The 130,830-nt window shown below is 36.8% G+C and overlaps 2 protein-coding genes and 1 long non-coding RNA gene across 4 annotated transcripts; 1 reads left to right on the top strand and 2 right to left on the bottom strand.

Annotated features, from left to right (window-relative positions):
* Positions 1 to 7,764: 7,764 nt before the first annotated feature.
* Positions 7,765 to 101,736, bottom strand: OTOGL (otogelin like). Its single transcript, XM_053978312.1, has 58 exons — positions 101,658 to 101,736; positions 100,661 to 100,700; positions 99,536 to 99,584; positions 97,331 to 97,388; positions 95,556 to 95,654; positions 94,760 to 94,914; positions 91,912 to 92,033; positions 90,514 to 90,719; positions 87,643 to 87,773; positions 86,922 to 87,028; positions 84,753 to 84,859; positions 83,925 to 84,050; positions 83,113 to 83,221; positions 82,829 to 82,875; positions 81,351 to 81,496; positions 79,696 to 79,819; positions 77,893 to 78,070; positions 77,022 to 77,146; positions 74,985 to 75,194; positions 73,976 to 74,141; positions 72,790 to 72,864; positions 72,202 to 72,254; positions 71,358 to 71,520; positions 68,056 to 68,163; positions 66,874 to 67,012; positions 53,205 to 53,339; positions 52,604 to 52,750; positions 50,866 to 50,985; positions 48,725 to 48,841; positions 45,832 to 45,988; positions 45,282 to 45,308; positions 42,985 to 43,152; positions 41,132 to 41,410; positions 40,399 to 40,516; positions 39,083 to 39,162; positions 37,570 to 38,193; positions 35,395 to 36,257; positions 34,534 to 34,711; positions 33,513 to 33,655; positions 32,434 to 32,457; positions 32,201 to 32,293; positions 31,388 to 31,577; positions 27,559 to 27,773; positions 26,383 to 26,524; positions 25,853 to 26,038; positions 25,117 to 25,329; positions 24,174 to 24,278; positions 23,755 to 23,862; positions 23,270 to 23,371; positions 21,909 to 22,013; positions 21,780 to 21,820; positions 20,730 to 20,793; positions 19,601 to 19,779; positions 19,149 to 19,253; positions 18,216 to 18,335; positions 16,748 to 16,793; positions 12,482 to 12,561; positions 7,765 to 10,016 (listed from the first exon to the last, which is right to left on the bottom strand). The coding sequence occupies exons 1-58, from the start codon at positions 101,734 to 101,736 to the stop codon at positions 9,816 to 9,818; spliced, it is 8,397 nt and encodes a 2,798-aa protein (XP_053834287.1). The 3' UTR covers positions 7,765 to 9,815.
* A 5,225-nt stretch (positions 101,737 to 106,961) lies between these two features.
* Positions 106,962 to 110,752, bottom strand: RPS16 (ribosomal protein S16). The gene is made up of 6 exons (XM_053978089.1): positions 110,668 to 110,752; positions 110,534 to 110,589; positions 109,722 to 109,823; positions 108,932 to 109,028; positions 107,294 to 107,341; positions 106,962 to 107,160 (listed from the first exon to the last, which is right to left on the bottom strand). The coding sequence occupies exons 2-6, from the start codon at positions 110,579 to 110,581 to the stop codon at positions 107,015 to 107,017; spliced, it is 441 nt and encodes a 146-aa protein (XP_053834064.1). The 5' UTR covers positions 110,582 to 110,589; positions 110,668 to 110,752; the 3' UTR covers positions 106,962 to 107,014.
* A 94-nt stretch (positions 110,753 to 110,846) lies between these two features.
* On the top strand, positions 110,847 to 121,687 carry LOC128807595 (uncharacterized). 2 transcript variants are annotated; one of them, XR_008437207.1, is made up of 3 exons: positions 110,847 to 110,974; positions 112,444 to 112,570; positions 121,640 to 121,687. It is a non-coding gene; the product is annotated as an uncharacterized LOC128807595 (long non-coding RNA). The 2 variants fall into 2 exon arrangements; XR_008437206.1 differs by lacking the exon at positions 121,640 to 121,687 and adding an exon at positions 114,655 to 114,792.
* The last annotated feature ends 9,143 nt before the right edge of the window (positions 121,688 to 130,830 follow it).

Raw genomic sequence — 130,830 nt, forward strand, 5'->3', positions numbered from 1 at the left:
GTTATTATGAAATTGCCAGGTTTTAGGCAACTTTTTCCATGATCCTCTTTTATAAATTTCTTCTAGAATTACTGTAGTATAGCAAAACCTGTAATATTTAAAAACTCACGAACTTTTACATCAGTCTCATATTTTAGAATTGTTACATGAACCAAACATATTATATAAAATTATTCCTTCAACACTTCATGGTTGAAAACATATATCAATGCAAAGTTTCTAAATACATGAGTAATCTCGGGATCTGAACTCCTAATTTTCAATCTTCTGTGTTAGACTAACTATAAAGATACCAAAATATTTTTGTGCTACTCAACTTACGTATTTTAAATGATTTTACACTTAAGACTTGTCCATTTTTCAGAGATTCTATAGTAATATCATACTTCCTACTTTCCTCAAGCAGAACTGTAGTACTGACAGGTTTCTGTTCAACTTTAGAAATGTTTATTACATTCTGCAAGTTAAAAGAATTTCTGAATATAGTGAGAGTAATAAAAACACAGTTTATAAGTGATCTGTCAGGCTTTTAGAAGGAGAGCTTATATTGCTGCACATCAAACTTTCAAACTTGAGGCTGCAATTACACTGCAAAATATCCAATGCATTTGAAACAAAGCCTTTTAGAAATCACATTAATAACAAACACCTTCATATTAAAATCCTCATATTTTCTTTAAATTTCAGGACATCCTGCACTCAAAATAAGAATAATGCCTTCCCACTGACATCTAGGGGCAGCGTCTGTGCGTCTCCTGGAGAAGTTAAACTCCTCCTTCAAACCACAATACCTTGAAGAACTTGCATATTCTTAGCTTTGAGCATATAACTATCCATCCTTATTCAACAGGATACTCAAGGGTCTTTGAGTCCCACTGGCTCCAGTAGGACTCTGTAAGAGTACACATAAATGACATTAATTTAAAAATTCAATACATTTTTTCCAAACTTTCTCTTTATTTGCTATTTTGCTTTTTTTTTTTAGAAAGAAACAACAAACCAAACAAACACACGGTGCTATTAATTACTGCTACCTACAACTTAAATAACATAGAACAACTTATTGCTTAGATTGATAAAATATACTTTTTGACTGAAAGCATCTGCTTGCTGGTATGTCAGAATATAATAGTCTGGATCCTCTCCTTTGGGCAGTTCAGTCCACTCCATCAAAACTATTCTAGGAGGCTTTTTCACTTGGTCACAGTCTACACACTGTGCACCCTGTAACACAAACATACATGAATGCAACTTAGTAGAAAATGCATCAAACATACCTGTAACTAAATAATTAATCTCTGTAATTTTTAATTAATTTTACCTAGAACTTGTCAGCTAGCAATGGTTTTATATGGACCAGAAACAACAGGTCTACTGTGTGACACACGGAGACCTCCTAATATTTTACAAGTTATGCAGGTACAGGGTCTAGTTTTCTTTCTCTCTCCAGAGGTGGAAAAATCATGTCAGCTGACCCAAATATGACAGAAACCTGTCATCATTTTATATTAGAAACAACGTCAGAGATTTCACTTTTAATGTTCATACTGCAATCACAGTTATAGACAATCAGGGGCTAGAGGTCTCAGTCCTAGTCTTACATTAACACATTAAAAACCTTAGTGATATCACTTTCAAAATAATAAACAACCACTTTCAAGAGGAAAAGAAAGAATTTATTAAACACCTCCCTGGCAATATAATTTAGCCATGGCAATGCAAATTTCATTCAGCTTCTTGCAGAAGGGAATTCATTCTAGACACAAGTCTTCTACCTTTTTGACTGTACCTTTCTGACAATTTTACCTGCCTTTGAAGGACTTTGGCTTAACACTTCAGAGAAGCAGCTTCCTTCTCTGAATTTCATTTTGAATTTCATTTCTGGGCTGCTTTGATCTAATTTAAGATAAAGCTGGATCACATGTAACATTCAAAGAAATCGATGCATGTGATGCCCACCCCTATTAGAAATGCTGCAGTTCTGTCTTGTGTGGTCCATTTTTGCTTTCTTAATGAATTGAGATGACAAATAAATGCCATCTTGGCAATGAACTTAAAATCTAGTTTAAAAAAGTAAACCAAAATAAAAATCACATATGAACCCTTAGGGCACTAAAATAAAAGTTAGGAGTTTTATTATTATATTAGTTTGTGTTGTCCTGTAAAGCAACCTACCATGCACAAAAAAACCAAAAAACAAAACAAAACAAAAACTCAAACCAAATCCAAACCATAAAAAGCAAAAAGACTCGGTTATTTCTATTTTTTAAGTATAACTTATTCTGGAATTCAGTTTGCCTTAACATTACTTCCTTTAACTAATGAATAACTAACATAACTCTAAATCTATCAATATCTCAATGTTCAGAGTTTAGATTATCCATTGCGAAGTATAAACTTTGTAAAGCTTATAAAGCCTTTAAAGTCTATATATCCTTTACAAGAGGGTATATACCAGCTCTGTAATGAACTGACACAATGGACTTATAATATTGGTGGCATACACAAAAGTGTTTAAGGAATATCTTTCCAGGAAAAATTAAGATTTTTAATTCAGTGTATTGGGTGTATAGCTAGCTTGCATTCCCTGAAAACACAATTCAAAGGGTAGGAAAATCTGATTTTAAAGATAAAAAATATATACTTGGCAATAATTGAATTAATTATTTTTGATAATTTTCCATGAGCAGCAATTGTCTGCCACTTTACTATACATAAATATATCCTACTTAGATCTAAAAAACAAGAAATGCATTTTCTAGTGTACACAAAAATTGTTCCATACTTATACCTAATGAGAGGGATTTAGAATGTTCCTTTTTGTTGCCAGCACCTTGCCATCAAATTTTAGGCCCTTATCTAAAGACTGAAACAATTTTAAAAATAAAACCAAAATTATTAAATTGGCCAAAAAGACCTAAGGTTCAAATCTATCTTCAGGCTAGCTACACAGGACCCAGAAGACCTAAACAACACACAACTTACTGACTTCTGCTATCAGCTGTGTTCAACATAGACTCAAGAAGGTTTTTCAGTCTGAAAAAGAGACACTTAAGGGGAAATACAGCAGAGATTGATAAAATCTTAAGTAGCCAAAAGTGTGCAGAGATTTTCATTTTCTCTTCGAGTACAAGCGCTGTGATGGATGAAACACAGCTGGTATGCTCCAGATTTAAAGAAGAAGGGAAAAAAGACAGTTATTCACAAAATAAGTAGTTTGTCTGACAAGAGTACTAAAATGAGTACTAAAAGTTTCAAGAGGTGTCAGAGGAGGCCCATTCATGTTTGCAGAAGTTCAAGTTCATACATGAGAACTACAAAGGAGCTCACAAATGGCACTACAAATACACCCATCTCAAGAAGTCCTTAAGCTGCAAATGGTGGAAAATTGACACAGCATAGGTAATTTTCTTATGCTATTCTTACAGTCATACCAAGGGTCTGCTTTTTGCCACTGTCAGAGCTATGATAATGAACTCACTAAAGATTTTAATTCATACCATACCTGTCTAAGAGGTGACTTAAAGATACTAGAATCTCTTTCTTCTTCTAAGGACAACATTAAACCCAAAGCAGCAGGCAATAAAGCAGATTAAAGATCCCAAAAGAGCTTCCAACTTCTTAAGTAGAAAGAAGACTGGGAATGTTCAGTTGCACTAAATGAGAGCTCCTTGTGAACAGAGAGCTAGAACACTGGGGAAAAAATCCAGTCCAAATCACAAACCATCAACTTTGACTAGTTATCTAGCCCCCAAACCAGAGTATTTTCCTTACCTTAAATAAATATTTCAATAAAAGCAGAAGAATAATTGGTTGATTCATAGAGAAAGAAATATTATAGTCCCAGTATCTCTTAAGTGCTTGTATCACCACAACTACAAAGCAAAATCATGTCAGAATACCCTAAGAAGAGAAAAACTAATTCAGACGTTTATACTTCACATGGACACAGAAGCAGCCAATGGTGCGCCCGAGATGTGTGTCTTTGCTCTGATCCTGCCTCTTCCCAAGCTTCATATCAAGTTTCCTGAGATTCTTTAACTTCAGTGAAATATGCATGTGCCTGTTGTTCACAGTCATTTAAAAATCCCTCAGTGTAAAAAATTATTTTTAGTTTCTATGTGATTATCAGCTCAAAATTCATTGCAATGAGTGCTACCCTTTACTTATTCTTCTTCAGACTCTGGTTGTTTTCTACAGTACACCTTTCTATCCAGATGTTCTGTGGTCAGTGTACAAAATAAGCTGAAAGCACTTTTCTGCAGAAGTAGTAAGCACAGCTGCAGAACCATTGGTATGTCTTACAACCTTACAAAGGTAAGTTGAACTTACCTCAGTATAATTCCCAGTGCCCTAGCCTTTCCACAAATAAAATTTTTAATAAAAAATTTGTTTTCCACTATGTTCTTTGAAATTAAATCAATTTAATAAACTGATAAAATTGTTTACAGATTATAAAATAAAAAATCATTGCCATGGTATACATGTATCATAAAAAAGAGCAACAATCATATTATATACTTTGTATTTTCTTAGGTGCTATCATCACATCATACTTCTGTCTTGAGATACTATCTTGTTTTTCAGTGGGCTGTTCCTAATTTTTCTAAAACCTGTATCCCACTGAACTGTGAATCATGAAATAAGGAGTAAAATTCTCAACTAAAACTTTATTTAGAACTTGCAGTAAACAAGACGGGCTTACTCTCACTAGAAAAATACCATTTTGGAGCTTTTATGTTATCCAGACTCGAAGACACACATAGTAAAACAAAAGCTGCTGCAATGAAACTCCTGATATCAAAACACTGAGTAAATCCCCCTGTCAAAGCAGCAGAGCACATGGGTCTAATCAACTGAATGCTATTTTAGCTATCAATAACAAAAGTAAGCTACTGCCTATTCAACTGTTTTGTGAAGCAGACATGCTCGATTTTTTTTTCCAGAGCAATTTGTAATCATCAGGCACATAGGGAGACTTTATTAACAAAGTCATTTTCAAGACACCAGGAGGAGTCCTCTCTGGGTTAACCCCAATAAATTAAGTGTGCATGGCACATTCCACCTTAATCAAAAGAACACTCCCCAAAACATAAACACATTCCTTTTATTCAGCATTTCTTGTAATTAAGTCGTGGCACCATTCAGTACTGGTTTTCTCCAGCGTGACATCAGTACAGAAGCAGCTCTTCAAGCTCCCCCATACAAAAACTACTCGTAAAACTAGAAACTACACACATAAGACATTTTTTTCAGACTATCTCCTTGAAGCAAGACTCAAATCTTTCATCTTAGGGAATCATTTACCACTGATACCAGTAGATATAGGACCACCTAATTGGTCTATATGTAGAATTACTTTTCCAAATAGGCAAAAATGACAGTTCTTAAATGATCAGTATATGGCTGCCAAGTCAATGTATCTTACTTGTTACAGGCCACTGTCCTTCAGCTTGGAATATACCTTTCCTCCCTAAACTCTGGTGACTTGTTAATGGAGAGATAATTTTTAAAGTTTTTTTATTCTATAAGCAGGTTTCACATTCCACTTGGCATTTAAAGAAAGTTTAGACAAAATTTAGACACTGTTATGCACAAACCATCTCCACCATAACCTTTTCTCAATAAAACCCTTTTTTTTCTCTTGCATTAATGTGCTGAAGTCTACCCCTTAAAAGATTTTTTAATTAAATGTTGTGGATTTTTTAAAAAAATATATTCCAGAGAATAGTTGGGAGGTGTAACTGTACAAATTTTCTGCTAATGTTCTGGCCTTCATGCTTTGTCCTCCATGGTGGTTATATTGCTATGGTCATGTGTGACAACTCATTTATGTTTTGTCCCCTAAAACACACTCCTATGGGATTTTTCATTGGACATATACCCATACATGATTACAGCAGCAGCAGCATCTCAAGGTAACATCTGAAAAAGGTTTTGATGAGACAGAACTTGAAAAAATTAGTTCAAGTCAATGTTTTCCATTGCCATGGAATTCCTGAGTGGTATCTACATGTTTATTTGGCAGTAAGTTTTTACACAAAGGTGAATCTCTGTAGTTTATGGAAATGGGATTTGTCCTTTAAATTCTTGTAAAAGGAAAGATGGAAGTAAAAGAGATGGGAAGAATTATACAGAACTAATGAATAATAATAAAATAATTATTAAAAATAATTACAGTTGCTGTAAGCTGAGTTTATCAGCAAGCAGAAGTTCAAGAGGGAAAAAAATAGTGTCAGGAAAAATGGATTATGAAAGAAGGGAGAAAGGAGCCACATCTGAAACAGAACTTTGTCACTTCTGAAGCACTGTGAACAACACAGTGACCATTTGTAATCCCAGAGTGAATTGCTGAAAATGCCTCTGCCTCTCAGTACATTATGTGGCTTGTAACTGTGTTCAAACACCAAACCTCAGGCCTGATCCTGCCCTAAAATTTCACCAATATACAGGTGCATGTACTTGGGAAGAGCGGTGTCTGCAATGTGGAAATTGGCTAGCTAAAAATGGGAATATTAGCTGCCTGTATAGTTGGTCTTAACAAATTACCTGGTAAAAAGGCAATAGAATTACAAAAGTCTAAAATAAATAACATGGCAGAGACTTACCATTTTATAGAAGCACATTCCGTCACAATCTGATTCTAAGTTTAGAGATACTTTTATGTTAATCCCTAAAATATTTGCACAGTTTTATGGCTAAGCCTTTATACTGTATGAATTCTTTTCAAGCACAGGTAGGAGAACAGAACAGTGGAAATGTAGGAACAAAGGGCCCCTGGAAGCAGTTACAAATGGGAGAAATGACAGGGCATGGTGGGACTGCAGCACAAAGTCTCCACTGCATCGTGCACAGTTCCTTGCATTTTTTAAATGACAGTGTGGGAGTTTCTGGAGCATGCCTGCCCAGCCTTCCTTTTAGAAGAGTAGAAATTATGCTAGCCTTAGGGTCTGAGCAAGTAGAAGGGAGGGAACTCTGTGGATGTTAAAGCTCTTTTGGTCAATCATCAACAGACTAATTAATTTTGGTATTTAACTAAATAAGATTTGAGTTGGATCTGCTTTCCAAAGCTCACAAGACACAAGCTCTGTGCAGACAGAGTTGCACAAAATTTGAGGATGGGGCTTGAGGCAGGAATGCAGAGTTGAAGAGACATGAGAAAGACGAGACAGAACCATAAACTGCATATGTGGTTACATGTAGGTTGCAGACAGAGTAAACATTTGGAGCAGAACAGTCCCGCCACATTGCAGGCTCATTCAAACCTTCTCTCTGGTGCAAGGCCTGCAAGGGCTCATTCACGTTACATAAAACACATCACATCCTGCCAGTGTCACCTTCCTGGAGGTAAAAGGGCTGGGTGGCCCTCCAGGAGATGGTTCCTGGGTTTTAATAGATGTTTGCTTTCTGACAAAGCCAAAGCAGCCCAAGTTTGATGTTTAACTGCAAAATGAAAGACAATCTTAGCAGATGTAAGATTTTGCTGTAGGTTTCAGGGAGAATCCTGACACAGTCCCTACTGATTGTTGCATTTAAAAAACAAATTATCTAAGCGGCAAAAAAAAAAATTTAATAGCATTTATCTTATTGCAGTATTTCATAGAGTTAATTTTAGTAATAATTTCTTTTCTAATTTCCAGGCTTTCCTAAGGTTTTGCATTAGCATTCATCTTAGTGGCAAAGCTTAACGAATTGCATCAACACTGATTTATTATCACTCTGCAAAATAATGTTTATTAAATTCTTTTCAATTACAAACACAGTTCTAAATCATAGAAAAGCAAATGGCTTACATGGCTTATAAAAGGCCACAGCTGTTCAATGAAAATGTTCAATTATTATATTGAAAAATTCTATATTTTGAGAGCTTCCTTTTTATCAAATGCTAAATTCATTAAGTAGATTTGGGCCAAAATCTCTTAATGCAAATATGGGATACCTACTTCTATCTCAAAAAAATCAAAAGTTTGGGTTTTTTTTAAAAGTTGTCTTTTAATTTGCCGTACAAGTACACCAGCATTACCGCTATGACTATGATTTAACTTCTATTTCTTGCCTGCATGAAAAGTTTCTATGCACAAGTTCTGACAGAAGAATCAGAGAATATTTTGGTTCTAGGCCCTGGAATATCTGCCTTATAAAAACATGCAGCTGAAGGATAGGCTTTCTCAAAGTGTCACTTTATTTTGATCATTAGTTGATAATTTTTTATAATTGTTAAATATTTTGCTAATACTTTACAATGGTTTGCTACTTAATTTTTAAACCAAATCACTATTTTTAATGAAAGGGATGAGTAGATGAGTCTTGTAATAATGACAGATTTCTCCGTATAAGTTATTTTTCCTTATAAGCCATCAATCTGAATGTAGCAAACAATTAAAGATTTGTCACACAAAGTAGAAAAATAGCCTTGGAATTTAAGGCAGTTTTAATTGCATATATTTCACTGTAATAACCCATGTGATAATCCAACCTTTTCATAATTAAATGATGAAATCAAAACTGTCAGAAGATTTTCAAACTTTTAGACAAGAATTTCAATTCTGACACAGTTAAAAGGAAAATTGATAAGGAAAATACTGTCATAATTAATATAATTTTTATTCAGTGAGTTTATAAAGCAAAGTAATCTCCTAACAACAAGACTAAACTTGTATCCTTTATTTTTAAAAGCAGGTTATGTAGTATGTCGAGAAAAAGGGAGATGATATTCACCTTAAGGTGCTGAATCATGGGTATTTACAGCTTGATTGAGCATGAATAACTCACCTAAGTCCTTCAAAACATTTATTTTACCTGACTTTTTTTTCCAGGACTCAAAAATTTTGAATCCTAAATTCAGGCAATAGTCTAAATATCTGTATTGAAAAAAAAAAGTTTAAAAATATATTGAAGATGAATCTTTAGACTAGAAAACAAAGACAAAACCCATTATGAATACTTTAAATGTGCAGTATTGTGGGGCTTTTAATAAATATATATACATATAATCTTATTCTATACTAGCAAAGAGCCAATTTCTTTTCTGTGAAAATTTAAAAAATGGATATAAAGTGGAAACCTTCATAGCAGAAATGGCTTTCATATACTTTTAATGCACAAAAGCTATCACTCTTCAGCTTTTGTCTAGTCATGCTTCATATTTATAATATACATTAAAATTAAATATGTCTAAGGTTTCAAGATATTATGATTCTGCTATATACTCTGGAGATTTCCTACAAGTACTTACAGATCACAGTCATGTTGTTTCTCAGTGACTTACAGTGTAAGCATAATCCAATCGTTGGCAACAGCTTAATGCACAAAAGATAGATTTTTGAGCAAGGTAAAAAATGTTCCAGTTGAACCTACTATTTTTAAAATAAACTAATTCAGTCATTTGCAAAATCCTAATATGCTTCTTTCCCATTTAAACATAGGACTGGTGATGTTTTTAACTGGAGGCCTCTAAGTAAATGAACCACTGAGAAATGGTTTGAGAAATTCTCAAGTCTTATAGGTAGCCATGATCCAAAATTTTAAAACACTGGAAATACTAACCAGCTTTTTACACCACCTCATCAGAAAGCCACTGAGTAGAAATAAATGATGGATAAACTACATCTTGTTCAAAAGGATTTATGTTTTTCTCTCTATTCTTGCCAATATTTTCAAGGACAATTTGAAGAACAAACAACATCTCTGCTAAATTTGAGAAAAATGACATTATAGCATAACTGATGCCTTTTCTACTTCCCTGCATAATACTATACTCATCCATGACCAAAAAACTGTGTCTGGTGAAAGCTAAATCATGTCCACAGCAACGTTCAGTTCCATTGGCATGAGCAGTCTATAGGCTCTTGAATGACGTACATAATTTCAGTGCCATTTCCTGAGCAGCGCAAGGGCACAGTCAGGACTCGTGTTCCAATTTCTCGACAACACTTACAGAATCTTAGATGGCTGTCAATATTGACATTGAAAATTGTTGCAGATGGGCATTTTCCATCACAAGAAGCCACATTTACCTATGAGTAAAATAAAAGAAAATAAGAATTAAAACTAGAAATCTCAAATTTTATTCTAAAAATATTGCACTTCAAACTTCTTTGTGATTAAACCCATTTTTATACTTGAAAAGGACTCTGGTCTTAAAAATTATTTTATCTTCTAAAATTCATTCATTCTAAGTTTAGCCACATTTAAATTATTTTTTAAATTAAACTTTTCTTTATTGCATAATCATGTGTTTTGTTTCAACTTTGTGCTTTAGATACCAAGATTGAATCCCCATTTACAAATTAATAACTTTGGAACAGCACAGCTGAATCCACATCTATTTCATGTTCACTGATAAAAAGTTAAATTCTTCTAAGTAAAATGAAGGGAATTTATCTTTCTTCTTGAAAGAGAAAAGGCATATCAGTGCAAAAGCTTTTCCCTTTGTTATTTATACTGTTTGTGACTGAGGGCTGTGTTATCACTCAAAGAAATATATCCAAAAAGTAGATGCAATAACAAACCAGCTAAGGCACATACAAGCTAGAAAATTACTTGTGCTCTAGATTTCACCAGAGCAATGCTGTCTCTCACTGTTACATAATGTGAATAATTTTCCTAGCTGATATGTTGACAGAAAGAAAAAATATATTTTAATTAAACTTAAGCAGAATTCAAATGCTGGGAAATCAAGGATGGCTATGCAAGGTCTAGTTCTCTTTGTGACAGACTTAAATCTGATTTCTTCTGCAGGTGGGGCATATGAAAGATGCTTTGAGCTACTCCCAAGCCTTTGATGAAACATCTCATTCCCATACAAATTAGACTAAAAGATTACTCTTACAACTTTGAAATTTCCTGAGATTTGACAGGAGTAAAAAAAGACTGTCCTAAGCACTAGCAATCCCAGTTATTAATTACAAAATGCAATCATGCTCAGCCCTATCCAAAGTTTGACAGTAGTAGTCTGGCCAAGAACATATATGTAGTTCCCAGCCAGTCACAGCAGATACCACCATTTGATGGGCCAAAATCACATGATGGAAAAAGAATGACAGTGGGGAAGCTGGAGAGGAAAGGAAGAGGAGTTTAGGGTATGAGGACATGAAAATCTGGAGGTACTTATGTGTGAAGGGTAAGGGAATCTGGACTGTGTGAAGGATGTGCAGCCACCAAGGAAATTGGGAACAAGGAGATACTGGGAAAGGTGGCTCTAATACAGATAAAGGTGGGATGGTGGTAGGTCTTTTTGGAAGGTGGGTAGAGAGGGAAGAAAAGATAGAGTTTATAATAGAAAGATGAAAAGGAAGGCTTCATTTGTTGTGCCATTCAAGACATGACCTGGCCAACATTCTTGTTGCTCCTCTCTGAATGCTTTAGTTCTGCAGCAACCACAGCTGAACAGAGCCCTCTCTCATACTGCAGCACTGATTAGTAAAAGACACTAGAATGAGCTTGTTTCCACTGCCTATCCATTTGCCCTGAATGCCATAGCTTTTAGCCTTTTTGTCTGCAGGAGAGAAGAGATAGTCACAGAACTGGATGAAAGGGCAAGGATCTTTACACCTGGCTTAAAAAAATCTATAAGGTTTGATTAAATCTTTCATTTTAATACTCTTTATTTGGTCTATACGATGTCTTTATGTTGTTGTATTGCTGTCTCTTACCCTAGGTTGTTGAAGTTACACTGAAGCTCTCCAGACTCATCTCTTAACTATGGCAAATTACTCTAATTTTATCTCTATATTTATGGTCCCTCATTATCAATCATTCTAAAACTAAATAAATACGCCATGCACTCCTACAATTAAAATCTGAACATGTCACCACTGACCTTCTATCAGGATGGCCTTTAACATATGATGACATTTTACCTCTTCCCTAATGACTGCTTAGGTTCTCAACAGAATCTTGCCAGAGGCAAGAGGCCTTTTGGAAATCTTGAGATACTTTGTCAATTGCTTCCCTTCCAAGTGCTACATGAGTAGCACATTTGCTGCTCAGAAATGTCCTGGGGTCTGTAGATTGGGCCACACCAAAGCTGAGAAATAAGATGCTTTAAGCAGACCCATAAATAAATGGCACTATGAATTTATGACACGGAAACCTATGCTATGTGAGGGAGAAGACAGAACATAAAAGTCTTCAAAGAGGAATGCAGCAGTGTTTCATCACATTTTAAGTTGAAATATTTCTGCTCCTTTTTTAGAGCAGGATATTATTTCATGCTAAAGAGTTCGGTGCCTTCATTAGTTTAAGTAATTATAGTCAGTATTTTTCATTTGAAGCCAGATGTTTCTCCAGGTAGGGCTCAGTCTTTCAGTAACAGAAATAGCTAGTTTTACTCCATTTATGGTAGGATAACATTTCTGGAGTCAAGGGTCTGCCTTTGAGAAGAAAGCAGCATTTTTTTGTTGCTTGTTGTTAGCTATAACCAACTTTCTAATGCTTGGTTTGTCATGCCATAGGCCCAGCATTGAAATTTTATGCTTACCGGGCTTTGACTTATACAGTCATTTTTTCTTATGGTTGTCCTGATTGTCATTTTCTGGCATATCCTTTCTTCCTTTTTGCCTGATAAAATACAAAAAATGCATACTAAATCAATACGTCTTCTGTAATGTATTAGCTTCTAAAAAAATTAAAGATATTAAGATAATTTAAATAGTTATATTTTGTTTTCATCAATGTACACCCATAAATTATTGCTTCTACAATTTTCTTTTTAAATATAATATATTAATACATAGGTGCTGTGCAGTATTACCTATTTTTAGGCGGCACATATGAGCATCAAATGCCCCAAATAAGCTATACAAATTTTTTAAACATTAAACTATGAATACGCTTCATAGTTTATAAAACTATAAACTATATACTACTCAACTATGAATACGTTTTTAAATTGCATGTATGGCAAGAGAAATATAAGCAATTAGAAAAAAAATTATTGTATCCCCAATTTTTAATAGTATTAGAATTAATTCTGTTTTATTGGGAATGTTGAATGCAAATAGGATTTTGATCCTGCCTTTTAAAAACTTATCAAAACTTAACATCTAAGAAGGTGAAGGTGTGAATGTGATTATAAACTTCATGCTATTTTTCATGACTAAAAAATAAATAGAATTATATTATTTCAATATATTTTTTAGAAATATGTCCTTTTAGGAAGCTTTGAAGACATACATTTATTTGTTAAATATGGTGCACTTTTTATCACCAGATCTGAAGCATGTAGCAAATGAGGTCAGCATATATCAGATCTAGGATGAGGGAAGTACTGAATTTTTGTATTCAGTCTTGGAGATATTGATAGGAGGCTTTTGAGTTTTTTTTAATTTGAAAAATAAAGCTGGAGAGTGAAAAGCCATTTTTCAAACATAGTCAAAGTCATAATACTATACTGAAACAATTAAACATACAATTTTTCATGCTTCACTCTGTATCAGACCATTATTACTATCTGCGTAACAGCAGTTATTTAGATCTCCTCATCCACTACCCATCAAAATGAACTGTTAGTTTTGCTGTGCAACCGTTCTGGACATACAGCATATAAAATAATAAGCACTATTCAATAGTTTCTTGACCTTCCTTCAAGTTTGGGCATACAGAAAAACAACTCTTCTGTTCCCCAGAAGCTTGAGAACACTTTTATAAGATAAATGATCTCTGAGTAGCCAAGATATTCTGCAACCACAGCTCCATTAAGTACTGAATAATTAAGTTGGCTGCAGACTACAGCTAGATTTTAAGAGGTACATTGAAGAATCAAACAAAATTCTGTTACTGAACTAGCAGATCACTGTATGAGAGAAGTTGTTAGACTATAACATCTTGCTTTTCCTTCCTCAGAAACACTTAAAAATTTTCTGTGATGTTTCAATCTGAAAGTGTTTGCCAGCTTATATGTAGACAGTGCAATCTTTGTACTGCTACAAGTCATATAGAGATGTATATCTAACATTTCAGCATATAAAATGCGGGTATCTTATGAAAGCTCTGCTGCTAGAGTTTCCTCTCTTTAACCTTGAACTGTAAAGATTTGCATTTCAGTATCAGATGTACTTTGATTACTCACTCCCCATTTGAGGAAGGAATTTTTGTGACTCATCTATCCTAAAAAGCAAAGAATTATGAGTGTACTGGAACAGTCCTGTAACATTCTGTAATATCTGGCATAAAAAGTGTGTGTTGCCATGGGGTTGTGATTGTATGTGTTATGTCCCCCTCCCCACCCCTGCCCTCAATACTTTCGTAACTCTGCAAAACATATTATTTGACAAAGAAGAAATACAACATAAATCCATATCTGCAAAGGTGAGACCAGACAGTAATATACACTATTGATCTATTTGAAGGGAAAAAGATTTCCATCATTAAATTTAGAGACTTGGGATCTGATTTATAATCTCTTGGTAACACTATTCAGAATTATGATTTTTTTTTAAGTAACATTTCTTATTAAAACTACCCTATACAGTAAGTTCATGTGATAAAACCAGTTTCAACAATGAGCAGCAGGAATAACCATCAACAGCATATACCAGAAATGGATGAACCTAATTCTGATAGGTGCTGAGCATTGAATCTTAACCAGGCTTTAGAAAACCACTTATTTGGGAGGCCAGCAGAGGATCAGCATCTGTCAGTATCAGGCCCAAAACCATTAACTGCATGGTAATATCCAATAATGAAGACAGCTATGACACACATATCAAGCAGTATTTATATTATTTAAAAAAAAAAAAAAAAAAAAAAAAAAAAAAAAAAAAAAAAAAGAAAGAAAGAAAATACATTATTAAAAATAATACCTGGTTCACAATTAATACTATCAGTAGGCACTACTGGACTAATGGCAAAGGGTAATAGACCCAATCCAGAACCTGGCAGAATCATTAGGAATAGAAGTTTCTCATGAAATAAAAACATTTCTGTATAAACGATACTTCATTAATTCTTACACTGCCAACTGCAATTTTTCTTTTAGCAAAAGATGATGAGCTTTCCTCTTTGTCTTCTACAATTTAGAAACTCTGCAGCTGCTTCGAGTCTCAGTAAAGATGGCCTATACTTTATTACTCTCCTGATTAACACAAAACTGGAATGCTTCCTTTTATACCAAACTTTTGGAATTAGTCTGTTTATGGCAAGGTAAGAATTAAATATATGCACTCACTTTGCATGCATTAAATCAAGCTCTTTCAGAAAATTTATTTGCTCCCAATAAAATCCCAATGTGTTGCAAGCTCTATTCATAAGTACTCTTATCTTAACTGCTTCACCACACAGCACATGCTTTTAGTTAAAAATAAAACAAAATAAGAAAAAATAGCATTTAATTTTATGAATGATATCTGGCAGTTTTAGCAGCCACCTCAGCAAGTATTTCTGAAGTATAACAATGCCTTTCCTGAGGCCACAGAATATGGCCAAAATTATAAATCTTCCTGGTCAACAGAGAACTAGCAGTCAATAATTTTGATAATTTTAAGACTAATTTTCTAAATAATGACAACCTAATTTTTTTGGGGGTGTGGGGGGCAGATTTTTTTTTCACACAGTTTATATCATGAGAGAAAGATTATTGATTAATAAGATTTTAGTACAGTACTGGTATGCTACTTCTCTATGGTGATTCTCAATAATAAAACATATTCTGTTGCATTAAAATACCATTAATTTTCTATGTTTTGGTTATAATGGAACAACAATATTTGCAGTTTCCTTTCTAAGACTCACATAGCTTGGAAACTTGGTATTGTTCTGTATTTTATAAATATCACTACTTCCTCTTATTTCTCCAAATTATAATCAATATATTGCACTTCAGTTTTATATAATAACTGTGTAATACATAGTTATAAGTCTGCAACTTGTTATTCAATAATATTAAGTAAAGGTTTGTATACAAACATTCCAAAGACTAATTTGCTTTTTCTCTAATGTTGAACACAAAAAAGGCCAAAACAGAGGGTTAAGATTTTCTATAACATTGAACATGTCCTTGCTCTACAGAATTAGTTTTACAAAACAGTGTATTATATATATATGCATAATTATATAAATAGATAATAATTTTTTTTCAAAACTGCAGAGAAAACCAGTTTGTTCTCAATCTTTTTAAAACTGCATAAATTGTGAAACCTTTATGTCATCTTGAGTCACATTTAATCATATTTTAAAGTTACACACAGAACATGTGAATGTATTACAAGATATTAAAAGGTTGATTTTATACAAGCATTGCTATCATCAGTATTACTCTAATTTTTCCTCATTCAGGATTTAATAAAAAACATCCCAGTATTTTGGACTTAAAAAATACATATTAGGGATACAGAATAAATTGCTAAGTTTGAAGATGTATTGCAAAATGTCATTGAATCAGGAATCACTTTTAAGAGGAAAAATTCTTGTCTTTTAAGGTGAAGATCATATAGGCACTATTTGAGAGCCAACTTAATGATAAAGAGAATGTTTTAATTGTTTTAATTGAGACAGTTTTAATCTTCCATGGGTTATATATGGAGAGATTTGATTATACTCCAGAACAATAATGTTAAAAATCACCAAGTCAGCAGCCAAATTAAGCAAGATCTTTTAATAAGAGTAGTTAGGAACTACAACAATTTTATTTGATTTGTAGGGGGAACTGCATGCTTTTTCCCTCTTTAGGTCCCAGCAACTGAGGTTAAAATATAAGCCCTCCAAAACCAAAGCCAAACTAGCACATACTGCAGCCTTCATCACTTACAGGTCTTGCAGCAGCCATCATTATACGTCTGCACAATTCCTCCATTCTAGGAAAATAAAAGAAGAATATAGCAAAAAAAGTCTGGGCCCAATGCAAAGGGAAATTGTATCTCAATACATTCCACATTTTAAAGATATCAAACTAATACAAGGTAGCACCACTTAAATCAACAGAATTACAGAGATATGTACCAGCTGAAGGTTTGTTTCACAAATTCTTTACAGCTTTTGAAACTGAAAATTAATTCATCACTGATGAGAAGTTCAATTTTGTTCAGTTGACATCTGATCTAGTTTCCTTTGAAGAAGTCACTTAGTTTCTATAAGCACATTTTTTATATCATCTACTACCATCTATTTCCCCACCATGGGGATTTATTAGGATAGTTTCAAAAATTCGTGTGAGTAGCCCAGATCTGCATATCAAGCAGACTACAGAAGATAAATAAATGCCATCTATTGCTAATAATATCTTAGGATAACAACAGACAAAAGACAGACATTTTTCAGCTTCTATCCTTTTATGCCAGCATATATTTTTTACCTCATTACATTGAATAAGTTGTTCAAGAACTTCTTAAAAGAACACTTAAACTCAAATATTCCTGAATTATCCTGAACTGCCTGTGACAAAAGTTTTCTTCTCAGCGATTGGCTCAAGCCTATTTCAGCGTCTCTCAAAAACAGGTCAGACTGATTCAGAAAGTTAATTTTAGGGCTCCACTCTTAAAAATCTTAACCTAATAGATGGTGTCAGAATTGTTCCAAGGAAGAAACTCAAGTATTAACTCAAAGTAGTATAGGCATTATTTTTTAAATAGAATACCTTCTTCAAAGCTGGAAGAAATAGGAACTTTTTTAAACAAATGGAAGGGATAAGTAGGACTAGTACTAAATGTATAATCTGTAGTCAAGGCAGCAATGGTACTTACCCTTTCTACATATATATTTATTATTATTTGTAGCTCATATTAAATATAGAATGTACTGCAACTGAAAAATTTTACAAGTATTATAAATTTAGATAATTATTAAATTAGAAATTAAACTGTAAATAAATATGCAATCTTTGTGAAGAACACATGTTCTTCAAAGCAATAAATCAGATCAATTTTTGGATTTATTGATCTGATTTATTTATTGTGTGTGTTCTATGAACTTGGCAAAGTATTATTCCAAAATAAGGTGAGACATAGTGATTAGCACTTTTTATAGAGGTATGTCATGCATGATTCCAATTCCACAAACAGTCATCAACAATACCCAAGCCAAACTTTTACACTCCTCACAGATACTTTGTCAGTTGGAAAGAAAACAGGAGTATGGCAAATGACTGCAAATTGCTCATTTACATGCTTTTACTTACCACTTTTTAAATTTAAAGAAAGTGCATGAAGTTTGCCTGCATTGTGGAGTGTAAGCTAAACTCCAGAGCAATTATTGTCACTTACCTTACCCAAAGTACAAACCTTTGTACAATCAGTGTCATTAAATGGGGGACAGACAACACTTGACCCCAGTACAATAGCCCCTGCAGTAGTCTTTACACATTTGTAGTTGGTGCAGTTGGAGGTCCAGGTGCTTCCTTCCTGAATATATAAAACAAAGCCTTTGTTAGGAAAGCCAAAACACTTCAGCTTTATCCCCAACCTGAAATGTCTATAAAAGTAGTGCCCTCATGCTGTAGCATCTACTGGAGTGGAAAGTCTGCTGCAGACCACCTGTGGGTGGCAAAAAGGAAAGACCATCCTCTAACTACCAGAGGCTACTCCTCCCTGGAGCCATGGCTCTCCTCTCCAGCATGGTTGCTGAACATGGGTGTCCTACCACAGAATGAAAGGACTTTGTGCCAGTTCAATAATTTCTTTTGCTCCAAAATCAATTGGAAGTATGAACCAAGTCACGGCCACATGTAAATTTCTGTGTATGTGGATGCTGGAACATACCATCAAAATCCTGAACCCCAGAGCCTCAATTTGCACTTTTCCTTTCTGTAGTAACTAGCAGGAAGAGAAGAGTGGCCCTCAGAAGAGGGGGGCATAGAAGTCCTGATGTAGGCTTAGAAGCTCTCAACACATCTAAATCACAGTACCTAATATAGAGTTACAATTTGAACCCTGCTCTGCAGTTAGAGCATATCCAGCCTTAAGTAAATGATGACATTTGCAGATCTTCACAGGAAATATTACAAGCAATAAGATATTTATATGTGTGAAATGGCAGGTCTTTAGACAAAGACATTCATTTCCAATCATACATCATTAATAATCTCTTAAGCGTTTAACCAGCAGTAAGGAAGTATGAAGCAAGAATGACAGCATGAGTTAACTAAGAAATGCCTGTCAGACTCCTTTCTGTTGTATCATTGCAGTTACTTCTTATCTCTCTTCAGAGGCACTTACTTCATACACAATAAGCGTTCCATTCTCTGTATGAAAAGAGCAGGACACGTTTTGACACGTACCACAACAAGTATGGTGACTGAAGGAAGGAATATATACTTGATGCTGGGAAGAAAGGAAAGGAAAAAGACAAACTAGTACTTTTAAAACATACATTATATGGAAATTCTTTGATTTCTGAAATTAAAAACACCAAGGAAAACAGTGGATGGATGGATGGATGGATGGATGGATGGATGGATGGATGGACAGTTAGACAGATTTGTTTACATAGGCTGCTAGAAACTGCCTCTCAAAATAATTGTGTAGACACAAGATACACATAATCACTGCTAAATTCTCAAGTTCTTGCTAAGTAAACAGGACTAGCAAAATTCTTCACTAAAACTTTCATCCTAGTTGTGCAGTTGTGTTCACAAATTGCATCATTCCTGTATTTTAAGAATACTCACAGCTTCACATTGCTGGGAACAGTTCATCATTGTGAAATGCATAGCATTGTAACCTGTGTTCTGATCTTTTTCTTGTAAACATTGCACAGTGTAACAAAGGTCTCCATCCAGGTACTGAATCACTGACTGTCCGGGATTCAGTACTGTGACCTCTTGGAAGATGCACACATCATCCTTCTCTAAAACCAAAAGAAATAGATGTTACCAGAGGGGAAAAAAGTATCATGACACAAATGAACAGAACCACTAGTATGACAGAAGTGGGGCAAATTCCTATTCATTGCAAAAGTATTCTATATTTTAGACTTGATTGGTTTGTGGTTTTAAATACCAAACAAGAGTGGGAGGAACGATCATTCAGTTTTAGAAAATGCTGCAAAATGCAAAACTGCCTAAAACTGATAGTGTTCCTGCTATGGAAGTAAAAGAAGTCTGTTGTTCTTATTTTAAAAGTGTTCTAATATTTAACATTCAGCTATTCTGCACATCACAAAATGTAGCCTTTCTGCCAATTAAACTACTCTGTCTGCAAATACCTGTGGGCCAGTAATCTGCCCAAGCTGTACCATAAATATGTGCTTGGCTCTTGGAGGCAGTTCAGCCTGGGCTGCTGCCAGGACTGCAGCTAGCTGCAGCACCCCCATACACAGTGCAGCTGAAATCTAGTCTAGATGGGTAGCTGAGTGAGGGAAGGGAGCAGAGACTGGCAGATCTGGAGACTGGCTACGTCCTCTTGTGCTGGCTGAGCAGGTCTGTTGCTCTGTGCAAGATGTTGTCCCATTTGTGTCGAAAGTGGACTAGGAGCAGCTGCCCTGCTCACACTCAGCTACCGTTCACAGCCTGTTTCCTACTTGTCTCTCACCAGAGAGACTGTATCTGATTCTGAAAGCATGGGCAGCTCTACAACACTCCCACACTCTGCCAGAATAGACACAAAATGGATGGGTTATCAGGCAAAGTACCATATTCAGAAAAGAGAGTATCATTGCATAACTAGATAGACACACATCAAATTAAGATAAAAGAGCATTTACATTTGAGAAGGTGGTAATGACCTTAGTTCTGCTTTCTTTGCACACCCTTTTAGCTAAAAACTAAAACACAACAATGAGGAATATGAAAAAGTTACCACAAATGTAGTGAGTGCATCCACAAGCACTGGAAACACTGCTATCTATTTTTTTAACTTCTCCCTGAGTACAGAAAGATAAAAGTTTGCAAAGTCATGCACAATTAAATGTAGTGCTACACAGACAATTTTTCTCTAAAAATGTAAAATATTACTTCCATCACTTCCACCTCTAGTTTCATAAAAGAGTAAAATTGCAATGTACTCAAGAAACAGTAGCACATTCAGAGTTATTCAGTGTATTTATCTCTTAAAACAGAAAACAGCACTTCATTTTCTGTAGGGGTGCATAGAGTAGCAGAGTCAATAAACAGCATTTTTTCCTGAGATACAAAGTTATTTCTATAATAAATATATTAGCAAAAGATTGCCTTCTAAGTATTTTCTTCCGAAAGATAGGTGAAAGCTATTTAAATCTAAAATTCCTCAATAGACTTTACATTAAACCTATTTGCCTGGGTTCTGTTTAATGCTGTCTTCACATGAGGAAAAAACGTCAGGCATTGGATAAGGAAAATATGGTCACTATGGTATTAATGGGAGCTTGAACATTCACTCATAATTATTTTCCAGATCACAGTCCCTATTATGAAAAACTACATGAGGACCAAAATATTTATGATTTCTCATAACAGCAAAATTCAATAATGTTAAATCATTTTAATCAAAAGTATAAATTATTAACAAAATGACACATTTCTTCAGATGATACATATAATCATATAGCTTATACTTCATTAATTATTTTTTAAATGTGAATTATTTATGTGGAAAGCCTTACTAGCATATTGTTTCATGTCAACACTGAACAGGATAAAATTACAATTGCTTTTTTCTTTTTCCACCTTACAACACACAAAGTGAAATTTCTCTGAGGAATGGTTGACAACACTATGCAGACACTTGGAATTGCATGTTTGAACTGGGACTGGAGGGCAATCCCACCCTGTCTCTATTCGCTCTTTACAACTAACTGAAACAAGGAGTGTAAAAGTGAGGAGTAAGACAGTTCAACATCATTACTAACAGTATTTAAAAGACACCACTTACCAAATTACAGGTCAGCATGGTAGCATTTTCACAACTACATTCTGAGGAGATAAAGAAATTTGTGTTAATCAATTAGCTAACTGTTAGTTTTGGTTAACAGTTGTGACTAAGGAATAAAGCAATAATTACCACAGTGCCATTCTGGACAACATTGCCCAAGTATTTTTTCCTTCACAAGTGTCATGTCATCTGTGCAAATCATAGGAGGCTCAGAACAAAGATTTTCATCACAAACTAAACGAGGGGAAAAAACATATGAGAATTTATTCAACTTTCCTTCATGTTTTCCAGCTTACATTAATTTTGATAAACTATTTAAAAAATAAGGCTATTTTATATAAATGTTATTGTGTCTCTTAAGCATCTGAACTATACTTGGAATGAAAAACTAAACAAAAATTTTCAAAAGTGATTTTAGTTGTCTTAGAACATGTTTAAATTTTCAGAGAACATCAAACAGGAATCATTTAATATTCTTCCAACTTCAGAGTTACTCAAGATAATAACCAGTACCAAAGACAACTCAAACCATATTCTTTGGGAAACATAGACTTGATATGTACTGTAAAGTGCACTTCTGTAACATAAGAGGGAGCAACTGCCCTCCAGGTATGATGCTAATAAGAAAATACTGTCTCCCTTATCAGAAGCAGCTTTCTGCAACTGTGAAAGATCATGCACTAAGATCTAAATTTCTCCGTGCCATAACTGGGGGAAAAATGCCAAAGGCCTTTGCAGAAAATTTCACCTGGGTAAAACTGCTAGGAAAGGGAAAGGACTAAAATACAGAAACAACTGAAGTAAACATTGCTAAATTCCAAACTTAGTGGAAGGTAATTTAATTACTTGAAATTACCCTGAAAGACTGTAATAGGATGAAAATTAATCTAAATTAAGCAGTTATACTTATAGATGTTACTTTAAAATGTATAGCACAATTTATGTATTTTATGAGACTATGAAAAGGACTAAGTTACACTGCAAATATTTTTCTTCTGCCTGCTCACTGTTTGAAAAGTAGTCAACCCAGCAGTATTTGAAACCCTTGGTCTACTCCTTCCCTTAGGAACTAAAAGTGCTAAGATACTGCCTAAATTAATGAACTGTACAACAGAGGAAAACCAACATAGAAGCAGTTTTATTAAACGTGTTTTAATATATGAACAATTGTATATTTGTACTCCAAGGATGGGATTCAGTCCCACATTAATATACTGGTATTTAAATCACTGTGAAGATAACCGTATTTCTGTCTGGTGAACTGAATAACCTCTCCAGATTCCACTGACTAGGTTTGTTAGACTGCCATTGGGCATACCAAGAACTTTGAATCTCTGTCAAATTTGGTACCTCTACATCCTCATTTCAATCTCTCAGTTTATACCTGAAGCCCACTCTAATTGCCAAACCTAAACAAATCCCTGCACAGGCATGCACTGTCATTTTTACTGAATTTGGTGACATATCAAACTCACAACAGCTACACTCACCGCAGTAGTAATGAGGACAACAGTAGTGTATGGTATTAATGTCTACAGTGAGAATTTCCCCTTCACTACACAAGGGAACAGGTTCAATACAGGATTCACAAACTAAATTAAAAAAAAAAAAGCAAAAGAGACATGTAAAAAGTTTTAAATACTAAAAAGTTAGTGCATGTGAATTCCATCTAATAGACTATATAAAAGGCAATACTGCATTTGTTACTCAGATAACAGAACTTCTAAGGATTTTATGGATATAAAAGCTAAACAAAGCTAAAACAAAGCTAAACAAAGTTTTTGATGTTCAACATTATGTTGGAAAAAAAAAAATCCCCCTATTCAAGAATAATGATGCTCCAGTACACCAGATCTGTGTGAAATCTCACTCCAAGAATTCCTGCCTTGAGTTATTTATTTTAGAATTACAGTCTGTTTTTGTAAATACTCAACTATTCCTTAGCTCTCCATAAAAGATATTAGAGGCTTCTTACCACAGAGATGAGAGAAACAACAGGGATCTTCCTGTTTTGCTTCAACAATAAACTGATCTTCTCTGCAGTCAGGCTGGGAGGCATTAAAACAAACTGAAGGATCACATTCTGTAGGATGTGAAACAAAAACGGTTTTAAAAGAAGTCATTGAAACAATATGAAAAATATAAAGAAAATATATTCTTCATGTGCTAAGTAAAACAAAATACCCCAAACTGACTGTAAATCAGAAGTAACACAGAGACAAAGACAAAAAAAAAATACTGGAGAATGTTTAAGAAAACATACATCATTGCCTGGTGCTATTTACAGTGTCCCATTCTGTTAACAATCTGTTAACTTGTAATGCAAATTTTCTTCCAACATATAATACAAGTATGGAAAACTTTCCACTAACTGTGGTTTTGTATTTCCCTTACCACATCGGTACTGTGGACAGCAGGACAGAGGGTGGTAGCCTACCACTAATTTTTCATTGGGTTTGCATGTTGGAATAACAGCATCACACAATGACATGTTACATTCTGTGGGATAAAAAACAATATTGATGTCTTTAAACAGATACAAGTTCAAGTCCTATAGTTCAGGCTATTTATACCATCTAATACAAAGATCCACAAAACGAGCAGCCCAAGTCAGCTTAAAGTTCACTCCATACCATCATTTTGAGCTCAACCCAAGCAAGCAGTTATATCCCTCATAAAACTGGTATTTACTTGCTCTGCTCCCTATGCATGAAGCCAACTATAATGTCCCACTGATATTCCTTGACCAAATGGACAATACAGCATTGGTTACAGGCATCTTGTATGTAAAAGCACTACATCATCTGGACTGTATGTTATTTTCCTTAAAGACATTATGAAGAAATTAATATATTTTGCTTAATGTTTTTGGAGCAACAAGCTTATTCTTTTTCTTAACAACCATGGATATGCAGAATATTAGTATTGAGTGATCAGCTCCCAAAAAACAGCTTCTGGGAAACAGCAGTAGATCAGAGGACACTGCTCATCACATCAAAGCACTAGAAAGAAAAGCAAGCAATCTCTGACAATGACCTCAAATACCAAGGTACTTCTATCATTGAATATATATCAATTTATTATTAAATTCCATGCAAGAGCTTAAAAAATAATTTTTAACAGAATTTTTGTTTAACTGGTGGACTTCTAAGAAAAAAATTATTTCAGTGAATAATTCTTATAAAGAATAGAAGCCTCAATTCCTGGCCCAACCAGCCACAAGTACTTGAAAATTAATTATAAAAAATGTTACCTTGAATCTAAAGTTTGTCAGCTGCCTGTGAATGTGAAGCACTTATTTTATACTTCTGTTACAGAAAACAAGTGTGGTACGTACCACAAACTTTCTTGGGACAGCAAGCTCTCTCTTCAATGACATGGAATAGAACTTCCCCTTCTCTTTCACAGACTGGTGGTGGATCCTCACTGCACTCAGGTTCTACAGCAATAATGCTTCCATTTTCTAAACAGCCATACATGCAGCACCCCCTCATGGACCCATTCCAGATCTCCCCAGCAGAGTGGGGTTGTCCTTTATTATCTGTACATGCTGGAAGAAAAAAAAAAAACATTCTATCCCTTCAACAAGCAGACAGCTCCCATTTCCTTCAAGCAGCTATGACTTGCATAGTCATAGCAAAATCATTGCATAAAATAATATGGCTGTGGAGCATTACAATGAAAGAATCCAAGAAAGGATGATGACTTTAAAAGCCCCAAAGGAACAAATGCTTTTCTATGGGTGAAAGTGGGTGAGGGCAAGGGACAGAACCTGCCCATGTTATTCTTTCCAAAGTTTTCAAGACAGGAAAGCCTGGGAGGTATAGAAGAATGACCATCACTTTTCACCCAACAGAGGTATATCAGCACTGGCCCTTAAAGCCAAGTTAACTGAAAGCACAAACTGCTGTAGCTTGAGAAGAAGGTAGGCTCTCTGTTGAAGGGCCCTTTACCAGATTCATATTTACTGAGGACCAACACAGAACTTAAGCTTATCTCTTACCATGAGCTGCTAATATAACTGCTGTTAATACTACCATAAGTGCAAAACTACTCTGTCTTACTGTACTTACTACATTTTTCTTCTGGTATACAGAGGTCAGAGTCTGTTCTATGCAGAATGGTGCCATTTTTACATACACAGTCTTCCCTTAAATAGGAACAGGCAGAATCTTCATAGAACCATTTATTCAAGCATGTCTTGGCTTCACAGGGTTGCACACAAGGCTGGTATTCCTTGCCCTCAGGACAGCTCAATGCTGCAATGAATAAAAAAGGACATTGAGTGCTTCTGTATTCCTTTAGCATTTCATTGGTTAAATAGGTAGTAATAACAAGTGAGTTAGCACAGAAAGCACACATTTATACTTTAAACAGTACTTTAGGTAGGCAACTGATTCAATTGAGATTAAAATTCATTCATGACTAAATAATGTATTCCCATCTTAAGAACTTGTACTCTGATTTACCAATGCTGTGATGAGATGTTACTTACAAGAATAATAGAAAGAAATAGAATTTTAACTTATCACTAAACACTTAATCACTAAAAAATGTCATCAGTAAAGCCACATAAGGGTACAGAATATGGCAATCTACTTACAACAGTAATCAGGTGTCCTCCATTTAATACAGATGTTGTGCTTGTTGCATAATGCTACATATGCAGAAAGTGCATCACACTCATAGTTCCAAAAATTAATACTGTTGATCCACATCTTCTCACAAAATTCCTGTGGTGACACCTAGGAACATATTGAAATTGGGAATTAACAAGTATAAGGACTTTCTGTAACTAAAATAAATCAGCAACTAAGAGAATACAGCCACAAGGGAAAAAAATCACTAGCAGTGTCTAAATTTAAAAATAACTTTTTTGTCAGAACACTCATTCTGCAAAACTTAAACTGCCAGAATTTTTTATGCTGACCAGTAGACAGAGAATGCAGTCCTAATGAGTCACACTACTTTAAAGAACTTTTCAGCATAGCCCTGTCAACTAAAAGTGAACAATCTCAACTAAACATTGCTGCTGTACCAATCCTGCTGTGAATGAATTACTTATTACTCTGTTTCTGTGCCTATAGAACCTGATAGCCTATTTTACACATCTATCTCTCAGAAAGAAAGGGCCACTTGAGTAATTAACCCTTTTTATTTTTAATTAAGTCGGGAAAGTCAGACCTCAGAGATCTGGGGCTTCCTCATTTTCTGTTCTGGAAAGTAGCTGTGCTGCACTACCCACCTCTAGCAATCTATAGAGGTCTACCCACCTCTATAGCTGCATGCTACAGCTATATCCCCATGAGAAAGTACAGTTTGTAGAAGAAAATTATAATGATTTCTGTAAGAAATGCTACAAAATTGTTAGCGTAATATTGACTATGTCAAAATATTTTAACTGGAAATTTCTTTAGTCCAATAAGTCTTCAGCTGCATGAATCGCTGTTATGTGCAGCAGAAGCATGAGGCTTTCTGTTCTATTGATCCACATGAAGCATTTAATAAAAATAACATCTCTGGAATGTGTTTATCTTGACATGATGATCCAGTGTGTCTCCTTTGAGAAATGCCCATTAAGTAATTTTTAAAAACAGCATTATAGTACAGGGATCAATATAGATGTGTGTTTACAATGGACAACATGACAGGGGTATTAAAGCCACCCATTCCATTGTCAAATCATAAAAATAAGCAAAATATGAAAAATGTGCATGTATCAGTCACTCTTTTCTTAATTATACAACTATTATATTATTTTTCTGATCCTCATACTCACTTTTTTGTGACAAGGGATGAAAATGCTTCTTTTTAACAGTTCCATACAGTATGTGCAGTTATCTTCAGTACAGTTTCTTACTGGCCTCCTGGTTGTTACATCAAGCGATTTCTCAATTTCCCAACTCTTGATGAACATTTCAATTTCCTCCATATTTGTAATTATGGTCATGTTTTGCATTTTCAGGTCATCACTAGGATCTCCATTACAAACCCCTAGGGACAGAGCATCATATTCAAAGGACACACAGACATGCCTTCATTTGGGAGAGAAAAGCGACCTGATAAGTTATGATCAACACTGCTTCAGGCTGACCTGTGAAAATCAGTCACCTGAGTATATAAATTAAAGCAGCTGTATGTCCACTGTAGTTCCATCTTCCTGCTTGTGATTTGAGTTCTCAGCTCAATGGCTTAGTAAAACAAGTAGACCATACAATACAATTCATTGTACCTTTCACAAAAATTAACTTCTGAGAAAAACTGCTACCAAAATGTGCTGTTGAGTGTAACAAATTCACTGACATGGCGCTAGATTCTGATCTCATTCTACTGAATGGCAGTCAGTTCCTTGGGAATAATAGTAGATGGTTTTGAGATGAATTGCTCATCACTGATGATTTCACACTGTATTGAGATTTAATTGAACATTCTAAGTGCAAGAAGTTATTAAAAGAATCTTTTGATGAACAAATTGCTTTATCTAGAGAAAATATTGTTCTTACTCAAGTTATTAATACAAAACCACTGTAAAAAAATACCTTCCCAGACCCCTGGCATTCATTGTCATTCATTATTCTATTGACACATAAATTAAAATATATGATCTCTTTAAGCACATAACAAGTGAGTAATGCCAAAACTTTAATCTTCATACTGATTTCCATCTCAGGAACTGACCAGGCAAAGTTCCTTTCTTGTTTTCCCTTTCCTTCTGCGCTGTCAAACACACCCTAAGCCCTTGCCCTCGTGTTTTCAGCCCTGCAGCCTGATGCTCTCCAGGGTCCTTTGTTAGAACTGGACTAGCTTGGTGTGGCAGGCTATTCTTCCAGACAGCATGGAGAAATACAGAAGATGGCATTTAAATATGAATTGTTTTTCAGTAGCACCACTTTCCAGTATTCTTAGCTCTTCTGCTTCTTGCCACAGATCACAAACTGCTGGCATTAGAATTTGTAAGGCCACGCTACAGAACTGCAGAATCAATATAGCTTTAAAAATAAAGCAAATTTACCACATAGTCCCACAACTTTTTCTAGTATGAGAGGAAAGGGATTGCAAAATCCCAGACAGGAACAGACAGCAGAGGACAGGAAAGAAGCACTAAAGAAAACTTCTGACTTTACTGCAAAATATCAGGTAGTGCAACATTTTAAGCTAAGTTTGGATTTGTCTGCATAGTCTTCCTCTTTATGTTCTGATGACACAAAGAAGAACTATTCTATAGTTCTCTCTACGTTTGACCTCATCTTGTCCCACTCATTCAGCATACATAGAGAAGACGGCATGATACTGGGAAAAGATGCAGGGCCAGCCTTCACCTTCTCTCAGTAGATTTAGGAGAACTTTTGTTTTGTTCAAGCAGAAGACAGCAACTGATTTTAAAGACTTGATTTGTTTATATTTACACTTAAAGCATATCTGAATTGCTCTGCTTGCTTTTAAAACTAATAGCAGTTTAAAAAACTATAAGAAGTTCATTTTCTTTTTCAATATGAAGTTGTCGTGGTTTGACATGGAAGTGAATTTTTTCCAGGAAGTTGGGTCAAACCAATCAGTGGTCAGGTTTGGATATTGGCACCTGGAGTGACCACTGAAAGTATGGATACGCCTCTGAGAACACAGGAGGTTAAAAGCAAGAACTCCCAGAAGAACTCTCTCTTTTGGTTCCGGTCGTCAGAGAGTGCAGACCTCCCCTGCCCGGCCTCAGGCTGGGTGGGGGAGGGGAAGCCACGCGGCCTTGTCCGGGTAAGCCGAGGGGCTGAAGGTCTGGAGCCAAGCCAGCTCCTGTGGACGGAAGGGTGGAGAGAAGTAGAGATGCCTTTGCCCCCCCCCAAGAGAGAAAGAGACAGAGAGCCTGGCGGCACCTGGAAATCTGCCGGCAGAGGAGAAAGAGAGGGGGGGAGACGGCCAGCGTGGGAGGCGAAACACCGGACTGAGATATCAGCCGTCCAGGGAGTCTGAACTTTTAACCCTTTCCAGGAAATGAGGGCTTTTTAAAAGTATTACTCCTCCTTAATTTGTAGTAAAAGAGAGATAGTCCGGGAACTGAGATGTTAGAAGAAGAAATGTTTAGGTGGGAAGAGATGATGAAGTAGCTTTGGCTAGACTTTTCTTGTTAGCCATAGACTGAACCAAACTCTCCTGCAATAGAGACTGCATTTTAGGGAAATGCAGTGGTGACCCAAAGAGACCTGTTTCAGCTTCGAGCAGCACAAGAATGGCGAGAAACGAAGAAAACTGAAGAAAGAATAGTGATACCCTCTGTCTTCAGGAAGAAGATGAGTCCTGTTTTTGGACCCCTCAGCCCCAGGGGAAAATGGGGGGGACTGTAGTCCCAGGATGAGAAACTGAACTGTTGTATCTTTGGGTCTGTAGCAAAGCATCCTTAAAGGAGCCCTATGAGCAGTCTGTCCATGCACAGTGGTGAGAGCACTGTGACATAGAATGGAGAGTGTCACACTGGCAGATTTTTTTTCCGGGCGGTTGCCATGTGTGACAGGGAAACACAGGGGGGCAGCTGTGTTTCCTGGGGGTCTGTAGTACAAGAGAGACTTCTCTCTCCCTTAATAGTTTGAGTATAGATTACCTGAAGAGTAGTAGTTTGATCAAGAATCCCGGGTAATGTTTCATGGCTAGGTGTTTTTAGAATTGGGAGGAGGAGGGGTAGTTTAAAAAGTCTTCATCCTAGATTTAGTTTATGTGTTTTCTGTATTAGTAGTAGTTTAATAAAGTTTTTTTCCTTTATTATTAAGCTTAGGCCTGCTCTGCTCTGTTCCTGATAACATCTCACAGCATTTATTTAGAAAAGGTGCATTTTCATGGGGACGCTGGCATTGCGCCAGTGTCCAACCATGACAGAAGTACATTATGTAAAATTACAAACCACGAGAAAATGAATATTTATGATAAAATTAAAGTAATTTTTAATCATCTGCCTACACTTTTCCATATCATTCATACTGGCAAAGTTATAAAAAGGCTTCAGGTAAACTTGAAACATGCTACATTTACTATCATTGTAATTCAAGACTGAGATACCTCAGTATAGTTTTAGACCTTAGACCCAGCCTCAAGAGGTCTAAAATCAGATTCTTAATTCACTGTCCTCACAAGACTTGGACCCTTCCCAAGATACAATTTGTGTCAGTATTTCCAAAGCAATAAGCTACCACTGCTAACATCAGACAGTTATTCTTGCCTCCATAATCACTGAAATACACTATCACTACCTGAACTTCTTTAGCAGCCACTTCTTCACTAAAAATTTTCTTTTTCTTTACTTGGCTTCAGCAAAACTCTTAAAACAGGCAGAAATAAATAAAAGAAATAAGTAAATTTTTTAGAAGTTATTTAGATACAATGTGCTGATCACTACTTGGTCTGGAAAGTACTCTATTAGCACACAGTGCTGTCAAACAGAATGCTTAATTTATTATTAATTAATTAATAGTATTTCAGAGGCTCTCACATAGGATTGCCAGCAGAGTTAATGAGGGTCACAATGAGAACTATAGGGACAGCTGGTCACAGTCACAGACACAAACGGGAGTTGCAAATTTCAATTGGTAAGTTATTGAATACGAAAAGAATTGCCACCATAGCCTCACCACAAAGGCCTTCTGTCTTCCTCGTTGAGTTAGAGTGCAATCCATACTGTATATCTATGATGCCTGTAACATGAGCCCACTTGATGCTAATACCAGCTGGGGTATTAACCACATACATTGCACCGGTGTCCTGAATACTCAGTCCTTCTTTTGAAAACGGTAATGATTGAATTACAGAATCCACAACTACCTAAAATAAACCAAACACATTTTAGAGATAAAGCCAGACTGCAATGATGTATTTTATATGTATTTCTATTTTAAAACAAAATACTATTTTCACAGCCTCTGCCACACATAACAGTCACAGTGCTTAGAGAGTTTCCCACCCATGCCACTTCCAAAAACTGCAAATGAAGTAGGCATGAGGAAAAAAAATCTTTTGTAATTAGGGAAAGAATAAATCTTATTTATCACATATCATATGATGAAACAAAACCTCATTCCAATTATTGAAAGTCATCTGTTGTGACTTGTTACTGACTAGCAAGAAAAGTAGCTTAAGTATTTTTCACTTCTAGGGTTCAAGGGTTTCTGGAAGTATAGTCTTAGGCATAAATGCTTTTGAAGCTTCATTAAAATCTCAAAAGAACTTTAAAGTGACATGGAAAAATGACATTTAAGTGAAACATGGTACCAGAAATGTAAATTGTTTGTTTTGCCTCTAGTACACCATGAATTATTTGGAACCTAATCTGCAAAAGTAATCCTAATCCTGTAGTGTTTTATTTTAAATCTGATTTATCACATTCTACAACAGAACAGCTCTCCAGCTATTTTTTAAGAATACACACGCTGTTGATATATACTTACTTTTCTTGCTAAACGATTGATAAGTATTTGACAAGTGTGTGTTGTGACATTTAATTTCTTAAAACAGAGCCCTGAAGTGTTTGCAGGTGGCACCTTGAAAGAAAAGTGACAAGGAAATTTAGTTACTATTATTTTTCTAATTCTGTGCCAGTTTTATTGGAATTTTCTGTATTAATTAAATGTTTTTTTAATATTAGTGCATTTTAAAATCAGCAAAATAAGCAAGTACTTACTAGTTTTCTTATTGAATTTGCACTCTGGAATAAACATGAAAAATAAATTAGAAGTACAATAATAATGAGCAGCATTTTTATTTAGCAAAAATAAGTTACTATTTTCTTTGTCTTTAATATTCTTCTACAATCAGCTAAATAATTAAACTAATTTAACATATTCTGCATAAATAATACAAAATACACACTTTCCAGCTAATTTAGTGCATATGCTGAAAGGTCATTTCAAATTATATTTCTTAAAGAACTACAGACTTCTAAAGCTCATCTGCATGTGTTCTGCATTCCCACCTCTAGACCGCAACCAGGAAAGGAGAGAGCAATTTAATAGAAAACATCTAAAACAATGCAAGACTGTTACCTTTAACAGTCTTAAAGGTCAAGTGTACAGTTGCCCTGTGAGAATAAATAAGAGATGGGAAAGAAAGAATCCTGTTGAAGCCCCTCATCACTGACTGGTTTATCCACAAACTGAAGATGGACTCAATACAGCTGCTCAAGGCCTGCACAAATTAGGGCTATGGTCAATGCAAAGGAAATGTATGTACAGATTCTAAGGATGAGACTGACCTGACCTAAACTGGCAGTCTAAAAATAAAGTAGTTGGATCCCCTCTGTGGACAATGCAGAGAGTCAGACAACCACAAACAACAACTCATCACAAACTCATTAATACTTTTCTAAAATAACTACAAAACATATTTTGTGACTATTAAAAACATTTTACTATTTTGACCATATTGTAAAGTATAAATTCAAGGTTACAAGAACACTTCTGTGTGGAGAGCCTGAAAGGAGAGATGCATATTGAGAAGTTATATCACCTCTAATAATTTAAAAGGCATCTACATTTGAATTTCCTTATAACACAACAATTATTATTTAACTCAAGATTAAATTCTTTTATCTAGACAACATTATTAAGCATTCTTCTTGAAAATTAAATAACTTGGTATTTTTCATTGAGTGTGGCTTTTATATATAAGTCTTAATTGAAATATTTTTGCATAATTTCAAACCTATAACACAAAAAAATTCAAGGAACAAGTATAATTATTTCATAAATGCAAGAACCTTACCTGATTAGCAGGACATTTTTCAATATGAGCAACAATCATTTCTCCTGGTAACTTGACTAAAATATAGGAAGCCATATTACAGAGGGCTATGTTGTTTCCATCAAATGTAATAACACTCAGTTCAGACAGTACAGAACACTGACCTAAAAAAAACTGTCATTTAATGAGGTTACCACAAAACTAAATACCGGGCATTTCTAAAAACTTTCAGTTCTAGCATTATTTGCTTTTGCACATACATTCATAGATAGATAGATAGATAGATTACTTTGTTCTGCAGACAACATACTGAGCCATAAGCCTAATGAAATGTTTAGGTTACTCAGTGGAAATACCTTAACCTGCTTCTGTGTGCCCAGGGTAGGGAAAAATGTTTAAATTGGTGAAAATTTTTACTTAAGTCAATGTTTTACAGGCAAGGTCAATGAATATGCACGATGTGAGATAAAATATATGTTTTTTTCTTTTTTTCAGATACTGACAAGGGACTTATCTGTCTTATCTTGAAAAAAATATAAAGTGCAATATTGGTTTCATGGATGCTGCAAGGTTTTAAATATGACTTCTCTTTAGCCTTTTTGTTCCCTTGGCAGGCTCATCTGCCAGTTTCTGCAGTGTCTAAGCATGAATAAAAACTGCAATTAGAGCTAAATGAAATATGGGGGTTCTGTCTTTCAGAAAAGCTAGTATTTAATTTCTTTTTCTTCACAAAGTGTTGAAATCTTAACATTTCTACTGATAAAAATTCTGAAAAGTCTCAGCTGAAAAATACTGGTGTTCATGCTGGAGATGTCATTTCAATGTTTTCATTAAAAAAGAAAAATATTTTCATTCTCCAGGATGTCAGTTCAAAGGTACCAAAATGTTCAGTATATTTTATTCTGCTTTGCTGATGAATAGCTATTTTTAATTAATTCCAGTACTTAACCTCATATTCCCATTGTAATAACCCTTTAATTTATTACTTGACATTTACAGATCAAGGCTCCATATTTTATTTAAAAATAAAAGAGAGACTTACAGGGACATTCCCATTCTGGACAACAGCTGTCAGTGTTAACTTGAACAGGCATTCCTCGAAAACCACAATCTGGCTTCTGCACATCCTTAGGGCAGTTCCTTGAAAGATTGTATAACATCCAAGCCATATTAACACATACATACTGGCTACATTTGTCAACAGGTTCGAGGTATCTTGGCTGTCACATAAGGAAAAAACAAACAGAGTCAACTTTAACTTCATTGGCCTTATGAAGTCCAAGAGATGACTTGTCCATCCCCCAGCTCTGAGAGAGAATCAGCACATCTACCTGCCCTTCACCAGTTATTTTGGAATGACTTGACTTTGTGTGGTTGTAACCAGTGACAATGATACATGTCCATTCACTCGCACCATTCCTGTTCCATCCATCTTTGGTGGAATACCCTATGTAAAGCATTCTGCATTGAGGGTACATGTTATAATCAGTTATAAACTGAAGCATTTTAAGAAACACAAAATCATGCACTCCCATCATTTTAAAATCTATGACAGAGGAACAAGTGGAAGAAGAAAAGCCAGGGTAAGATCATGCAGAAATATCAAAATTCCAAGGATCATGGCTTTTTTGGCACGTCAGAAATATATTTAGCTATCTAGAAAACTCACATAGTTTTAAAGCATCTTTTTCAGAGTAATACGTCCAAGTTGCAGAATATACCAGGGCAGTGTAAGAGCAGCAACAAAACTATCCTCTAAGAATAACTGAGTATTTTAAAACAAGTAAATTAAATAGAAAATAGGAACTATTTTAAATCTCTGGTATTACATATGCAGAATAACAGAATGGATTGAAAAGTAATATATATGTTAACACACAGGGGAAAATAAGACTGATCATACCACACACTCAGAAGATGTAGATATCAGTGTATGCATCATCGTGCCAAAGTAAGCCTTGTCAGCTACAGCCATCATTTCTGATGAGGAAGGCAGAGCCATTCCACCACTGGAAAGAAATAAATCTGTTATAGCTCTGGTTTGCAGCTCTGTGGCCTCTGTTACACTAAAATAAGGTGTAATGGGTTTCTGTGTTGGGATTTTGGACCTATCTGATGTTGTTACATCCCGGATTCCAGAAATAGAGATATCTTTGACTGCAGTTGTATTTCTTGAAAAAAGCAGACTCTGAAGTGCAGTTACTGGCAAATAAGGTGGGGAAGATTTGTCAGCTGTGGTTGTCTTTGTCTTGGTAACATTTTTTTGCTCACGTGACGTCTGACCATCTTCTGAAATATCCACAGTTTTTTCAAATGAAGTTGTGTATTTAACTTCCGATGCTATGTATGAAGTACTCTTCATCTGTGATAATGGATTTGTAGTACCAGTTGCTTCCATTATATTAATCTTCGGAGTTTCTCTAGTGCTCTGTGAAGCTTGAGTTACTGCAGTTGTAAATAAAGATTTGTGTCTTTCTATGGTGGTAGGAACTGAAGCTGAAGCCATATAAAAATCCAAATTGACAACAAAAGAATCAGCAGTTTTTGTAGTAATCCTAGAGGCTAGGGTGGTGGCGCCTGAAGTAACTAATAAACTGGCTGAAGAGCTAGGTAGCATTTTTGCATAAATATAAGGTGCTTTTGAGGATGTAGCATTCACTGTTGTGTTTGTGATCACTGGCGTAGTGGATTGAGTGATGATTCCAGCTGGTATGGCTGATATTGTTCCATCTTCTTCTGAAGAACTTACCGAAGAACTCTGCTTTCCTAGAGAAACATTAGAGATATGAGTGGTCTTAGGAGGAGGTGAGGGCACAGAGGGCTGGCTTTCTAAAGTGATTTCAGAGGTGTTAGGCATTAGTAATGAGGGCATTACAATGGATGTTTTTAGTGCTGCTGAAAAGTTGGTAGAGAGATTTATTTTTAAAGTGAATTTAGAAAAATCCACGGAAGTTGCAAGGTCTGTAATTGGAATTTTTGACGTTCCTTGTGTATCTAGAGATGAAACTGATGCTTGGGTAGCACTTATATTTTGTGTTAGTGATGATGTGCTACTGACTATGGGAATCAATGAAGAACTTTTAGTCTGAGATGTCACATAAGATGGTTCTGATGTTGATAACAAGGTTGTAAATAAAGATAATGACCTTGTAAAAGAAGGATTTTTGGAAATGGAAGTACCTGAAGCCATAGGGTCAGTTTTCAATTCTGTATCTGAACTGTTTGGGTACTCTGTAAGTTCTGAAGTGTTTATTGATGTAGAATTTAGAGGTAATACCAATGTCCTGAGAGGGAAGGCTGTAGATGCAAGAGATTTCTTTGGATTTTTAGAAATGAATGATAATGAAAAGAAATCAGTGTGCATTATTTGCTTATTTTCTGTTGAGGCTTTACTTACAGATCTATCAAAGATTGTTGTATTGATTAGAAGAGTGGAGGCACTAGAAGGTACTGTATAAAAGCTTTTGGAGGCAACAGTGGCACCAGCCATAGCTTTGGGCTTCAGGAAGGTAAACAGAGAATGCACTGGTGTAGACACTGTGCAAGTTGCAGGACTTGAAGAAATGTTTTTAGGGATTTGAGAAACAACTTGAGGTGAAGATACAGTCATTATTGGCAGAGCAGCAGAAATACTGCCCTTTTTTAATGCAGATGTCTGCTTGGGAACAGTTGTTGAAGTTTGCACTGAAGATGAAAGTGGCTTTGGAGAAAAACTGGTTGAAGAGCTAACATTTAATGATATCAGAGAAGTTTTAGACAAGGGTTTTGCTGTTTTGAAATATGAAACTGTGATTAATTGAGGAACACTTGTCTCAGAGCTAGAAAATCTAGTAGTCATAAGAATTTGAGGAGCAGTTGAAGCCAGTGCAGAACTGGGTGTTGGGTAAACTGCAGTTTGACTAATGCCAGACCTAGTTCTAACAGACAAACTAGATATAGGAGAAGTAGATGTGTGTCCATTGTGAACCTAGAAGAAATACAGGTCTTGTGCAAGTTTCTCTGTCAGCCCTCAAGGCAGACAAAGACACTTAAGAGTGTATTTCTGCTCCCTTAGAATGACTTACTGAAGGACTCCTACTCTTCCCAATCCCTGCAGGCAGCTCAGAAGTGACCAAAGATATCTTGAAAGCTAAAGTTGTTAGTGCTGAGGAAGGTCGAACTGGTCCTAGCTGATGTGGTTTGAGTGAAAATGGAACTACCACTAGGGAAGTGGGTGTTAATAATGCAGAATGTGTCGGACTAGGACTTGCACTGAGCAGGGCTGTTGGAGTTGTTATTGTAATGGGTAAAGTTATAGATGCATTAGAGCGGGCAGTACGTGATGTGACTGCTGAGGCTTGAAAAAGAATTGGAAAATCTGTTGAAGGGATGGGTTTGGAAAGGACAGAAGGGCTGGCTGTGCTGTGAAGTACATCAGAAGGCTCCACTGTACTTGGTAATGAAAATGTTGAATAGGTGGCTGCATTAGAAGCTTCCAATGAATAAAAGTCTGTAATGGACTGTGCCAACATATCCATTCCCCTTGAAGCTGTGTTTGCATTTATGGTTATTTTGTCTTTCACACCGATGAGAGTTGATTTGTTCCCTGAAGTAACAAATACAGGGAGTGTCTGAGGAAATCTCTCCGTGGTAGGACCCATGTGAGAGAGTAACAGTGAAGGCTTCAGTCTAATTTCTGATTTTGTAGGTGTCACAGGTATGCCTAAAAGGAAAAATGTGTGTTTAACTGTCTTTTATGGGTTATTAGTAAAGAAAAAAAATCTATCTCTACTCAAATCCCATTTAAATATTAGCAAATCAGATCTTGCCAATGGTTCCAGGTCATCTGATGACTTTGAGGAACTCAGCTGACTCAAAATGTTTTCTAATTTTCTCTGCAAATGAAGTAGTTAAATTTTTATTATTGGTGAAAACCTTTATTTTGCAGGGCAATTTCAAAGCAACAAGGCAATTCCATAGAAAATTCAGTAAATCCAAAATGGAAAATATTTGAAATAAGTATATTACATCCTTAGAAGATATTATATGAGATAATTTTGTACTAGCAAATATCAAGCATAATGTATCTAATTCAAAATTTGTACAATAAAATAAGATACAGTATTAAAATTAAATTTGAATGTAAAAATAATACTTTATCCCACAGAATAAGGAAGTAATGTGGTATCTTTACACACCAGAAATTCTGAAATAGGTGAGCTGAATTTATTAGTGCTGTGTCATCCTCTAAAAAGACTGAACTTTTTGCTACAGCTCTATTTCTTTCCTTTGGAATCTCTCCTTTACAGATGTGTAATATACTAGCATTATATAGTCAAATATAGTTATTCTGAGTATAATATAATCGCAAAAGATTATCTATAACCCACTACTTGAGAAATATGAGAATTCAATGTAAAATATAACTTTTTGAATGCACAAGCTGTAGTTTAGATGACTGGGAATGGAGTCTATGTCCCAGAGAAACAATCTTCAACAGACATATGTTCTGAGAAAGCATTTAATTAAAAAAAAAAAAACATTTTAATAATCCTTTCCTGGGATCTTGGAGTAATTTATAACAGTAGATAAACAGAATAAAGTATACTCACAGTCTTCTGGATAAACACATCTAAGTGTGATCTCATCAAGGATCATATTTTTCGGACAGTATGGCATGCATCCTTCAACCCTTTAAAATATTGTAAAGTCAATTCTAGAGCCACGGTAGAAGTATAAGTTAATTTTAAATTATTTTACTTTGGCTAAACAAACCTTTAGAATGCCTTATCAGAGTTCTGAGAACTTTCCAATGAAATCATGAACATAGCATTTTGAGGTATTTAAAGGCCAAAAAGTTATTGAGCAGCATAATTCTATTTCTAAACTGTTAATAATTATTTGCATAGGCTAATGAATATGATAGTTTTGGACCATTTTTCTTCCACAACCAGGTGGAAGTTTAGATCCCTAAACAGAAAGGTTTTTCACAGAATGATGAATTTGTCTACAAGAATTTTGTTTTATCCAGATATGTTCATTTGAGATTTTAAAATATTTAGATTGACTCCATAAAGACTTTCTCTTGTGTCCTTTCAAAATAGGAGAATGCAGACAAGTCACTATATTCCCATGTATTTTTCATTCTTGGGGGACTTTTCAATAAGAAAATCATTACATTAACAACCAGTGTTCTCATAAGGAAAAAGCTAAGAATACCAACAGAGAAAATGAATCATATTAGTAGTATTACTAATCATAAATTGCATATGCCTAGGGAGTCTGAAATCTAAAATATCCTTTCTTTTCCACCACATTGTGCCCTGAGCTTTTAGGTATTTTTTCCTTTTAGTTTGCTGTGGTTTCATAGAGGCCAGGGGAGAACCACTGAGACAGGAAATCTGTTAGTAAATCCCAAGCTGTCATCACCCCTCTGAAATCTCTCCCTTCATGCCAATGGGCATCTCCCAGTATAAAAGTTCCTTCTTCTTACAGGAGAGGGCATATTCCTCCCTTACTATTGCTACAATTTTTGATCTCTGTCATATAAACACCAGAAAGATGTAGTCGTTTTAGCATCATGGTGTGCTGGTTCAGGATGCAACTATAAATCCACAAAAGGAAATAGCCTTCATTTAATTTAAAAGCTTTCTACTTAACCACTACCAGAAGCTAATCCTCTGGGCTAAATACAAACCCTCTTACTACGGTGCTGGAAAGCGCATCTAAATGGGAATACAAACTGTGGGAAATGAGAGGCTTGGTACAAATGTTTTCATATGACTTATGAGAGTTTCTCATAAGGATGATATTGAAATCTGGATAGTAAAACTAAATGGATATTGCAGCAGCAGTGATCTTCAGAAAGCATATGGTATGCTTATTACAAAAACCAATACAGTAGCAATATGAGATTAATTTTACTTACAGAGGAAGAAATTTACATGCTATTCCCTCAGGATCACTACATGTCTTAAAACAAGGATTAGCACAAGATTCATATCGCCATTCACACATCCTTCTGTAAGGCACAGAAGCACTGAGTTCTGAGAAGGAAAGAAAGGAGTTTTTTATTGATTCAATAGTCAATAAACAATTTAAATTTACAACCTTTTCTATAACACACATTGGGATCTTCAGATAAATGAAAAATGAAAACCAAATAGACAAATTTTTCAGAACCTTCCAATAGGTGAGATTTTGTTCAGTTTCGAGTATTTAAAATTTGTTCAAGCTAAAAGGCACTTCAAGCTTTGACAATTAAAACAGCTATTCATTTTTACAATATACTCTGTTTTAAAACCTAAAAGATCAGTTAAACATATTGAAGATACTGTTGGTTGCAAATGCAATACAATTACCCAATTCATGTAAAAAAATAGATATCTATAGATTACTAATGAGATATTAACATACATTGTTTTGTGACTTGTCACTTTCATTTTGAAAGAGTAAGCCAATGAAAATGTAGTTCAAAGATAAAGTGACCATTCTACCTGCAAAAGGTAGAAAATTATAGCATTTTGAGATGGAATGGAAGACAGACAAATTAAAAATAGGATAAAATATTTGCTACTATTGCTGATGAAATACAAGAAAGAAAATGCTCTGAAGGCAAGCAGAAAAAGAATGCTTATCCCCGTGGATTATGCAAAATTTACCTTCAATACTAAAGCTACTGAAATGTTTGAATTCTTCTGAACCATCATACTTTTCCACTTTAACACTGGATGAGGTGAGAATGATGAAAAAGCCTTTTTTACTGTGCAGCTCAAAGGCACTGAGCCCTGGACTCCAGAGACCCTGGTGGTGGAAGAAGGTGGCTCGTCTCTGAAAGGAGGCATTTGCCTGCCACTGCTCCAACCCAATGGTTTCATTGTCATGTACATACAGAAAGTAGTTTGGTCTTTCAGCAGATTCAAGGGAAACAAGAGACAGAGCTTCCATAGAAGAAAATAAAATAATAAAAATGGTGAGATTTTCACAGAAAACAACTTATAATTGAGATTAAATTACATATATTGGCTGTTAAGTGGGACCTTTTAAAAACCATCTTTTCACCAAAAAAAAAAAAAAAAAAAAAATCAGCTTTATATTGCACAAAAGAGAGTTAGAAAAGCAGTGCAGGGTCTAAAAGAGACTTCAAATGATCATATAATCCAGAACCACTAGGGAACTTATCGGTTAGATCAAAATTGCATTTAGCTGACTGCTACTAGCCTTCAAAAATTATTCCTAAGCAGTCTCAGACTGGAACTTACATATCTTGGGAGTTTTTCTCAAGTTTGGACAAATGTCTGACAGCTTAGCAAGGCCAAAATTTCATTAGTAAATGATATCACATTGTAAGAACACTGACGTCATTTTTTTTTATATGCAATCATATCCAGAAATACTGTAAGAAAATCTATGGCCAAATAAGAGACTTGACCTCCATTTGCTCTACCCTTGCCACAAATCAAGAGTGAAAAAATTCTCTGAAAATGTAAGGCTTTATAAGAAGACTGACTTCATACTTGATTTTCAACTTGAATACGGTCTTGAAGTTCTTTAATCTACAAGAATATTATCTCATCCCTCATTTCCATATGAAAGTCATATGTACAAAGTACTACACAGATATAATGAATTATTTACTTCCACTTTACATGAGGATTTGACAAGATTGAATTAATTCTTCAGTTATATGTATTTTTCATTTCAAAATCACATCTAAAAACCTAATTTTCCCATGGCAATAAACATTCAAATGTTTGTAAACTTAGTTTGAAAATTTTCTATGGAGAGAGCCCTTCTTTATGTTGATTTTTGAGGGTTTGTGATTTTTTCAGCACATTAAATTATTTGAGAAAACAATGACAAAATCTTTATTGATTTAATTGGCACAATCTTCACATAAGTGAGGAAAGAAAAATATATACAGAAGGAAAAATATTTAAACAGATTTATTTGTGTTGTATAGTTTGGGTAAGTCTCTGATAAGTAAAACATAGAGTTTAGGATTAGCTGTTCACCTAAGAAATCACCTTCTATGTTGCACAGAGAAGATGTTTGTTAACAATGCAGAAATAGATTGATCATTCTGAATTGCACATTATCTAGGTCAGGAAAAGTAAAAAATAAGGTGGAAACACATGGTAGAACCAATTTTACTGGAGAAAAAAATGTCCTGCATTGACCTTAAGTGTTGATATTTGCTAGATACTTGTGAAAAATCCATCAGTTTCCAGTTATACAAACTAATTGGATTTTTTCACAAAGTTACTCTATTCACTTCTATTTTGTAATATTTCTAAAATTACTTTTGAAAAGTCAACTTTAAAGCTGGATTTGAGGTTTTCCAATATTAAAAAAAATTAAAATTTAAGTCCCTCATTCATTTTGAAATTGGCCACTTATTCCAAAAATTAAAAATATCTAGACTACTTGAGGACATTTAGAAGATGCAGCAAAAATCATTCATATAGTTTGAGATATATATCTCACCATTAACAAAACTGCTGAGAACACTTACATAAATCTTTATCTTTGAAAAGACCTGGAGTTATCATGAAACTGCAAATTAGATTTCCATGTGCTCCAGTTCTAGGTAAGGGAAATATCCTTCTGCTGGATACATTAGCCCCTATAATTGTGTCATTCACTCCAAAACTTGTCAAAATATAGGGTCCTTCACCAAGACCTACAGGAAGAAAAATCAAACAGAAAAAAAAAAATTCATTGCATAATATACAAAACTTAAGTCTTAATTTTCCACTTGGTTCCACTTGGTAGAGGAAACATGCATAACTCTGTCCTTGACTTTAACCCTGGCAGCAGCTAAGCACCACACACCTGGTCACTCATCACATACCTCACAAATGAATCAGTGGGGAAGAACTGAAGAAAACTCATGGGTGGACATAAAGACAGTTAAATTATGGTTTGGTTTGAGTTTTGTTTGTAGAGAAATAAGGAAAAGGAAAAGGAAACCAAAGAAAACAATTGAAAAAGAAAACAAAGCAAAGTGATGAAAAAGACAAAATTCTTCACCATCAGCTGACCAACATCTAGACAAACCCTAAGCAATGCCAGTCCCAGAAAACTGCCCCTCCAACTTCTATTGCTGAACTCAACATCATGTGTTCTGCAACATCCCTCTTGTCAGCTAGAGTCAGTTGTCCCAACTCTGTTCCCTCTAACCTCCTGTGCAGCCCCAGCTTGCTCACTGATGGATCAATATGAGAACTGGAAAAAGCCTTAATCTACATAAGCAGTAGCTAAAACACCACTGTCATCAAAAATACAAAATATATTATTAAATTCATGTTAACTATGTGGAGAAAATTAGCCAAAACCAGTACTCCTTCCTACTTTTTCATTGAATCATAGAATAATTAAGGTCAGAAAAGACCTTTAAGATCACTATCGTGATGTTCATCATTAAAGCCGTGTCCTCGGATCTTTTTGAGTAAGATAAAATTCCCTACTACAAACTAATTGTGGGAAGGTAGCTATACCTAGAAAGATCTACATGCTACTACAATAGTAGACCATATTGGAGGAGAAAAAAATCACCTCTATAATGACCCTCATTATATGATGCAAGTCATTCTAGTCATCAAAAGGATACATTAAAAGTCAGATTCATTCATTCATTGTGATTAGTCATGTTTCCCTTTTCAACATCTATTGCTCCCTATAAAGTATGTGCACAGTATCCAAGTATTAGAGGGGATGACAGGAATTCATTCTGTTAAATTAATACCACTCTCATTCTAAGGTACTGTTCTTTTTACAGTACAGTATTGTGAGACTTGTGCACAAAATCCAATAACCTATCAATGTCCAAATATTGTAGGTCCCAGCTCTGAAATTTACAGTACAAACACAAGGAAAGGTCCTTCTAGAGCATCTCCCTGACTGCTACCATAAGTTGTAGGATGATGAAGCAATCCACACCCCCTACACTGAACATTATGAAGTTGTTAATGGAGACATTAGGGATTACTAGGATCATTCAACAAAGCTGGGCCACTAACCTTCACTCATTAAAAATAAAAGTAATTTTAAAACTACATACATCAAGTCAAAGAAAAAGTGTTGCATCCGGTTTGGGTTCAAATTAGGGGTTCTGATCTTTGTTAAGTTTGCCGGTTCTGTGTACACTCGTGCATCCCCCGGGTTTCCCACCCGCACCCCCCCCCCCCCCCCCCCCCCCCCCCGCCCCGCAGCGTTGTTAGCTCCAGGCTGCCTGCCATTGGAGTTTCCCCCTGTCACTCTTGTAACCACTCCCCCGTCCGATCCCGGCAACTCCGTGCTCGTCACCCCATTCCCGTGGTCCCACTGGCCCCGAAGACCCATGTCTGCCCCCGCCATGTTCCTGTTGGCTGCTGTGGCACACGTCACCGCCACGGCGTCTGTATTCATTGGGCGAGAAGATTCCTGCTCTCCCTGTCCCACCCCTGTATCATCCCGCTCCCTCCCAGCCTCGGGGCCAGATTTGTCCAAGCGAAGGTGGGAGCGGGCTGCATCTTCTCCATCGTGGCTCTCGCGGCCAATAAAGCATCCAGCTGCCATGTGGACGGATTTGGACGAATTCCTGCCTCTTTGTTTCTTCCCTCGCACCGACGGCAACGCATGGCCAGCCCACCCTGGGGTGCAGCTGCAGAAGCGCCCGGAAGTAGTGGCAAATACCGACCCTGACGAGAAGCCGAGGCGCCCAAGCCAGGCGCTCGGGAGCCGACCAGGGCTGAGAAGAGTAACGCACAGCCGCTAAAAAGCCCATAAATTAACTGAGTTTTTTAAACAAGAATATCAAATAGTACATACCTTGGTTGTAATATTCACAGTCATAAGCTAAAAGAAAAAGAAAACAAGCATATTATTATTACTGTTATTATTACTATTACTGTTATTACAAAGTAACAAGAGAATCCATGTATCTCTGCATCCTAAATATGTAAAGCTCATTTCAGGAGAGGAAGTTTCATGTCCCACAAGATATTTCAGTCAGGGATTTTATTTTCTTAGAATTTCATCCAGTGACCTGAAGCAGGAATTAGTATACAGCTAAGAACCCTTCTTGCTGTCAGTGAAAAGAACAGACTGGGTCTCTTTGGAGTCCTACACAAAAAACTGGACATCCACTAGTGCCTTTCCCACAGTCTCTGCACTAACACACCCTAAGCACAGCCAGCCCTTTTCAGCAAGACAGTGAATTAGGGTGTATAAGGATGACACACCTAACACAGAGACAGCTTGAGAGATGTAAACTATGTTTATTATCCACCCGCTTCTGTTGTATTTGTATAATTAGGCAGCAAAAAGTCAGAGATGCCTGTGAGATGAGCTCTGGAGCATGGCCAGCCCAGGTACGTACCACAGAGCAAAGGAGATCGCCAGTGAATCGCTGCTCCTTGCTGGCAGCACTTGTGGGCATAAGCTGCAATACTGGTACACAAACACTCGCAGTCCCCACCAAGATTGCAGTTGCATGTATCTGTGTGACAATTTTTGATAAAAGAAGTCACATCAATCTGAGGGGCGGAAAAAACAAAAACAGGTGACTTAATTGCATGAGCTGTACAAATTCCAGTTGCAGCAGGAGTTTTACTTCTGGACTGACTGAAAAATTTAAACACAAAAATAAAATATTTTCCAAAGGTATTTGGGCATATTCCTACACAAAATATACACTTCAAATGATCAGCTTATACCTAAGTTAAAAGTAAAAAAAAAAAATGCAATCAGTGATTAATAACAAGCATGCTTGTCCACACACTCACTGTTCATAGATTTTAAAGAATTATTGAAGCTGGCAGTTCTGTTTTCATAAGGCAAATACTGCCATCTGTAGTCATCCTGTCAGTTTTGCATTAACAACAACAAAATCAGAGGTGTGACTCTGATTACCAAGTAATTAAAGTAATCATTTATACAGGGGGGTTTTCCCAGGGGAAGAAAGCTTAAGACCACTGGTGAAATTGTGCAGAAAAAAAAAAAAAAAACATTTCTGCACTTATCAAGATTTTAATACAATTTGCCCACAAAACTTCATTACATCAGAAACCCATGTTCTTTAAAATCTATCAGAATATTTCATGCTTTTGCATGATACACTATTTCTTGAGTTTAAATCCTCTTTTTTGTAATGTTGAGCAACATTTCCAAAACAATGTTCTTACTCAACACATGGACTGTTTAAAGCAATGCTTTCCTTCAGTTTAGTGTTTGGTCTAGCTCAGCTGTAAAGCACTCAAATGGCACACGTCAGATTACAGAAATACCACCACAGTAACAAAGCAGTACTTATCTATCACAAAGACAGCTTCTCAGCTGGCAGTTGCTAGAAGCTGGCAGAGACTGGATCAAGGGCAGAGAGATGTTATTGTTCTTTCATTCTTTTTCTTGTTTTGAAAACAGGGATACCACTGGGGATGTGGGGGACACACATGAGAACTAGTTCCATTGAAAGTGACAGTAGTAGCTTTGTAGAAGTCACCTAACAGCAAACTGGTGCCATATATCTCAATCTGTCTCTCATGCCTGCAGAACAGCATCTCTCCATAGGTCAGCAATATCCTGTTCTTGTGACAAACTGGGAGCATTGAGCCAAAGTTCCTGCTGAGTTCAGGAATTAGGAAGACCCTTTTTTCTCTGTGGTCAGGTTCCTCACACCCTGCTGAATTCAGTCCTTATCTGGGCAACTACAATCCAGTTGCTGCCAGCCAGAGATGCAAGATTTTGCCTCCCTGGAAACTGGCATTGCAGCCTGAGTTGAACAGCAAGGCCGCCTGTCCCACAGACAGGAGCTTGCCTGCATGCACTGCAGGATCTTCCACCCACATAGCAGGAGAAACAATAAGCACGTTGGAAACCCCCATCTATGTTTTCTGTTCTTTCCATGCCCCCAGTGTCAGCCTCTGCTCGGGCTTTTTTCTTGGCACCCTGCTCCCCACCCCGCAGTCAGCTGTGCATGCCCTTGATAGGAGGTCACTGTACATTACATTTGCAGGAGCTGTACTTTCACATGCTAATTAATAGGTTCTAAAAACACATGAAAGATGTTACTCTCCCATACAAGATAGATGCATACGTGTGGAAATACATGACTACTAATTAAATTACATGTTCCTGGCATACATTTTTTAACATAATTATGCTAAATTTCTGGCATAATATTTGCAAATTCTAACCACAACATGGATAAGATATATAAAATGAACATTCAAAAGAAAAGATCTTTCTAAGTTGTTATAATAATGCAGTTTCTTAAAGACTCTCAAAAGTTCTATTTTTATTTATTATTTGCCACTTCCAAAATACACTCATCACTATGTTCTCAGGCACATGCTCAAAAAATTCTTTACATAGTAACTTAAGTCAACATTAATAAATCTCTTGGGTTAAACTACTGCAACCTCCTTCACAGGCAAATTCCTAACCATGTTGATATCCAGCTTCGGTTCTGAAAGTCAGGAGGTTCAGCTGAGACAGCTAATGATCTCATTTAGTATTAATACTCATTAAGAAATTAAGAGACTGAGATGAAATGTCATAGTGGTTCTTGCTTGTTCAAGTGTAAAGAAGCACCTAAATAGGAAGTTAAAATTAGAAATAGGGAAAATGTATAAAGCATGTCTTGCATTGATAATGGGTGGATTAAAATGGAATAAAAGATTACCACACAAAATAGTGTTGTCCCTGTCTTGTCTAAGCTGAACTGAAGGACATTCTTGTAACTCTTTTAACTCATACTCAGCCAGGTATTGGGAAAACAAGGATACCAAACCTCAGAGTTTTGATAAAACCAGACAATAAGCTGCCAAACAATGAAAAATACCAATAGCTCGAAAGCAGAAATCTTGCTCTCTCATATTTCTTTCTATATAAAGCAGGACACAACAAAATAAAAGCATTTGAACTAAGCTGTAGGTGCATGGCACTTTAGAATCCCTCAATTCATATAAATTTACAATTTGCAAAACTTAGCTACCTATATAGACAAAAGGTATAAATAAAACCTAAAGAGGCTAGAACCTTGATTATTCAGTAGATTAACTCACAACTCTGTTACCACTTTTATGTTTAGATTCCAGTCTTGAAAGGAACAAGGAGCTCTGCACAGATATAGCCCACCCAAACAGAGATAGTTGCACAGCTTTACTCTGTATCCTCACATTCAGACAGACTGAGGGTACTGGCAAGAAGAAATTAATTACTAGAATTTTATTATTTTCATGAGAGCAATCTTGGATATTTAATAAACTTACCACATTGCGACAAGGTGCAAAAAGATCACTGTATAAAATTGAGCATTCTTTTTTTGCATAAGGGAACTTGCTCTGATGTACTTCACATGGTCTCAGTGTTTCATTTGGACTCTTGCACTTGAAAACAAGCAAAAAACCCACAAATATTTTATAGGTAGGTGTGTTTATCACAGACTCAGGTACACCATAGTATCATATAATTCAATTCTTTCATAATCAGAAAATAAAAAATTTCAATTCTATCTTCTTCATCTTCTTTCCTTGATTTGTTTTTATAATTGAAAATATTTGCACCAAAAAAGAATCTTTTTGTTTTGTTCTAAAGCACTAAAATGTTCCTGCTGTCTGCTCAGTGCATAAAGACAAAATGTTTTCTTTGTGACACATTATAATCATTACCAGAGCAACCAACTGTAACATCACAAACAAATACGTGGTCCAAATCCATCCTGGGTGGTTTTCACTGACTTTAAATGAAGTCATACTACAGATGGCTTTAGCCCTGTAAGTTCAAATAAAGAAGCAGTGGTAGGAAGGGAGCAACTCATTAAAATATAGAGTCAAAGATCATAATGATAACTCAAAAATGGGTGAGATACAACTACATCACTTATAGGATCTCTTAAAAAAAAAAAAAGGAAAAAGAACCTAATAATATAGGAAAGGGACACTCAGCTCAGAGAACACGAGCTCATCTGAAACCATGCTGTGTTTGTGCTGCAGGCAAGGTGGGTGTAATGCACCAGGAGGGTGTGATAATGAATGCATAGGCATCTTTGGGGTGTCCCACAGCAGCCTTAGCTGCAGTGTAGTCACCCACCTATGCTGGCCTCCTGAAGGTCTATTGCACGGGCAGATGAACTGTCAGGTCTTTCTGAGCACAGCCAACCAGCAAGACCAAGGCTGAACTTAGATCCTGAGTGCTTTGGCAGACATAGAGATCAGGAGATGACATGAGATTTTACAGATATGTATCTCCACCAAAAATTAAGGTGCAAGTCTGAGATGCATAAGCAAAAGTTATAAAATCCAACAAGTTAATGTGCTATACAAACATTATACACCTTTTTAAGGGAGCCACTGAATTGATAAAGTGAAAAAGAAAAATTCATGAACTTGATATAAAGTATTCACACATTTGTTTATGTAGGGCTTTCTAGATGAGCAATATAACTCTACACATTTGCCTTGCTTGCTTATGAAATGTAAACATTTTATGTAGAATAAAATATATCTGAAGGGAGATATTGAGGCAGAGGAGCCTCAAAATCTTTATTCCAAAACATTCTTCCATGAGGTGAGAGATATTTAGTCAATCTCCTACTGTGTCAAGGAGAGAACAGATTAAAAACTGGTCCTGACAGACATCCAAAGGGAATGTGTTACAAATAGTGATTTTTCAGGAGGCCCACAAGGCTATAAAACTTTACATCTTCTCAGCATAAATTAATGAAATACCTATTCTCCTGTGTTATAAACCAGAGCTGCACCATAAATGTGTGTGTTATAAATCATTTATAACACCAAATGGTGTTATAAATAATTCACTCCCTACAGTATCCTCCTACCTTCTCCTCAGAAACCACATTTCCATACTGGGTTGTGCCTGTTGCTGTTCTGAGCCTTTTCTGCCCATCCCTTCGCCACCTCAACTTTGTCAGTTTATTCTGTTTACAAAGTGCCACTAAAACAAATCTTCATTTCAGTTTCAGTATTCAGAAAGAAACTCTTCCAGGCCTCTTTTTTCCAGCATTCAGATTCTGTTTACTTTCATTATCCTGATGCCTCCAACCTCAGAGAAATTACACTTGTTTTTAAAATTGGGATGAATCAAAAATACCAGAAGCAGTGTACCCAGCCTTGTAGAACACTGAAATGCAGACAGCTATAATTGTCTTACACAGGGGAAAACATATCCTTCCCTAAAGAGATTATTTGGTATCATTTAAATTCCGTATCTGTTTGCTATGACATATATTATTAACACATTTCATATCTACAAACACAAAAATTAAAATATCCTCTTATACACTGACCATAATTTTAGAAAATACCTGTACATCATGTGTTTATAATGTATTTATTTAAAAATTAAAATTATAATCTTTTTTCTCTACATTTTTATTGGACATGGGACTTACCTGTCCTAATACCCAGCTGTCTCCAAACACCTGTGCATTTCTCACCTCCATGTTGTTTGATGTAGTCAGATCATTTGAAGTATATTTGTCAAAATTTCCACACAAGCCTGCTAGTTTACCCTGAAAGAGAAAAGAAGTTTTTTCCATAAACTTACAGGCAATTATTGGCACAAATGACACACATGGAATATAAAAATTTTTAAGTAAAAACCGTGAATGTAAATCTGACTTATCCTTTGAGAATATCTGACCCTCTGCTATGCCTGCAGTACCATGTTGTAAATATCTTTTAACAGAAATCAGTGATTTTCTTCTTATTTTCCAGAACTTCTTGTTACTGCCTGCCTGTGAAAATGGACTGGAATCTAGTAATATTTTTTTTTTCTGAAAGCTCAGTAGTGATTCCAGTCCAGAAGTCAAAAGTTCAGGTGAATTACTTCATGATTGTGAAGCCTGACTAGTTGTTGTCATTAAAACTTGCTGCCTCTAATTTTAGTTCACAATAGCTAGAACATTTGTAATAGCAATTATAAAAGAGACAGCTGCAACTTTGTTTCCTTGGGCATATGCTGCTGATGGAAAAACTATGTATATGTGCACACATATATAAATATATAGGAAAACAGACATTCCTGCACAACAATAAAAAGTAGAGTTGGATTTTTAGGGTGTAGTGGCTCACACTAATGAGTTCTTTTTTCTTAAGGTCTGCTGCAGACATCTTACTGAACTGGAGCCTCTGGAAGAAACAGTCATTTGAAAGAGAAAGAACTGGAAGTATTTGTATTCCTAAATCCAACCTGTAGAAGTCAGCTCCCTGCTAACTTACTCAAAAACAGAAGACCTTTTTTTTTTCTCTGTGTGTATTGATGGTTGATAAATCAACTTGTAGGTGAATTAAGTATTTTATGGCTATTTGGACAGAAGCCTATAATAATTTTGCTTTAAAACTACATTAAATGGTCATTATAGCTTTGACTTACACTTCAAAAAACCTGATACTGTATTCTAGCCTAGCAAGCTTTTTTCTTTTATTGAATAAGCCCCATCTTCATACATGTGTTTATGTTTGAAACAAAGAGTAATGTAATTCTGAATTGCACTGATATGGTTACTCTGCCAGCACCCAATGACTGAATTTCAGAAACACAAAGGTAGATAATGATACAGGAATGGAAAAAAGAAGAGCAATTGGAAAAAATGGAGCCTTGAATTCTTCTTTGCATCATTACTGAATCATGTCACAATATATTCATTAGGTTTAAATGTAAGTTTTTTTCTAGCTCTTTTTCTGCATTTTGTCTTTTTAAATTAAAGCCAACATGTGACTCTTATCTGTTCGTCTCAGAAGCCTCTACTACATCCCAGGTTGCAGTTCCAATATCAGTCTAATGCAATCTGTACTGCAAACTTGCCATCTTCTATGTCACTAGGCATGGAAGCGTCTTTTACATTGACTCCCTCCCTTCCAGCCCCCAAAGTATCTCTGAGTCAGAGCTGAATCACTGCATATCTCCAAGGCTGCAGTGTATCGAGCAACAGAGTGAGCATACATGTAGAAACCACTCCTTCTTTCTCCATCTCTTCTTACCTGGGAAATACTAGCAGCTGAGCAAGCTATATCACTGGGAAAGCTAGTGATTTTCTTGAAGAAAAGACTATCACAGTTATTCAATAAAAGATCACATTAGCAATATAGAGAACCCACACAAAATCTTGGGTTTATATTTCAGCTCACCTTCCACTGAGGTCCAACTTTTACATGCATCATTGTCTTCTTATCCCACAGAATTGTAATGTCCTGTTCTGGAAAGTGTATCACAGTATAATATCCAGCCTTCCAGAGCTGATAGTTAGATTTGTTTTCTTGAGCCCCTAGGGTCTTCTGACACAAATGAATATTTATTAAGATCTACTAAAGTAATGCTACCACATAATAGCAGAGTATATATTGAAGAATATTTTAGCATATAGCTGAATCAATAATATTAGTAGAACTGTTGTTTAATACTTTGATATTTTGTCTTTTCAGTCATTGAAGTTTGCTTCATACTTTGGTTTCTCTTTCTAAATCAACTGGAAAGAAACTCATACATGCCAGTATATTTCAACTCCTTGAGATTTTTGGGCAATCTTCTTTGTATGACAAGTACAACTTGAAATAAAAATGTGGGGGGAAAAAAAGTGTGTTCTGGGACCTGCTGCTTTATCCAGGCCTAGACACTTGTACTATATTAACTCAGACTGAGAGATGCTTTCCAAAAACATGCTCCTTTAGAGCTGTAAATTTGCAGTGCTTATCTTAAATGGCAACCAAAAAAGGAAAGAAAATAACTAACCTGCTTCTCAGAAGGTTCATTAAAATAAATCTCAGTGTCTCCAACAGTGATGAAAACATTCTTTGAGCAAACAATATCATTGTCAAAGCACTTTTTGTTCTGAGCAATTATAGATATATTTGAGTTATCTGTGCTCTGCAACATTAAGAAGAAATCATTTTACTTATATATTCAATTGCATTTCAGATTTATTCTATGCTTACCATCACAAAACAAAAATGGATACTTTAGAATTTACACACATTTGAAATTAAATTTAAGCAAGTTACCAAATCAGGAAATGCATTTTTAAATTCAAAATTGAACCCACAAACTTTGGAATTAAATTCAAGGAGCCATTATGTACAGCTGTGACTCCTCTTGCTGAAGACTTTACTCAGAGGATCAGGCTACCCCTAAAATAAGAGTCTGGTTTAGGCTTTTAAAATATGCTTATAGTTGGAATCTAATATTTACAGCACAGTGTGGTTGTTGAAATTGAGACATGCTATAAAAAGAGCATTATTTTTAAACCAAGGTACATGAGATCAAGTTGTTTTCATGTTTCTAAAACCAAGAAACCTTCCTTCCATCTGTCAGTAATAGATTGAACAGTTTCTGTGCCAACACACATCAAAATTCACAAAACCATTAGTCATACTCAATGTTATTGGAGGGGGTAAAGATTTCTGCCAATATTTTTGTTTGTAGGGTGGGGTTATATTAACATTTAGAAGATTTGAATACTTTTGTTCTGATTTACTGGTGTTTTAGTACTTCAAACTTAAATGTACTGCCTTCCCAATCTCATATCTTTTGGCTCTGCAGCCCATTCATTACTTTTGGCATTCTAGGCACAAAAAAAATCACCTTTGCACCTTGGCTCAGCACGCCTGTTTATTCATCTACAGCTTCTGTGGTTCTTCTGTATCCTGAGGGAAACACACCTGCACCTTGTAATTCCCTGTGCTAAGATTTTACTTTAACGAGGGGGATGAACTGTCTTTTCAGTTGCTAACACTACCACCAAAAAATAATGAAGTTGAGTTATTCCTATTATTTCCTATTTTAATTTGCTTTCCTGTTCTTTTCTGTACCTATCCTTGCAAATCAACAAGCAGCCATAACTATAGAAATTACTTGAGAAAGTTAACTTCATAACATTAATATGAGCCACTGTTAATATTAATATGAGACACTGTTTCTGAATCTGGTTCAATTTTTGAGTAAATTCAGTCATGCATCAGAAACCTGAGACAGACATGAAATAAAAATCTTGGAAGTGGCAAGTAACACCCACTGACTAATTTAATCTCATATGGGACACTTGGGTAGTGCTGGGAACAAAACTGTTCTCTTTTTGCTAAAACTCTTTTGGCTCCCACCCTCTTTTGAACATACTCTCTGAGACTATGATTAGATGAAACTAATTGGAGGTGCTAATGGGCATGGTGTGCAAGATGGAAATAGTGGCTCTCAGTATCTCCCCAGTCCTGGGAGCTACTCTTGGCTCCCAGCAATGCTGGGAGCATTGAAGAGCTCCACTTGGCCACAACAGGAGGCATGTCTCGCCTTGGTGTCTGCCCACAGCATCTCCCCCCAGAGCTTTGCTCCCTCCTGTGGTCAATGTACCACTGCCTTGCTCAGTGTACCCCTGAAAGTTGCTGGCTACTCACTCCTAACTATTTCTTGCCTGTCTCACATTTGTACCCTTATTTATTCTGTGCTCATCAGAATTCAAGAATTTAAAAAATCAGTAATTTCTCCTCATCAGTGAGAAATACTGCATGCAGAAAACATAGGTTCTATAGGAAGCAGTTTGTGTATTTTTTTCTTAGTAAAAGTCAAAAGTCATTTTTTCTTAGTAAAAGTCACCAAACCCTTTAAAGAACACTTTCAATCTAAAATCAAAAACAAACCCAACCCCAGATGATGGAAAGTATGGAGGTATTTTTTTTGCTGCACAGAGGAGGTGCTACTGTTTTGCTACCCTTAGTCTAGTATGACCCCCAAGCCAGAGGATGCTGCTACCTGGCATAGAAAACACTACAGCAAGCAAGTGCTTGTGAATGTGATGAGCACAAGTTGTGGGAGACTGCCTGCAAGCCCTATGTTACCCTAATGCCAGGGCTTAGGAAACAGATGGTACTTGCCAGCAGTTAGCTTGGAAGGCAGCACTTAGAGTGGGTAAAGTTATTCACTAACTGCTTAGTGGTAAGGGGGTGTAGGAAATCAGATCTCCATGATTTAGGAAGGGAACTCAGCTTAAAAGTATCAAAAGCTTCAAGGTAAAGTTCATCTGTTCCATTCTGTTGTAAAGTTGTGTTAGGTTGCAGACAAAATAAAACTGGTCACTACCTTATTGGGAAATACACTATGTTTTAATTAAACCAAGCCTGCTGCTGGAGTGAGTACCAATTATTCCTCTCCATGTCAGATAACAACCCAGAGCATTTTTTGATTTATTGGATGTGATGTGGTAAATTAAAAAAAGAGACAATCTCATTAGTTTGGTAGATAGGATGCAAGCTGATACATTCTGCGCTGGGCAACTGAAAAGTGAGAAAAGGAGTTACTCCCCACCACGGCTCAGTGCAGAGAAGGATTTGCTTGCAGTCTCTGAGTCTATTTGATGCCTAGGGCATTTTGGGCTCTTTTCATTGCACAGGTCACTCCTCTTCTGTTAGCTTAGCCTCAGCAAAAAGGGACACTCTGAGTTAATAGGGAAGTAATGTCTTCCCTGTAAGAAAAGAAATTAAGATCTTGATTTTAAATAAGGATGGTTAAATCAGGCTAATTATCCCACAGTAAAAACACACCTTTTTTGGCAATGAAGACAAGTCCTTGAGGCAGCAGTGGGTAGCTACATTTGCTATGCTAACTGAAGCTGCTGCCTGTGCCTTCTGACAGTCCAGGCCAATCCCTTCAACTGAACAGCATCAACATACTCAAGTCAGAAGTTTTTGTGTATGGTTGGGATTTGAGCCAAGAGCACAAACTGAGTTATATTTCAAGTTAACTCAGCAGTACAGAGAAGCCTGGAGCCAGGAAGTGTTTTGCGGACCAAAGCCAGAACAAGGAGTCCTGAAGACATGTGAAGTACTTCCTTACTTGTAGGACTGCATAATGGTGTTAAATTACTAGAAATTATGCAGGATGGATATGCAGAGAGACTGTGCTAGTAGTTCAATAGAGTCATGAGCAAATCACACTTTTAAGAAAAAAGGGCTTTGTATTAAATCCTGAATCTTCTGTGCTTTCTCTTTTTCTAACTAAATCTTAGACCTAAACCCAAACATAAAAATATCATTATGGATTACAAGTCTGTTATTGCTCTAAGCTTTCATAAAATTATTTGCTTTACATATGTTTACAAAATTATTTGCTTGCTGTTCTCTTCATATAGCTCAATAGACACCTTTCCAAGCCATACAGTACTAGACAAATTCAAACTTAAATGACAGTTTCTATCACAGTCTTCAAATTATTCTGTAGCTGCTGCACCTGCAATGTCTTCTTTCAGTAAAGAAGAAATAAAGTGCAGTTGAAACTTAGCACTTAACTATTACCAATGCAAAAGAAAAGACTATTCAAATAAAGCGAGGATCATCTTCTGATGTTTATATAAGACAGAGAGGTCTTAAGCAAATCTCAAGAGTTCTTAGAGAATGTGATGGTATAAATGATAATGATTGAGTTCCATCTCTCTAATCTGCACTAAATCCACACAAATATGAAAACAAGTTTTGTCGCTACCGCTAGAAGAAATGTCTGAGTAGACACTAGGAGCATTATAATAGGTCTAATGAATAACAAGGTGGGGTTTTTTTTGGTTTTGTTTTTTCTGCACAGCCTCTTTCCAAGGCAGAGTCAGTCTTTACCTTTTTAGGTAAAATGCACCCAGCAGGGGATGTACTACAGTTCATCATGTGAAACCTACTTATGCTGACAGAAACTAGAAATAAAATGGTTTTCCCACTGCAAGAGTATCTTCCCACGTAAATTACCATCTCCAGCCTCTTCCAACTTAATATCAGTTTCTTCGTGATAACATGGAGTTGCCAAGCAACAGAAAAGACAGAGTCACAGCTCTGGGCAGTCAGTCAAAAGCTCATTGTCAGTCCCACTTCTCAGGACATTCTTTTTCTAGACTTCACTGCACTTTTTTTCCCCATATTTCTTCCTAGTCAAGAAAGCAAATCACTGCTTTCCTTTTTCTGGTTTGGTGTTGGTTTGGGGTTTTTTTTAGCAGTGCTTGGGAATGCTAGAGTTTATTTTTGTTAGAAACTTTCTATTTCAATATCCTGTTAGAAATCTTCTGTCCCTTTTAACCAATAACACTTCTGTGCAGTGTGCTTACATCATCAAAATGCAGCCTGGGAGAAGACAATTTAATTGGCTGTATTCATTTCTTTGAAAGTTTCATCAAAATCTCTCTAACTGTTCCATGTAAAGACTCATTTTTTCCATTCTCAATACCCTTATTTACCCATTATTTTTTATTTATTCCCTACAAAATTGCAAACTAGGGTGGCCATAAAGGCATAGAAGCACATCCTGGGAGTGGGATAGAGATAGATTAGGCCTATATTCCTTTTACTTTAATGATGTTTTAGGTGTTATCATACACAGCCACAAAGAGAAGTGCAAAAAGCTCTAAAAATATTGAAAAAAATATAAAATAGTTTAAAAAGTAGAATTTGCTTTCTTCTTCCTACATATTTTCAGAGAGATTCCTTAGCTCTGCTCAGATCTAATATTTCAGGAGATTTTATGGAAAGTCAGAATTAGCTTGGTCATGGTTTATTGGCTCTGAGTTTCTTCTGAAGGAACTTAACATTTGAAACTATTACTTCTAGGGAGCTTGATCCAGGAGAAGTAAATGCCCAGATTGAATGAGCATTTGGGCATAAATACGTAAGTTATTTTGGGGAGCAGACAAATGCCTTGGCATCTAATTTGTTCTTGCTCTGTTAGTGTCCTGTGACATTTTTCTATGGACTTGATCTCCAGATAATCAGTGAAAATGAATTAATTATGCAAAATTCATTTTAATTGACACTAAGAAGCATCTCTTTTGAAAGGCTGCCTTTGTTTGGCCGCTGCACCCAATTTCTTCTGCACCTTTCCAGAATTACATATACAGTTCACGTAAATTTATTTGATCCCTGGTTTTGCATCCCGTACTAATTTGCATCAGCAAATATTCTTTCCCACAGCTATTGAAACAATGAAGCAATATTGCTTGGAGTCAACAGATGGCACTGAAACACACTGTCTCAGTTTGGGAAGAAATCCACAGGAAAGTTGGGAAAAAATATTGTGGGAAAGATAGTGGGTGATCCTCTTACATGAGAGAGAAAAGAGAGAAAAGAAATTGTAATAGCACTTTTCTCCCAACCAATGTTATGTATTTTTATACAACTATATATATTAAAAAAAAAAAATTTTTAGGAACTAAGAACCTGAGAGCCAAACTGCTTATGCAAATGCACATTAATTTTCTTTTCCTTTACATCTTTTACATGGCTGCAGAGTATTTTCACTCAAAATATGGCAAAGAAGCTTGCAGTACACATGTATGACACAAGATATTTCTAGCTTTGAAGCACGGTTGAGTAGAATAGGAGAAGAGTAACATGACTGTGTAGATTCACTGATGAAAATTCAAGAGGAGTGAGATTATTCCAGCTACTGACTTATCCTCAAACAACTTCCAGATGTTTGCTGATGCATCCATGATAACTCTTTCCTATTTCTTTAAAAGTGACTTCTGAAAAGGATACATCTCAGGCAGAATAAACTCTCAAAAACTCCAAAAATATGTATGACAACTATGCATATGTATATGTATATGTATATGTATATGTATATGTATATGTATATGTATGTATATATACAAGCAACAGGAAAAACATATAATTATATAATATTTTCTTTATACATAGAGTTTTTTTCTGGCAGATATTACTGCAATATAGAGCTGTTGGGTATTCTGAAGGTTTGTCAACAATAAAATCAAAATAGCTTTTTTTTTTTAAATCTAATAATAATGAAAATACATGACAGCAAATATTTTACTTTATCTACTTAAAATAGAACCTTGTTCTAACTCAATGTTTCTTAATTTTGAAAATACTAGAGAGATATAACGGAAAAGGTTTTCATGCTCTTTTTTTGCATTTTAAGAGAACTATATTAAAAGGCTTGAGAAAAAAATCACTTAAAGCAGATTTCCTTTTGTTTCATTTACTTAACTCTGCCTGCTAGTGTACCAGATTTAGCTTTTGCACAGGTCATATTACTGCAATCCCTTTCTAATTAAAAATGAGACCTTCTGAAGACTGAAGATTTGGGAACATTTGAATATTTGTTTCCAAGTGACACATTCTGTAATATGAATTATTCTGAACTACAAATCAGCAGTACAGTTGGTGATGTTAGTTTTAATATCTAAGCATGTATTTACATTTATTTACATGAGACCTGTTAGTGTTGTTTTATTAATAAGTGCATGATAAATGTTAATATTTTTTTGTTGGTTGTAATGATAAAGTGCAACAGGAAAATAAAGGACAAGAGCTCCATCAAATGATTGCAGAAGCTAGAAAGCTGAAACTTACACAAAGCTGTTATGTTTTTCAAGATAGAAAAATGTTGTGTGTTCATTTACACTGCTGAAGTTTAGTTTTTATATATTCAGAAAAAAACCCCAAACCTCATATCCTGACCTTACTCAGAATAAATTGAATTCACAATTCTCCTAGTTCACCAACACCCAGAGTTAGAGGCCATAAACTAAGCAGGTGACTGGCCCAAGCATCCAACCCATCCAAACACAGAGAAGAGCTGGGTGTTACTGCTGCACACACAGCTCTGAAAGAGCAGCACATCATTCTGGGCTTTGCTCACCTTTTACTGCACTGTATCATCAACATGAAGCAGAACCCACCAGAGGCCCTCAGGCAGCCATTCTGTGAACTGCCTTTTCAGGCAACCATAAGAGTAAAACATTCTGGAATCAGTATAGCCAAAGGGCTTTTGGATGATGAACATTAACCCAAAATCAGAAATTCAAGGCAAAAGGTCACTAAATAGCAAAGTCCTCAGTGAGGGAATCCAACTTCTGAATCACACTATGCACACAGCACCTCCAAATTGCCATTCTCGTGGTAAGAAAATTTTCCCCAAGCCTTTCCTGGAAGCCCTCCATGTTAATCTGCACGAATTGAAAGAAATCTTTCTTTTGTTGGAGAATAAAAGTGATTCATTTACTGCATAATTTAATGGTCTGGACAATAAGGTGGTGGAGGCGGAAAGCCATTTAGAGGTAATTGAGTCTGAAATCATTGATCTGAAGAAAATGGAACCAGAGCATAAATCTGTTGCAAACTGTAATCAGATCTTTTGCTCACAGAAGGAATAGAACAAATAGAAAAACAGGTACAGCTGAAGACAGGATGGAAAGGGATGTCTCCCAGAGGGAGCTTGCTATTGACCCTTACAGGACTTCCAGAGACCCAGAAAAAAAAGAGGGCATCCAGAAAGGTTTCCTCTGAAATCATGGGACTAACAAAAAGAAAACTTTTGATATTCTTTGCAACTAGAGCAGGGCAAACTATTCACATAAAATAGTTTTTTCACTGAAATGTAGTCTCTTTCTTTTTTGGGCACAAATTTTCACACAACACATCATTATTTCTATGCAGTTACTGCTGCTATAAATTATTTGACAAGTATTTTAGGTGGAAATATTTTGGTACATCATTTACTCATGAAACTACACAAGGGAATATGGCTTGAGGATTAGATATGTTAATTAAAAATTTAAAGGCACTCTGACTGAAACCCCATGTACAGTTTTATTCCCTGAAAAAATGAAAATTACTTTTAGAGTCTGGTGTACAATTTTAAGCATTTCTAATTTCAAATTCAACATTATTTACTTTCCCCTTAAAATCTCCAGAATCTATTATAAGAAACGATTTATCTTAACTATGAATAGTCAGCTTGATAATGTTGATTAACCATGAACTGGCAGCTTTAATCCTCTATAGGGTGACTGACAGCAAGAAGAATGCATTTATTTTACAAATATGCTATGGGAGAGACCATGCCAAATATTTAATTCTACAGCTTTGCCAATTTCATGGATCTACAGTCTGACTACCTGGCACAAATGATGTTGAAAAAGAGCTGCATGAAAAATTACACAAAAAATTCAATAAGGGAGAATAGGATAAATCCTGCTTCTGACTCCTCAGATATGTCAAATCAGTAATTGAAAAATTGTTGCTTTCTGTGTGATTGCTCCAGCTTATGCCCAGTCATCATCTGAAAAATTTACCACTCAAGATAAATATATCAGCAAATAATGGCCAAAAGATTATCAGTGCATCAAACAACCTCTGTATTAAGCACTCTAATAGAAGTATAATTTACTAAGAACTTTGAACTTGCTTCAAGTTACAAAAGAAGGGGAATGCAAGAGAAGAGTTCCTTGGCTGTATTGCCCAGAGCAGTCCAGGTATCTAGCTCTGAGGACTGCTCAGCCATAAGAGAACCATTTGGGAAACTGTAGTGGAGGTTCTTGAGCTGATGTATGTTTTGTTAAATGAACTTAACTTGAGTGGGCTCTTATGTAATGTCTGCTGACCCAAAAGAGTTACATCTGTGCTTCTAATTGGCATAATGGTCTGATTATTTGATCAAATGGTTCAAAATGGTTGTTGCATTCATAATCCTCCAACTTTGGTTTCAAAAGAGTTTTCATGATTGCATCAAAAAAGCTTAAAAAGGTGACTTTAAAATGCTGAAACCTCTAATGGCAGGTGAAAAGAAGTGAAAATATTTACCTCATACTTTGAATTTAAGACTAATCTATTAAATAGGAATACTTGAGGATGAGGCCTTAGGATGCTGACCTTCATCTTTCATCTTTCAAGATACCGTATCAAAACAGTCCATCCCTTTCTGTGCTTTAGGATCTTCTTGACAACTTAAGGTTAGTGGAAACCTAAGGTTAGTGGAAATACTTCAGTGGGGGTTTTGGAGTGGTTTTTAAAAGGCAGATGAGCATTGCAACAGAGCACGCTCTCATTTGAGAATATTCTGATGGGTAGTTTATCCCTCTGAACTCCTGCTTGAAATCTGCCTCAAAGCAGAGAAAATATTTTCTCTGAGAAATGCTACTAATAATTTTTTTGGGGAATATTTTTCTCTGAGAAAAAATTTTCTTCTGTTTCACAGAAGAGAACATGTCTGAGGGGCTCCAAGTGCACTGACCCTTCAAGACTTAATAAAAATTCTGAGCTGCAGGACTGAAAACCACCACAGAAATAAAAAAGGCCAACACTTGTCATAGAAAGACATTAATTTTACTGTAAGAGCAGAAGTCTATGAAACAGGTAAGTGGAAGAAACAGACAGCAAGTAAGATGTTTGCTAGAAAAATAACCCCATTTTTTGGAGGAAAGAATGTAGCATCATCAAAGACAGTAAAATAAGACAATAAGCAAGAAAATGGAAGAAAAAATATATTTAAATATTTTCAAGCAAGAAACTCTTTGACTTTAATTTTATCATTAATGTTTAGATTAGCAAAATGAAGTGTTTACATGATCGACAATGATAAATTAGTTGGTCTGCTAAGGTTTTTTTTAACCTTCAAAATAACTGAGATTTTAAAATGTTAAAAATAAATATTGATGTCTTCTCTGTGAATGTCATTCATCTATACAGCAACTTTACATATCAGTATGTCATGTAACTCCTAATTCCTTTAAAAAAGTGAATGTATCATTTCATGACACCTTACTGCCCTAATATTCTTAATTGCTGATCTAAATATTTTCTGTCATTTTCTGTCCAATGGACAAATCTGTTTAATTAGTTACAAAGGGCTTTTCCATACACTTAAAGTCACCTTATTACAAAAAGGCCTGACAGGAGACACTGATGTTGGAAACAAGTAAGTTTCATAATTGGCTGAAAGCTTATACTTGATTTTTCTCCCACATAAGGGAGAATATAATATAATATAATGTAATATAATATAATAAGGAGCATAAGGGCTCCTTATTAAAAACATAATAAAGGTAAGGATAGGTTCTTTGTTTGGTACAGTGGAATATGATGACAAATTAAAGAGTTGCAAACAGATCAGATTTAGGAAGGCCAACAGCCAAATCAAACAGTGAGGGCTGATAACATGGATGGGAACAGAACATTATCATGCCTCTGGGGATGATGGGTTCAGATTGTAATTCTTGCACTCAGTTCTATATCTGGGAAGAGCTCATATGCCAACAAACTGATTGTAGCTATAACTTCCCTTATTGCCCTGCTACAACATCTTTAGGGTACTTCTGTTAGTAGAAACAAAGCAGTCCACTGCTTACAGGAAAAAGATTAAAGGATAAAAGATAAAAGGGAAAGAACAAACATATTACAGTTCTGTATATACAGTAATACAACCACTGTAGCTGCTTCAATTTCAGGAGTCTGGTGAGCATTTCATGTTATCCATAAAAATCAGCCTTGCAACAGCACTGCAAACTAGCATTAAATCAATGGGATGTGTATTAGCAGCTGTGAAATCTATGATCTGTGATACCTTACAGGCAGAAAACTTGAAGCATACTGCACACACCCCAATGGCAGAAGGCTAGAAGACCTTTAAACATCCCTTCCAACCCAAATCATTCTATGATTCTGTGATTGTGTTAAAAAAAAAATTGGTCTATAGAACAGGTAGCACAGTTTAGGTGCTACTGCCTTGGATAGCTGCCAAGTTGTTAGGCAAGGAACATAAATTTTCTACTTGTAGATATACTTTTCCACCTTTCATCTGGCTTCTCTATTTGGATAATAGTCTAAAAGAGACAGGGCTCTCTTACGTACCTCCTCAACAAATAGTAGCTCAAGGTAGATTCATATTACTTAGATACTACTATTTAAAATGTCACAATACACTAATGTAGTTACAGGGGTTTTATTTCTGTTCATTGGTTTGCATTTGTTCGTTGTTGAATTTCCTCTTTTATTTTATTATGCAGTATTTTCTGCCATAAGATCTCCTGAAGCTTTTGTTTCAGCTATTCAGACTGAATTTTTATCATCAGAATACTCTACCTCAATCCTCACATCACCTTTTCAAAATTGTTTCTGCTGCTGAGTGCAGGTCTCAGCATGGATCCCTGTGGGATTTCACCAGGATTTCTCCCTTCTTAAAAAAAAAAAAAAAAAAAAAAAAAAAGGCCACTTACTCTTGTGTTTTAACCTCTGACTTGTAATTTGTTCAGCAGAGGGAAAGATGATGAAGGGACTGGAATATATGTCTTACAAGGAAAGGATGAGGAAGCTGGGCCTGTTCAACCTCCAGAAGAGACGACTGAGATAGGTTGTCATAGGGATGTCATCTAAGTTCATAAATGTCAAGGGGATGGAACCAGGCTCTTTTCAGCCAAGGAACAGAACAAGAGGCAATGGGCAGAGAGAGATGCACAGCAAGTTCTGCTTAATATAAGGAAGAACTTCTTTACTGTGCTGGAGACTGAGCACTGGAACAGATTGCCCAGAGAGGGTGTGGAGATAATGAAGAGCTGTCTGAACACAATCCTGTGCCATGTGCTCTAGGATGTGCCTGAGCAGAGAGGTTGGATAGGTGACCCATTCTGTGATTTTGTGAATTTGTGTCTCAAAGAATATTCATTCTCATCCTCTATGAGAGTAGTTGCTAAAAAATATTTTTGAAATATTTCTCCAAAAGATCTTTGAGCTAAAATACACACATATTAACTTGAATTATCCTTATTCCATATATTACCTTCACAGAATAAGTCTGAAGACTCATAATGCATTAATTTATTTTATTAAAACAAAAAACAGGGTGATTCAACACTTCCCCCATTGCAATTTCTCTTTATTAAAATTTCTATTAAGTTCCTTCATATATAAATCAGACATATTGCTCTGTTCCTGTAAAATTCAGCCATTAAGTCCTTTTAAAATACTTGGTTATCCTGCCATCTTCCATTCCTCTTATTCCAGGGTTGCATGCCACATAGTTCATCAGTTGTGTGTTTTAGTTCCCTCAAAACTCTGGGGCATCTCCCATAAAATCCCATCCTTTATTTCTTTTTCTTTTTTTTTTTCCCCTTAAAAATTCTCTAAACATTTCCCAGTCAAAAATCAGCCCACAAATACATCTTCTGTTCCAGACATAATTATGCAGTGCCTAATATATACTAAAGAATCCTTCAATATAGGTCATGACAGCTTTCCATATACTAAAGAAAGAAAAATTGTGAACAAATTAGACTATACTTTCTCACATTATCTCAGTTTGGGGAAAAAAATTAAGCTTGAAAAGCTGCAAAAAAAGTCTGAGAAGTTTGAAAAGCAGATCTGTATAGGCAGCATTTTCATCATTTGTGTCATGCTCACCTGAAGAATGGCCTATTGGCAGTGTGCCACATGCCTTGATTATCTGGCTGCTAACTTTATTCTTGGATGACAAATGCCCCCCATGGTTTTTTCCAGATAGGCTCTTTCTTACACAGTAGAGTGACAGGTGATATTTGATTGTAAAAGCCAAATATTCCAGTACCATACTAAAGTTTGAAAAAGGAGCACAGATTTGTCTTAAAAACATCTCTGAATGAATGGCACAAGAATTAAGAAATTATAACCTACCTTTCCACATCATCATACAGGCAAGATGATTTTACAGGTAAAGTAACCCCTATTTTTTGCATCTTAAAGAAGTAAGGCTTGTACAAAGGTTCATATATCTCTAAGAGTAAGAGCTCTTTGATCATATATGATACATGCCAGGAATTTTCTGTGAGGTATTATTCTTTTTCAAATCTCTCTTTTTTCTTTTTAAAAACACACAAAAAATCTGGAACCAATGTATTTTATTTCACAGCTGTGAATACTCTACTAAAACATACTTGAAATAAACTATTTGCAGTAGTCTTTGTTGGGAAACTATGCCTTATTCTTAAGCTTAGACAGTCAGGAAAATGAGTATTCTTCTAAACATCTTACTGTAACTGAGAACACAGACAATCTTAAAATAGCAACAATTATAATAAACAATAGTGGGTTTAGTAATAGACTATATTTTTAAATGTCATGATTTTCAAAGTAATGGTATTTTTAAACAAAAAGCTAGCAATGTACTCTAAATGTGTGTTATGAGGAACATAAGCCAGACAATCTCAATGAGTGATTTAACTGTTGAATTATGAAATCATTGTGTTTGATATTATTATACACATACAATCCAGATCTGATGCAAATCATGTTCAAGAAGAATTCCAAGCAGCCTGAGCTCATCACTAACCCTAGGCCAAGCAGGGTTTATAGATAATTATTAAATAAATCTATGGATTATACCTAGTTCTAATAGTTTCCACTGTGTTATTCTTTACTCATTGTGACAAAAGCATGGTTAAGATAGAACAGAAAACATTGATTTTTCTTTTTCTCTAAATCATAGAGATATGCAAGAACACACCCACATACCATTTCAAACAGATGAGCACAAAATGTCATGTACAGGTGCTTCTTCCACATCTGCTCTATAGCTGTTTTCTTAATGTTTGTTTATATAGACCAATTCCAGATGTTCAAAACACTTGTTTTCTTGAGGACACAAGAAAACATATGACCAATCCTCTTACCTTTAGCAGGTAAGTTTGGCAGTCACTGACATAATCATACTCCAGCCCATCAAAGGTGTAATAATGTCGGTCTCCATAAATGGTGCACACAGCAGGGCAGGGGTAACTGGTGCAGTTGAAGACACCTCTCCGACAAACACTGCATGGAAAGCCAATAATCAGAATCTCCTCCTAATGGCAGTCTTCTGCTGTATATTTTCAAGAAAATGCTTTCTTGTGTTCTTTATTTCAAATCACACAGAAATTCAGGAATGGAATAATATTCTCAGACCTTGAAACAGAGAGCTATACTGTGAATTGCTTCTGAGGATACTGGTGATGCCATGGCAAGAAAGTGCTGAACATTTTGCCATTAGCCCATCTGTACAATAAAAATGCATTAAAAATAAATGCAAAATCTCAAACTTTGCAGGGCTTATGCAAATATTTCCATCACTGCCTCCAGTGTAGATAAGGGACAATGCCACAACAAGCTCATTCATAAGACATCAGTAGTCTATTTTTTCTAAATTTTTATAAAGGTCTGTAAATTTTCAAAGGAAAATACCTCCAGTTGCTACCTGTAAGATTTCAGGATATCAGACAAATATGGAATGAGTTTAAGAAATTAATGCTGATATTTTGCAAGATTACTTTTCCTGTCAGTTACATTCAGTGGCTTACACAAATTTATATGAAAGTAGTACTGGCATCCTCTATTTTTGCTTGTGTAAGTGTAAATCCTCAGTTGATTTGCCAGTGTGGTTTTTAACTGATTAAAAGCTGCCATGCCTTTTTTTTTTTTTCATTATTAAATATACACTTAACTGATTATAGATATTTTGGCTAGGAAATTAGCATATCTCTCTTTTTCTCCTTGGTTGTCTTTCATTATATTCTATTCTGCAAAATGCCACATCTTCATTTCAGAGACTAACATATATGTGTGGAATTAAGCGTTTATTCTTGACTGCTTTTTAACTTGAATATCTTCAGCTTCCTTTTCAGATCTGAAAAGGCACTTAACGCAAAGTCTTCCTACTTATCCAAGCCTATCAGTAAGCCTAATAAAAGATATATCCTCTAACTATCTATAAACAAGCATATATATTTTTGATTTTCAAAGTACACAACACATTTTCTGTATCAGTTTCACTTTGGGTTTAGATCCAGATGATTTGAAAGTATGCAAAATGAACTCACCAGGTGTAACATGGAGTAGTTATCACTTCTCCTGACAGAAATTCTCTGTCTTTCCAGGTGCATGGACAACTGTCAGGAATATAACATTTCCCTCTGTGCTCAGCCATTCTTCAAAATAAAAAAAAAATTATTAAGATGAAAGAGTAAATCCAAAAGAAGATCAATGTAACTGAATGTGTAGAGTACTGTTGAAACCCCACCAAGAGCAACCAGTCTTCCACACAGCTAAGGAAAATTGTTTCATCAGCAAAAGCTGTCCAAATCAAATGACCTCCACTGTGCACAGCTGGAGACTTTGCCAAGCCCACAGCTGCAGCTCTCCTTCTATCTGGAAGGGGGTATGTTGGTGTGGGCTGCAGTTCCCATGCAGGAGTGCCAGTAGGGTAGGTGTTCCTCTCTGAAAACTCTGGAGAGTCTGGGTACCATGAAAGCTGCTGAGGCTGCGGCCAGACTGCCCTTCCCTCTCTGCTGTTCTGTTCTGCTGTGCCAGGAAAGCAGCTGGATTGGAGTGCCTGCTCCTCTGCACAGACAGTGCCTGTCCTGCTCTGCGTGCAGAACAGTGAACTGGCCTATGGCACTTGCTGCACAGTTTATGAAGAGCAGTGGTGGAGGTTACTTGCCTACACAAGGGAAGCTCAAACAACTAACAAGGTTAAGACAAAACAGGCATTTAATGCAAAAAGTGTCAAATCTAATTAAATCAATAAGTGACCCAGATATATGGACAACCACAATTTTGCTATCTCATTTCCACCTACTTAGGAATTTTAACTTTCTTAGCAAAAATTTTACTGACACTCCTGGTGCTGTTCTTCAGGAGAAAATTTCCTGGAGCTGTCATGCAACACCTGGCTCAAAGTACAATCTAGAGATTGTTTCACTGGAAGTTGAAATGAATACACAGTTTCATTTTCTTCACCCCATTACCAGTTCATTAAACGGTAATGGGCTCTAAGTAAAAGAGTAAAGTGTTCAGAAAATTTCTCAAGGATAGGAAAACACCAGAACAGATGGCTTAGGAAGGTACTTAGTCTCTGTCAATAGAAGCTAAATGTCTCCCAAGAATAACATGGGTATTGCTGGTGCTGCCTAAAGGCAGGAGATTATTTTAGCCCCATGAAGTCCCTTTCCACATTCTGTGCTTCTGCAACTCAGTTTAGCCCCATATCTCCAGCTCAGTGTAAGGGTGACTTTCAGTCTATCTTTGGGTATCTTTGAATTCACTGTCATTCTCAGCTCATTTCTTCATGAAAATTCGGGCTGTTACATTATTCAACATCTAAAATATATCAGAGACTTCCAGCGTTTCTAATTCTTTCTCACTCTTCAACTACTGACTAAAAGAACAACAAACTGTTGTGCAAGAGCTTTAAAAATAGAAAATGTAAACAATTTTTACTTTAGGAAGACCATTTTTTTTTGCATACTGGAGTCCATCATTTCATGGTTTTCCAAAGGAAAGTGTTTCAATACCACGCACAAACTGCTCTACTTTACAAGCACCATAAATGCCCAGGGTGCTAGAATAAGGCACCAGTCTCTAGGGGAATTCAGGATTCCACCCCAAAAGCTTAGGTCATTCAGTCAAACAATAGGTAGTAGTAGAAATAAGGTGGAAAAGAAGAACCAAAGAGAAGAACGGCAACTTTAGAGAATTTTTAAAACTACGTTACAGTAAAATGTCTCACAACAAGTTTTTAATGATTTGTCCACTTAGATTTAACAGCAGGAGATACATGTTTAACATTTTCTTGCATAAAAAAGCAATCTTTTGAAACTAATTTTTAAGATAATACAGCTGGCCCCTTCCTAGTTAAAAGCCTTACTCGCTTTTTGGAACCATGAGGCTGAAAGTCATAATTAAGTGTAATTTAACAATGAGGACATTACTAAATACACTAAGTGTTATACACTTACTTTTCAACCTCATAGCTAAAAGACTGTTTATTCTCTTATGTAATAAAAATAATTCATATATTTTACTCTATTATTTGACAGAAACTTAGGATTTTGCTTGTCTGTATTCCTGTTATATTTCAGAAAATAATCAAGTAATACTCAATTTAAAATAGTATGACTGTGAAAGCAAGGCTTTAGCTCTGTTCTTTGACTTTCGTTTTAGTTTCTTCAAATTTTCAAATGAACTTTGAAGTCAATAATACTAGTTTAATTTCATGCAAATATCACAGTGATGTTTCAGTTTGTTACCAGTTTATTACTTTTACAGATCCATGCACTTTTTGTGCTGAAAATAATTATTAGTGTTATAAAATAACACTAATAATTAGTGCTATTAATAATTAATAATTATTAGTGTTATAAAATAACATTAGTGTTATTCTCATAACACTAATAGTCCTGAAAGCTAAGTACTGTTGAGGCAGAGGTTTTAGAGGACTACAGAATACCAGGCAAGAACTAGTGAAATCTTAAATACCTATGCCTGAAATCTCTACCTTCACCAGTGCTTAGTCATCTATGAAAATCACAAGGTGCTGGAAGGGGGATGGTGACAGTCTTTATTTATACTCTGATCTGTGCACAACTGATACACTGTCAGGACACCACTGGCTACACAGACAGTGAAATAAAATGGAAACTTGAGAAAGAAAAACGAGCACTCCACCTGAGATGAGTAGCAATTACAGCCATTTGCACAGCATATTTGACTCCTCAATCTGCAAGTGCACACAGGAGGTGTCAGGGGAGGAAATGGAAACAAATTGAAGGAGTGGTGATTGATCCTGACACAAGTTACAGCAGACGTTTTTACATTTTATATTTGGATTTGACCTTTGCCAAGTTCAAAGACTGTTTCTGGGCACCAAATCCAAAAACACGAGCTGATAAAATAAAAAAGGACAGAGAGAATGAAGAGAAATAGGGCAGAAACCAGTCCATACACCTGCCCTCCCTGCCACAGGCTGGGCATCAACAACGTAAGCCTGAGTAGAAATTTAGATGAGACAAAGACTTGGGCAGCAGTAAGCAGGAGCACAAATGGTTTACATCAAAATATTTTGTCATGTTTGGTTTTATATTCAAATAAAATAAACTGTGAAAATGGTGGAAGTCATCTCCTGTCCAGATAGTCCCAAATACCAGCCAATTGGAATGGTAGTAAGCTGGATATCTGATGGCCTTTTAGCTGTTACTGTGCATCTGCGACAATTTAAAGAACAATAGTTTCAAAATTAGAAGTGTGATACCACTGGAATTTAAAAAGCAAAAAAAAATTGCATATTTGAACTGTGGAAAATATGCATTTGGCTTGTGCTCCAGGTTGTTCCAACAAAGCTTACCCAGGGGGGCAAATGCAGCCACTTGCACAGGGTAGTGAGGGGACACAGGAGAAGTTCATGGCAAGGTTCGCACAAGAGATCCCACAATTCACACCTGATGCTGGTAACCCAGGCACAGGAGATCTGCAGTCATAGTAGATTTTTCCTTCAGGGCATATGTGAACTTCAAATGCAAAATGAAGGTTAAATAAGATCAACTGCTCTTTTACACTGAAGGTTTTCTATTTGTTTTTGTTGACAATCTATTTATGTGGATACAAAGGGAGGTTACATTACAGTTCATATGAGAATGCAATTGGAATAGCAGTCTATAATATAATCTATATTATAGACACATAAAATTAATATATGTTCTAATGTAAAAAACCAATAATATTAAGCATCTGGAGGTATGCGTCCTGGATCTCACACAGTCCATTCTTAATGATGGAGCCATTACACCTTAGGCAGAAAAAACCCTTAGAAGTGGCATCATTTTCAAGGTACTTCTAAATCCATTAGAAATGCATTAAAAATTTACTTTCTAGAAATCAAGATCTTAAAGCTTCCTAAACACGGACAGTGAGCCTAATTATAGCTATTCTCATGAGAACACATTGACCTAGATGTCACATGCAATTATTTATTTCTTTTAATTTCCCAAGTGACTGAGTAGTAGAATTTACGCTACAGAAAAAGAGAGGAAAATCCCCAAGACTATTTGTGCTCCTAACCTCCTATTTTAAATATTTTGTGATATAAAGTATCTCATCATTTAAATACATATGAGGAGAAAACCAAATTACTATTCAATATCAAATTCTTTATTTGTGCAACTTTCATATGGGATAAGACTGTAAATTACCTATGTTTTCTGTAGTGGCTTCAATACATTTCACTGTTCCATTCAAACATTGACTAGAAAATAAAAGGAAAATCATGTTTATTCAAGGGAAAAATGTTTTGTAGCCACCATGCTAAAAAAGATTATACAATTCAATTCAACCTAATTTGAACAGAAATTAGGAGGAGAAAGAAGATTAAAATCCAAAAGCTTTAGTTATGCTCAATATTTTCTTGGTAGTTTCTAATTCCTGATCTGTAAAGAGGGCCTAAATTCATAGTTTATGTTCTATGTAATTTCCTAACTTCCACTGAAATAAAAAAAAAGCTGAGCATGTCAACTTCTGTGAGAATGGAGGGCCAGGTGATTTAGGATGCAGGCAGTATAACACAAAACCTTATCCACCATAGCTTACAGAATGTTCCAGGTATTTTGTTAAAATAATCAGGTACATAATCCAATTTATACTAGGCTCTCTTTTACTAAGTGTGCAAAAAAAAAATCTTGATACAACAAACTTTCAATCTACATGAGGAAAATTCTCAAATCACTTAAAGATGTGTCCAAACTGTGATACAAGAAAGATAAAATTCTTGCACTCAAACCTACCAGGAGCCTGTTGGCGTAGGAAGGATTTCTCCAGGCTGGAGTGCTCTGCCTTTGTAATGACAATGACAGCCAGATCTGTTAAAAGAATATTCATGCATTTAGGTAGAAAAGCAATGAAATGGGATTTAAGGGTCCTCTATTTATCAAGCTGATATGATATGCAGGTCTCATCATAACATTAATTCATTAACTCGATCCTTATGTGCAATATTATTTGAAAGACAAAATCTTGATGATACTCAGACTGTATTGAAGTCAGTGGCAAAACTCATATCATCTTCAACAAAGCCAGGATTTTCCTCAATCTCTGTACTTTTTATTAGCTGTTTCCAATATTAAATATTAGAAACAGCAAATAAATTTTTATTTTAATTAATATTAAAATTTTATGTGCATTATTCTAATACAAAGGACTTTTTTCTTCTCAGTTATGGGAGTAGAATGAAAACATGCAGTTCCCATTCAAAGTATTGTTAAAATCATGAGGTAGAGCAATTATCATAGCAAAATCCATTAACTCTGTGATAAGAACCAGACAGGTTAGAAGTAGCAACAGAATTACCTAGAAACCAGGTAAAAATATGTGAATAAGTAGTTCATACTCTTGAATAGTCTAAAACTGTCTTTATCCCTATAGTATGAACTTTACTGATCTTTTCAAAATATATGTTGCAATGAACAGAAATAATTCTGTAACTACCCATGGTGGTAAGCTGTAAAATTTTTGGTATGCAACATATAAAAACTGTTTTCTCTCACTGACCATTTCCTCCCATTTAACTGAAGAGGTTTGCAATTTGAGACAGAAAAAAGCCACTTCTAGCCACTCTTCCAATACTATCCCTTACTTTTTGGATTGTTGCTTTGTAGATTCCTTCTCTCTTTTTTTTCAAATGTTAAAACAAGTTTTTCACATGAAAATGCTATTCCATTAACTTAAAAAGTTTCACTACCCTTCTCTAAAGCAGTTTGACATATCTGCTCTAAAGTGAAGCAGATGTATGTACACACAGAAACAGATGAGGCCTCACTATTGATTAGTAAGACAGAATATTAAATCTTCACATATTGTTTGTTATCTTCTAGGCAGTCTACATCTTGAGGGAAACAGCAGAAAAGCTACTTTAAATCTTGCTGGAAAGAGGAAAATGTGCCCATACATATATTCTATTTTTTTATTACTTACATTGATACACAAAAGTTGACCGACTCTTCAAAATACTTTCCATCAGGACAATTACATCCTTCTGCACAGTCATCAGCACAGATATTTACCATAGAAAGTGAAGCACAGGAATGTTTACAAAAAGAAGAGCACTGATGATAAAGCATACCACTGTGACACATCACAGCTGGAGGAAAGAGAGGGAGAAAGAACAGCATAGTCTTAAAATGTGAAAAATAGAAAACAAAGTAGTGTATCTTGGAAGTTCAATAAAGTCAAAGCAAGGTGGTCTCTTGTTGCACTGGGCTTAGTTGAAAAGCATGAGAAAAATATGCTGTTTTACCAATTTCTTAAGTTAGAAATATTTAGATTGAGGTGCATTGAGGTGGGTTTTTGTTAAAATAATTCTTTGACTGGAATCATCTGTTTTGTAAACAGTAGCTTTCTTTTCTTTCTATATGTCAAAATGGGCATCTACCTAGTCATTCAGGCTTCCAAGAGGTGAAGAATGGTCTAGCTAAGGCTGAGGCATTGCTTAGAACCAGAAATACAGCAGCTGGACTTCAATAACCCTTGTGGGTCCCTTCCAACTCATGATACTCCAAGATTCTGTGAAATGCTTTGTTTTAAATCATTACTGTATCCTACTTGTCCAATCACTGCCCACCCTGCCCTGCCCACCCAGGGAGCCCCTGGCAGCCCAGCTTGCCTTCCCTTAGGGAATGGCTCTACTCTGGCCACTCCCTGACTACTTTATCCTGATAGTGGCTTCCATATGACTTAGGGTTTCAAAGAAAGAATTCCATTTCTCTCTGTGACCAGTAGAAAGGGCAAACACTCCCTGTGAGGTAGCTCAGGGGCTCCAACTCAGATGCCAAATTTAAAGGCTGTTACCATTCTCCCCTAGAACACCATTGCGCAAATTCTAGTTTCCAGGAAAAAGAAGCCAGCCCCTGTATTTTGTGGAGTGATTGAAATTTGTAGTTTTACACATTTCTAAAAGATGTTCCATTATGGAAATGTTACTCACCACAGTAAGAAACATGAGATCTGAAGTCAATGATGACGCCGTGCTTGCCACAGACATAAGCATAGTGCGCCAAAGCATTGCACAGGCAGCTGCTTCCACATTTGCACGCATCAAAGCGGCAGAGCTGGTAGTATAGCCCTGGACTGATGTAGGCATGGCAGGGAGCAAACATGTCTTGGTTGATGATATCACAGTGAGATGCATACCCAGCTAAGAGAAGGTGACATTGTTTTAGCCAGATCCATTTTAATATAACAGTTAGTCAAATGAATAGCATGGAATATTAAAATCAAACATAGCCAGGTGTGCAATAAACACTTGCATACCATATCTGTCTGTAAAATTCTACGGTTTAAAATTGATATTACAAGCAACTCCCTCAACAGCAAACTCCACTTAAGATAAAAACAACTGTACTAAAACAGTTATGCCTTCCTCTTATAGCACAGGAAATTTAAATGCCAAAATAATATATTTCAAAAGAATAGTTAAAGAGTCCCCAGAAGCTTGGAATATGGTTTTTCTACTTGGCATTCATTTAGCTTTAACATCAACAATGGCCATGTACTTCCGGGCATGTGGTCTCAGGAAGTATGACAAAGCAGAGCTTGAGGGTATGCAAATCCCAAACTGGCCATACACCTTCTAGCAGCAACAAACGCTCCTCTGGCCCTCCGGCCACTGAAGCAGACTACCACCCCAAGTGGTGGAATAGTTAAGGAACTCTGTGATGTGGATTATATTTAAGCCACTTTTGCTGCTAAAAGAAAGCACCTTCAACCTCCATGTTCATTTCCACATATGCACATTGACAGAAGAATTTCACATTTTTTGGACTCTCTCAGTAAACTAGATTCAAGGACTGAACTTAACTCAGTTGAAAATTAACCTGACAAAATAAGTAACCAAACAAACAATTTTTTTTTTTTTTTTTTTTTTTTTTTTTTTTTTTTGTCATTAATCAGGTCACTATCATCTCAGACCTGGAAAAGATGCCTGTGCTTGGTAGCATGATATGGATCACTTCACTCTCCACTGCTTTTTCACTGTGATTATTAGAGCATCATAGTGAAATTTGGGCTGGAAAGGACCCTCAGAAAGTCATGCAGTCCACCCTCCTGCTCTAAGCAGCTCACATTTATGCCAAACTTCACCTTCACTGAGCTAGCACAGAACTGAGGGTGAGGCATGAAGGCTCTGAGCAGATCTGGCTGAGAGATCTGGCTGTCTTGAGAATATAGACAACAAGGAGGGTATAAAAACTCCTAGAATTCCCCACATTGTTAGAGATTTATTGTTATTCTAGCCTTGCTTCAACAGACTTTAAATATGGATAAATCCCACATCCCTAGTGAGATATGATGTCTGAAATATTAAAAATATTAGACTACATTTTGTCAGAATTGGCAATTACAGTCTACCCATTGTCTTCATTAATTGAAAAGAACAGCAATGCAAAAAGGAGACAGTGAAAGTTCAAGACAAACCATAGGCATACCAACCAGCCAAAACTAAATCTTTACCCAGGAATTTAAACAAATTCAAGGCTCTCAGATTGTCTGCATCAGTTTTTGTCAGAGAACATAGATGGAGGATAAAGAAATTTTTAATGCAATAAGCATGGAGAAGCCAGAGACAGGACTTTTGATCTCAACACTGTCTCCTGTACTTTCTTTAACAAACATGTATCAATCTTTCCTCTCAACTGGCATAATTTACAGGACCATAGATAGCTAAAAATCTGCATGTATAGTAGACAGAAGAATTTTGTGCTTATAGCCAGTATACCCAGCACTAAATGACCAACTAGCTTTTATTTATCAAGTACTTACTTCATTTTGCATACTAAATGTATGGGAAAATGTTCTTTGCCTATGCAAAAAAAAAAAAAAAAAAAAAAAGGAAAAAAAGTGCACATCATGCACATCTAAACCTGAAGCTGAAATGCATGTATGTGCAACTTTTTCACAGAGAAAAGAAAAAACTGTCCCATAATATTAAGATACAGCTAGGTGCAGACTCCCATGTAAAACATACCATTTTGCTGATTCACATTGCAGGGATCAACCACAGGGATATTGATAGGCATGGAGCAAGCTGAGGAAACCTTCCATGCATTGGCATGAAGTTGTGGGGTCCCTTCTATCATCCCTGCTGGAGATCTGAAAAGGAAAATATCAACACTGCAAGCATCCTGCTGACCTAAGGGTGTACATGGGTGAGGATGCAATTTCATTAAAAAGGCTTAGATGTATAGTCACATTGAACAGTCAACATGCCAAAAGAATTTCCATCTCTGAGGCATAAAAGAAGAGAGGGCATGTGAAACTTTTCCCTCAATATTTTATTCATGTTAAAATGTTCCCACACTCCAAGTCTGCTGTGCAGACAACTTTTGTGACATTATAGCTTGAGGAACTTTGGAGGAAATAAGGTTAAAAAGTAAGGAAAGTGTGCCCTTCTAATTGAAATACTCCTGTGGTTCAGAATTACATTTTTTTGACATTAAAACTTCATATAGGGAGGAAAATCAGCTAGTAGTAAGTGTCAACCATGTGAGGATGATGTAAGTACTATCACCCACTCTTTTTCTCAGTGCTCATATATTTGCTCTGAAGATAAGGGAGTAACAGGAAAGGGAAAAGTACATTCAAATAATATCATGATCCAGTAACTTCTAAAAATAATATGGTAGCTTCTTATAATTACTTAGCAAAGTATCTTAGAATGCCTAAATTTTTGATTTTCATATTTATAAAAGTGACTGCCATTTTAATTAAGACACTTTATATTGGTTAGTTTAATAAAGTTTGAGCATGTTAATGAAATTAAATAATCAGATGGTTATGTTCAACAAAACTTTTCACTTGTTATTGAGCACAATATAAATGCACATCATGAAACTTACAGAAAATCATCTCTTAAATTTCCATTGTAAGTTCCACACAGTCCTAATGTTCTTCTCTTCCACCTGACATCAACTTGAACATAGATCCTCTCTCCATCTTTAGCAAACAGTATCTTCAAACCAAAACTAGTTTTCAGTTGAACAAAGAAAGAAGATATATTCTGAATTTCAATAGCCCCTGAACATAGCAAAAGAAGAAGAAAAACAAAGTCACTGAAACCCAACTTCCAGGTTGTACTGGTTTACCCATTAAACAAAAAAAAAATTTTGAAAACTTAGACATAAAATGAAAAACTATGCACAACCTCACCATCAGCCAAATATCCTCACCCATTCTCCATCTGAGCTTATTTTCAGTAACAACATGAGTCAGGAATTCCAGCTACTGTTGACATTTAAAAAACTCACACCTTCTGTACCTGCGAGTTGTTTAGAAACCATACTTGCACCTTTCTTTATTTTTTTTAGAAGAAGGCGATGCAACTGCAAGCCTCTGGCAATGAGAAGGCAAGACAAGAAACTCCTTGTTTCTTAGCCTCCAGTGATATTACAAGACTAACTAACAGATGTCTGTACAGTGTGTTGAATCTTTGGATAGCAGGTTCTCTCTTACCACTATTGACATGACATCAGTATAGTTCCTTCCTTGGACTGTATGTGAACTGAGCCCCTATCAGATTCCCAGCTTTCCTTCCCAGCAAATCCATTATGTGAGGAAATGGAAATTTCACAGTCACAGTTAGCATTCGTTTGCTACACATTGTTGGGCTACTTGCAGCTGAAGGCTTAAAGTAGATCTACTTTCATAAGCAGCCTCTACACATCCACACACACACAGACTCAGGTGCATAAACCAAGAGAGGAGGATAAAATCCTTAAAGATGTCCTTAGAGGATTAGACTTACTAGATACACACAATTATCAAGAATGTGACACCAAAATACTTTTAATAGATTATATTTGTTGCAGACTGTGGAAAGAGACAAGAAAGTGAGTAGGGACTAATTCAAAAGGAATAAAATTAAGTTATCAATCAAATTATGAAGCAGAACTGTCAACATAGAGCATAACTGAGCTATGAAGTTCATTGCCATAGGAAACTGAATGCCAAAAGCAGTACTGTGACTGGACAAATTCAATGAAGAAAAGACATAACTGCAATCACCAGCACAGGACTCCCTAAAATCTGTTTTGCTGAAGGCTGTGTAAGAACTTTAGTCTCACTTTACTCTTTTAGAAAGAGAGTAAAATTCCAGTAACTGGTCACTGTAAATTTCAAAATTTAGCAATATCATTTCTACCTTCAGTTCTTAATTTTATAACATGCTTTTAAGACTGGTTTATTTTACTATCCTTTCCAAAACCGTGAAGTAACCTGTCTGAAATCACAACATAAGTCAGCAGTGAAATCAATATAAATCCCATGGAGTACATGGATTCTTTTGCATTCTATTTAGTCTAAAAAGCTTTAAACAAGCTAGACCTTAGCATCAAGGTCTCTTCACCTCCTTTCTTTTTCTTACCTCTCTCCCCCTAAACACAAACAAAATTAGTGGAATTTCTAGGTACTCTGTAAGATAAGAAATGCAAAGAAATGAAGCCATAATGAAGAACTGTTTTACAGATGATAAAAGTAAATTTCTATAATTGTTACTAATGTTCTAAGAAGTAAGTTATTGTATGCCTTTATAAGTTATGTTTGAAGAAATTCCTTTTTCATAGATTGATATTATTAAAAAGTTTTGGAGCATATAAGAGACAGAATGTGAACTCTGGTAATATTCTTCTTCATGTACTTCTTACCATTGAGGTTAAAAACTTGGTTAGGGACAGTTTGGATTTGACCATATCTTGTGAGAGTTACTTGTTTCCTCACATCATCTTCAAGAACCAGTGTTATAGACTCAATGCAGGCGTGGTCAAAGCTCTAAGTAGGAACAAGTTTCACCATCACAAAGAGGCAATGACATTAATATTACCATGGAAAACAGACCAAACAAATGGGGGCGGGGGGGGGGGGGGTAAAACATATAGAAAGGAAATATCAGAACTGTCAACAGGTAAATCAGTTGTAAATTATCACTCAAAGCATTAAACAAGGCGCTCAAAATTGCATATACAACATCGTAAAACATTGCTTATGCATAATCTTCATATGCTAGGAGAATGCATTTTAGCTATTATGGCAGTATTATAGCAAGTGGACAGAGGTCCCCAGGTACTGATACTGGGTTGAAAATTCCATATTTGCACGGCCATCTTGGGTACTGCTCAGTGATGGGTTAGCCATTGGTAAAGCAAGAGTCTGACCTGATCTAAATCAAGCTGCTGCAATCAGAGCACAAATGCAGCAATGCAGGAAAAAGAAACTTTGGCACACATAAAATATAGTGACAATCTCTGATTACAGACAAAAAGGACATAAATTGTCCAGTATGATATTACAATAATTTATAAATATCTGACTATTGAAAAATTGTGACCTATAAACCATGTCACACGCATCGTTTTAGTGTGCAATTCTGTTACTAGAGGACACAATCCAGGCAGAATTTATGAACCTAAACGCAGGACAAAAGCCAACACAGAATTAGCTGAAACCAAGCATCTTATGCTCCCCAGGGACCCCTCTCTTTTCATCGAGAAACTTTTCAAGGTGCCTAGAGTTCTACAAAGGGTTATTACCAGTGGCAACCTTATTTTTCAGTGGCTACCTAACCAAACATTTCATGATTGAGACCACCTGAAATGCAGAAACAGCTGTCTCAACACCTGTGCAGGAGAAGGAGGTGCTTACAAGAAAGGCAGAGAGGCACCAGTTCATAATCAAGCTTTTGAAAGGGCATTGCTCCTTGCTGAGGTGTTCAGACAGTCCTGTCCTCAGCACATGGTCAGTTGTGAGTCACAGTCTTAAGGCTCCTTCTCCTGAGAGCCTAACAGCATCATTAAATCCACTCTCACAGGTAAGTACTCTTTATAAGCACCTTCATTCCTAAAGCCTGTTGTTGAATATCTGCCAGAATATTTTCAAACAGTCTCATAAATGGTTTTCTAAAAGGCATTGTTCCAATAAATTAAATATGTTGTAACATATCAAATTAAAGCTACCAAAAAAAAATTCTTGCCTAAATAGTGATGCATTAAACCTACAGTTCTGCCAAACACAGCTTTTCCAAAACCTGACATCTGTTGGCACCATAACTAAAGGTGTGTACACAACTTTAATATGCATAAATGAGTAACTCTTTAGACTTGATCTTTCTGAAGTTGCAATAGCTTTTACAAAGGGCAGTGTAACATGTAGCAACACAAATAATTACCAAAAAAAAGCTGTAAGATGGTTTCAGTTCATATTGTCTATTTAACATTACCTAGTAGTTTACAGTAGAACTTACAGAAGATTGTCTGAAATATGGATGGACCTGATTGTTTCAACATTTAAAACAAATGTGGCTTACCTGTCCACAAGGTGCTTTTTGTAAAGTGATTGTGAATTTGTTTTTTCCAGTGCCTTTTACCAAAATGTACTGGCAAATCCCAAGAAAGGTAAAATGACGTCCATCAAATGTTGTGAAATGAGAGCTGCTTGTGATGGAGCACTCAGCTTGAGAGAAAGAGTATAAAGAATGTTCACTTACGTAACAATGTATCATTATTCTGCAAATCATGTAAGAGAGGAAAATAATGAAACTTTCTCCTGATTTCTAAGTATGCAACCCAGGCTAACTTTAATTTAGCTAACAATAATGGCATTTAGAAACAAATTATGCTAGAAACATATATTTCCAGTATATATCATCTCATAAAGAACACATCCATGTGCAGCATCTTTTGGTTCTAACTAGGTCAGATGCCTATGACTAAAATACAAAAGACTTTTCTCTTTACTACAATTCAGAAGTATCCTAGAATCTTATTGTCAATTTTTCCCATGACTCAGTATGAAAGAGGACAAGCCTCTTTCTCCATCCTTCCAGGTATTATGGAACTGCTTGTTAGCACAGGTATAAAGGGGATGCAGGTGTCATCAGGGCACACATTTTTGGGGTTTTTTCCAGTTCAAATCAGGAATGCACTGCTGAAGCAAGTCTCCAGTTTATCCCCACTTACCACACTTTCATTCACACCATGGAAGAGCATCAGAGCACACAAACTAGTTCCATTTTGGCTGCAGGAGATGCTCTCCTGGAGCACATCTAACCTGCTCCCACTACTAACAGCAACTCTGTCCCTAGTACCAGGCCAAAGTAGTCGTAATGAACCCCCCACATGCACATACAACACACACAAGACATAGAGAGTGCTTCTCAATAGAAATTGTTTTACATTACAGATCCACACTCTCAAGCCTTGCTTAGCAACTGTTAAGCCTTATTACCTCATTCAAAGAGGTTCCTTAATTTGTAAAAAAAAAATCTTTCACAAGCTTCATAATATAACTTTGTCTGAGGTAGAGAACTATGAAGGGAGTTTTACCACCTGCCTGCTGCATGTTCCTCTATGTAACTCATTACAGAGACATGCTATCTTTAGATTATTCAAACATGAACTGCTATGACAAGAAAGAAAATCCAGCCCACATGATCAGAATGATGGTTTTCTTATTACTTACAATAAAGTTGCACCTGAAAGTGAGGAGATCCTTATACCTGGCCTAGGTACTGCACAGGCAGTAAAAATAATACTAAGCATAAACAAGAGATAGAAAACAACATGTGGACGTAGCACAGAGGTAGGACAAGCATGTGAGAAAAAGCAGGATGAGTATGATCAGGGAAATAACAGCTGGCCCACAGCTACTGTCAATATCCACTTGCTTAATCTTTCTTTCTAAACTGGCAGCCAAAAGCCTTGGATCATATATGGTTTCTGTTGTCTTTAGAAAAATTTATAATTTTTGTTATGAAGTGAGAAAAGAGTAATGAAATACAAATACCTGGACAATCATGATCAGTGCAGTTCCAAATGCCACCAACACAAATACTAAAAAGGAAAATCACAAAACAGAGTAATAATGTTCTGATCGTTAGCAAAATAAGTAGATTTGAGTTAATTAATATGCCTTGAATTCACACAGAATACCCTGTATATTTTAATGATACACAGGCCTCAGACTGTAAAACATAATCAGTAACTATTATTTAAAATTTAAGTGTGACTAAGTTAAACTAACTATGGACAGTAGTCCTAGAGAGATGAAACACACAGGCTTTCACATACCAGTTGCTACATTCTTGTTCAATTTTTGAGCCTACAGGGAAAGCAGTTCCATGATAAACACAAGGACAATTCGACAAAGAGATACAAGTTCCATTTTCCATAATGAGACCTGTTGGGAAACAAGTTAATTAATGAGATACAAAAAAAATTAACAAACCCCAGATCACTGCTCTTTCCCCATGTGACTCAAACATTCCAATCTCCCAGGAGGTGATGTTATCAGTCTTAAATAAAGACCTGCAAAAACATTTGTCCAACGAGTGCAGAAAGCCCAGAGCTCAGCTCCTTAATAACAAGTTGTCACTCTGAATCGTTGCTTTATGAAAAATGTTTGCCTTAAGCATGTAAAACCGTACAGACTCAAAATTGAAAAGATTCTGAAATCTCACTATCTTTAGTCTGTCTAGAACTAGGATGGTTCCTAGTCCAGTCAATAATTTTTGTCCCATACAGGTTTCAGAAACTTTGGGTTCTTGTACAGATCATGACCCATTCTGTTTAAGCAAAAATTCTATAGATTTTTTAATAATTCAAATAAAGTAGACTAAATCTGTGCAATATCTTATTGTAGGAAGCACTAGTAACAGTTCCAGATTTTAACTGATATTGCATGCTGAGACACCTTCATATTTTAGATAAATGTTTATCACACAATAAAGGGCAGAATCACAGGGACAATAACATCTAGGGCAGAATTTATAACATTTATAATTTTCAGGCATTAACTTTAACCACAGTATATTTAGACATCATTATAGGTCTTGAATATTAGTTTTACACATATTTTTTGAAATAACATTGACAGTATTTACCATCTGGACAGTAACAGCCATCTAAACAGTGTAGATTGCTGCCAAGACAATCCTTTTCATATGTGCAAGTTGGTGGACAACAACTGATACAGTCACGGTGAACAAAGGTGTCTTCACACTTCTCAGCTAAAAAAAAAAAAAAACATGGTATACTGAACATTAGTGCAATTTCTCTTTCCATGCTAGAAAATCCATTTTTGTCAAATAAACATTGTCCAGCTCTTCTAGTATAGATAGGTAATCAGATCAAGTAAAGTGGATGTTTGGAAGAGTCTTAACTGATGAACTATGGTGAAGCTCTTGTCCATGTTTAAGTCTTTCTTTAGCAAATCCTTATAGCATCCCTCTCATAAGTTATATCATCTGTGACATTCTGTGAATGTGCTCATATCTCAGCCAGTTCTAAGCCCTGTGCATGAGAATGAGCTGCAATTGATGGGTGGTAGTGATAACAAGAAGGAGCTGGATTAACTACATTAATTCTGTTCTAGGGCCAGTAGAGGCTGAGAGGTCTTCTGGGATAAAGAGCAACAGCAAATCTCCACAGATGTTTGCTCTTTGTCCTAGAATATGATTAGCACACATAATGTTTCAAGAAATCCACAGAAACATGAAATTTGTATGGATCTAAATCATAGCACAATGGAATTAAAACATTCCTCAAGCAAGTTTTTGACTTCATTGTTTGCCAGCAAGAGTGAAACTGGCTGATCAGCTTGAGTATCAGGTTTGAGTTCTACAAGGAAAAATGTTGTCAAGATGGAATATTCAAACTGAATACATGGATATCTCAAAGGTCATGTAGTATGCTTTATTGAAGAGTCTTACTACAGGCTGGAAAGTCATCCCTCCAGTCCCGCACCGGGGACCCAGCGTGAGAACATGCTCTAGCGTACTCTGTCACTGCCCTGCAGTATGTTTCATCATCATCCACTCTGAAATGATAAAATAAGAGAATAATCAAGGAATACAAATCCCATCTAAAAATTTCTGCCATGTGACACAGCACAGGATATTTCACGCATAGTTGACACCTCTGTCATAAAGGCACACAGGGAAAATATAAAAAGGAATGAGCTATACTGAATATACTTATTGTGGTTTTATCATTTGATCTCACAAAGAGTTATTTCATTTTAATGTTACAACAATGAATAAAACCACTAATCTATTATTTTTAAAAAGACCTGCTTGAAGTGAAAGAGAAACAGGACCTTTTCTTAAAGACAATGGACAACTCAACAGTCTCAAGATCCCCATCTCAGAACCCTATTAGTGGACTCCTGACCTTGTGCTGAAGTTCTCAGAGTCAGAAGTATTATCCACTGATTTACAGCACAGCCTTGGACAAAGACAAGATTTCTGCCTTAGTCTATACAGAAGAAGCTGTACAGTGCATTTTTACTGGAATCAAGTAAAAAGACATTCATTAATATTTAGGCAAGTTCAAATTTTATTCAGATGTAAGCCACATATGGTGAAATACCACCAAACTTTTGTTACTGTGAAAGTCTAACAACTCACATTTGCTGTGGAAAATTTGATGCCAAAATAAACTAGTCATAACATGACATTGATATTATAAGCATGTTTATGACAGATCAACTGAGTTTGCCTCTTAGCAGAGAGGACTACGCTTCCAAAATTAATCATCTAAAGAATATGTTGTATTGTGTTTATATTCTGCTTTCAACACATCTATTATCAAATCAAACACCACTACACTCTTTGTTACAGTGATCAGAGTCTCTCCAACTCTCCTTATCTAATCCAATTAAATGGGTTTTAATAGAATGAATACTTGGACTATACTATGGCCACACAAAAAACCTTCATAAACTGACACTAAGCCACAAGAAGAGAGGTCTCTTTTATAAACAAAATAAGCCTAAATTAATGAATTTCTGAGACCTAGAAACTTCAAGGTTTTTAGCAGTCACAAAATTCACATAAACACACATCAGATGTTCACAAAAAATCCAACCCTCCTTAACACCACAGCACTGATTCAACATCCTACTTGAAAAAAATGGCTTTCATTATTCTTCCAAAGTCACAGTAAATTCCTGAGTTACACAGAGACCATACACAGGCAACTCATCTCTTTTCTGAGCAACTGAGTGTTTGCCTACAAACAGAAATTCTTCTACCTTGACTCTGTGATAAATCAGAAAACTAAACGTCCATCAGAAGTGGAACTAACAAGTTGTAATGGATTATATTGAGGGATCCTTATGTTTAGTCTTGTGATCCTTTCTGTGTGCATTTGATTAAACTGGTGATACTCTGAGAATTATATACTCTGGAAAAAATCCTCCTATTTCTGACTATTGCTTCTTCATTTGAAAACCTTACTAAAAAGAAAGTGGTACATTGCCCAATTATCTCTTCAATTACTGGAGTACAATTTTAACTTGAATGACTAGAATTAATCAGGATACCAGGTTGCCTACAATGCCAGCAGCTGGGGGGGTGTGACTCCCATCAAAGCAAATTAGTTGAATTTCTTTTGGCAGCTCTGAATTTAAGTAAATGGCACCATTTTGTAAAAATTCTACTAATTTGAATGATAGTGGTTACTCATAAAAAACCAGTCCAGCTGTGTCTGACAAATGGCCCAGCTCTCCAGTATTGTTGAAATTTCTTCCTAGTATCATCTCCACATAGTTCTGTTTCTGGGCCTCCAGATAAAAGTTTCATGGGATTTTTGTGATTAGCAACTCATCTTTTGTCATGAGTGATTTTTCATGAATTTACCTTACACTTACTTGTCTAGTGTTTCCCTGAATCTATGTAAGCCCTTAGCAATCAAAATATCCCCTTGTCAGGCTGATTCCTTTGTTCCCACACAAATCACCCCCTGAGAAACCCCATTTCTTTCATTTTGATCTTGGTTCTTCCCAAATTCCCTCAATGTTCTTTCATTCTGATCCCACACAAAAGACTGAGCATTCATTTCATGTGTCAAGATTAAATACACAAGAATTCAGTACTTACCTGCAAAGATCATTCATACAGCTTGAAATATAAGAATACGGATCTATACTTTCATGACAGCTGAGAAAAGGAAACTGTAGGAATATTTGGCACTTGAAGAATATGTCCTGTGCATTAAGGAGAATCAGTAAATGGAAGTTAGTCAGTACTTTCTGAACAGGCATCATTCTCTTTAGCGTTGTTTCCCTAGTCTAAAGTCCTTTATATCCCCATTAAAATTTGAGCATGTTACTGTCTCAATTAGCTATTATATCTCTTTCATTATTCCTAAAATTTTTCCTCTGTGCCTAGGCCTGCTTGACTGCATGCTGGTCCTAAACCACCTGGGATGAAAAAGTGTGAAATGACAAAGAGAAGCATTTTGTGTCAATACAGTAGCTGACCTGCAACTATTTCTGCAGTTATTTCACAATCACTAAAATAATGAGGTGCAAGATGCCAGAACTGGAAACTGAACCCAAGTTTAATGCTGTAATGAAGAGCTCTGCCAGCAGACTGGTGACACTTGGCACATCCAATCTGAGCCTTTGTACTTTTAAGCTAAATATATGAAGAACTTCAGGCACTCCCTAGCAACAGCCCTGATCCAAATCTTTCCCAAAGCCTCAACATTGTGTATGTTGTTAGATTCTTCTACCATCAGTAGGCAGGAAAGATTAAGAAAATACATGTATACATATGCATGTATCTATGTACATTCAAAAAAATATTATTTATTTACCTCAGTGGATTCTGCATTGGCTGAGCAAGGACTGGAAAAATCTGAGGGAGTAGGGACACAAACTATATCATCTGAGGCTTGCACAGCCCAGCTATTTGCAAATTCAGCAATGTCTTCTGTATATTCACCCACTGCATAAAAACATTAGGAGACCAGCAATAAAGAAATTGTCAACACAAACACATAAGACAGCTTTGAAAATTTTAGTAATTTTTCAATGTGTTCATTACCACAATTACCGATGATTTCCAAGTACAAGTCAGAAAGAAAAGTAATATCTTTCTTTTTTTTTTATTTCGGGTTGAATTTTATACTACATTTAAATAAAAATATTGAAAAAAACACATGCCAAGGTGTTGGCTTGGGTTATTTTAAGTGCAATCACTGATAATTTCATAACAAATATACAAATAATGACAAGTGTAAGGCATTGAATACTTAAGAAAAATACATTTCTTTGAAGCAATTTAAGTCTTTCATCATGTTTCACAAAGGTCAGTTAGTGCTATTATCTCCCTCCTTTTCCCTTATTGCAGAAAATCCCTACAACACACACACACAAGATGCCCAGCTCTCCTCACAGCATGAGCACAGAAGAATTAATGAACAAGATTCATAACTGGAAGTCATGACAACAGGCTTAGATACACGAACATACAAGAAGTTTGGCAGTAAAAAAAACAGACACAAAATTCCTGTATACTTGCAGCAAGAACTAAATATTGCATTTTCTCTACATTCTTAATTAGGTTAAAAAGGGTATATTGCCTCCACTTTGAAGAACCTGGCAGTAACTGTCTGTGCTATTGTTATCTAGATCCACACATCGCTAGGAGACAAGATATTGAAATTAAATTAGCTTGAGGGTTTTTGTTTCACAGAGCTGCACTGTAGAAGACTTAATCTAACTTCTAGCACAAGAGGTACAAAGTTGGACACTGCAATGTGGAAAGCCACAAAGCACACTAATGAGATATATATACTTGGATCTCCACAAATAAATGACTATAAGATCCTAACCATGAGTTTGTTTGACTTAAGAGTGAGGGAATATTTCTTCCTCTCTGACAGAGTAGTTCTTTATGCAGAAAACCCTTCCCAACCATAAAAGGCTGGGGCTTAATCTAGAGGTGAACCTGTTGATATAACTCTGCTTTTACAAAAACATTAAAAATACTTCATGTACATTTTGACATGGCTTGAAAAAAACTTCTAAGTCTTTAAAAAAATGCCACAAAATAAAATCATTATCCTCGAAACAATTCTATATACACAGATACATTCTTGAATATTAAATCAATATAAAGATGGCATTAAAGGTGAAGATAGGGAAATAGAAAACAGGTTTGTTTTCAAACTGTACTTTGAAATGGCATATTATATGCCTCTCAGCAGCTTATTTATTTAAGCATTACAGGTGATGAGCGTTTGGACTCTGGTAGACTCAGGATAGATGTAAGAGCTACCTTTACACTACTCAGGGAAGTATTTTAGCTGGGAGAGAGAAATCATTACATCATCTTATCAAATGATTGATAAGGTTTAGAAATTCTCAGAAAAATGTTGCAGCTTGGAAGAGATCTGAATTAGCAATCTATTCTTGTGAAGATCTCAGAATTTCATGCTTTGTATTTGCAGAGTCAAGGTACCATGTTATACAACTGGTTCAAGATTAAAGTAATTCATTTGGCTCTCAGTTGTACACTGTAATAATGCTATCATTTCTGATAAAGAAAAATGCTTGATGAAATGAATATGGTGAAAAAATTTTGTTCTGAAAATGAAGACAAATATGAGCTGGAAATCTTTTATAATAGATAATACATCTAAAGATACTGAAATTACTGAATTTTAGAGACCATGTGAATTCATTATTTCCTCCAAATATTATTTTTCTCTATTATTACACATCAGCGGACTAATAACTATGGTTATTAGTGTTATATGGTTATACTGTACTCTGGTGTGCAGAAGTTACTGCACAGAACTTACTGCTCTCTTGGCAGAAAAGGTATGAAAAATGTATACTTGAGCAGATTTTTAAGAACTCTGCAAAGATACATACAGTGAGCATTCCTTCCCAAGTTTAAAAACTCGACTACCAACCATAAAAAAAGGGGGAAAAGTTACTGTGGGATACCTTTTGTGACTTAAGAACGTGCAGAGCCATGGGACTTGATTCTCTCAGCAGTTAATGGCAACAGTAAGATAATCTTATTTTGTTTGTATAAGAGAGTGAGAAAAATCCTCATATTTTCAAGCTTGTTCTTGCTCTTTTTTTTTTTTTTCCACATTAGTTTCAAGTAGGACAAAAGTCCCCATGGAGTATTCCCTACCTAGGCTAGAGAATACAAGTTTAAAAACTCATCTCTGCCTCAGACACAGCACAAAGCAGCTCCTCATTCTAGAGGGTAGTCAGAGGTCCATAGTCCACCATACCAACAAGGAGATACAAGGAACTCCCAGGAAACAGCTTGGAAATTTACTTATTTCAACTAGGATTTTTATGATGCTGCTATAAAAGAATGACTCGACATGGTGCTCCTCCCTCCATCTTTAAACACAGAGAAAAACATAAAACATTTGTTTATGTATTCATTGTTTGAAGGCATTTTCATCAGCTAGGGTAAACATACCCCAAGTGTTTTGCTGAGCAAGAGGTTTAAATGCACATATAAATACTTTCTTGAACTAGGACCTTTTCCCTTTGCATCTTTAATGATGAGGAGAAGTAAAAGTAGAGCAGATACACTATTTTACTGAAATAATTGAAACAGGACTGCCTTTTTACAGCATTATATTTATATAGCATTTTATTTAAAGTGAACATGGAAATTGTTCACACAAAGTAAGGGTAAGCTATTTACTTACTATTTTGAAGTATCAGGTCATCATATTTATTGCCATTAAAATTTCCACAAAGGCCACAAGGCTTTCCCTTATGATCTTCTGTCAGCTTAATATAAATACCAGAGTTTCCATCCCAAGCAAGAGAAAAACCAAAGGTAGTCTTCACCAGAATATAGTCAGCCAGTCTCTCAATGAAAGCATTTCCAACTGTCTGAGGCAATATTAACCTGGAAAAATATAGTCTACATCAAAGATCTCATATGAGGTTCATGCTAGAAAAATACCACATAAAACATCCCCTTTTAACTCAACAAACACTTGTTCCTGAGTGTACACAGTCACTTCATTAAATTCTTCATCATGTTTTTACTATCTCATGTTTACTTCTCTATATCAACCATCAAGAATGAGTGCTTTCTGCTGTAATACACCTATCAGTTGTACCAATTATACGCTTGAAAGAATAATGCATCTTTGCTTTCAAAGCCTGGCATACCACATTGAGGAATACTTGAGTACACGAGCATGCTGCATTGGGCAAGGAGACCACCAGCAGCCCTCTGGGCACTGGGTCATCACTGGGTTAGACATCAGCAAAAGGAGGAACTTGCAGTACAGAAAACACCACTGACAAAAAAAGTTGGAACTCTTCCTCCTTTGGTGAAAGACCACTGGGCAATAATAGACACAGATCTAATCCTAGTCTTGCAAAGTTGCTTCTGTTGGGTTGAACAGTATCACTGTAGCTACCGTTCTCAGATACTAAAGGCATTATAAAGGGGATGGCAAAAGCACCTCAACAACTTTCTTAAAATTTCCGTTCTTTATCAACCAGTAAAATATACTTATGATAGCCTTAGGCACATATTTTTACTTACAAAAAAAAAAAGGTAAATTTGGAGGTTTGATGTATCACAAAGATATTTTGTGGAATTTTTGCCCCAAAGGGGCAAATTTCTGGGGCAAATTTTTGCCCCAAAAGGGGCTTGCCTTCTTTAGATCTTTGTTTTAAACAGTTCAGACTCATCTAGAAGATCATGTCTTATATTAGCTATAGCTACCAAGAATAAATAATGATGGCCTTGTTCAAAATGCTATCAGTATGCACCAGGGATTAGCTGGGACCGCCTGACACAGACTTTGTCTGTAAAAAGAAGGAATGAATAATTGTTAGGCTACAGCTGAGAAGTTGAATACAGTAAATGCAGGGAGTGCATTCTATCCTCACTTGTGTGTTACGTCAGTACTTCTCACAGCTGCTTACACTAGACCACTATCAACCCCAATACAGAACAGCAAGGGATCAATAAAGGTACAGATCAATTTCTTTTATCTGGATTGTGCAAGAATCATCAGTTTCCTGAACTCCGCATTATTTTTTTGCAATAAAGTGTTAAAACTCACCATTAGAACACTTACCTGATTCCATTTTTTCTTACTTCATGTCCTGAAATCATTATTTCTTCTTGGTTTGAAAAAAATAAGCTGATAGACCTATGACAAGTATATACTGAACCATAACAATAAGGACTGTTATGAACCTTTGAGGGAAAAAAATAGACACTCAATAAGAATAAATTCTTGTCCTCAATAATTTTGCACCCTTTTTATTAAATTCATATACGATGTTTTACATTTTTATGCTCTAGTTACTGAAATAGCTTTAAAAATAAATACCTATAGTATTGCAAAGTCACAATTACAAAGATATGCAAAACTCAAAGTTCACACTACACAATACTACTGAGAAATACAGCAACTGTTTAATAGTGCATAGCATGACAGGCCAGTGGTCTAAATACTGGATAAAGGAGTCAGGTATTTTACACTGACAAACTTCAGAGACACTGTAGTGAGCTAACTTATAGAGGCCAAAGTAGGAGCTTGTTACTTGCACTGAAGAAACACCCTTACTTCTGTGTTTCTAGGGATCTGATCTATAAAACAGGATTACAAACCATACAGAATCTTAGTGTAACAGCAGCACTCTCCCTGCCAGCTGAGACTGGTACTAGCTGAACTACAGCATGCCCTCCTGAACCACTCAGGATTTCTTGAGATTTCGAAGTTCTTCCACAGATTATAGCAGGCATCTAAGTTACATGGATCTATTAAAATCTGATTTGCACTGTCTTTCCAGCCCTGCTAATGGAGAAAGGTAGACTTTCCTGAAGTGTGCTTCTCTCCATTATACATATGAGCCAGGGCATTGTCTTAGTCACATATCAACTTATCTTGCTCGAATACAGTACTCTCAGGACTTGAAAACTGTGGTTTTGTGCTTGAGCAAAACTTACAGTTTTCATTAATCTCAGGGGGAATGAGCCACCCAAACCTGTAGGATGTCCAAATGTGCTTCAAAAGTCCATGAGCTTATTTTCAACACCACTGAAGAGAGAGGGGAATGTGTTTTGAATCTTAGATGCCTATCATTACCCAGATTAAAATATAGACAGAGTTTAGATAGCTCAAATATGACTCGGTATGTCATCATTGTCTGAGAAGGATGGGAATTTCATTACCAGTTTACTTGACAGTACTATTAAGCTAAATAAACTTGTAATTGGGAACATTTTACCAACAGAGTGATGGAGGGTGTAAATGTAACTGTTTTGAAGAAAGTATCTGTGACTAAACACATTCAGTGCTCATGAACACTTGAATTAGTCTTCCTTGACTGACACTAAATCTGAAAGTAAAAACCAGTACTGTTTCTTTGGGCGAAATAAACTAGGTCAGGAAAAGCATTAGGAGCTTTTACATGTATAAAGATAATCATAATTAAAGACAACATAAAAGTTATTAGTCCTGGCAAATGGCTTCTACCATCCCATGACAGAACCCATCCCAAGACAGAAACACAATAAAGGAAAATCAAAATAATTCTTACGTTTTCTTCTCCTCTTGAGGGGTGGATTATTAAAGCCAGAAGGATTATAATGTTAGGATTTGGCAAGGTTTTTGTCTCTCCATTGCCCAGTCTGTCTACAATCTCACATTACTTATGACTTTGCTGAGTAAACATTTTCAGTTTTCAGTAAGACATGACATTTGTTCTAACAATTGAATAGAACCTTCTCCCTTTCCAGAGCCACTGGAATCCACTGGCAAAATGATTCCAGATTTTAATATAATCTTGGACTTTGCTACAGCACTTTCTGAAAACCTTTAAGAGGTCACAGCTGCATATAGAATCCAAATAATTAAAATGAAATTGTGAAAGGCAGGTGTAACAGCATCTCTCTGTAACTTGAGTAGGTAGAAACAGCAGTTTTAATGGTAGATTTGTCTTTACTAAGTGCTGTTATCTGAGGGAAGAAGAGGTCATCTGTTTATAAATGAAAACCAGTCCTCAGAGTAGCAATCAGCATCTAGATCTGCCCTCATACCACTGTACGCACACAGGCTCAAAATGAGACTCCTCTTGTCACTTCTTCCCTGCCCAATCAACACCAAATCCCAACCATTGTGAATAAGGTAATAGAATGATCTTGTATCATCTCCCCACAGTAACCACCAGCCTGACAAATAGGGCATCCCTCTTCAAAGAGGGTATAGGTTTGAATCTCCCTGATCTACAGTCATTAACCATGGATACTCAGCAATTTGAAGAAATTACTAAAAAGAGTGCCTTCCATACATACGTCAAGTTGAAAGCTTTTGAGCAGTTAATCTTCTCTGCATGACATAGAGGTAATCTAGAATTAGAATGCAAATCCCTAGAGGGGATGGGGAGCAGATCCCATTGGCCAAGGAGACAGATCCTCATAGCATGCCAATAGCTGTGAATTAGGGCCTAGCACATTTGTTTTCCTCACTATTAGGCAAGTAATAGCTGCTTGCACTTACTCAGCAACTCAACAGCCTGATAGCTGAAGTTTATTGAAGTTTGTGGGGTCTTGTTTAAGAATCCAGTTTTGCTCCCAGAAGGGAGAGAGCAGATATCCTATTAAGGATCAGAGGATAAAGAAATACTATTTTTAATATACTGACTTTTTCGATCATAATTTCATTAGTATTTTGAGTTACTGCATGTAGGTTTAGGCTTTTCCACATGTTTTCCACATTTCCACAGTTTTATATTTAATAAAACTGTGGAAATAAAAATTATATTTATAAGTAATTAATGCCCTGTTTGGTACATTTATTGTCTTTCTACTTATTTTACTTACTTATTATCTACTTACTATACTTACTTACTTATTTACTTTTATGTTTACTTACATACTTATTTCTAGAGTATGTTTACATACTTACACATACTTACCCAAACAGTGTACTGAGGTTCCAGAGTACTGCAGTCTTTTGTAAATATATAGGAGCAATTCCCTGGGAAGTAGTAGTAGATGCCATCAAATGTTTCAAAATTATACTGTCCCCATGATTTGCAAATCCCATCTCGGTCCTTACCAGTGTTAGGTACTGGAGAGAACACATTGAGTTTACAAGAAGCATGGTCATCAAAAATTAGCAAGTACAAAAGATAAACTTACACCTTCAGCTTTAAATAAAGTCAGCACTCTTTTTTAGTCTTAAGTCTGCAGTTTTAGTCATGTGCAATCATCGTTAAGTTTTTTTTATTTGCTTCAGTTGAGACATTTTAATTACAAGTAGAGGCAAGGGATTTTGATATTCTGCACATCCTGGAAGACAATTCTTGTTGATCCCTACACACAGCAGATTCCAGAAACTAGTGTATTTAAATAGTAGGTAATTTAATTTGCAAAAAGCCACTGCTTGTTAAAAGAAATGCAGTGGTTCTTGGTTTTTCATCTAACTTTAAAGAAAAAAAAAAGCTGTCTGGCTACTGGTATACTAAACTGTGGTCTATCTGTTACAGTATCTATGTATCATTACAGCCCAAGTGCTAAAATGTAGGCATTTCTGATATTGCTTTCTGTACGTCCCTAATGCATATCATTTTAATCATCCTAACTACTGGCCAAATTAGAGTTCTGTTACAGAAGAATCACAAATATGCTGGTATCAGTATTTTTTTCAAAATCTGTTTCCTAAATCTCCCTGAAAGCTGACACTAAACTATTTTGGCCCAAAAAACTTACCAATTTGGCACCTGCTTCCTTGAGCCTGAAATAACTGACAGTCACAGTCACCTGCCTCTGTGCAGGCTGCTCCATTAAGGCACTCCTGAGGACATGAACCTGCAAGGAAGCATTCCAGCCTTTTAGTAGATACAGTATCTTGCAAAGAGGTTGAGAGATCCCAGTTAAATCTTCTTATTGTTAAATAATGAGCTGCTATATTAGCTGAGAAAATTAATCAACAACTATCTCAATTTTTTAACATATGCTTAATTTAATCCTTTGTGTTCCTTAGTTAAAAGAGAAGCAAGTTTCTCATTTGGTTTGAGACTTATAAACTAACAAAGGAGCAAAAGGTCAACCTCCTCCAAGCAAACAAAAGGTCAAGTTCCCATGTAAAGAAATCAAATCCCAGTCCTGCTGATCTCAAAATATACAGGGCACAGATCATTCTAATTCACTAAATTCAGCATAATTTATACATATATTCAGCTTCTTCCTCCTAAACATTACTGCAAAGGGTACATTCAGTTTATGAACAGACCAGAATATATATTTTAGAGTCAAAACCAGTCCTAAACAACCTTCCTCACATTCTAAAAAAAAGTCAGCTAAAAGGTTATTTCTGCTTCAGAGGTGACTGGAGTCAGAGACTTTAGATTCCATGGGAATGGCTTGTTTTATGTTAAATTAGTAATTTTTTCCAAAAGCATTAAACAGTTTTATAGTCTGTTTGGTCTGAGGTCTATGACCTCCTTGTCATTTACTGATCATTCATTGAGGTGGGTCTAAATCATCATTCCCCAAAAGTGGAGAAGAAAGCTAGTCCCAAAGCAAAACTTCACTAGTTTTTGCAGATAGTTGCTTGCCTTCTTGGAGTAGGATTAAAACAGCAGCAACAAAAGCTTCCACTGTTGCTGATGGAGATTAAAAAAGCATCACAAAATGCAGCAAGTAAATAAAATAAACAGGCCTTTCCACTCTCAGTGAGGCACAGCAAAGCTGCTAGCAACATTAAATGGGAAAAAAACTGGGACCTTTACAGTAAAGGGGACACAGAAGCTACCAGTGGTTAGGAATATCATCTGTCATTGTGAAAATTCCTTTCCATGCTTAGCTTTGAATTTTTTCCATTTAAGAACTGCTTTCCAAATATACATAGATACTCTGAAAATACCAACAAAGCAAAAACTATTGTTTCTATAACAGCACTAATGGGAAAATCTTTTGCTGTTTTTAGAATTTTGAGCTGTAAAATTGCATATATTCATTTACATAGAAAAATGCAAAAGAAGGCACCTGCCTAGGCATTTTCCAAGAAGGATACCAACATTCCAATCAAAGTTGTACAGTGAACTTTCCTGTAAAACAATTTTGGAAACTTGAGCTTGCTTTACATATTTGTCCAATGCTTAAATCCTTACAGAAGCAGCTTCATGCTGCTCAGGCAATGGCCTGAGTACTCCTTTCCCTTTGCACAACCAGTTATAAGCCTCTCTGATACAGCTACATACTCTGACAAGGCCAGAAAAAAAGTGGCAGAAATTAAAAATTGTAATAGAACTAAGCTTTAAAAAAAACCTCAAAATCTCAAAAGATTGGCTTCCTTAGCTGTTCAGATTTGGTTGTAAAGCCTTATTTTGAAAGTACCATTTTAACAGATTTTGTTTTTTTTAATATTTAACACGGATAAAATGAGAAAATGAGACAGGACAGAGTTTTGTAGAGGCATGAAGAAGAGGGTTCCCACAGCCCATGGTAACACAGGGAAGGAAGGCAGCATTTTCAGCACTGACCTCCTGGTGGACTCCGCATCAGGGCCCCATGATGGTGCAACCAAGAGGCAGATTGAACCTGTCAGAGAAACATAAAAGCAAAATCAGAGTGTTTGTGGTTTACAAATTAATTGATAAAAGCCTGAGGCCTTGCACTCAAACACTGGGTTGGAACTTTAAATACAGAAGAGCAATTTGCATCTCAGCCAGTGCGTGGCACAGTCATAGGTGCTGCTGGAGGGATTAGTAGCCTGGGAAATAGAAGGACAGTGGCTTTTGAGGAGATTGAGGAAGGATACAGCTGCTATATGAGATCACTACTGGCTTCTCATCTATGCCCTCCAGTGAATCACCAAGATTCCACGTGGGAAGTTTTGCATTTACATTTGGAAGGAAAAGGAAGGGGAGAGAGTGCAACCTCCCTTTTTAACTTCACTTCACTTCACTTCACTTCACTTCACTTCACTTCACTTCACTTCACTTCACTCAAATGCTCATAGTTGAAGAGCTCCCTCTATTGCTTCCACTCCCCTGACTCATACTCCATGCTGTGCCCAGATCATCCCATTATGGCCAGTCTAGCTGCAATGAATTTTGTGTTCTCCTTGACATCCTTCAGAACTGCATTTTGGTTCATCCCAAACAAAAGAGAAAGCAGATCTGACTGGTCTGCCTCCTGCTTAGGAACAGGGAGCCTCACACTATGAGGAAGCCCTGCATCTGGCCCAGCACTCTGTTATTGCAGCTCATCATATCACATTTTCCATTCCAAGAACTGATCCCATTCCAGACTGAAAGCAGTCTGGGGCTTCTGCCCCCACTAGTCCGACTGGAAAGTTTACCAGGATTGAAGTGCTGAGTACTTAAATATTTCCTACTTAAATTTATTCATGGCCAGTTTAAGTCCCTTCCTTTATAAATCTGGTCCTTTTTGCTTAAATAGCTCTTCTTTCCTCTGTTTGTTATTTATTTCTTATCTGATGTTCTATGAAAAAACAGATACATTTCTGCAACCCCCAAAGACTTAAGTGCCAGCCTTCAGCTTCACAACTAAGAAATTTTTTTAGTCTTTGCTTGTGAGCTAATTTCTTTCTTCCCTCCTGACTCCACTCATTCTCCACATCTTGAATTTGAACTGATGGATCTCAAGTAAACAACACTCTGCAAGGAACATTTTAGGGTTAGTCTTGCCAACGCCTCTTACAGTTCCCTTTTCCAAATGGAAATACGTTGTGGGATGCTTCCAAGTAGTACAATCTGTTTAAAATCAACCTGAAATAGATTTCATTGAAGCATCACCAGGAAGGCCCCTGCACCAAAATTATTCCTGGTGCCCATGGTCCATTGCTAACTGCAGAGGGTCCCTTCCCTTCCTGCACAACAAGACCCATTCCCATATTTTCTGATAGTGACTCCAAGCCACCTGCCTTACAAAAGCTGCTTTTGGCCTTTGTGCCATTTTGCAGAACGTCCTTGGTGCAACAGCACTTCCCTGCTGAGGGCCCTCTGAGGACACCTCCAGTCCTGCTTCTCTCAGAGGCTCGATTTCCCTCAGTGCAGCATTTCACACCAGCTGCCTTCTGTAGCGGCACACAAATCTCAAAGATCTTGGAGAAAATCACCTCTGGTTCAGCCACAAGCTCCCTGGAACGCCCTGAGGAGGGACTGCCTCTGGCTTCCTGCCTACCCCCTTCAAAGGGGTTATAACCCTTGGCTGGGCTCCATAGCCCAAGTGTGTACAAGTGGGGGAACAAGATTCCTCCATTTAGAATTGAATTTCAGCACAACATTACTAGGATGCAGCACTGAGGCAGTGTGGGGCCAGGGTGATGGGAACCAGGGCTGGGCTGGAGCCGCCAGGGCGCCATGTCCAGGAAGGAGCCTTGCCAGTGGCATGGCCATTGTGCCTCTCACAAACACAAACAGCTTTCCAGGTCCTGTTCACCCCCACAACAGACAGAGACACCCCGAGTTTATCTCCCATGGTGTGTGTCAGTCGGCTCGGCAGGGTCAGTCATCCACTGGGTGCTTTGCTGAGGGAGAATGAAGGCATTAGGCCATGGCTCAGGTCGGGTGAGCAGGTGGGGAGTAGCTGCTCCTCCTCACTGTCCTCCTGTTACCACACCCCATCTCCCCACAAAGGGTCATTTGTAAGGATGGCAAAGGCCCAGAGCAGAAAAGGGAGGAGGGTTTCCCCACCCTCCTGTTTTTGGAGGTATAACCTACCTCGGCTGTTACAAGATCTCTTTTCTGTTGAGTTGCATTAGACTCAGTTCTGGAAGAAAACAAAAAGGATCTTGTATTATCAAAGGTCCCTGGAGCAACCTGAATAAGCAAGTCCCCAGAGAGAAGTGTTTTTCTCTGATTACCATCACTTTATCAAAGAGGTCTTTCTTGGGTTAACATTTAAAAAGGTGATTTTTTTTTTTTGTCAGTTCTCATTTTACAGAATTGGGCAGCACTCCAATCTCTGCTTGGACAGGGAGGTACCTGGAGCTTTGGGGAGACATAAATAGGCAAAACAGACTTACACAACAGGATACAAAATTGTAAACCAGCTTCATATTTACTTCATGCGGCACGTCAGCAGCTACAAGTTGCCCAGAGTGTTGCTTGAATATACTCTGATGGTGCTTTTGATAACAAGAGATGACTCTCCAGCTGGAACCGACTTTAATTTGTGATTAAGTTTAGAAACAAAGGCATCAAACTATAAAATGCACTTAGTTCTATCAACACTTCATGATAGCATATCATTTGACATGCCTGTGTGTCCGCTAGATATATTAGAAGTTATAAGACACACAAAGCTAAGTCCAACTTGATGCTTCCATTGAAATTGATGACATTGATCCCATTTAATTCAATGGGATCAGGAACATTGCCTAGTTTGGGTTTTGTTTGGATTTCAGCTTCTATGTGAAAATTAGTATTGAAAATGTTTTTTTTAAGGCTGTACAGCGCTTAACTTCTCTGTGCTTCAAATAGCAGCTAGGATTTTATCATGCACTTAAAACTGTAGATGGATTCTCATTTAATGTATTTCTCCAGTCATGAAATCATGATCTCATGCTGTTTTCATTCCATTATTCCTCTAAACTTTCTCGAGATCATAGAAGTATCATTTTTCATAAGGACCTCCATTTTTCAAACAGAGGACCCATGCCCATTACGTAAATACTTGGGAAAGAGCTGCAAACATTCTGAAAGTGTTCTACATCCAATCTACATGTAGATGACATTTTACACGTTGAATTCAAGGCTATATTTTACTTTCTAACCTGCACTGCATTGCATTTGCTCATTCTTGTTCTGTTTGTAGGACTTGACAAATAAGGAATAAAAACTTACCTCAAAGTTCTTCTCAAAAGAGGAGGCTTGCAATAAGATCCTGTCAATTAAAAAATCACAACGTTAAACATTTTTTTCTACAGCATCACTCTGCCCCTGGCAAGCAATGTCAAGTTTAAAACAACATTTTTGAATTTTATGGTTTAACAATCCTGAGTTTTCCACGGCACCTTTGTACAAACTCTGTATCCAAGGAATGTAGCACTATATACACTCCTTCCTAAGAACTTGGTCCTCTCACACAGTCTTTATCTGCAGGTTTTCATGGCTGTCGTTCTGGTATGCGCTACCATAAAGAAGTAAAAAGAGTTCATAGTTCTTTAGAGGCTCAAAACAAAAAAATTGAACAGGTAAACAGGTAAAACAGAACAGGTACTCAGAGCTTTCCAGAATCAAACCTCCAAAGTTAAAATACTTTTCTAACTGTTGCTTGTAAGACTGAATTGTAAATAATTTTAAAAGATTCCATGCTTAAAACAAGCCAGCAAATAAACAGAATCAAACAAAACCACAAAAAACCTTTTAATATTACATTAGAAATCTTTATAATTGTAGCAAGGAAACTATATATAAGATCCAGTTACATTATGTCGAAAGTAAGACAATTTCTATAACTAGAAGAGCAATTATTTACCCTAGCAGTCTAAAAATGTTCAAACAAACTGCAGGTGCAGTCTCTTCAAATAAAATCTTACCTCATTGAAAACCACTAAATGCTACTCGTCTGACAATAATAGCAAGAAAGGCAAGAAAGTTAGACTTTGTTCATAAATAATTGTTTTCTAACAAATTCAGACGTAAAAAACTCTTAAAAAAATTTATATTTTAGTTTCTACTCCTGTGAGAGAGAATGGTGATATATACATGTTTAAATTACATTTACAAATTCCAGAGGTCAAAAAAAATGATAGAAAAATAACTAGCTGTAATATTTACATACTTAGAAAAAGTTTGTAAAAATTAGTATTACTACAAAAATATAGAATAAAATTCTTACCTTGCAAAGTCGATAGCAGTGAATGAAGCAAGAATATACTCCATGGTATCATTAAACTGAGCTTTCCTACAACGTTCATTTCAGTATAAGTTGGAAAAAGGGAATTTATCCAAATTAAGGGCTTTGATTATAGGGCATCTTACAACTGTGTATTTCTACAGTGTGTTTAAATCCTTTAGAGGTTAGATAATTGGACTCATTATTTTAAAGAATGCAATGTAAAAGAGGAAAAGAGCAGGAGACATCAAGCTTGGTAGCTACATGCAGCTTCAGGAGCTTTGCGAGTGTTGCGTACAACTTCCTGGCTGCATGTCTCTCATTAGCAATGCATGGTAGCTCCTCAGCACAGTCTGTATTAGTTACACTTCCACCAGACCTGCGAGTATTACTCCCCTGTTGAATTGAATTGGCCCTTTATAACACAGCAGACAACGACAGAAATGTTGCCATGTCATGGTGGTTTGAATGATCCTTCTGTCGTCACACACCTTTGTGTGCATTGAGGCTTGAGCCGAGGGCTATTCTCTACTCCTTAGTACAGCAACATTTTTTTGCAAGATCCTGAAATAATACCACTGTATAATTATAACTACATGGTTTTACATATTAACATATTAATGTTTTTCTCTGTCCTGAAAGGAGAGAGATTAACTTCTTTTAAATACTATATCTGGCTTTTTAAGAATATTCTGGATGCCTTTCTGAGTATAGTTTGCTTATAGCACAAAAGAAGGCTTCTCAGAGGATAATTATATTTTAGTTTTAATAAATCATGTTATGAAAACTTCACATTAGGAAAAAGGAGAAAGAAGTCAACAGGGCCAAAGGGTTTAATTTCTAATTTTCATTAAAATATAAAAACATAATTTTACAAAAATTAAAAATTATCATGTTTTAAAATAAAAATCTCTTCCCTGCTTTGCCATAATATAAACAGAATTATCGAAAAGCACAGCTTTAAAAACACTTATAATGTTACTTGAAATTGTTGCTGCTCATTTTCTTTTGCAAAGCCTATCTTTTGCCTATTGTCCATTCTTCCTAGGAGGTGCTTTGTGAGACCCTCTGAGCATGCTACAGAATGTGGTTGGACCCAAATAAAATTCAGAAGTTGATGGCCTCTCTTGGGTAAAAAGTTCTCCCATCCTTTCTTCCAGCCCTTTCTCTTTCCTGTTCCCCATATGGACAAGAGAAAGCAAATGAAAACTCAACCTCTGCAAGCACAGACAAGGGCAAAACCCTGTGTCCATAGAGCAGCCAACAGCACTGGTGAAGGTTTGGCGTCACTGATGGCGCAAGGCTACTTATTGGAAACTAATGTGTAACACTACTACATACCCTGTGTGGAGTATTTAAGAACTATTTTTATTACTGTTGGATCTGAGAAGCTGACATTTCCACAGCTGCATTTCAAGAGAGTTTGTTGCTTTATTTTTACCTCTACGGGAGTAGCTATGGTCTGTTCTCATGGATTGGCTGTTTGTCTGCAGCTGGACTGCATATCTCAGCTTAGTTGCACCTGCAGTATTATCCAAAAGCACTCCACACCACAAACAGAAGCAAAAAAAGTTAATTCCTAGGTCATATGGAAACATTGATATAGTCACTCACAGACTTTTAACTCTTATGTGAGAACTTATAGAAAATAGACTTTCAAGACTGCTCTCAAGATTAAACCAAGCATTACATCTTCCTAATTCCATTACCAGTCACTCTGTTATCTTACTGTCAAGCTAAGTCTGGTTTAGAAACTCTTGAAAACTCAAGCTCCTTTGAGAAATCTGAACTGGTACTCCTCCCTTTCTCAAGAGTGTATTTCTCACTATGCTTCATATGCAGTTTCACAACTAAATTAATGTAATATTAATAGAAATGAACTCTTTTGGCTTAACAGGAAAAAAAAGCTATCCAAAATAGCATTTATGTGAGTTTGGTTTGGTTTTGGGATTTTTTAAACCATTTTTCTATAGCAAAGTTGGTATATGCAGTATTTCACAGTTGTTTAACTTCTAATGTTTAAAAATAGGCCAAGCCTTATTATCTGTAAAGGAACTTTTTAAGAGTTAAAGCAATAAGCTTCATAAAGCTTAGACATTTCAGCCCAAGGCAAGGTAGGAAACAGCAAAGTCCCAAGTGCATTAAGGATGGCAGCTAAGGAAAAATAATTATTCAACCAAGTACTCTGAACTGTACCTCAGAGGACTATATTAAGAAAGAGATTAAAAAATCAAATCAAATTATATCAAGGCAACAACATGTATTATCTACACAAGTATTAGAATACTCCCAGACTGGCACTTCTGAAAAACTTGGGAAAAAAAGCACCAGAAAATAATTACTTTTGTAAGAAAACAAGCACAGTATAGAACACACTTGTCCACACTTTAAAAGTTGTTGTCCACATTTTTAAGTTACAGATTTTTTCTTAAAAAATAAGATTTAAACATTTAAGTGATAACATATTTGTACATTGAAGTAAAAAAAAATTCTCCAAATTTTCCAAAATAATGTTTGAGAGGACTTAAATTTATAAACAGGTCACAATGTTCATCACGATAATAAACAATGGATAAGGAAATAACTGCCTTCTGTGCCATGGGCACAAGCTTACCCTGGTTTGAAAGGAGGTCCACTGTCATTGTTAACAAAACATGGTATTTTCAATTAAGAATTCAAGTGAGGCTGCATTTTGTTGTGCACAGATGATCTTCCTAAGGATTAACATTGGTGAAACTAATGAAAGAGCTGGATGATAAGAGAGGAGGGGCATTTCCTCTTTTCTGAGAACCATTTCCCCAGCTGCTCAAGAACCTTCCTAATGGTTTGAAGACCAAACTTCTACTATTTCTCTGGGGATGAGTTTCTCTGGCCAGAGTGGATGCTCAATGACAAGTGCTTGATTATCATCCCTGCAGACTCAGGACAGAAGGAAAGGAGACATTTTTGCAAACACCTTCAGACTTTACAGTAGTTACAGTTCCCCAATGAAGTTAAGCCCTCTAGTGGGTGATCAGTAAGCAACTTCTCAGAATAAAAATCTTCAGCCATCCAGGCAGACAGCAGCCCAATTGTACAAACATTTCTCATTTTTAGAAAGCAAGTGTGTGGGAATGACATCACTCTGCAGGATTAACAGGGCATTTTTATAGGATCAGAGTTCCATTCAGAAAGCATTTTTATTATGTTAAGAGTCTTCTGGCTGAAGAAATGACATGCAGATATCATCTCTGAATATATTAGTAGCAAAGCAAGTTTTATTTTCAGCCTTTCCACAAAAGAACAGCAAAACAATAATCCCCAATTGTTACAAGTTGTTCTGTGAGCAGAAAAACAGATTAATAGGGCTTCCTCATAACTGTGACATCTACCTCTAAGGTTACTGGCATCAGGTATTCCATCTCCCCCTGCCTCATTAAGTTTCACACCACCACAACCTTGCATCATCTCCTTTCCCCTCTATCCCACAGATCTAACAGCCAGACAAGAATCAGTTTTGGACAAGCCACAGCATAGGGTATGTCTGTGCCAACTGGCAGGCCAGGAAGCATCTCCTAAGCAATGAGTCAGCCATTGCTTTTCAGTCACACAGCCAAACAACTAGAGACTATTTTCCCTCAGCTAAAGCTAATTAACATCAAGACCCAAGTTTTCATAAAACTCATAGGAATTCAAGCAATCAAACTCAAAGTTAGCTCTGCATCGCATCTTTTCCTTGGAAAACCAAGCCAGGAGGATGAGTGTAGCAGTTTTCAGCAGCCCAAGAGCTTAGAGTGCTGGAAAGGGGGACTGAGGAAAGCAGACCATGCATCTTGCCAGACAGGAATCTGAGATGGAGTATCCCATTTGCTTTGTGTAAAACCAAATAACCCAGGTATGTGAATTGGTGATAGAACATACAAGTCTCCTCTGCTTCGACAGGAGCATGAGAGGTTTGAATACGAGCATTGCACTTCTATTCAATTTACAGAATGCAGTTATTTCATGGCAGAAACTGACAGCTAAAATGGGGAGATGGATGCAGAATTCCTTTTTTAGAAGGAATTTGTTTACTACACATTTAACTCTTGAATAACTGTGAGGATACCTTTAGTACTCTTCTACTGAAAAAGCAGAGACCGCATGACAAATGCTTAACATTAATAAAAAGTTGTAAGCACCTGTTTTATTAAACTACAGTGAAAGGGTGGATTTTACTATTAATTCCAATTCCCCAACACACAAGGAAAGCTGGTTTGTGTTGACTGAGTACACTGAAAAAAATTTTGTCATTAAGCAAATTAGAACATGCTAGGAGAAAAGTCTAACATTTAAAAATCTCAAGCCAAGGTGCTCCTATGACAATGCCAGTACTGCCATACAAGCATACATAGACATTAAAATACCAGGCTTGGAGAGCAATAGAGCAGTAGCTGGGCTCTCAGTGTCTTAGTCTCCAGTATTTCGTCTAGTTCCACTTCAAACTGGTTTACAAAAACAGGAAACAACATCTCAGGGCTGTACTCACACCAGTTGGGTCAGCTTGTACCCACAGCCTCACTCCATAACTTGCATCTCTTCCAAAGGACAGAATGAGTCTTTGTAAGACTATTGGTGGCCCATCCCGCATTTACTCAGAATTTACTTTTTGTCCTTCGGTAAATGGACAGGATCTTAAACTTCTCTACATTTAATATGCACATCCTGTAGCCAAATTTTTGAAAATTACTTTCCAACTCACTTTTTTCACCCTTTCATCCTCCAAGGCTTTCAAAGTGCCTCACCTAGCTTGTAACATAAGCAGTTACTCCTCTCAGCTTGTACTGTGTGAATATGTGGTTGAAGGATTAATCACTCAGACCTAATCTTAAAACACAAAATCCTTGATCTGTTTTTACAAAACACTGTATTTAAGTATTTTAAGTTTCCTACATTTAGATGTACTAGTCCAGGACTCGGTCACTGCATTATCTGGTAATGCAAGAGTTCAACACACCTCCCTCCCCTGCCCCTGTAATTATTTTGGTTTTGACAACATTAACTACCAGAAGGGTAAAGACTGAAATGGTCCATGAACCACTGTGTTGCATGTACCTGCCAAATCCAGGATGTGAGCCTTCTTGATGTTTGGATAACCATACATTACTCAAAAGGAAGTTTTTCTTTACTCCTAAAACCCTACCTATCAAAATTACTATGAAAGGATAAAAAAAGAACTGCCATCAATGCTCTGATTCTACTGTAATACAAATCCCTTTGTGTATCAGTCTTAACACACAGTGAAAAAAATCTATTTACCCATCCAAGAAAAGGCAATTTAGAAACATGAAAATTATCAAATTCTTTCTTTTTATTGACTGCCACATGACTAGAGACCAATTTTAGCGGTAAGACTTCTGGTAGCGTGCACGAGCACCAGGTCCTCCAAATTTCTTGGATTCACAACGGCGAGGATCTGCAACAAGCAGAGTCCTATCATACTGGATTAGAATATCCTTGATCTCTTTCTTGGAAGCTTCATCAACATCTGTTTAAAAATAAAAAAAATCTTTCATTTAAGCTGTTTCACATGGAACAAATCCGTATTAATACTTTTTGCAATAAAAGAACCAAAAGCCATACATTTCCACTTAAAGCTAATAAAACAATCAGTTACTTACATTTTTGATAGTAAGCCACCAAAGCTTTGGAAATAGCTTGACGGATAGCTGTTAAACAAAGATAAAAGATCAGTAACGATTGCCCATCTATTTAAAATTTAAACACAAAGTGCCAGTTATCTGAGAAATGTGCTATTTTATTCACTGTCAAATTGTCCTTTCTCCCCTTACTATCCTCTCCCACATAGTCCATGTGACCCTTACTTTGGCAAACCTTAAGAAATCTGTGCCAAGAGGCCACCCATAATTCATTTGTTGATTTGACAGCTGCCAGCTAGCCAAGAAATTGCACAAGTGCTATCTGATCACTTTCTCTCCCAAGTACTTATGTAGGTTCATTTTCTATCTACAAGTAGTCAACTTTCAAAATCTTTAGAAACACAATTCTCTGAAATGTCTATACTTTTCAACAAAGATAAAATTGATTCTGTGTTGAAAGACTAAGGATGCAAAAGCGACAACAGGATGATCTGAGTGCTAGAACACAGCAATACAAACTAGCACAGTAACGGTAACCAATAATCAAACCAAGAAAATGGGAATAACTGTCAGGATGTTGTTACACTTATCTGTCAAAATATTAACATCAGGATTTTGATGAAAATATGAATGTTCTGAAAAACAAATGGTTTGAGTTTGAGCCTGAAATTTGCCTGGTTTTTATGCAGCCTCAGCTCCACTTTACTAACTACATTCAAATTAAGAACAGAACAAATCCATCTTTTGTAAAGATGAGCTCTTAGGAACGGCTAACGCAAATATATTGCCAGCCTTCCCTGCAAGGGGAAAACTGCCTAGCTTTGCTCATACTGGAAAGATGCTTCTGAGCAACATGGAAATATACAACTACGGATACAATTTCTAATGCTAAACCTCCCCTAAAATCCTTGTGTTCAGCTACATTTAAACTATCCTGTCACTTCACAATGTAAAGGTAGTTCCTTTGCCTTTTGTCAAAACTTCATTTTGCTTCACTCAGCTTATTCTGTTACAGCATTGAACATAAAATATAATCAATATGTCCTTATGAGAAACTACATTTGTACAGTGGAGAAAGCACAGTTTGGCTAGTCACTATTCCAAACTTAAGCCTCTTAAAATATGTAGCTGCATTGGGTCTGGCTGAGATGATTTTCCTGTGACAGCTATCATCTGGTTTGTGTTCTGGCTACAGCCAAGCAGTGCTCACACACCATCACAGCTGTGCCTACAAGGTATCTCCATCACCATTAGGCTAGGAGTGGGCAAAATCTTGGAGGAAACATAGCCAGGACAACTGATATCCAAACTGACCAGAGGGGATATTCCATACCAGAGGATGTCTGCTCAGCAGTAAAACCAAAGGAAAAGCAACTGCTATAGGTATTGAGGCCTTCCTGGGAAGTGGCTGAACATTGCCTGCTCATGGAAGCCTTTAGTTTTCTTTTGCTTCAGTGCACAGCCTTTACTTTTGCTTTATTAATCTGCATTCATGTTGACCCACAAGGGTTTTCCATCTTATTTTCTCCCCCTCCCCATCAAGATAAGGATAGGAGTGATATAGCAGCTTGGTGAGCACCGGGCATCCAGCCAGTGTCAACTCAACACGGTGGCTTTACCCATTCCAGCCCACACCAGAAATCCCACCAAAAACCTTACCATAGATTTGTGCTACATGGCCACCACCCTTCACACGGACTCTGATGTCAACACCAGCAAACCGTTCCTTCCCCAGGAGGAGGACAGGTTCAAGCAGCTGGGAAACAAAACACAAAGAAAATTCATTTGTAATGAGGGTCAGAGCTTGTAGTAGCTTTAGCAAACGTGATGTTATTGAATCCTATGAAAAATGGAGCCTTGATTTGAAAAGCACACACCCAGGTCAAGCATACGTGTGGCAGAGTTCTTTGGCATCTACTAGTGCTGTCATAAGACATGTTTACTGAAGTCTTTGGTTTATTTAAGTTTGAAATATCTTAGCAGCAAACCATATGTACATGGGAATTAAGAACAAGAGAAATAACTAGAATGACATAACTATATACAAAAATTAAGTCAAGTTCATTAAAAGTGAAGACGTGAAATAGTTTGTAGGTAGTTTTCTTCACTAATTATACTTTAGTTACCCAGACAGTTACAGATTCTGTCAGCATTGTTCAACAGCTATTGTATAAAGTTCTAAATAACCTTTTTAAAATGAGGGCTTTAAGTCACCCATTTCAGTTTAGAACGTAGGTAAGAAGTGCAAATATACTTCGCATTAAGTGAAACCTGTTAAGCAAAACCCCCCATCACAGAAGTGCAGTTAACTGAATTTTCATAACAGCATTTGTATTTTAGGTAAGCAACCAAAAATTTGGTACTTTCAATAGGAAAAGCCACTTGTCTCCAGTGTGAAGCAATTGCATGCATAAAAGGGATGCAGGGCAGAGGCTGGGTGGATGCTTACTTTATACTGCAGAGTTCTGGGCTCAATCATTTCCAGAGGTCTTCCATTAACTTTAATGAGGCCATTCCCTCTCTTGCAGTGGGCAACAGCCGTTGCAGTTTTCTAAAAATCCAAACGTGCATTAACACAGCGTTTTATTTTTGCACAAGCAGCAAGAACTTCAATTTCATTTTAACAATCGAGAAGTTTTAGTCTTAGACTAACACAAAGTACTATCTCTCCCTACACCTCCAGGTATAATCACAGTATTAAAACAGAATCTTAATAAAAGTTTCAGTGTTTGATTTATAGTTACAAGACTTAATTGTATACGAAGGAAAGACTCCTCCGTTCTACAATACCGTAGTTTTGTGGCTTGTTTTCTCACGAGATTGGTAGCGTGAATTATTCGAGACTCGGCATTCCATCCAACAGGGCGAACTTTACCTTCCCGACACCACCTCACAACGTGCCTCTCGGATACCGACAATGGTAAGCCAGGCCGCTGTGAACTGGGGCGACAGCGGCGGCCGCTCCGGAAGACTCCGGTTGAGAGGCCACCCAGACCCACCCCCGAGACGAGCAAAGCCTTCCGCACAGCTCCGCAGCGCACCAGGGACACGGCGCGCTCCGGCAGCCAGGGAGCGAAACACGTGGGATACCCGGCGGGACTCACCCCAGCGGGACTCCCCCCCGGCAGCCCTCCCGCTGCCCCGCCGCACGGCCCTGGGGAGGAGCTGCGGCCGAGACACCCCGAGCGCGAACGGCCCAATGGCGCGGGCCAGCCCGGCAGAGAGGAGCAGATGGTGCAGGCCGCCATGCCCGCGCCTCACCTTTCGTCCGAAGACCTGGACGCTCTGCAGGGGGCCCTTGGCCGGCATGGCTGTTCCTGCAAGAGAGAGGGAGCGGCGTGAGCGTGGGCGGGCGGGGGCACGGGCGGGCGCGGCCGGAGCGCCCCGACACTCACCCGTCCTCGGCGGCGGCTCCGCGGAAAGGCCGCACGGGGTTTACTGGCCTCGGATCAGGGGCGCCGCGCCGCAAAGCGCAACGCCATCACTTCCGGCAGCGCGACAGAGAGCATGGCCGCCTCCGACCCGTCTGGCGTGCTTTGCGGCAGCGCGGAGGGCAGGGCCCGACCCGAGTGGGTCACGGCCGCGGATGTGGGAAGCGCCGTGGGAGCGATGGAGAGAGAGCCAGGGCGGCTGCTAGGGCCTCTTTCCGGTGGTGACACCACAGTGCACTTTGCTGGGTCCCAGTCACAAAGCGGAACCTAGGTGGGCTTCTGCGCTAAGTAGAACAAAATGATGCAATGCTCGAAAGGCTTACAGTCGCTCTTTGAACCTCCTAGAGATGTAACAAGACAAACTCCGTAGCTTTTATAGCTGGTAAACTGGAGAAGATGAAGCAGTAAACCCTGTATTCGCTTCTAGCACTGTACACTGACATATTCAGAAACTGCCTTATACCCACTTAAATACTCGGTTATTTTTAAGATCGTCAGAGTTCTCTTTAGATTTAGTGCACTCAAAGAACCCCATCAAATTTATCTTCTGTCTCAGTTTTTTTCTTGTTTAATATCTGTCATAAAGCATGGAATTTAAGTCACTTTCAGAATGAAAATATTTTACTTCTAATGCGGTAGTATTTAGTATGCAAAATTTTCTAGAAGGACAAAAGGAGAATCTGTTCATGAAGCGAGGTCACGCTTCTTAGACATTTTAAATGATAGAGATTTAAATTACTATGATGATTAGAAAGTTGACTGCTCAAATGAAACAATCAGTTCCTTTGTCTTTGGACTGGATTTTAAATAGTGAACATTAGTCATCAGTCATGTGAGGATTTAAACAAGCACTTGGCTTTATGCAATTTGAATTGTTAGTTCTGTTCAAGTGAATGGGACTGTGCAGAATGTGTAAGATTTAGCACATCTCAAACCCTCAATTGTACCAAGCTTTAACATGTGATCCAAAAAGTGATTTATTTTTTTAAGGCTGTTTCCTAAGGAACAGTGTTTATGCAGTCACACGGGTCTATCTTCCAGTCTTTCCCTGTCATGGGAGGAAGAGGAATGGTCACCTCCTTGTTGGCCAGTTTCAATTAGTTCTTGAAGATGAGTGGAAATTTCAGAACCAATACAGGTTTTACATGTTTAGTGAAAATAGGTGGCTCAGCATGAGAGAGATCTTTAACTTGCACAATGAAAGCAGCTGCAGGAGCTGGAATATTAAGACATTATAAAATCTTTATTTAGGTGAAAAAGAGAAAACATAATACCTAATTAACCCAGTTAGACAAAAAGGTTAAGCTAAGACTCATGATAAACCCAAAGGTGAGCCATTAGTAATTCAGTTTTGTTGGGTGTCCAGGGAACTTTTAAAGAAAAAGAAAGCAACTCTAAACCTGTTTCCTCTGTGGGCATTATCTAAGGTCTGCTACTGAAAACCTGTGTTTTAATATGAAGTATACAATCAAATAGGTATTTTTAACTTACATTTTGGGAGCATGCTTTCTTAGGTCCTTTAAAATTCATCCTCATTTGGGTGTTCATCTGCTGCATGCTCTTTCTGGAACTGAGAACTATCATCCTAGAAGAGCCTGTGTGAAAACCAGAGATGTACCTACATATATGTATCTTTCTGCCTTCTATTAGCAAAAGAAGACAATAACCAACATATAGTGATGAGTTTGCCTGGAAGATAAGGCTAAAGGCTTTGTGCTGCTTGTTCCCTTTGCTTTCTAGCATTAAAACAGGAATAAGAGCTAAGAGGTTGTAGGCTGTAACATTGTAAGAGTTAACTGGAACATGAACAGCACAAAACAAGCAAGAAAACCCAAAATTATACCAGAATGGAAAAGAAACCCTTCAGGTAAGATACTATACTTTTACAAAAAGTCCTAGCACTAACAATATCCCTATTTAGTTTTACTGAGCACAGAGTACTTTAAAATGGTAATGTATCTCAGATTTCAAAAGGAATACATGGTGAGACTCTGCAAGCACCACTTACAAACTCTTGTATTCACTTCCTTTTTATTTGTGAAATAATTGCAATGTAAGGCTTTTTTTTTTTTTTTTTTTTTTTTTTTTTTTTTTTTTTTTGTTAACCTGATTTTGCACCAGTGTAAAGACTCCTATAGGGAATAATCAGACCCAGAGAAATTAGGGCATGTTTGTTGGTAAACTACTCTTAGCAGAAAGAGCATCTCATAAAAAGCTGCCAGGTTTGTACTCATCTACATATAGGGCATTTTATTATTTCCTAATAGAAGGAAAACTATTTTGATTTTACTGAAATGTAAGTACTTTATTTCACAGTCATTGTATTAATTCTACACAGATGATGTGTTGTGTATCTTTATAAAAAACAAGATTCTTACAACTACTAAATCTTTTACATGGGCATTTAGTGAGGCTTTAAGGGATTGAGAGTCTCACTACCTGACCTCCTCCACTGGGGCTGCTTTGACCTCACTGCAGGCTATAATGTAAGTTGCTGCTGTGACCTGCTCATCTCCCACAGACCAGCCTCATGCAGTGCTGCTCTCTCAGTTTTCTGGAAACAGTGAGGGTATGGCAGCAGGATGTAGCAGTGTAAGGAATGTCTCTGACAGCATCTCCAGTTGTTTATTCACTTTGTGACAGGATTACAAACCTTGTGTATATAACTTGGCTCCACAGGGAGGAGGGCTGGAAGGGAATGGCAGGAGGTGCTGGAAGGGAATGGCAGGAGGTGGACAGAGGTGAGCTGAGCAGAGCCAGTGAGTTGGGCTGAGGAGAGCAGCAAAGAATCTTTCTTTGGAAATTTGCCAGTGTAGAGCATAGTACCACACTGCAGTCCAAAACCTGCAGTACAAAACCTGTGGACTCACTGCCCACTGTCAGGCCGATCCAGTGCAACCCATGAATTTTAAATTTAAACATATTTGTTACTTGAATGCTCACAATTTATTTGGCAACACAGGAGTCAAATATATTGAAGATTTTTGTGACTTATGTGCTTGTGTGGTGTTTATTTTTTCGGGGATTTTACGTAGTTTGGAATTTAAAACAGCAAGTGACTGGACTTCCATGTAAAATCATGGTGTTGGTTCTCCAGTCAGATCTTGTCCTCTTTGAAATGAAATTCACATGTAAGTTCAGAAGGTAAACATTCAAAGAGGACAGCATTTTAGCTTCCACTTAGCACAGAATTATGTAGCTGCCAAGAGTGTAAGGCAACAAAGAGTCAAGGTCAATATGTTAACAAGGCCAGCTGTAATGTGGCTCTAAATTTCCTCGTGTTCAAAAAGGAGAGAAAATGCTGTCAGTGGAAAAATAATGGGAGAAATAGTGAGATTATCTTCCTCATGTATTATCTAAAACATTAATAGAAAGGTAAGAGCTATGGCAAAATACAATCAGTTACTTCTACATATATTGTCATAGGAAATAAAATTATTGTGAAAGTAAAGGAACATTTAGGGGAAATACAAAGAAACATTATTCTACATAGTCCATAATCACATTTTAAAAGAACCACGCCTTCTATCAAAATGTCCCAATTTGTAATTGATTGTACTTTGTAGGATTTGTGTGGTTTTTTAGCAGAGTGGATAATTTTAACTAGGGAACAGATTTGTTCAGATTTTGTGCATGATAAACAAAGCAAATTCTCTGATGTTTTTACTTCAGACAGCAAAACCATCTCTTCAGAAGGCAGTGTTGGTCTTGTACAGTTTTGTATCTTTTGAAAATTAGTGGATTACTTCACTAGGAAGTATGAAGTATTTCGGAAGAAAGATACTGACATCCCTTTCTGATGGCAGATCTTATAATCTGAAAGGTCTGGGATACCAGAATATAGTTCTGATATTACAGTTTGCAACTGATTCATGTTTGATGATAAACTGTAAGTAGCTAATGGATCCCATTATTTCTGAGGCTTGCTTTTCACGAATTGTATTCATCCAGGCAGCAGCTGAAGAGTTTTCTAAACTCAATTACTGCAAGAATGCTGTGGCCAATGGAAAAATGTTTGATGCATGCCAGAAAACAAATCTTCCCAGCTCTTGGAAGTATGTTCTGAAAACAAATATGGATCACACAAGATTTTCATAGCAATAAATATTTTTTTCCTAAAAATATATTTAAAATTTTAAGCAAAATTTTTTGTTGAATTATCCTTCTCAAATGAAGCTCTGTAGCATAAGCTCTGGATAAGGATATGGGTTATCCTGATTGGTGTGAATACTGTCTCCCATTCACAAGTTAAAAGTGTTAATAGTACATTGAGACTGAAAACATGCGATGATTTGTAATGTAGAAATTGATACAGTGATAGGCTCATTCACACTGAAATTCAATGCATGTAACTAATTAGCAATATAGTAGTTTACTTAGGACCAGGCTTAGCATTGCTACTTGGGAAAAATCACAATTAATGATTGTCTTGACTTTCATTCTGAATGAATAGGCTAGATCTTTCAGTACAATAAGCAATAGAAATGCAAAGCCCATCTTGTATCTGAACATACAGACAAAGAATAAGGCTCATTGTTTTAGCTCTATTACCTGGCTTGTTGCTGAAATCTGAAAAAAGTTGTGACTTAAATTTGCAACATGCATCCTATTTACAATGGCTGGAAGTTTGTATAATCAGTTAACACACTAACATTCCAGATGGAAAGTTATGGCTCATTTTAGAATCTGTCTATATGATAGAGGCTAAAATTGAATGATCTGGGATTTAGACTTGGAATATATGGCACATCTCTCTTGCAGCATACAAGGCTTTAGTGAAATCTATTAACAGCAAATTACAATTACTTAAAATTCTTCTCTGCATTCACAGAAGCTGCTTTTAAGTATGTGTGCGTGAGCTCACACACTCACACTTTTGTATGTCAACAGGAATCAAAGCTGCAAGAAGCTGACCTAGCAACAGCCCAGCACCCCCAGGATACACTAATAAGCAAAGAAGTAAATAGAATCACATACATGAAACAATTTATTTTTTTAGAACAGAACAGCATCTCAAATCTTCCTGCTGTATTTTGCTGCCCCTGGAGGCTGCTTCTCAGTTTAGTTCCCATTTTTAGAAACTAAACACAGCAGGGTCCAGTGGGATCCAGCTGCCCTCTCTCAACTCTTCTATAGAAAGAGAAGTCCTGGGTCTTAACTTCTGCAGGGCTATTTGGATCCTTTCTACTTTCTTATATTAAAGAAACATGAGGAAGAGTGACTGTAGAAATAGACACCTATTTCACACTTAAAATACAAGCTTTTTGCTCAGTTGGCTTAATTATGTTCAGATTGCAAATACAGTACTGCACTCCATAATCCATAGGTCTATACTTCTTTAAATCAAACATTTGACACAATACATAAAGTTGCTGACCTCTAATAGATAAAAAGGTGCAATCATTGTTATTGACTACAGAAAAATATGCAACATTTACTTTGCTGAAACATCAGTCATCATTTAGAGCAGAAAGAGATAGGCTTCTGTGAAGTTATATTAATATCTACTGAGGTAATTTCTATTTCTGATTTTGAATGTTTGTTGTTTCAAGTGAAACATTTTCCATTGCCTGTGGTAAGAGAGCAGATTAGGAAGAAGTATCAGAGCTTGTGAACTATTGTGTACTTACTGACCTACCAGAGAACTGAGACATTTTCTTCAGAAACTGGAGCAGTTGAACTCTAAAGGAGATTGAACCCTTTTGGCAAGGCTTTCTAAGGGCTCGGGATGGAAAATCTTGTGTTTATTGAAACAGAGAGAACAGGCAGAAACATAGTGACTGTTCAGCTTGTAGAATTAAGGGAAAATAATAATACATTTTATTGACACAGAGCTGAACACAGCTAGCTGCGTGCTGTCAGGAATTATGGAATTGTCAAACACAGCAGAATACCTGTCTGACAAAGTGGTTGTTGCCAATTACCAGCTGTAGCTCTTGAACTGAAACAATTCTCAATGCCTTGTTACATGTTAATAGTTGATGCATTTTAAAGTAATCTATCCATCCTCACCTAGCCCTTTGTTCAGAGACCGCACAGAAGTCATAGAGTCTGGTATCTCCAAATGATTCTTCTGTAGTTCATTCCTCCACTGTTCCCAAGAGAATGTAGCCCATAATATCTACACACTAGGAGATCTGCACAGATTAGTTCACAGAAACACAAACACATGCAGTATTACAACACACGTATTAAAGTGACATTTTTTTACAAGATCAAAAACAGATAGAAAAAATTGAGGGGCTGTGGGAAAGCTTTTACCGAATAAAAATGTCTGTGGAGGCTTGCTCATATGTGGGCCTGTGAATAACACTCAGGAGACTATAAACTTTAGACAAACCAGATGGTTAGACAGCAAACCAGATGCTCTTATTTATGAAGACAAAGTTCACATTTTGTAAGGTACTTTGTTCTTCTAAAGAAGGTTTCACACACAAAGTTAATTATATATGTGTCCTATGATGATTGACTGTAACATTCATACAAATAAAGTCTCATCCAGTAGTCCATTGTTCTTTGAGTACCTGAAGGAATGACCTGAAGTTGTGCCAGGGGAGGTTTAGGTTGGATATTAGTAGAAGGTTTTCACCCAGAGGGTGGCTAGGCACTGAAACAGGCTGCCCAGGGAAGTGGCAGAGTCACTATCCCTGGAGGTGTTTAGAAGAGGTATAGATGTGGTACTTGGGAAATGTTTTAGTGTTGGATTTGGCAGTATTTGGTTTATAGTGGGGCTCAATGATCTTAATGGTCCTTTCTGACACAGATGATTCTGTGGTTTTATGGTTGGTGTCTCTAGTTTTACACATGAAATACACTGTTGATGCTAAGTTTGCAAAGTCTTGTCAAATGAAGGAGTTTGGAGAGTAAGGTAAGTATAGAAATACAAACTCTGGCGATTTTATACCACACAAAAATCAGTGGTTAGATTGGAAATGAATGCCAGATTTTAAAAATGTTTAAAATATATATGCAATTAAGATGCCTAAATCTCAAAGGAATACGAAACCTTTGCCTTTAGGTAACTTAGGAGCCTGAGTTCTCTTTGCAGAAAGACATAGATTCATAGTTTATATCGAATTGAAAGTTAAGTTTTTTGAAGTACCTCTACCTTTTGTAATTACGACTTCTCTTCATCATCATTCGAAATCTTTGGAACATTTATTTTTCCGTCTAGCATGCTGTCTGTATCAAGGGAAGTAAACCTTTCTATTCTACCAATTCCATTATTTTGAGGGGTTTGAAAGGTCAAGTATCTCACAGACACACCAGGGTTGTGCTTGGGACAATTACATCAGGGTATTAAGGGTTTAAAAAATGTATTCCATTGTTCCATTGGATTTAAAGATGCTCTAAACTGTTATTCTTTTATAAACAATTTTCCTTTTTTTTTTTTTTTTTAAGATTGGGGTTAAAAGTTCTTCAAGTCTGTTTATTATGCATTCTGGACTCAGTTGCTAGTTGTTTATTTTAAGAGTTAAAGTATTTCGAAAAGAAGGTCCCATATAATCTCTACCATGTAATTCTATTCCATGGTCAGCAGCATTTTATATAGGTAAGCCAAAACCATAATTTTTCACAATCTTCTGTCATCCCAAATGATATTTAATGGTAATTATATATTTTTGCCTCTTCATATTGAGCTGATATAAATACTTTTTTATCGATAGACAGCATTCAGTTTCAGATCTGTTGATGTTCAATTTGACTGTACTTGGTGTTTATACCTTTTTCACTAAAATCATAGAAAACTTGAAATTTTCTGTATTTTATTAATTTTTGAAATGTCATTCATACAGTTCATATATAACAAATAATATTAATAGTGCTTTAATAAAATACTAAAATGTAATAAAGCAATTTATCATTTTGAACAAAATATTCTGCAGCTAGTTGTATGTCATGATCTTGACAGATATTTACCTTTCAGCAGCACAAAAGTCAAATCATCATTTTTGCAAAAAAGAAAAAGAGACCATCTCTGTGTGATCTCAGGCTGTGCATGCATGAATTGGTCTATGCAGTGATCAAATCCTCTGAACACAAAGACTTAAACAAACTAACCTATAGTTGTGACTGAACATGCACAGAGTCCTTGCCTTCAGCATCAGGAGTTGCAGTTTTAATTTAATAATTTCATTCAGTGCCTTTATTGATTGCTCACAATAAGGCCATTTGGAAACCGTAGCAACAGAAATCTTGCTTTATATAGAGCAATGTCAGTGCAGGCTTGCCTGCTTAGAGGTTGCATGCACATTTTATCTAAATTCTTCATCTTTCTGTTAATGTCCGTGAGTTTGGATTTCAAATTTGTTGGCATATGTCCCTGAGTTACGATGTGACAACTGTTCAATAGGTAGCTCTGGTCCAAACAACATAACACTACTCTAATGAATATATGCAGTTCTTCTTTCCCAAATGTCTGAAACAACCACTTTATGGGATGTTCTGAGAATGAAAAATGAATCTCGAAATGCATTTTCTTTCAATTATTCCTGCATTAATTCTCCAGAGGAAAGGCTGGGCAGAGGGTTTCACTTGAGCTACACTATAAGGAGCAATTGATGATTTCACATGTGACTCTTGCATAACCATCTAGTGATAAGACCTCCAGTTCTAATCTGATCTAGATTTGAAATCAGTTCACTTAAGGTGACCTTAGCAACTTGTGTCATCTGTTTGGAGTCCTGTAGAATGCTTTCTACTGAAGACTTCCTCAAACACAACTGAAAACCGTGGTCAATGATCTATTTAAGCATATTCCACTCCACGTATTCCTTCCATCTCTTCCCTCCTTGCTAATTCTCTCCTAACCCTTTATCCCTTTGCCTTTCTTTGCTTTGTCAGAGGGTTGTGACAAGCAGTGTGGAACAGACTCAGTGCTGATCTAAATGTGTGTGGGTGGCAGGAGATGGGGAGGGCGAAGCTGGCTAGTGTGGAGCCCAACATAGCTGTGAGTGTCCTTGTGGTATGGAGAGCGGGAGCAGACCAGGTTGGCACTAATGCTAGCTGCCATGAGAGTGAATGCTAATGTCGCTGTGGATTTTCCATCACCACCAAGCAAGACCTGCACCTCAAACATAGTGGACAAACTACAGTGAAGTGTGTTTGTACTAAATCAGATCTGTCACTACTTACCTATACTAAAGAATGACTAGAAATCAGCTGATTTGTATTACCGTCATGGACTCAAAATTAATGCTTGAAAAAATATTGCGATAAACTTCAGCGTGGATCCCAGAAGCAATGTTTTTCAATGTGACATTGGCAGAGAGCAGGAGGACTGGGATAGAGGTGGCAAGAGTCAGGAGCTGAGCGTGACCCCAGCACAGGCCATTGCCTCACTAAATGGGCACTAACCTATGGGGTCTGAGCTGGGGGCTGGTGTTGTTGTCCATTTCACAATTTTATATTATTTTGGTTTTCCAAGCATGGCTTGCTTTTTGATGTGTCTGTTTCTGAAAATCCTGCAAGCCCTGCACAGCATCCACTTACCAAAAGAAATACTTACTGGCTTGAACTGTTGACAGTTTAATATAAAAATATTGTGGATTGATTAACTCTTTGTAAGCTACAGCCCTTTTGAACTGTTCCATAGCTCCTTCGGTAGCCATAGCTGGCAGTTGGAGCAGCACTGCTCTAGCCAATAGTTTATGTTGTGAGCAAACTGCTTTGTTAATTTTCAAAAAAAAATGAACCTGGAAGTAAGCAGACATCTTTCTTGAACATGAAACCACTTTTACTGAGATGCCTGCTGGCATTAAGATAACCAAAGAATTTATTTGTAGTGAAGTTGTCTCTAGAGGCCTCCACCACCCTAAAGTGTTTGCTGTCCTTCTCTCCTTAGCCACATGCATCTGGCATCACCCACAACCAAGAGACTTGAAAAGAAACAGGAACCCGCCAATGGTGGGTGGGGACAAAAGCTGTGGGGCTGCCAAAGGGAGCTGGTAAAACACAAGCAGACAATGAGAAGCAGAGGTGGTCTGAGCCCTCACCTACAGCCACCTTCATTGAATTCCACTCCCCATGAGAGTTTAGATTCCTCCATTTGCAAATTGTCATGGATGCTTATGTGCATTTTTTTTCCTTTTTCCTGTGATTCGTTCACAGAAGGTTATTTCTGCTTCCCCCGGAGAGTGGAAGGAAGCCCCAGCTTCTGTGTTTCCCCTCCATCTTGGAACCTCAACAGAACCCTGGCTGTGACAGCTTGACTTGCACACTGGGGTCTCCCTCTGCCATCCTGTAAAGAGATACGGGGGAATTAGGGTTCTTGCTTGTAACTCGCTCCATAACACTGAAACATGTGCCTTCCTGTACAATGTATATCCACTCCTGTATTTACGATACTTTAGCCCAGATATTGAATGTTTTTCTCACACACACACACAAATATGTGTGTCTTGGTTTCAACACAGTTATGATCCAGCTTCACTAGTTTGCACAATCTGCTTTGTGGCACTCCAGCAACACAGAGCAACTGTAAAGCCTGCTTAATTGAGCAATTAAACTTTATGACCACTCTGCATCCCTGAAGCAGTAAAAGGCAGACAGAGTGCACTGGGAAATCTTGCCCATCATTTGGAAAAACTAAGGAAGCACAAACCTCCTCAAACCAGCCCTCACCCCATGCAGCGGCACTGAGCATCACCTCAGGTTCAGTGGGACTGTGCTGGCAGCAGGGTGACCAGAGGACAGGCAAGTGCAGAGATTAGGCAGAGTTTACCTTTGCAAAAATGCAGCCATAGCCCCTTCTTTAACTATAATGGAAGTCCACTAAAGATAATGGTGCTTGAGATGTAAAAATTGTACCCTAATCTCATCAAACCCTTGGACTATGCATGAACACAGAAGACCTGAAATCTGTGATGGTGTTTATAGGATCAAATCTTACTTTTCAGGAGTACCACTGATGAAAAAATTTTGTCTTTAATTCTAGTGACCCATCTAGAAGAATAACTACTGCTAGCAGTCTCATCACCATTCTGTAAGTCATTCTTGGAGAGTGTTGCAGTCATTATTTTCTATACAAAAACAACAGGAGTAGTCCAAGCACAGGAGGCAGGACCAGAGGCATTGCTGATCCCAGTATGTGTGCTGAGTCTACTCCTGACTTGCTGGCTGACCTTGAAATAAAGTCCTAGATCTGAGCACTACCTCTGTTGGGAAAGCTGAGGTCTGGGCTTGAAGCTTGCATTTTAGACTTACCCCTTCAAATGTTTTCTCTAACTGTTTGGTTGAAACAGTTCTTCAAGATGCAGGGTGTTAAATATTCCAGGAAGGGGTTAAGTGGGTCTGGCTGTTTGATTCCATCGGGAAATGGGAGCTACAGTCTAGAGAAAGAAGGAACAGTGGGCTGTGCATGGCTCTGAACTTCTCACAGGAAGGCTCAAGATGAAATACATAGAGATTGTAACTGGAATATGACATTATTGCTAATATGTTTGTCAGCAAAAACCATCTCTAGGATGAAGAGCTTTTTATTCTTAAGCAGGAAAATTTAGTTTAAGATTATGTAAGTAAAGCACCCACACAAAACCTGCTATTTGTTTTTCTCATTCCATTCACATTAAAAAAAATATTCTATTGTAAAAGACTTGCTTTGCACTTACTGTTAGGAGTGCAAGTAGCTGGAAATGTCCCTTTTAAATTTTGTGGCTGCTTAGTTACCACAGCTTCTTGCTATCCAAATAGACTCACTCTGTCAGGGCTGCGAGATGGGGAGAGATAAACACAAGGAGCAATTGTGCCTTCCTACCACCAGCCCTGCTCAGAAAGCAAGAAAGCAATAGCAGATGAATCGTTGCTGCGGCAGCAGTGGGAAGCTGTGGCCTCAAAGGAATAGTGGAGAAAAAAATCCAACCAAATATCCTGAGAGCAGGATAGATTATGTCAAATAATGTGCTCTCTTCTAGTCCTACTTTGCTTAGTCAATAGCTTTCAGGCAGCCATTACTCTGCCAGGAAATAGTCCATGTAGATATGCTTAGAAAGTATCGGGTTTGAGGTAGTGCAGTGGGATATTCTACATGCAAGACTTACTATGGTGGCAGCCAAATTAAAAATGATGTGTTATAGTCATTTATCAGCTGTAATTGTTGGATGAATTTTGCCTAAATGTTATTGTCAGGTGTTGAGTTTTGTTACCTGACCATGTATTTTCCTTGTTTGTTCAGTTTTGGAAACTATGACTAGAAAGAAACAAAGAAAATCAGCTGATGGGAGAGAAAATGAGAGAAGTGGGAAAAAATCCCAGACAAAAAAGTTGAAGGTCAAGAGCTCCAAAAAGAGGCATGATCCAAAACATGAACAGCTCTCAAGCAAACCAGCCTTTCCATTCCCTCTGGTGGTATGTGGAGCAGGCAGTTTTCCTATCAGAAACTGCAGGACTAGTTTCTGCTGTTGTAGGGCTTTGTAACAGTAGTTTAATCAGACACACTTTTGCAGTCGGGGGAGGGGGGGGGGGGGGGGAGGAATAACAGTGGTTGTTTCTTGTTTCTCTAACTTTCAGCAAGGTTGCATGGGGTGCAGCTAACTGCTGCTAGCAGGAGCTAAGCCCAGCCGTGTTTCACACCAAAGGAAGGTTTCACAATGCTGTGGGTGGCAGAGTATTTCTGGGAGGCCCACTTTGCTGCAGACTTTGCTTGCATCACTTCCTGAAATAGAGATTGACTGATGTGATATATTCTTACTTTTATTCATTTGTTTTGGGTTTTTTTTTTTTCCTCAAACCACACTTTATACTTTCATGCTGTTTGCAGAGTTGCTTTTTGAAGAGAAGATCATTAAGGCTCAAATCAAGGTGCACTCTATTTTAACATGAGTTCTCCCTGATTCCTCCTTTGTTTTTTTCTCTGTTCTTCTGGCATCTCAGAATAGAAACTCTGCCAAAGCACTGAATAAAAAGGGAATTATATTGTCTGGAATATTTGTCATAATTTTAATTCACTTTACTTTGGGCTGTCCTCAACTTGTGCTTTCTTAATGTGCTACAGATTTCAGAGTTGACAGTGGGTAACTGTGAGGAGCCAAGAGCTGGTCAACATGCAGCTAGGATTTTAACTCTGAGGAAAGTGTAGGAGGTAGTTCAGAATTTAAGTTGTTTTGTTGTTTTTTTTTCCTCTTCTCTGTCCCTTGTGCATGGGAGAAATGTGAAAGAAGGGGACGTCTGGCGATTTCCTGCTTTCCCGCTTAGCAAACCCATGACGGCCACTGTCAGTGTCCTACCCTTTAGCCTACTATTTACCAGTCTCTGTGTATTTTTGATTAAATTATTAACAGAAGTGAATTTAAACATGATATATTGCACACTCAAATTCAATCTCTACCAGGACTAGAGAGGAATGTACCTCTAGGAAACAGTGTGTTTGCTTGCTGTTTCTGCATAACATTATTTAATCAAAAGCCATTTGTTTCACCAAATTAGTATTGATTATGTTTTTCACTATTAATGTGGACCTGGCAGTAAGTTCAGCTTTGAGAATTAGAACTTATTCTTTCTTGTGCTACAACAGGGAAGGGTATAGGACGACAAAATAGGCATGGTTCATCACTCAAAATAGCACATCAGCTGCGTGGTATCAGTGCTCTTAACTGTAATGAAAATAAAAATGTGCTCTTTCTATAGTGGTTTCAGTCAATATATTTAATTTCTTATTTTCAACTCATGTACAGCTAATGAAACATCTCAGAATGCTATTTCCAACTATAGGAAACAACAACAAAAAAATAGCAATTAACTCTTCCATATAGATTGCACTTGGATTGTCCTGTTTAATAGGCAGCTTTGGACCTACATTCCTTGATTTTATCTCACCTATTTTTCTTAGCTCTTTTGAACTTTTAAGTCCAAAATCTTCAGTTCAATTAATTCTACATTTAAAAAAAGGAATTAATCTATTTGTTTTCTGTTTGTTCTCTACTAATTTCATTTAATTCACCACTCTTATTGTAAGAAATAATTCTATTCACCTTTTTAATCCCAACCAAGGGTTATTTTTGTAAACCCTCAGCATATCTTTTTGACATGCATCTTTCAAATGTGAAAAAAATTGATCCATATGGTGCTACTATACAGGAGCTGGCCAGTATCCGTTGCATGCTTCTAGGACATTCCTACCACTGCTTACAGTCTTCACATTTGGATTGCAGTGGCACAGTTGTAAATTTTTATTTAATTTGGCTTTTGATCATTGCAGGCATTTCTAGCTGAATATCTGCTAGGTATGTTTTAGATTACCTTTAGAGATACATGCATCTCCCTGTGTCCTAAAGTGGACACCTGTCTTCCAGACATAGGTTTGTATTGCACACTGATGCCCAGGTCCCAGATCTTACACTGCCTGCTCGGAAATGGGTATGCATTCAGAGGATGGAATAGTGACCTTCAGTTTAGGAAACAGTGTATCATTAATAGTCTTTCGGGCAGCAAAAACCTGTTTGAACCAAGTTAATCTGCTCTGAGTCTTGTGCTCCTCTGCTTAACAGTGTGTCATTTTCACAAAGGCTATGAGACATTGGAAAACATAGCTGGTAGGCTATGATATGTATTAATTAAAATTAAAACTTTAAAATTAATTATTATGGCCTCTTATACCACCTTTGAGGCTTAATATTTAAATGCTTAGTTTCACATAGTGAAAATTCCAGGTCCATAACAAGGCATCCTAAGCTGCATTCTGGTTTTTAATGCTTGTGGTCCTCATTGACCCCTATTGGACTTACTACCTATAAAATGAAACTCTTAATGAGCAGCACCTGGGAAGGTCAAAGAATGACTCTTTGAAAACCCTTGTTCAAATATACCAAGAAGCAGGGAGAAGTTGCTGCAGCACTAGCAGAGTAATTCATAGGAGGTAAGGAAGACTGGCTATAGCCATATTAGGGCTGTGGAAAAGGCATGATTTTGCTTCTTCAGTATATTTGATATCTGAAAGATCTTGATTCTATGTTTTATCTTCATCTGCAGATTAGATAGATGTTTACACTGAAAAGGGTTTTGTTCCTACCTTAGCTCTTTGTCTATCCTGCACAATAACTGCTGCTAAAGAAAAACAGATTTCTTGCTGCTGTGCTCTGTAATTGTTGATGAAATCTTTCTTATTCCAATTAAAATGAAAAATCATGGGGCCATGGCAAATTTCCCATGCTTTAACAGAGCCTTGCTGAGATAGTTGTGTTGGGTTTGTTGTGTTGTGCAGGGGCTCATTACTCAATACCTCTCAGTTTAAGTGAAAGCTCCTTTTGTCCAGGAACAAGAGCTGCTGGAATGCCAACACCTGGCACTGTGTCCCACAGGAATAGGTGCTGGGCTGCTCAGCCCCCAGCTTCCCTCTGCTTTAAATCAAGACCTGTTGGAATAAACACACCTCTCTGACATGTTTCATTGCTCTGCGATTTCAGAACAAAACCCTTATCAACCTGTCACTTTGTCCTTTAAAAATGCTGTGTCTCTTTCCAATAATGGAAGAATGGTTTTGTACAGCATCCCAGGACCATTCTTTGCTGAGAATGGTGCAAGTTTCATCTGCAAAGTGCTCCCAAAAATAAACAAGGAAAAATCTGAAAATATTTAATGCATGTCTTGTCACTGCACATCTACAGATGCAAACAGTTTATGGAGTATTACAAAATAACTTTTGCTTCCCCTCAGTGTTGTGATGTCAAGTGTCTTCCTTTCATAAAAATACTGATGAAGTTTCTTTTTCATCCAGTTAGTCATTATGAAAAGTGTGCTTTTGCACTTAAAAATATTCACCCAGATTTTGCTGTTCTGGAGATGTCAGTCCATGTTTTGATTGTAATTCTTTTTCTGCCAAGAAAATGAAGAGCAGGAGATAAAACTACTACTTTGTCTTCTCTTTTAAACATCCTTTGTGGTTTTCTACCTTGCTCATGAAGAGAGAAAAATAATTTAGACATGCTATCCACACTACTTCCTGGATTGTATTTCATCTTTCCCTAGATCTGAACTATGCTTGTACAGGTTTGTTTACACCAATAGTTCGGTATTTTGTTGACTATCATAATTTTTTATTTGTTTGTATATATATAACATAAGCTTTTAAAGCAGTATGGATTACTCAAAAAGGCAGTGAAACTAAATAAAGCGAATGCTAAAACACTATTATTTGTGGTTTAGAGGGATATTTTAGATAATCTGCATTTTGCAAAGCCTCTGCACATGAGGCTTTTTAAGAACACTCTCTGCTTCTTATAAAAGAAATAAAATAGAACATGGGAATCTTAAGCATAATAATATTATGGTTATAAACAATTAAAAATATTCCTCCCAATTTTGGTTATTGAGATTTAACTTAAAACATTGAACATCTCATTTTGCTCCATACTTGCAGTTGTAGCTAAAATCCACCAATGAGTACAAGAGATTCTCTTTTGGTTTCATTGCAATATGGATGAGATCCTTTAGTATTAAATTATTCTGCAGTTTTGGAGAGAATCAAAATTAAACTACAAACAGCTTCTTTAAAAGCTATCTGCAGTTTTCATGTTTCCAACACATTGCTCAATTACATTGCAAGACCTGAGAGTTGTGTTTACCTTTATCTGAGTATGTTGTATCAGAGGTGACTTATATTTTTTTAAAAATAAAATAAATTTTTCTGACCTCTTCATATGCTAACGTACCAGTGAGGAACAGTTTCAGCACAAAAAAGCAAGAGATGTGAAGGTTTTTTTATTTCTGAATGCTTTTACATTTCTGCATTCAGAGGACAGGAGTGGTAATGAAGTACTTTAACTACTTGGGAAAATAATACACAAGAATTAACTATTCAACAACTTTAGAGATCATGATGGGGACAGCCTGGGCTACTTCTGAAGTTTTGGAGTTCCCTATTTTCTGTAAAGAGAAAGAGTATGAGGATATAGATACTCAAAATAAGCAGATTTCACCAGCCTCCAAGGCTGACAGGTAAAGTCAGAGGGAAACAAATAATTTGTGAGACCAGAGGATGGGAGTGCAAGCTACTGCTGTGGAAGGCTCTGTTACCCACCTGGGCTCAGAAGGAGAACACTAAAAACCCCAGCATGGCTGCAACAGCAAGGGAGAATAACACTGTTAGGGAGGGAGCAGCAGAAAGGCCATGCCTGTAAGGAGTAACAGGAAATCCTTCTGTAATTGCACTAATGGTAAGAGGAAGGCTGAGAAAGCTTTAGTCTGCTGCATTTAGGGGAGGAAAGATCTAAACAGATGATGCTGAAAAGGCTAAAGTGTTTAATGCCTTTTTGTCAGAGTACTCTCTGCAGAGGACATCTGCTATAATTTGCCTGGCACAAATCACCCAAGTGACAGAGTACTAGGGTAAAGAAAGCAACAAGCACTTAAGAAAATTTAAGATTTCCAAATCAGCTAGTGAGAATGTCTCCCAATAAATTTAATCCTGAACCTTCAGACACAATAAGCCTAGATCTGCTATGGGAGATTACCTTATTTAAATGTAGCTAACTAAAAGTTTGGCACCCATTGCAAACCATTTTTTTATTTTAGGGGTCCCTGACCCTTTCCCAGGGCTCCCCCTGTGCTGCCCACAAGCCAGGATGCTATTTCAACCCCCTGGGACTACCAGTTCCTGCTCCTGTGACACTGCAGCCGGTCTCCAGCTCCTCACAGCCCTGCCCTGCAGGAATACTTAAGATTAAAAATATATTACCATGTGGTCTCTCTCTTTTCAGTAAATATGTGTAAATAAGGAAGGAAAATATCCAGTGACCCCTGTAACAATGCAGATTAAATCTATTATTTTGCATACTCCTTTCCAAATTATCTGTATCTGCCACCTGTTCCCTCTACATCCTGACTTCCATGCAGAATGACTTCATTTTTCTGACATGTCATTTCAATAAAGATATTTGCTCTGTACATGTCTGCAATGCTTGTTCAGCTCTTAGAAACTGCAAGTATTCTGCACATGACAGGTTGCATAATGTGGCTTAGTGAAAGAAAAAATATGGTCAGTAAGTGCTTAATATAACCCTTTCATCTCTCTTCTTACCAGCAACTTGTCTCTCAGCAGTTTCCTTTTACAGGGTGATTTGTAAGTTCCTTTTGAGTAGCTTACATTTTATCTCTGGTTGGACATGAAATAACTCCACACACTGTCCTGGAGGGAACATGTTGTTCTAATATCACAGGAACAGCTGCTTGGGCAGAGGAGACTCTTAACAATGAGGCATCCTGATAAACTAAGTAAATACCTGCAAAAAAAAAGTTGCTACCTCATTAGAGATATTCTATCTTGCAGCACAGCTCTGTTTGAGAACCCATTTGGCTAGTGAAATATGAAATGAAAGGACAAACACGCAGATGATCCTTTTTAATCAGTTTAATTAAAAAGGAAGGTTAGTACTTACTTTTATTTCCTTTCCTTTTAATCAAGCAAGAAGTATAATATAATTTGTGGACCACAGGCAGCCAAAATAGTAGAAAAAGCCCTACTGCACAGTTTTATCAGCTGAATCTTTTTTCTTCTGAATGTCATTTGGCATTTGTGCTCAGAACTCATGTGGACAAAAATCCTTAGAAAAATATCCACTGCCAGATCGGCTGGCTGTGTCCTAGTTGAACTCTCTTTCCACTTTTAGCTTTGTATTGACAATGAAAGATACCCAAACAAGACTATTCATTGGTGGAAAGCTTGATTACAGGGGTGCCAATTGCTGTGACAGTAAAGAGAGAACTGTAATTTTTTTGGTTTTTTTAATGGAAAAGTACCAATCCCTCATCAAATTCTGCTCTTGCTTAGCAAAGATGACTGAAGTGGCAACTGTAGGTAGAAGAACCTCTGCAATCTCAGTTTTCTGTTAGCCCCAGGGCAGGGAAGAAGCCACTAGTACCAGTTCAGCTGCTTCCCAAATTCTCTGAGTCTGCAGCTGACTAAGAAGCACAAGCTGGAAGGATCAAGGATATTTATATTTCTTTAGCTGTTCTGAAAGGACTTCTCTTGCTTCCTTACCACGCTCCTTTCATATGATTTTTGACTGGCAGTCTCTCCCAATCCAGATTGCTGCTGCTCAAAACGTGTCTTTTCTAGATCCTCCTGCCCGCAAAAGAACTCAAAATAGTCAGCATTTTACAAACTTCTTCAAGTGTTTTTAGAAGTTATTTAATACATACATACCTTCTCATTTAGGTAAATTTGATTGCCAAATGAAAATTAATGTGACAATCTGTTTGCCTTTGAAACTGTCTCCGGCATGATGAATAGACAGCTCTAAGAGAGGGAGAGAGAATAAATGAGAAAATGTGGCTACCTTACATCTTTGTTTACTAAGAGAAAAAAGAGAAACTTGGAAATTACTAAAAGGAGAAATATGCTATCCATGAGAAAACAGAATGGAACTGGAAGAAACCCCCATGTGCAGCTGTGGTACTAGTATAGTGTTGCCCTACAAGGCCAATAGAGATAAGTCCTTCCAGGCAAAACATGTGGGAACCAAAAGATGGAGTTGAGCAGGGGGAACACCTCTGTGCAGCAAATAGTGGGTGGCAGCCTTTTAGGGATAAGAGCGGCAAAGAGCAGGGCCAAGCCAGATGAGATCAAATTGCATTAATTTTTAAGCAATTAATTATATATTGGGGTGTTTTCTTCGTGGATCCAGAAATTGTATGTGATCCTATGAACTAAAAATTGCACATGTTTAATGAAGTCCCAGTGTGGCTTGCACAGCACCTTAAAGGAACAAAGTCTATGTACAAAAGAATACTCAGTGAGCCAAGGTTTTCCATGAGGAAAAAGGAGCTTTGCCTGCTACATTACTTAAGTACTGAATCATTTCCAGTATCATGTGCCAGGTAATCATTCCAGTGCATGTAAGTTGTACCAGTATGATCTGATATATCAAGAGGCAAGCAGGTTACATCACTTTCTTATCAGAACACAAAACCTATGTCTCTTTTTTTTTGTGTTCAGTGCATCATTTCCTGAAGTACTTTTCTTGTGTTTCCTTCCCAGATGAATTTTTCTGTTCATTGCCTACTAAATCCTCGATGCAATCTAAATGTCCCAGCATAATTCCTTTAGTTCACTACCTGCTGCCTGAGCATAAACCCAGAATTTGTTTAGCTGTTGTTCTAGTAGCCTGAAGGCTATTTCAGTCACAGAGAGAGCAT

Source organism: Vidua macroura, chromosome 5 (genome assembly GCF_024509145.1).
Source record: "Vidua macroura isolate BioBank_ID:100142 chromosome 5, ASM2450914v1, whole genome shotgun sequence".
NCBI lineage: Eukaryota > Metazoa > Chordata > Aves > Passeriformes > Viduidae > Vidua > Vidua macroura.

Bases quoted from the DNA above. Each gene is read 5' to 3' on its own strand.
- OTOGL (XM_053978312.1), bottom strand. From the start codon at position 101,736: ATGAACGTTGTAGGAAAGCTCAGTTTAATGATACCATGGAGTATATTC. The intron at 84,860-86,921 runs GTAAGTACTGAA...TTATCATTTCAG, and splicing joins TGTATGAATGATCTTTGCAG to AGTGGATGATGATGAAACAT. The intron at 32,458-33,512 runs GTAAGGTTCTTG...TGTTTATTCCAG, and splicing joins AAAAATGTCCTGCTAATCAG to AGTGCAAATTCAATAAGAAA.
- RPS16 (XM_053978089.1), bottom strand. From the start codon at position 110,581: ATGCCGGCCAAGGGCCCCCTGCAGAGCGTCCAGGTCTTCGGACGAAAG. The intron at 109,029-109,721 runs GTAAGCATCCAC...TTTGTTTCCCAG, and splicing joins CCAGAACTCTGCAGTATAAA to CTGCTTGAACCTGTCCTCCT. The intron at 107,342-108,931 runs GTAAGGTTTTTG...TTTGTTTAACAG, and splicing joins CCATGTAGCACAAATCTATG to CTATCCGTCAAGCTATTTCC.